Raw genomic sequence first — 144,179 nt, 5'->3', positions numbered from 1 at the left:
GGAAAGTGGTGCTGAAAGGACATGGCAGAGTGTGAGTTTATCTTCTCAGTTTTACTGTGGGCTCAAAGAGCCTGACCTTGCTTAAATCATTCAATTTAGGGTTGCTCTCACTAATTCAAATGTGTTATTTTATTGGACACCACATTAATCCTGATGTAAATATTTGAATTTCCAAAAACACTTACAAGGCTTTATATGTGGAAGGTACTTTACTGAATATTTGGGGTAAGAAAAGAAGATTTTAAAAATCAAGTTTATAGAGATATTATTTAAACATAGTAAAATGCATCCCTTCTGAGAGTACAGTTCGCTGAGGTTTTACTCAGGTAGTTATTTTGTAGCCACCACCATAATTAAGATATAGAACACTTCCATCATACTACAAAGTTCTCTTGGCCCCTTGGTCTATCTCTTCCCCACCCCACCCCTAGTCCCAGACAGCCAGTGATCCGCTTTCTGTCTTTATAGATTAGTTTTGTCTGTCTTAGAATTTTATATAAATCAAATCATACCATATGTATTTTTTTGTGTCTGGCTTATTTTGCTCTACACAATGTTTTTGAGATTCATCTATGTTGTTGTTAAGTATCAGTACTTAAGTATTTTTCCCCTCTGAGTAGTATCCTATTGTATGACTATACTGCAAAATGTTTATCCACTCACCTGTTGGTGGACATCTGGTGTTACTGAGTTCTCTGTCTAGTATGGCTAAATCTGCTATGTACATTTATTTAAAAGTCTGTGTGGATGCATGTGTTGTTTTCTTTGGAAAAAATACCCCGGATTGGGAATCGTTGGGCTGTGTGTTAGGTATGATTAATTTCATAAAACTGCCATACTACTTTTCAAAATCATTGTACCATTTTAGAATCCCACCAGCACAACATGAGAATGTTACTTCCTCTACATCCACACAAACACTTAGAATTAGCAGTCTTTTTAGTGCTAGATGTTCTAGCAGACGCATAATGGTATCTCATTGTGGTTTTAATTTGCCCTTCCCCTATGATTTCATGTTGAAAATCATTTCATGTACTTATTTGCCATTCATATATCTTATTTTGGTGAAGTGTTTGTTAAGTCTCTTGCCTGGTTTACTGAGTTGTCTTCTTACTAAGGAATTATGAGAGCTCTTTATACATTCTGGAAAAAAGCCCTCTCTCAGGTATATATTCTGCCAACATTTTCTCCTGCTCTGTGGCTTGTCTATTCATCTCATTAATGCTGTTGTTTGATGAGCAAAGGTTTTTAACTTTGATGAGGTCAAATTTATTGAATTTTTTCTTTTATGGTTTATATATTCTAAGTCCTGTCTTAAGAAATTTTTTGTCTATTCCAAAGAGGAGATATTTTAAACATAATATTTCAAGCAATTTTAAGTTGAACATTACACATCCTTGCTGGCCTCTCATCCACCAAGATTTTACACTCACCATGCTGTGCAGAGATGCTTCAGAGCGGCCCCACCCCTGGGCTCATCACTCCCTCATACTCCAGATAATCCACATGCCAAACCCAGCACTGCCTTTAATATGCAGCCACTCAAATTTCTGAAGCTCCAGGAATACCTTTGCATGATTAAAACCTACAAGATGTCCAGTAAATCAAAAGGGTTTTCCAGAACACAGTTCAGATTAGAAGAGCAATTTTTCTCATTATGTTATTGAATCAACTCTAACTTCTAGCTCAAGTTTCCCATCAATATTTTGGGATTTTAGTTAAACTACGTCTTTTACTGAAATAATAGTCAAAGCCCTGGAGACCTTAGAAACTTGATTTCTTTTTAACTGTGGTATCCATACTTCTGATTCTGATGTGATATGGCTGAATAACAAATGAATAAGCTACTTCTCTCCATGGTAGAGAATGTTATCCTGTGACTGTCCTCTTATTCCGAACTCCTGAGACCATTTCACGCAGGTCTACCTATGGAAAATCTCAGACATTGAAGGGCTACTTTATAATATAGAAACTCAGTCTTAAATTGCTCTTCTCAAGAGTTCAACTCCAACTTTATAATTAATAGATACTTTTCTTTAAAAATTTATCTTTTGTTGGATTTCAAACTGCTCCGTTGCTTCAAGTGTAACATGTCCCAAAGATAATTGGTTCTTCCTTCCAAAATGGCTCCTGTTTTCTACAGTCCCATTTATATCCTGCACAATTTAGGCTCTTACATCCTCATTATCCTCTGTCTGTTACTGTGGCCTATTATCCTGAAATGCCTCAGATTTGTCCTTTCTTTTCTATTCCCACCCTAGATTGGGCCTTTCTTGCTTGAGTTACTGCGGTAACTTCCAACCTACTGTCCCCAAGATTTTTCTCTCCTGTCATTCTCTTGGCCCTGTCCTCAGCCCACAGAATTTCTATACTAGGAGATCTTTCTGTCCTTGCTTAATAACCTCCTTTGCCTCACCTGCCTAACTTTGGATACCCCTGGAGACAGGCCTCACTCCACTTATCTGAACCTGGACCAGCATAAGTTCTGTCCCAGCAGGGCTGTCTGTGCACTCTCTCCCTATGTGTACCAAGCTCATTCTGTCTTTGAATTATTTGCTTGGGCTATTAACCCTCCCTAAACACTCTGAACTTAAAATGTCACTTTTCACAGTTACTTTCTAAATCTTTCTCTTTTAAAATGCGGCTCATTTTACCTTCTCTGCCTAATTTCTCTCTTCTGTAAATGACCATTTCACTTATAATTCACTGAGTCCCAACTGGAATATCTAGATACTATCCAGCTCACAGAGTTCATGTTAGAATCAAATGGAAACCAAAGGGAAACAAGGGGTAACCTGCTGACAACAGAGTCTCCATGAGGCACTAAGCAGCCCTTGAAGCTTCTGGTAAGTAGGACTAGACTCTGCTCCTCCCCTTGACATTTGCTCTCCCTTCCACTAATTTACAAGGGGACTGAAGCTTCCTGGGGAAAACAAAGGACTTGATCCTGTCCACTGTTGGGAATTGCAGCCATGTCTGATGGGCTGGCTTGATCTCAATAGGAGCCAGAAGGACATTCAAGTCTTCAGAGAAAAGTTATCACAGGGAACAAGGAGCCTGGCCCAGGAAACCAGAATGGAAAGGGATTTCAGAAATGGTCCAACAGGTGATACCAGAGTCATCCCGACCTAGTGCAGGTGACAGCATGTGTTGTTGTAGAAACAAAGCTTAGCTTTGTGAAATTGAATGGCTGTATATTAAGCACTGCAGCACTTTGGGGCTTGATAACCCTTCCTGACAACTCTTCCTTCTCTTTCCCTGCCTCCGTGTTTGGGCAAAATACAGAAGAGCATTCTTCTCTTTTTGCCAGAGTGGTGACAAGATCTCTGGCCTCAAGGTACAGTGGCATCATTCCAGTTTCCCCAACAATGACTGCAATGGATTCCCACTTTCACAGGTGCCTAGAGGGACAAGAGCCAAGTTCCATTTCTAGAGGGGCACCTCTGTGAACCTGCCAGGGCCCAGACTGCAGATTCTGGGCTTGACACTGACTGCAGAGGCTGGATGAGTAAGTGGAAGGCTGGATCATAAGCCGAGGCTCCCTCATCACAGCTGAGGGGAGCCCTGCACCCAACTAAGTCTCCCAGTGTGGTTAAGATCCATTCTCTAATTCTGGAAGTGAAGTGTGACCTTTTTCTTCTACACAAAAGCACAGACTCAGAGTAGATATCAAAAACAACCACACTTTAATGGCACTCACTGTCCTCCCATTACTGAGTTGGGGGAAGAGGGAGGATTCATATAAAATTAAAGGGCTAAAGTTTCTCACCAATTCAGGTGGGACTCAATGCAATCTGGCTGTGAGGAAGGAGTTGTTCTGATGGCCTATGTGTTCCTGGGAAGTTGGGTCCTTCTCTATCCATTTGAGGGAAGAAATAACCTGAATTTAAAAGGTCTCAGGAGCTGCAACTATAGTAATACAAACTAGATGACTATCCTCTTTCCTTAAACTGCTCTGGAGCTCTTGCTTTCAGGAGGCCAGCTAATGTTGACCTGTCTCTGAAAGAGAGCAGCCAGGCATGAAGGCTGCACTGTCTTGTCAAATCATATGTGACCAGGCTAAACTATCCCACCCTTTAAAATTATATGGCTACAGCTATTCCCACACTTGCATTTCAAGCATAGCATTGCCACCTACATGCAAAATATCATATTATAATCAAATTGCATCAGTCATATACATGTATAGTCCATAAATTTCAACTACACTAGAGCACAAGCTGATGACTAAAGAAAGAAAATATCATTGCAAAGTGGCATTCGCTTAGGGAGCCTGAGGCCACAAAAATGAGAGTGTGCTAGGGTCTCTACCAAGACATTATCCGATGCTACCTTGTATTTTGTGAGGCTTTGGTGAGGCTATCCGTCTTCAAGGCCCAGTAGCAACATACCACCTTTGCACTGGGTGTGGAGGTTTCTGGCACTATTAGTATTATAGAAGGTGAACTGTGTAATAGGCTGGATTTGTAATAGGTTGTGATAGAAGTTGAACTGTGTAATAGGTTGGATCTGGCACTATTAGTATTATAGAAGTTGTAATGTGTAATAGGTTGGAAAGGGAAATGAATTTCCTTTTGCATTTGTTTTATAAGTTTAAAATATGTCAAAGTTCACCTTATGCTATAAAATTCTGTATACACATCCAACAGAAGGAAAAAAATGTTATTCTTCTAGATTTTACCTTCAGGGTTTTTTAATATAAATAAAACATATAATTATGGTTAAAGTGCAAATTCTTGTTTCCCACTTCAGCACTATTTATTCCCTTTTCTTTCCTCCTACAATCAACCTTTCCTGTTTTTTGAGCTCCACGTATATGTTTTTAATCTTTTTTCCTCTTAAATTTGTATCCGTGAACAATGTATAGTACTACTCTGTGTTTTTTACATTTTGACATCAAAGCTATCATACTGTACAAATCTTTCTGAAACTGTTTTTTTCCTTCTACTATTTTAAGATATATCTATGTTGATACATATAAATCTAGTTACATTCATACAGTATTGTCTTGCTACACAAAATGTGGTCTATGGCTTAGCAACAGCATCGTGTCTAGGAACCTTCTTAAAAAGGTAGAATCTTCTTCAAAGTTTCTTTGGTCATTCAAGATCTTCTAGAATTCTAGGATCAGCTTGTCAGTTTCTTCAAAAACCAGCTGGAATTTTGATTGGGACTGCATTAAATCTATAGATCAACTTGATAGATGAACAACATTGAGTGTTTTGATCCATGAACACAGTATCTCTCCATTTATTTAGGGCTTCTTTAATTTATCTTGACAATCCTTTTTAGTTTTAGTGTAAAAGTCCTGCATATATTTTGTCAAATGTATCCCCATATATTTTATATCTTTGATGCTATTGTAAATAGTACTGTCTTTAAATTTATGTCTACTGCTAGTATAAAGAAATACAACTGATTTTTAAATTATCTACCTCATATCATGCCGCTTTAGTTTTTGTTTTTGTTGTTGTTGTTGTTGTTTTTGGAGATTTGGTAGAATTTTCTCCATACACAATCATGTTGTCTACAAGTAAAGACAAGTTTTACCTCTTCCTTTCCAGGCTTTATGCTCACTTTCTTCTTCCTCCTCCACTTTCTTCTTCCTCTTCCTCCACATCCTCCTTCTTCTCCTTCTTCTTCTTTGTTGGCTTAGCAGTTACAACCTTTTCTGTTTTATATTAGTGGTTGCTTTAAGGGTTATAGAATATATCTTTCATTAATCACAGTCTACCTTCAAGTGATATTACTCTACTTCACATGTAGTACAAGAACCTTATACCAGTATACTTTCATTTCTCTCCTCTGGGTCTTTGTCTATTGTTCTCATACATTTTGCTTCTACATATGTTATAAACCTCACAACACATTGTTACTATTTTGATTTTAGATGGTCACTTATTTTGAAATGACTAAAAATAAGAAAAATATTTGCTATATTTACAGGTGTGCCTCATACTTTTATATGTAGATTCTGATTTCCATCTGATACTTGGTGGACTAATTTCCTCCTCCTGAAGACTTTCTTTAATGTCATAGAAATGCAGGTTTGCTGGTGATGGATTCTTTTAGCTTTCATATGTTCAAAAGTCTTTGTTTTTGGTAAGTATTTCTGAACTACCCCTAGTTTAGAATTCCAGAATTTTTTGTTAACTTTTAATACTCCAAAGATGTTGTTCCACTGTTTCCTGGCTTGCACTGTTTCTAGTGACTACATGCAAATTTTAACCTGCGTTTTCCTAAAAATAATGTATCTTTTTTCCCTGGCCACTTTTAAGATTTTCTCCTCATCACCAGTTTTAAGCAATTTGATTATGTCCTCAGTGTCGTTTTCCTCATTTGTGTGTGTGTGTGTGTGTGTGTGTGTGTGTGTGTGTGGTTTATTGAGCTTCTTGAAATTATAGGATTATAATTTGCAAGAAATGGAAAACATTTTGGTCATTAAGTTTCATATATATATCATATATATTATATATGATATATATATTATATATCATATATATTATATATATCATATATATTATATATATATGATATATATATATATTACTCACTTCTCCTTTTCTCACCTTCTTGGACTCTAAAACGTATATATTAGGCCACCTGAAATTATCCCACAGCTCACTGATGCTCTGTTTTTCTTTTCTTTTTTTAGTCTTTTCTCTCTCTGTTTAATTTTGGTTTTAATTGCTGTGTCTTTAAGTTTACTACATTTTCTTTGTTGGTGTCTAACAACAAAGAACAGAGAGACCAAGGAACGAAAGCATGGAGAATAAAGTGCAGAAAACTAAGTTAGTGTTCCTGAATCTTAAAGTTCAGGGGGAAAAATGAAGAGTGTTAAAGCTGACAAGGTGTGACCAGTGCCAGATAAAATAAGACCTCAAATAACTTAAGCATGTTAGACTTTGACCTATAGGTCACTGATTCTCAAACTTCAGTGTAGATAGGAATTACTTGAGGAGCTTGTTAAAATGTTGACTTGTTGACTTGTTAAAATGCTTGCTCAGACAAGCCCTGTTTGAATTTGCAATCCACAAAACTGTGAGATATAATAAAATGATGATTTTTTTTAAGCCACTGAGTTGTTGCACAAAGTTTTGTTGGGTAGCAACAGACAACCAACACAGAATCGGGCCTCATATGCACTAGCTACATATTAAAATCACTTAGGGAGCTTTTTAAAAATATTGATTCCCAAATTCTAACCTTAGAGACTCTGATTCAATTGGTCTGAAGTGCGGCTTAGGCACTGATAGTTTTAAGCTCCCAAGATAATGCCTTATAATAGACTCTATATAGATTTTGATGTGCAGCAGAGTTTAAGGCCATTGCAACAGGTGTTGAAGAACCACGGAACAGGTTTGAGCAGGTAGCTGATGTAATCAAGCTTGTGTATAATACCATCATTGTCAGCTACACAGAAGACAGAGCTGAGTAGAAGACTGGATCTAGGAAAATCAACTAGGAAGCTGCTGCAGAAATCTAGGTGAGAAACGACAGGGGCTTGAACTAGGACAGTGGTAGCAGGGCTGGAGAGGACAAGATGAATGAGAAAGATTTAGATGACAAAACAGGTAGTTCTTGGATAGCGAATATGAGAGATGAGGCAAAGGAAGGAGCTCAATATATAGTTGAGGAATGCAGCCTGGGTGCCTGGGTCGATGATGGTGACATTCATAGTAACTGGAATCGCAATAAGAAGAGAAACAAGTACAGCCTTAGTGATAGGTTGACTTCACATTACCTGGAATATCTAACTGGAGCTGTCTGGCAGAGAGTTGGATATATTAATTTGAAGTTCAGGGGAGAGGTGTTAGCTACAGATATTGAGTTAGATACTGGCTGAGGGCAAGAGAATGGAGGTGATCTCCCAAGTATGAATCTCCAAGTATGAATCATCCATTAGCCTGCTGGGCAAGAAAAGCCATGGCTGAGGATAGAACCTCGGGGACACCAAGGTTTGTGTGGGTCAGGTGAAAACCTTGAAGGAGGCCAAGAATAAATAACCAGTCAAATCACCTGGCTATATTGGGAGTCAGTGAGGGATACTTAGGCTGTAGATCTCAACCCCATTTCCACCCCTCTTTTATGGTGTCTTACTATTCTGCAGAGGTGAAAAGTCATCAAATGATACTTGCTTGGTTGGAAGGCAGATGGGAGGCAGAGACTATCCTCTGTCAGCTGTTTCTGCTGGCAAGTAAAGTCATGTGTTCATGAGTAAAGAGACAATTGCAGGGCCAGATTCAGATGGCCAGATGATGGCTTTTTGGTTTCCATGTCCCTTTATACCCATGCCTATATTTCTTATGGCCTTATGGACTGCAGCTCTGGATTCATACCTTTAAAGTTAAATAAAATTGTATTTGCTTATTGTCAGCATTTCTTAACATGTTAAAATCTCTAAGCTGCTTCAAAAATCTCGATGCAAAGTTCCCATGCTCAGATATCCTGATTTAACACAGCGAAGGAGTGGTCCAGGCATTATTATGTTTTTTTTTTTTTTTTTTTTTTTGAGACGGAGTCTTGCTTTGTCGCCCAGGCTGGAGTGCAGTGGCGCGATCTCGGCTCACTGCAAGCTCCACCTCCCGGGTTCACGCCATTCTCCTGCCTCAGCCTCCCGAGTAGCTGGGACTACAGGCGCCCACTACCATGCCCGGCTAATTTTTTGTATTTTTAGTAGAGACGGGGTTTCACCGTGTTAGCCAGGATGGTCTCGATCTCCTGACCTCGTGATCCGCCCGCCTCGGCCTCCCAAAGTGCTGGGATTACAGGCGTGAGCCACCGCGCCCGGCCCATTATTATGCTTTTAAAAACATTCCAGGTAACTCTAATACATGCCTAGACTCAACTATTGACTTTTCAGTGGGCTGGGAAAGGCAGACCCACCCTTAATCTGGGTGGCCACAATCTAATCAACTGCCAGCATGGCTAGAATATAAGCAGGCAGAAAAATGTGAAAAGAGAGACTGGCCTAGCCTCGCAGACTACATCGTTTTCACATGCTGGCTGCTTCCTGCCCTTGAACGTCATACTCCAAGGTCTTCAGTTTTAGGACTTGGACTGGCTCTCCTTGCTCCTCAGTTTGCAGATTGCCTATTGCGGGACCTTGAGATCATGTAAGTTAATACTTAATAAACTCCCCTTTATATATACCTAGTAGCTCTGACCCTCTAAAGAACCCTAATACAGGTGTAGTCTTGATTATTTTGGTACAAACCTTGCATGCCCATTGTGTCTTCATGGTATGGATCAAGAAGTTGGGTGGTTGTCTGGTTTTCAGAGAAGAAACTGAGGGTGTTATTTACCTTGATTTATACTCTAAGAAAAACTTAGGTTGACTTAGGCTTCTTGAATTCAAAAGCTACATTATTAATGTTTACATACCTATAAGCACCTTCCTTGCCCTAAGTAGGTGAGCTGTAAGTAATTGTAGAATAAATATTAGTGACTCAAGTAGTCTGTAGAAGATTGGCTTCTAAATCTATTAAGTTTCCAGAAAGCATTTTTGTAAGTATTCATTTATTTTTTAGATATTCATTAACAAGCTGGATTTGGGTTTGATCTGGAGTTAGGGTGTTAATATGGCATGTGAATGTAGATGAACTAGGAGTAGAACCTGTTTTTCATGCCAACCGCATCTAATCAGGCTAACGTCCCTCAAGTCAGTTTTCCGATTAAACATCCCAATTATCAGTTAATTGCTAGAGAATAGATGGAACTGACTCATTTATCTTCAAATTCCAAGCTGGAAGCCTCAAATGAACAAGAATAATTCTAGCTCCACAGTTAGCTAAAAGCCAGGCTAAACCTGGCCAGTGTCACTGTAAAATATGTCCTCAGGCTTCACAACCCTAGCATATAGTACCAAAGAGATTTAACCTCAATAGGGTGTTTTGAAGAGCACTATCACAGCAGAGAGCTAAAATCCAATAGCACAAACCACATGGATCCACATTTTTCAAGATAAATACTTCACATGACTCCTTAATTAGTCATTAACGATAATTAACCTTGTGGGAAAAATGACTCATCTGATTGGTAAAAATACACTTGGTTTCACTTGGGTCTACTGTCTTCTTTCTAAGGTTACAGAGGAATTGTCTTTCCTTCTACTCAGGTTTACTCACCTGGAAAGCAGGAAGACAGCTTTGGATGACCCTTCTGTCAAGTTTTGAAAGACTTGGAGTACAAATCTGATACTGTATAAAAAAATCTGATCTCTCTTAAATAAGCCTGCTCTTCTCCCTGGGGAGACAGAATGGACACCGGTTCAGCTGCCTTAAACATTACATTGGTTGATCAGTGATAAATAATGCAAGATTTCTCACTTTACTGGCTTCCCCAGAAAAATCAATCTAGGGATTCAATTTATTATTCACCTAAATGCATGGATCAATTAATACACATTTTTTACTCCTGGATTTTAATCAGATTTGAAACAAATGTGCTATATTATGATACCATGAAGAAGCAAGATATGTACAAGTTCAATACTGAGGCAAAATCCTTCTAATTTCTCATTTTCAGTACAGATATGATATAATCCTTCTAATTTCTCATTTTCAGTACATAGGAAGAAAATCCTATGAGTTTCATTGTCCACATAATTGCCAGATTGATTCCCCTTTCTTGCCCAGAGAGAATCAATATAAATGCAATAGGCAAGAGGTGAATGAGCTATTCTTTTGACCCTAGGGGAGGAAGTCACAGGGGTTGGGAACTTATTTTATTAAAGTGGTATAAGCCTTGTTAAGAGGTTGTTCATGGATATTCAATTTAAAACAGATCTAGGTGACTCTTTTCTCCCATTATGGCTACTTCTCATATAGTAGTTCCAATTTCCACAGAAGAACCCTAGGCAATTAGTCCACAGGTAACTTGTTCAGCCCTGAAATTAGGATCCACTACAGATGGTGATGGCCCCTGTCTTACAATAGTTCAACTTAAAATTTTTTGATTTTACCATTGTGCAAAAAAGATACGTCTTCAGTAGAAACCATACTTCAAGTACCCATACAACCTTTCTGTTTTTCACTTTCAGTACAGTATTCAATGAGTTACACGAGATATTCAACACTTTATTATAACATAGGCTTTGTGTGAGAGGATTTGCCCAACCATAGACTAATGTAAGTGTCCTGAGAATGTTTACGGTAGGCTAGGCTGAGCTATGGTGTTCAGTAGGTTAGGTGTATTAAATGCATTTTCAACTTACAATATTTTCAACTTATGGGTTTATGGGGATGTAACCCCATTGTTAAGTCAAGGAGCATCTGCAATAGAACCTATAGCACTTGCTTGAGATATAGCAAACCAAAAGGTTAAAGTCAAGTTGTATGAATTGTTCCTCCTTCATGTGGTGTAGTGGATGCTGTGGTACAGCACCCAAATCCTGCTTTTAGAATCTAGACCCTCATTCCCTCAGCTTCCTGCGGTGTTGGCTGCTGAAGGGTCACAGCAAAGTTACCCTTTAAAAATTGCCAAGAGCTGAAGGGAGTTACCTCACCCGATGTTATGCCCTCTCCCTCCCAGGCTGGTCAGTGTATAGGGTGGAGAGGGAACATGAGTGTGGGTGTGGATGTGGGTAGTGGTAGTTATACAAAGGCTCAGACCCTTTCCTCGATTTGCATAATTCTGAAGGGCCACTCAAGCTCCAGAGGTTCCTACAGGATCAAAAGAGGACTCTGTTGCAACTGCATCACCGTTCGTCTCCCTCTGCCCAGTCCTGCTTCCTTCATTTCCTGAAGGGTATTGTTTCTCAGCGTACTCCCAATAAACCGCCTGCAAATAGATCTGCATCTCAAGGTAAGCCACATCTCTACCACCCTTTGCAAAGCAAAATATGGGCACAACTCAGTTCCTAGAAGTATCCTAGGTCATTTGCATTTGATATATTCAGATAAATAATTACAATGTTGAAAAACTTCATTGATTTGGGCCAAGTTAGCGTTTGTCACCCTTTAGACATCATGTAACTGGGTACTTTTAGAATAATATAGTGACTTTTCTTCCTAAATGGACAACTGCACCTGTATTTATTTGGTTTGTAAAACATTGTGCATATATCTAGTATGCAATGTTTAAAGTAGATTAAGTCTCTAACATGCTGGAGTGTTTTCAACACTCAGGTACTTTAGAAGCACTCTAAAAATTGATATGCTAACTACAGATTATTTTCTTCTGTTTAAAGCCGATCATCAAAGGGCCTTGTTTTGGAAACATGTCATTATTTTAGTTCTGTCAGTGATTTATTCTAAAAATTCTTCCATTTACTCCAAGTTATTGTCATTTTTTTACTATTATGATTAGGGATGTCTAAATTAACAATAAAGTGCCGTTAGTCAAATCAGCATATGTTAATAGTTCAGGTATATTAAATATCTACTTTGCCTCAAGTACTTTCTATGTATAAATTCATATAATTCTTACATGAGATAAGTGCTATTGTAATCACTTTTTTCCAAATGAGGAAACCTGCACAAAGTTGCAAACCTAGGAAGGAGCATAGCCAGATTTTTGATTCAAGCAATTTGGCTCCAGAATCTGTGCTCTCAGCCACTTCACTGTCACCTCTTCAGTATCTAGGGCTGAGAAAAAAAGAAAAGGGGCTAAAATATTTTATGGAGGTGGGGGGTTGTAGAAAAGAAATATTACTCATATTCAGAGAAATCAGGGAAAGTTTCAGAGAAGTAATAATGTTTGAACCAAGTTCTATAAAACAAATATTACTTAGAAGTTATAGTGAAAAAAGGCTCTATAAGAAAACCTCCCTTTCTGGAAGTTTCAGCAAAGAGAAAGGGGGCACAATGGGCTGAAATAATAAAAGGAAAAACCTAGCTAACTGATTTTCTCTGTCAATAAAAATAAATCATTGTCTGCCTGGCACTGTAGGGAATTTCAAGACTTTTGATGTACGGTCAACGTCTGCAGAAACTTGGAACTAGTGGGGCAGAAGAGACACTGAAGTTGAAAAGGTACCAAGCCATCAAGTTCTAGATGGTGAATACCAAATGAGAGTATAGTTGGGTAAGTGGTAAAAGAAAGCTGGCCAGTGTCAGCAGTCCTGTCCCCAGCCCCATCCTCAGGGTGTATTTCCAAAGACTGGTTGAAAGACAGTCACTAAGGATTCATCAGAAGAGGATGTTTTACCAGGAAGTATTTGCAGTATTAGAAGTGGAAATGATATGAGACCCACGGTGCAGAAGAAGAGTCTTTGAGACTAGATTAGAGTTGAGCTTTGCACATTCCAAGGTTTTCAAGACTTAACCCTTATAGCACTTTATGGAGCTTGCCAACCCAAGAGGAAAATGGCAGAGTGGTATTCTTAGGGAAGTCTGTGTCCTTGGTGCTAGAGTCCCCAGGCTTTTGAGATTGCTGACTGCTATCAAAGGACCACATGGGCCCAAGCACTTCAGCGGTACCCAGTGAAGACAAAAGGCCAGACTGTGTTGAATTGACCCCCAGAGCCTTTATGTAATGAGTGGGGTGGAGAGCCCCAAGAAGAGCTGAGATTAGCGTTTCCAATCCTGTCCAGTAGAGCTTCTGAGTCTTCAAATTTGATAGAGAAAAATAAAGTGGCCCGGGCGTAGTGGCTCATGCCTGTAATCCCAGCACTTTGGGAGGCTGAGGTGGGCAGATCATGAGGTCAGCAGTTTGAGACCAGCCTGGCCAACATGGTGAAACCTCATCTCTACTAAAAATACAAAAATTAGCCAGGCGTGGTGGTGGACGCCTGTAATCCCAGCTACTCGGGAGGCTGAGGCAGGAGAATTGCTTGAACCTGGGAGAGGGAGGTTGCAGTGAGCTGAGATCACGCCACTGCATTCTAGCCTGGGTGACAGAGTGAAACTCCATCTCAAAAAAAAAAAAAAAAAAGAAGAAAAAGAAAAAGGAAAAAAAAGGAATTGGTGACTATTCAGAAAAGCCGTGGTATTTGATTTTATCTATGTATGTTTAACCGGAAGAAAATATATGAAGACACAAAATTTCCTCCTTTTTCTCTGTGTTTCAAAACTTTACTAGCATTCCCTTATTATCTCCTTCTTCCTCTCTCTCACTCCTCCCTCCCTCTTTCTGACAGCATGGCTGGGCTCTGGTCCATAGTTTCAGGAGAACATGAAAAGCCAGCTCTCTAACTTCCTAGAGCAGATACTTTGAACACTTTAATAACAATGAATTTGTTTCTTTGCCTTTCATTTTTCTCCCATTTCTTCCTCTTTTTCTTTGTATGTCATGACAATTGGCTTTACTTTTGGCACAGTTCACTTTTTATATCAAAGAGCTACCAGTTTCTGACTTTGCTGAGGAGAAAAACTCTTTTACCTTGATAAATTACACATAGCAAATCTTTAGGAAGATGTAGTTAAGATGAATAAATGATTTCTAACAATGAGCAGGTAAGATATAAAATGACTGTGATATTGTGAAGTACATATTTGGTCTTAGACCTCTGTTTCCTGACATACAACTCCTAGAGTCCTTAGAATCTCCAAAGTGATGTGTTTTGTATGCTAATGAGTTGAATCATGATTGGCAACCCCTAGGCAGCTTCAGGATGGGGACTGGTAACCAGAAAGACCACGGCAGGATTAGAGGGTTGGGACCTTCAGCTCTACCTCCCAACCTCTAGGGAGAGGAGAGGGACTGAAGATTCAGGGCAGGGTTAGAAGAGTTTCCAGACAGCTGAACACATGGAGGCTTACAGGCAGGTGAAAGGGTGGTGCACTGCAACTCCACAGGGATAGAAGCTCCTATGCTCAAGACCCTTCCAGACTTCAGCCAATATATCTCTTGACCTGACTATTTGTGTCTTTTAAAGTATCTTTTGCAAAAACACTGATAATACGTGAATGTTTGCCTGAGTTTTACGAGCCACTCTAGCAAATTATTCAAACCTGAGGAGGGGGTTGTGGGAACTCTGATATATAGCTTGTTGGTCAGAAACACAGGCAACATTGCCTGGGGCTTGTGACAGGCATCAGAGGTGGGAAGGACAGTCTTGGGGACTGAGCCCTCAACCTGTGGGAATCTAACACTATCTCCAGGAGGATAGTGTTGGAATTGAATTAGAGGACTCCCAGCTGGTGTCCACTGCAGAATTGAGTGCTTGAGTGTTGGTGGGGGAAACCCCACACACACATTTGGTCACAGAAGTGTTCTGTGTTGATTGTTGTTGTGGTTGGAAAGCAGAGAAAAAACCGTTTGATTTGTGTTTCCAGGTACAATGTCCTAAGATGTCCAGCCTTGCTCCTGACAGCTGCTAAGTTTAAAATTGCATTCTTCAGAACAGGAGTAGAATCTCCTTGGGAAAGATGGGGTGTTGCTTTTAAAAAAAAAAAAAGTTCCTTGGAAATCATCTGGAAGTTTCAGAGAATGATTTTCTATAGGCTTCTTGAAACATCATCAAGTATCACAGAAGAAATGTCAATTTGACAAGTTTCCTCATTTGGGGGGAGATGTCAGATATCCATAAATGACAAGAGCAGAAAGTTCCAACTTGAATCCAATGATAACCGAATGTTGCAATTACGTTTTTAAAATGTTCCTGTAAAAATTCTAATTGGGGGGATAGTACTCCCACACATAAACAAGAAGGATGAGCACCATAGCCCAATTCAAGTCCCCAGAAGAGTCAGGGACCCACACAATCTAGTATTTAAGTCAAATAAACCCGAAGAGGTTTATTCAGGGTACCAGAGTCCCAGCTAACAGATTATTCTCACAAGGGATTGAGACAACAGATATCAAACTACAAACTTTATCACTGTAGATGCTAGCTAGAAAGCCAGCTAAGCATGAGCCTGCCCTGGGACTTCTTACCACTCTCCCTGAATGGAGCCCAAGTCAAGCACTAGAGGAAAGATGGTTGCCCCTGTGCAGGCAGTGAGCAGCCTGGTGTGGACAGTTTGCCACATGGAAGCAGGAGTGGTGAAGAGGAAGCAGAGTCTGAGGGCTGACAGTCTCAAAGAGAGAAACACCGGGCCACACACAGTCAGTTACCCATGATGCACCAGTGTGTCCCACGATTCACTCCTCTTCACATGAAGGTAAAGAAGGACAAGGATTCATCTAGGCAGCAGCCTCCTGAAGAGTGAAGTAAAAGTTCTCTCTCTTCGGAGACTCAAATTCTCCAAATAGAAGTCTACAAAGAGTGTTACGTATGGAGTCTTTCTATATCAATTTGCTAAGGCTTTTGTAACAGTATATCACAAACTGAGTGGCTTAAACAACAGGAACGTATTGTCTCACAGCGCTGGAGGCTGAATGTCTGAAATGAAGGTCTTGGCAGGGTTGGGTTCTTCTAAGGGCCATAAGGAAGGATCTGTCCAGACCTCTCTCCTTGGCTTGAAGATAGCCGTCTTCTCTCTCGTCGACGGTCATCTTCATCTTTTCACATTGTCCTTCCTCTTTGTGTCCAAATTTCTTTCTTTTTTTTTTGTAAGGACACCACTCATATTGGATTAGGATCTGTCCTAAGGACCTCATTTTAACTTGATCACCTCTGTAAAGACCCTGTCTCCAAATAAGGTCATGTTAGGTATGGTTTCTTGAATCAAATGTTCCAGGAAAAGCCAGTTGAATAAATGTAGCAGTTTATCAACTTATCCAGCACATGCCAGACAGCAAAATGTCTCACTGATGTATGTGCGCCCTTGGGGCAGCATGGCTCATGTAGAGTGCCCAACCATGCTCCTCCAATTGCTGCTAATTCTGAACAAGAGTGTTGGGAAAGGAATTCTCAGTTTCACGAATGCTTTTGGGTCCCACATCTCAAAGAGAGTCTCTGTCAGGAACATGAATAACGGGCTCGTTTGCACATGTTCCCTGTCAGAATTGTTCAGCGATCCAGAGCTCCCGTCCCTAAATATTTACAAAGTACTACTTATCAGAATGAAAGAGAATGTTTCTGTACCACAATGTCAGGCATATGGTAGCAGCATGAAATAGAAGATAAATCGTATGGGGTGATTCCAACTGGATTTAATGCCAGCAATCATTATTTTTAATCAGATGCAAGGTTCCCTTGATGATACCAGACCATGTAACATCGGGAAATAATTTTGTCAGTTTTCATTGTCTGATGCTGTTTCTATAAATAATCTTGTAGGACCTTTTGAAGTACAGCTTTTTATCTCTTCTTTAACCCTTTTCATTCTCTCTTTCTATGGGAATGGCCTACTCTCTAAATCCTGGCTTTTGATTACAAGATGCCTTTATAAAATTACATAAAGCATTTGAGGCATGGCAAATGCTCTCACAAATACACATAATTTCAACAAATTAAATGATTCCCTGTGCACATCTTACCGCTCCCAGTCCCCCCAAAATAACTGATAACCTGAAAGCAGTCCCAATCAGGTGATATTTCATTGGTATTTGAAATGTGTTAGTGCCTAAGTCCAGAAGCAGGTTAGATGTGCCTCTGGGGTGATAAGAGCCCCAGTGGGCACCTCTTGGCAAAGGCTGTGTGTGTGTATGTGTGTGTGTGTGTGTCTGTGTGTGTGTGCCACCACACCCACATGCATCTCATGAAAACCAAAAAAGCATTTCCTAGCCAGCTGTGATCTGGAATTTTAAAAAATAGCTGGTAATTTTTAAAATAACTGGCTATTTGAATTCACTTGTAGGTTTAAAGTGTGTGTGTAGGGATACAGCTAAAAATCCCATTTTCAACCAATACAAAGAGGACGCTCTTGTACAGGAGAATTTGATACCAATATGTGATTAAAGCAAAGCCACATGTGTGGTTCAAACCCAGCATTTGGGTCAGGCTGATGAGTCCTTGGCTGTAGAGAGAATTTTGCCCTCTGGGCTTTATGCAATGCTGGAAGGTGACGCCTGAAACAGAAATCAGTTCACAAGCTCAGCTGCTCTCCAGCTCCCAGTTTGCTGACTGCCAGAGATGCTCTGTCCTGTGAGCTAAGGAATGGCTATTCGTCCCTCCTGGAACTAAGTTATTCCAGCTGCTTCCTTTGGTGCAGACTAAAGTGGATCCCACATAGCTGCTGCCACCCCCAGAGCCAGAATCTCATCGGTAGACCTCCAACAGGGAAGCGCTAGGTGCTGGGGAGTCACAAAAACGTCCAAGATTCACCATCAACCGTAGTTCTATTGGGGTCAATGTGAAGATTTCAGACTTCCAGATGCACCCTTACCTATAACCGATCTTGTTACCTTGCCTTCAGACAAATAATCCATTTTACAATCTGCCTTTGCCGCTTGATCAAAAAAGGCAAGAAAAGCCTTCTTGCTTTCTCATTTATAACTTTACTGATGATCCAGGGGTGTAAAAACCTCTGAGTCACCAAGCAAAGTTAGGGACATTAGTGTAGGCACTGAGAAAGGAAATGATCCTGATGACTGGGTAGCAATTTCTTTCTCATGTCAGGTGGTTTTCAATTCTTAGCTTTTAAAGGAAGACCGAATCTAGTTGTCACCTCATATATTGTTAAAAATAATTTTGGATAATAGATCATCATGTGATTTTTTGTTTTACAAATAACTCAGACGGATGAACACAATTGGGAACTCTATTATAGCAAACCTCTTTCTATTCCATCTACTTATTCAGCACTTTGCTTAAATACTTGGAGAAAGTTATTATGTGCCAGGGACAGGTTTAAGCCCTTTACAAGCATTAACCCATTTAATACTCACAAGAACCCCATAAGGTAAGTTTTATTATCATCCCTGTTTTACAGATGAAAAAGAAAGCTCAGAAAGGTTAACTGTTTGTCCAAGGTCAGAGAGGTAGGAAATGACAAGAGCTGGGATTTGAACTCAGGCAGACTGACCCCAAAGTTTTTGCGGACACAGGCTGCACTTGGCTAAATATGGTTTCTCAGTTTATATCAATCAAAACAAAATGGGAATAAAATTGTTGTTGCACTCTACCTTATTTTAGCAGTAACTCCATCTACTAACAAATGATTAAGGTGAAAATTTTACATGCCCTATTCATATTAAGAAATAAATTTTCAATAAAATCTTACTTTTGTGTTTAATCATTATCAAACTTTCTAACATATTTTTGCTATTTTTCATTAATATTTCTAAAACTTATATTGATGACCAATCCAGAAGAAATTTTATCATTTAAAGACTTAGTCACAAGCAATTGAAACATTAAATTCCATATACACACACACACACATACACACAATTTTTTGTTGCAAAGTATAATGGAGTAAAAAAAGTAAGATTTGTAAGTAAAATTACTACATTAAGATAAATTTCTTTGGGGAAAACTTGAAGAACAAAAAGGAATAATGTAAAATTTCCCATTTTAAAAGCTGAGCTTATATATTTCCCTCATTTTTGGCATTGATCTTTATATATCTTTTGAGATAATAGAATTCTTTTCTTAGATATAACACATTCATTTTTTAAGTGGATAATGTGTATGAAATTACTACAGTAGTTAGATTCCTTTGGATATGTTTTAAAGGGCAATGTAAAGTTTTATTTTTAAATGTCAATAGTTACACTATGCTGGAAATTACACCCTTCATAACTATTCAGCTAATGATGATTTTTTGGGGGGTGTCAATCTAAAATGTGCAAGGGCTACATCATTTTTCAAAATTATTTTGGAAAATCAGTGTTATGTGAACAAAAATATTCAAAGGCCACTGCTCTCATTATGGGCATCCTTCATCCACTCCTTGTGTATTTTATTTCTCTTACTCCTAACACATCCTAATTTATTCATTCAATTAATATTTGTTAAGCATGAACTACATGTTAGACATGGTATCAACATGACAATGAATAAGACAGCTGCATTCCTGATTTTATGAAATAGTGCAATGCTAAGTCCTGTGAAGTTTTTTCTTATTATTCCTTCTCTTGGGCTTCTGGATCACTTTCTTTTTTAAGTATTATTTTTAGCTGAGGCCTGGTGCCCCTGAGCAAAAAAAAAAAAAAAAAAAAAAATTATTAAAACTGTGGAATATTTCAAACATACAGAGAAGCATAAGGAACAGGAAAATGAACACTTGTGTTCTCAGCACCCAATTTGGACAAATCTTAATATTTTGCTCAACTGCTTCATATTCAACAAAATAAAACAAGAAAATGTTACGTACACAGTTGAAGTCACCTAACTACCTCTCCCTAATTCCATGTGCTCTCCTTTCTTCTCAGAGGTAAACTCTATCCTGTATTGTGTTTCCAATTCCCAAGCAATTTGTATACTTTTACTGCAGATAAACAACATAGAGTTGTATTGTTTTGTGTGTTTTCAAACTATGCAATTATATTATTTTGCACACATCCTGTAACTTGTTTTTTGTCCTCGATGTTTTTAGATTGATGTAGTTTATAGATGTTACTCTAGTTAACTCCATTAATTTTTTTGCTATATAACATTTCATTGTATGAATACATTTGTTTAACCATTAACAATTTTTTTAACCATTCTTCTTTTATTGGCATTTGGGTTGCATCTAACGTTTTGCATCACAAACAATGTGGCAATGAACATTCTCATGCACATCTCTTGTGCAAGTTTTGAGAGTTTCTCTGGCATCTACATCTAGAAATGGAATTCCTAGGTTTTAGAGTTTGTACAGTTTTAACTTTATTAGGTATTGCCAACTTGCTTTTTAAAGTTATACAAGCTTACACTCCAACTGGATAAGAGCATTACTACTTTTATTCTGTTGGTGAATACCCTTGAATTTTCAAAATGTATACCTGGGTTCTCTTTTTTCCCTGCCATAAGGACCTGAACAGGTTTTAGCTACCCGTTAACACTTCCTTCCTCATGTTATTGTTCCCTAGAGTTTTAGTTCTACCTTATTTTAAAAGCACAAAAATTTAATAATTTTGTAAATAAACATATAATTGTTGATGAAATTTGCCATTATCAATTTTTCTATTCTGTTCCCCTGAATTCACTTTGATTTGTATTGAAGTACATTCTCTAATCGTTCTTTTAGAGGATGTACATCCTCTTATTGTTCTATGAGTGATATTGTGTTAGTCCATTTTCACATTACTATAAAGAAACTTTATAAAGGAAAGAGGTTTAATTGACTCACAGTTCTACATGGTTGGGGAGGCCTCTGGAAATTTATAATCATTGCAGAAAACGAAGCGGAGCAAAGACTCTCTCTACCTGGCGGCAGGAGAGAAAAGAGTGAGGAGCCAAGCGGAAAGAGCCCCTTATAAAACCATCAGATCTTGTGAGAACTCACTCACTACCACGAGAACAGCATGGAGGAACCACCCCCGTGATCCAGTATCCTCCCACCAGGTCTCTCCCTAGACGCGTGGGGATTATGAGGATTACAAAAATTTGGGTGGGGAGACGGCCAAACCATATCAGATATGTTAGTCTTTCTTTAAAAATGTCTTAGTTTTATTCCTGAATGACAGTTTATATCGGTATAAATGTGTATGTTGACAGCGCTTTTCTACCCTCAACACTTTGAAATTATGTCTCCATAGTGCCTATTGTTTCTGAAGAGTCTAAAAGTTCCTTCTAAAAAGAAGCCTCTGCCAATCTAACCTTTATTCCTTTGTTTGGTAGCTTTCTCTTTGTCCTTTATATTCTTCTATTTTACTCTAACATGTCTAGGAATAGATTTATTTTTATTTATTCTGTTGGGTACTTGGAGTGTGTGTCATCTGAGGAGTCATAAAATATTCTTAGCTATTGTCTTTGGCTTTTTAATTCAATTTTTATCTAAATAAAAATACATGCACAAAATTTTAATAGTAAAATATTTCTGTAAGACAGAATGAAAAACAGCAAATTCCTGCCTCACCTTTCTCCAGTCCTGATTTTTTTTTTTTGCTCCTTTGAAGCAGCCACTTTCTACTTTTAAATATTTTAGCTGTTTCTTTTAGAGTTTACTTCTATTATTAAAAATAACATTTGTATACTATTATTTTTTTTTAGTTTTAGATTTATCTATTGACTTTCTAACGTGAAGGATAACAATTTATCCCTTTTAATCCTCACCCTCCTCAAACACACATTTTGCAATCTCCATCCTTCCAATATAGTTATGTTATAATTTTAGTTAAACTGAGGGAACATTTGCACTATTATAACTATTATTATTCATAACTGAGCCATGCTGTGATCACATTTTTCTATTGAAAAATTTTATTTCTCCTATACAAATAATTGCCTTGTTCTTTTATTCAGTTAAATTTTTATATACCTGGCATTAATCCAGCTTTAAAACATATTTTTATATGATCAGACACATCAGATAATCTGCCAGTTTTATTTATGTCTTATAGATATCTCTCCTGGAGTCCTTCAACCTCGTCTTACAATCTGAAGGGGTTGCTTCCTAGGTTGGTTGCACAGTTGTAATCCAGGAATCTCCCTTAATCATCTCGATTCCTTTTTCTTCTTTTCTAATTGAATTTACTGTTCCCTAGATCTTATGCTTTTGTCCTTTTTCGGATTATGTTTTGATGTTGATGGAGTATATTCTCAAACAGCTTTCTGAGGACGGGTGCACAGAAAGTAAATTTTTTGACACCTTGCATGACTGAAAAACAAGATCTTTATTTCATTCTCTAGAATGAATAGACTACAGTAGCCTAGTATAAAATTCTAGACTACTAGCACTTTGGGAGGCTGAGGCAGGTGGATCACTTAAGCCCAGGAGTTTGAGACCAGTCTGGCAATACAGCAAAATCCCATCTCTACATAAAAGAAAAAATTAGTTGGGCATGGTGGTGCTCATGTCCCAGCTACTCAGGAGGCTGAGGTGGGAGGATCACTTGAGCCCAGGAGGTAGAGGCTGTAGTGAGCTGAGATCACACCACTGCACTCCATTATGGGTGACAGAGTGAGACCTATCTCAAAAACAAAAAGAAAAAAAAAAAGAGAGAGAGAGAGAGAAAGAGAATTCTAGACTAAAAAATTTTCTCAGAATTTGCTGTTGGGCAGCTTACATTTCTTATTCTTGATATTTTGTGTTTGAACTTTTATAAATAATATTTAAAATATACTAGATTCTTTTTTTTTTTTTTTTGAGATGGAGTTTTGCTCTTGTCACCCAGGCTGGAGTGCAGTGGCACGATTTCAGCTCACTGCAACCTCTGCCTCCTGGGTTCAAGAGATTCTCCTGCCTCAGCCTCCCAATTAGCTGGAATTACAGGCACTCACCACCATGCATGGCTAATTTTTGTATTTTTCATAGAGATGGGGTTTCATTATGTTGGTCAGGCTGGTTTTGAGCTCCTGACCTCAGGATACTCTTCTTAATCTCCAGGGACTTGGAATTTCAAAATAACATAAATTGGTGTGGGTTTTTTATTTTGCGGGAGAATTTGGTGGGCCCTGGTAACCTAGAAACACGTTTTCTTCAATACTTGTAATTGTACTGAATGGAATTAAGTCATTTCATCTGTTCCTGTTTTCCCTGATTCCAGAGTCCCTCACTATAACTTCTTCAACAAACGAAACTCCAGTCTTTTCCCAGAGAGTGAGGAGGGGTGGTGACTTGACTTGGCTGGACCTGGTGAAAAAGGAGATCTGGGTAGTTCACTGCTTCTTCAATAAAGACTTTCAACCAATTTTCCTGTTAGATATATCCAAGTCTCCAATTTCTGAACCATTCTTGTTTTTTGAAGTATAAATCATGTTGGTTACTGTTGACTTCTCCCTTTGTGGATTTGGCTTAAGCTCTCATTCACCAAGTCTGCTATAATTTATTCATTTATTTTCAAGCTTAAGTTTTGGATCTGTTTTCATTTCTCCTAGCTATAAGTTAATCGATTTATTTGTGATATTTTTACTGTCATGTTAGTAAAATCTTGGTAGGAAGCAGTAATAAATGCTTTCTTAACTAGAAGTTAAAGTTATTGTCTCTTCACATAATTACTCTTTATTATTCTTTCACATCTCTTTTTCTAGCATTTATATTAGATATATGTTGGAGATTTTTCATTTATCCTGTATCTTTTAACAGTTCAGCCATAATTTTAAACTCTTTGTCTCTCTGTGTTATGTCCTGTACAAATTACCTATTCATTTATTGTCTCTTCATTCATTCCAATCTAAAGTAAACGGCATCTATTAAATTTTTATTTCAATGACTATTTTTCTAATTTTGAAAATTTCTAATTATTTATTTTCTCATTCTTAGTTTATCTTTAGTTTTGTTTTATGGCTTAATATAAAACTTTTATTAAAAGATTCATTTCCTCTAAAATAAATTCATGTTAAAGATTCAAAGTTGTCATCTTTGTTAGCATTAAATTTCTTTGCATGTTTTGCATTTTGAGTTTGCAGGTCAATTTTCAGTGTTTTTCATTCTCTTTCTCCCCCTATGCACAATTATCCTTGTGCAGTGGTTTTATGGATGTCATTAGTTAGCTTCCAGATCTGGCAACATAACAGAAGTTCAGTTTTCCTGCCTTGATGTGATATTGGTGACATGCAGATTCATCTAGCCAGCCAGTGGCTTAGTTTGGCTCCAGGTTGCAAGATTATATCTGGTTCTTCCTATTTTCCTAGACCTGTATCATGTGAAGAGCCTTGCCCCAGACAACAGTTTGAAGTAGCTTTTTTCAGACTCCTCTTAGGATCAGGGTGGCTCCACTAATTCAAGCAGTGAGCTTCAGAAATCTCACACACAGCATGTTGAGTCCTCATTACCCTACAAGAGCCAAACTCCTATATACCACTGTCTGAGTTCAAGATCCCATATACACCAGTGGTTTCAGCCCCTTTCATCACTTAGTGATTCTTTCCCAAATCTTAAGTTATCTTTGTCTTATTTTTGATCCTATGTCATTTTGCTTTTCTCTCTCTCTTTACATTACTAGACTGGACCATATGAAATTGCTAGTTTCTTGGTAAAATGATCAAATATCAGCAGTCTTATACAGTTCACATTAATAAACCCATTTTTGCCATGTGTTTTGCATGAGTACATCAAAGTATAAACATATGTGACATTATGACTGGAGGTCTCTATACACTCTTTAATCCTTCTTTATTTCACCAATCAACTCACCTACTCACCAATCAATCAACCAAACAGACACAGACTAGAATCCATACACAGTTCCATGCAGAGACTCCCCAACCTGCCCCATAAAGGGCCTTTTAAATTTTGGAAGGCTGCAGAGAGGTAGGGAGGAGGCAGTGGGAGTTGATAAACAATGAACGTTCGAGAAAGAACGTTCAGTCTACCTCTTCCAAACTGCAGTATTCTTCTTTCTGTCGTCATCTAAAGGTTTAAACCAAATGAATTTGTATTGAATCTAAGAGCTATGATTGTTTTGCTTTCATTTTTCAGAGGGAAGAACTAGAAAACATGCATAGTAAGAGAGAAAATAACATATTCATATTTCATTTTTATTATTAAAATCTTGACTTATAGCCATTATCAGCAAACATATGAATAGCCTAGCTGATACAATGAATAAAAAGCCGTGGGTAATGGAAATGTCTACTGTGTGCATTTTTGGAACTTGATTTTTATGAGAGACAAAGCAGAGAAAGCTGGAACACAAAGTTTTTCAAAGAAGTAAGAGACCAAGTATTCACCATGATGAACAATTCGATAGCTTCCTCTCAAACATACGAAGTTTAGGAAGCACTGATATCTGTTAGCCTCAAAAGATTCAGGATCCCTGAATTCTTGCTTCCACCCTGTTACATACCCCTCCCAACACACACAGACTACTAGTTACCCCTAAACATCCATTCTGTCCTTTTTCTACGTAATATGATCCCTGCTCTTTACCTGGGCACATTGCCACCCAGTTGAAAGACTACCTTCACCAAGCCATAAAGTAGTTGGCAGTGACCATGTAACTAAGTTTGGCCATAGAGTTCCATGTGACTTCTGGGAAGTTTCCAAAAAGGGAGGGTCATGCTCTTGGTCCCTACATCTGTCTAGCTGCCTAGAGCAAAAATATGAGGCTGGAGTTCAAGAAGACATCTCAGAGCCCCAGGGAGGGCAGAGGGGAGAGCTGGGAGGGACCTGGGTCTCTGATGACTTAGTAGGGCTGCCAGAGCAGCTCTTCTCTGGCTGCTTCCACACTTCTTTCATTTGAGATAGACACAATCTCCTGTCCTGTTCAAGCCACTATTACTTTCATTTTTTTCTGTTCTATGCTGCCAATTGATAGTGCCTGCAAATTACCCTGGTCCTAAAATAAATTATGTATCATGATGCGTTCATGTGATAAGTCTCAGCACTTAGCATTTTCATGACAAAGTGGAAGGGTAGAGAGGTTTGTCATGTGATTCATTGTACTTTAGTTCTAAATGCTTGAAAAACAGTTGGATTTCCCTCAAGTTTGTTTGATCATGCAGCAATTTCCAATGACTTCAGCCAGCAATATTTGAAAACTGTGGTTTCATGTCATAACTATCTGGGCCTCTAGAGTAAAATACATCCTTTGTTTTCAAATGTCAATCTCCCTCTGAAAGAGAAGAAATACTTTTAAAAGCTAAACCTGTTAATTGCTGTGAGCTTGGCTTGTATATTACTTGCCTTGTATGTACAGGAACACCCACTACTTTCTACCCCCATAATTTCATTGTGTCCCTGACTAAATCCTCATTATTCCTAAAGAGAAGACCCATAGTTGTCAGGAATGTTTTGATTTAAAATGAGAGACATTTAACTCATGCTAATGTAAGGAAAGCACAAAGTGTTCATGCCACTGAATAGTTCATGAGACGGAACTTCAAGCTTGGCTAGGTCAGGTGGCATCATCAGAAATATGTTTTGTTGCATCTTATGACCTTGCTTTCCTCCATGATAGCAGGGTTTCTATGTATGGTGAACAAAATAGCTCCTAACAAACAAAAGTTCCCATAGTCCTTAATGTCAACATTAATACCCCAAAAATAGGCTGCCCCTGATTTGTCTGGCTTAAGTCACATGTTCATCCTTGAACTAATCCTGTGGCTGGGGGAATGGAGTGTTCTGATTAGCAAGGCCTGGTCCACATGTCACCCTTGTAGCCAGGGGTACTACATTAGCAGAGCATGAGAAAAAAAGAAGAGTGATTTCATCATTACCAGAAGAGAGCATACTTAGAAAGAAAAGACAACAAGCATCTTCCATGGGCAATTCAAGAACTTTAAAAAACAGAAGGACAAATAATGTGTTACTGTCACATTATTTGTTGTTGCATGTGACAAATGTTGCATGTGACAAGATGTTGCATGTGACAAATGCAACATCTTTGGATGCTTTCTCGGTCGCACCCTTTTCATCTTACTGTATTTTACAGCTAATTACATTTTACTGCTAATTAATTTGTAGTACAGCTAGTACTTATTATTAAGTATCTGTTATTTATATAAGTTTCTCATTCTTCTAACTTCTAAAGTTCTGGCTTTTCAAACCTAGAGGTGCACGTTTGGTAAGACCAAAGCGATGTAGAAATGGAGGGATTTAAAATTCTTTGTTTTAAACAGATGAGATGGTTGGGTTTGGAAGCTTTGAGGAATACTGACACAGAGAGTGAAATAGCTCTGATTTAGGAAATGCTTTGAGAGATTACAATACTGGGTTCTATCTATATGGGAAAGGAATAATACCGACAACTAGCATAAAATGGATGGTAGAATTCACTTAGCATAAGTTTTTATGTCCGAAGAGTTTCAGCTCCAATTTATGCAGAAACCTCAGTGTGAGTCAGTTAGAGACAGGAAGCCAGGACATGGTAAGACCAAAGGTGGATCATGAGGGACTGTTCACCAGTCATCCAAATGGCAAATGTTATGCTCAGCCCTGACCAAATGGCATCAATAGCCAAGTGTTCCTGATGTGGAAGTGGCATAGGCAGAAGACAGCATGTAAGTCAAGGGGTGGCCCAAGTGTAGTCTAGGACTCCACCCAGTAGTGCTGGTTACAGAGAGATCAGTGTTCATTCCTCAAGAATAGGTACTGGCAAAAGCTAGGCAAACTCTCCAAACCTCATAAAAGTAGTTTAGTATTTAAAGAAAAACTTCATGTCCAGGAGGCACCTTTAGGTACAAATCAAGAAACAAAGGCAATAATAGCACAATGATGACTGGGCAGTTGGTCATGGCTTTGATCAAGGGCATGCAGTTGCCAGACAAATCCCAGATTCCAACAATCGGAGAGTGTATAACTGCTAATACCTTGCTAACTTGGCGCACAATGGCTGGAAAACTTAGGGCTGAGATTTCCAGTTTAAGATTTCAGCTTCAAGAGCCTTAGAATGAAAAGGAAAAACAAAATGATGAATTTGAAGCAATCTTCAACTACTTTAAAAACTTACACTTATTTTTATATTTTGAAGCACCTACTCCAGTGCTGGCGATTGTACTCAGTACAGATGTACTGGATTAAAGGAAGAATGACATAAACACTCATTCATCTGTCCCAATGTGACCATACAGAAAATGGGAGGTAATGAATGTATCCACAAATGGGAAGAATGCTGGCTGGGCCATCTGCTGATGCAAACTTAATCCACTTGCTGCAGGGTTCTAATCAACTGAGCCAACCAGCTTCCAGGCCACACTTCCAGGATCCACCAAAACTCTTGTTAATATCAATCTGTTTTCTAGCTCCTAGGAAACAATGTGAGCTCTTGGTCTATGCTTTCCTGAACTTTGAGAAGACAGCTATTGGAAGTAGAAACATGGGGTTTTTCACACCTAGAATGATGACATCTCCAGGCCCAGTGACTATCCATGAAGGGAAATTTGTGCTTTTATAGTTTTTATACTGGGGAAGTCTGGCACAATACTTCTGGACATGCTCACCCATCGTATCTTTCTGGCTCCAATGTTAAAAAAAGCCCTCTTGCCCCTTGCTTATTTCCTTCTTAAAGAGCATGTAAACCCTGGTTAGAGAGGAAATCACTCATTGCTTCCATGGGATTGCTAAATAGTTTTTGGAACCTCTTGGAAATCAAACAAAGTAGGTTTCACCAGACTATCTTGGCCATCACTGGGCTGACAGATGTCATATCCAGGTTGTCCTCATGCCCAAGTAGTTAGTGGGAGCCAGGCCAGAACTCCAAGCTGGCAGTCCAAGGGCATACACCGTTGGAGTGGACAGTGGGCATGAGGCATAGTTGAATCGGAGATACGCCTGGGTCAGGGAAGGCAGGTAGGCTGATAGGTAATCAAAGTTAAACAAGGCAAGAAATAGACTTTTTATCTCTTATCAGGGAAAATGTAGGCAGGGAGAAAATGTCAATGCATTGAACAGCTCTGTGTGACTGTGAGTGCCCTTGTTTTTAGGGAAAGCTTGGTTAAAGGACATCACGAAATCCCATTGCAGTCTGATACCTTCTTGGTCGGTCACTACATCCTTCATTCTTAGAGCTCTATTCCTGAAAGGAATTCTGTTCCTAGTGTGTGGGACTTCATTTACATGGAATCATGTTTTTTTGTTTTTTTTGTTTTTGTTTTTTTTTGAGACAGAGTCTCGCTCTGTCACCCAGGCTGGAGTGCAGTGGTGCGATCTTGGCTTACTGCAACCTCCGACTCCCAGGTTCAAGAGATTCTCCCGCCTCAGCTTCCCAAGTAGCTGGGACTATAGGCGTGCGCCACCACGGCCAGCTAATTTTTGTATTTTTAGTAGAGACAGGGTTTCACCATGTTGGCCAGGCTAGTCTCGATCTCCTGACCTTATGATCTGCCCGCCTTGGCCTCCCAAAGTGCTGGGATTGCAGGCATGAGCCACTACACCTGGCCTGGAATCATCTTTAAACACTCTTTCATATACACTCAGGAGCTAAAAGCCTCAGTGTCATGACAAGTTCAGATCTTCAGATCTTATCTGAATTAGTGTTGAGGATGGAGACAGGAACGTCTTTTTTTTTTTTTTCTTTTGGTTACAGGGTCTTCCTCTGTCACCTAGGCTGGATTGCAGTGGTGAGATCTTGGCTGACTGCAACCTCTGTCTCCTGGCTTCAAGTGATCCTCCCACCTCAGCCTCCTGAGTAGCTGGGATTACAGGCATGTGCCACCACACCTGGCTTTTTTGTTTATATATATATATTTTTAGTAGAGACTGGGTTTCACCATGTTGACCAGGCTGGTCTCGAACTCCTGGGCTCAAGCAATCCTCCCGCCTTGGCCTCCCAGAGTGCTGCGATTGCAGGTGTGAGCTACCATGCCTGGCCAGGACAACATCTTTAGGAAAGTATTTAGGAAGAGTTTTTTTAAGGAAGATGTTGTCCTTTAGGAAGGACAATGTCTTTAGGGACTGGGGAGGAGGCCTTCCCTGTCCTCTTGACCATTCTTTCCCCTGCGGCCTCTGACTCCGGGGCAGGGGAGAGGCAGTACTCTGCTACACTTCAGTGGAAGCTGCAGCTGGGAGTCTGGGGCCAGGGTGCAGCATGAACATTGCTGAGCCCACCCTTGCAATGGCTCCAGTCAGCCTTGGCGTTTGTATGCAAGGTCCCTGAGCCTCTGCATCATGCACAAGCACTTGGGAGGAGATGGTGGCATTGAACAGACATTCTCTCCTCACCCACATAAATCCTCAGAGGGTTTCCCTCTGTGGGTTTATAAAAGCCCCTTATCTAATTCATGGCTCAGAGAATTGAGCTCACTGGCAAGAGGCTTTTTAAGTCAAATTTTGAATAATTTCTCAGCAATTCATTACGTAGGAAAACAGGTCCTTTTTATTCTAATACTTAGCCTGGGAATGCAACTACTCTCTGCCAAATTCATTAACAAAACCTGTGTATAAGGCCTAGAAAGCTCAGGCCAATTTCTTAAATGTGCTAAAACTTGCTGGTCATTGAAATGTAAATTTTTACCTTCGGCTAGAAATTATTCACAAGTGTTAGATTGTAGGAAATAGCAATGTCACTTTCAAATGCCCAGGATAGTTCCACACCAAGTACCCATTGTGAGCTGAGGCTTAACGTGTGGCAACCAAGAGAGACAGCCACATGTCATCTTTCTGATTGGCACAGAAGGGAGGCCCGTGAATGAACATGAGCACAGCTTGAAGGTGAAAGAGTCCCCTCATTGGCAACACAAAGTGACCAGAGCTCAGCGGACCCCACAAGCAGGACCAGGCTGTTCAGGCCTCCTGCTCACACACCCATTATTGTCACTATTAGAACAGTCCAGCCTTGCCACCCCAGCCTGGCCTATGTGGAGCAAGGGCAGGGTTCTCTAGACAGTGGAAGAGAGGGTAGTGGCTAAAGGACCCCAGAATGATGAAGCTAGTGAAACAGGGAAAGGCATAAAGAGTCATCTCCAGGGATGCGGCTGCTTGATACAAAATTGGGTATACTTATTCCTAGTTATATACATTATTTATATTATGTCGTAGTAAAAGATACCATATTGTTTATATTTAAAATATTTAATATATAACTTATATGTAATATAAATAATACATTTAAAGTAAAATATTAAAATATTTAGAAATCATATGAACTTTTAATATATCCTATATATATTTTTAAAATATGTGTTAGTATAGATGCTTGGAAAAAAACTGGAAAAAATTATACTAATACAAGGCTATTGATTTGCCTGGCACAATTAAAGGTAAATTTTTGGTTTCTTCATTATGCTTTTCTATATGTCCTAAGTTTCTTTTAGTAAGCAAAGTTTTCTCTTGTAATTATAGTTGTAATTATCACCATTATCAACCAACATTTATTGAGTAATCGTTTTGCTCCTGGTACCATGCTAAGCACTTTACATGTATTATTTCATAAACCTAATAACCACCACAGGTAACCAGCATCACAACCATTTGTAGAAGTGTTATTTGGTGACAATTAAGTACTGTTGAAGATGCTCAGGCTTCGCAAGGTAACTCACCACCCAGTGTGTTAGAAACTCCTTTTTGGTCACATCCATAGAATATTCTGTCCCAGAGGTCAAAGTTAAGACAAGTTGCTTGGTAAGTAAGACAAGCTTCTTTGTGCTAGTGTTCTCAGCATCACCTGGGAGTCTGTAGAGGTGGATAATTGTACTTTCAATTTGCTTAAATACCAGAATTATCTTAAATAATTACAGAGAATCTACTATGCATCAGGCCTTCAGACACTGGGCTGTGGATGAGAATGCTAAGACAGAAGATGGCCCCACCTTCAGGGTCTGGTGGAGTTGCAGACAGGAGAGCAAGCTAACCTAGCATGTGATCAATGCTACAAAGGGAAGCCATGGCCGTGGTACAAAGAAGGGAGGACTCTGCCCCAGAGATGTCTACGTGTGGCTGAACAGCCTAATTATCTGGAGTGCTTTATGAAATTACAGACTCTGGATCTGAATCGCTGGGGCAGAGCCCTGGGAATCTGTATTTCACAACAATTCTTCCGGTGATTCTGATTTGCAGTCAGGATCAGAAATCACCAATAGATTCTTCTCTTTGACTTGCATGGTGCATGGTAGGTACCATGTTTGGCTGGCAGAGTAATCTTCTCTTTTTACATAAAAAAGAAAGTTTTAAGAATGCATGACACTTAAGATGGGTGTGGAAGGATAAGCAGGAAACTTCCGTTTTATTCCCTCATTCAAGCAGTGTCTCACAGAATAATACATCTTGAAGAAGTGTTAAGACGACACATCTCCCTGGTAACTTTTCTCTCAGTCTAAAACAGTTGAGAATATCAGTAATTGTTTCATATAGTAAGTATTTGTATAAACATTTCTATCGCCAAGCATCCAATTCAGTTCCCGTGCATCAAACAATTCAATGCGTCTTTTTTAGGACCTACTATGGGCAAAGTACATTGCTAATCAGTGAGCAAATAAGGCCCCTGACCTTGAGGAGAGCAAAAGGGCTTTTTAGATAAGTAATCTAAGGAGAGAGAAGAGGAGTAAGTCATGAGTGCATATAGACATAGAAAAGTTTGATCAAATTGCACACAAGTTCAGTTTACATGTCCCTCACAGCTGTATTCATATTTTCCCAAACTACTAAATCGTTGGTTGTATATTGAGAAAGAAACTGCTAGTTTCCAACCCAATATCCACCTTCCCCTTTTCTCTACACTATTGGAGTCAAAAATATGCCTTGCAGGGAAAAACCTTAAATTTTCTGACCTCCTTTACATTTAAGGGTGGCAGATGTGATGGAAGCAAAAGTCATTGATTGAAGCTTCCAATAAGGCCCTTTTTATCCCTGCTGCCCTTTCTGTTGCCTGAAGTTCAGATTGCAATTGTTGGAGCTCCAGCAGCCATCTTGAAACAATGAGGGAATGTCCAAATAAATCACAGACACCTCAGTTGTGATATCTTTGTGCTGCTGAGCCATGGCCAGTCTCTATTTACCTCCAGACTTCACAATATGTGAAAGAAATAAATCCTGTGTGTTTAAGCCACTTTGGTCAGGTCTCTGTTCCTAGCAGCTATAAACACTGCTTAATTGCACCCATTCTGGTCAGGTACATCTATCTCCCAGAGCCTAGGTCATACATACAGAAATCTACCAGTGTGCTTCAATGTACTTGTTCATATGGCTTGCAAACTGGACTCCTGTACACCATCAAATAACTAATGAACATTTGATGAGGAATCTTCTATTTCATTCCCCTCAATCTGTTACATAAAGAATAGTTAGTTGCTTGGCAAAGGTTATATAGGTAAATGGTCAAGTTTGAGACCAAACCCAAAGCTTTAGGTACCCCTGTGCTGTGTATTTCTACTGTTCTGTTGTCATTGAGCCACCCCAGGAGGCTCCTGGACCCTCCAATTCGTCAAGGATAAAAAAGGCAGTCTTGACATTTATAAATTTTACTTAATCATTGCTTTGTTGCCAAATCTGTAAGATTTGGGGAAAGGTTCTGTTGTCACGAAAGACTAGATAAAAGGACAGGCTCCTCTTTCACTATTAAAGAAAATCTGCTCCTGCCCTGAAGCTCGCGATTCCAATTCCTTTGCTTCGATAAACTACAAGTGGTTTTAAATTGAGTCATAAATTTCTCCAGGCCTTTTAAAGACCCACCCCTGCCTTTGATTCCCTCACCTCCTGTGGCAGTGAAATCTGGCTGGAGACATACAGATACCACTTTGTGCACATTTAGACTCGGAGTTGGAAATTTACAGTCCACGCCTTGCAGAATGACCTTGATTTTCCAATAGCCTGAGATGGAACCAAAGAGATTGCCAGTGTAGATGTGCCCAGGTTGGCAGGTCTCTGGGACTTACCCAAACCACATCTAGAGAAGACCCTAACACCATACATCAAGAAGTGAACAATTTATTGGTGGCTCCAATGAACTCCTTGAGTTAACGATATCGACTCCTTGCTTTGGAGTCATGGACAAAGATATATTTTTCTTTGTTAAATCATTTTTAAGTTACGTACTTTGGCCTGATTACCTATGTGTGAGCTACAGGGACTCAATAATTTTGAAGTGTAAAACCACTATGTTTAGTAAGACATGATTAGTAAAATCCATCTCGGGAGTAGCCAAGATGGCTGAATAGGAACAGCTCTGGTCTACAGCTCCCAGCGTGAGCGACACAGAAGACGGGTGATTTCTGCATTTCCATCTGAGGTACTGGGTTCATCTCACTAGGGAGTGCCAGACAGTGGGCGCAGGTCAGTGGGTGCACACACCATGCACGAGCCAAAGCAGGGCGAGGCATTGCCTCACTCGGGAAGCGCAAGGGGTCGGGGAGTTCCCTTTCCTAGTCAAAGAAAGGGGTGACAGACGGCACCTGGAAAATCGGGTCACTCCCAACCAAATACTGCGCTTTTCCGACGGGCTTAAAAAATGGCGCACCAGGAGATTATATCCTGCACATGGCTCGGAGGGTCCTATGCCCACGGAGTCTCGCTGATTGCTAGCACAGCAGTCTGAGATCAAACTGCAAGGTGGCAGCGAGGCTGGGGGAGGGGCACCCACCATTGCCCAGGCTTGCTTAGGTAAACAAAGCAGCAGGGAAGCTCAAACTGGGTGGAGCCCACCACAGCTCAAGGAGGCCTGCCTGCCTCTGCAGGCTCCACCTCTGGGGGCAGGGCACAGACAAACAAAGACAGCAGTAACCACTGCAGACTTAAATGTCCCTGTCTGACAGCTTTGAAGAGAGCAGTGGTTCTCCCAGCATGCAGCTGGAGATCTGAGAACGGGCAGACTGCCTCCTCAAGTGGGTCCCTGAGCCCTCACCCCCGAGCAGCCTAACTGGGAGGCACCTCCCAGCAGGGGCAGACTGACACTTCACACGGCCGGGTACTCCAACAGACCTGCAGCTGAGGGTCCTGTCTGTTAGAAGGAAAACTAACAAACAGAAAGGACATCCACACCAAAAACCCATCTGTACATCACCATCATCAGAGACCAAAAGTAGATAAAACCACAAAGATGGGGAAAAAACAGAGCAGAAAAACTGGAAACTCTAAAAAGCAGAGCGCCTCTCCTCCTCCAAAGGAACGCAGTTCCTCACCAGCAACGGAACAAAGCTGGATGGAGAATGACTTTGACAAGTTGAGAGAAGAAGGCTTCAGATGATCAAATTACTCTGAGCTACTGGAGGACATTCAAACCAAAGGCAAAGAAGTTGAAAACTTTGAAAAAAATTTAGACGAATGTATAACTAGAATAACCAATACAGAGAAGTGCTTAAAGGAGCTGGTGGAGCTGAAAACCAAGGCTCGAGAACTACATGAAGAATGCAGAAGCCTCAGGAGCTGATGCGATCAACTGGAAGGAAGGGTATCAGCGATGGAAGATGAAATGAATGAAATGAAGCGAGAAGGGAAGTTTAGAGAAAAAACAATAAAGAGAAATGAGCAAAGCCTCCAAGAAATATGGGACTATGTGAAAAGACCAAATCTACGTCTGATTGGTGTACCTGAAAGTGATGGGGAGAATGGAACCAAGTTGGAAAACACTCTGCAGGATATTATCCAGGAGAACTTCCCCAATCTAGCAAGGCAGGCCAACATTCAGATTCAGGAAATACAGAGAACGCCACAAAGATACTCCTCGAGAAGAGCAACCCCAAGACACATAATTGTCAGATTCACCAAAGTTGAAATGAAGGAAAAAATGTTAAGGGCAGCCAGAGAGAAAGGTCGGGTTACCCTCAAAGGGAAGCCCATCAGACTAACAGCGGATCTCTTGGCAGAAACTCTACAAGCCAGAAGAGAGTGGGGGCCAATATTCAACATTCTTAAAGAAAAGAATTTTCAACCCAGAATTTCATATCCAGCCAAACTAAGCTTCATAAGTGAAGGAGAAATAAAATCCTTTACACACAAGCAAATGCTGAGAGATTTTGTCACCACCAGGCCTGCCCTAAAAGAGCTCCTGAAGGAAGCACTAAACGTGGAAAGGAACAACCGGTACCAGCCACTGCAAAATCATGCCAAAATGTAAAGACCATCCAGACGAGGAAGAAACTGCATCAACTAATGAGCAAAATCACCAGCTAACATCATAATGACAGGATCAAATTCACACACAACAATATTAACTTTAAATGTAAATGGACTAAATGCTCCAATTAAAAGACACAGACTGGCAAATTGGATAAAGAGTCAAGACCCATCAGTGTGCTGTACTCAGGAAACCCATCTCACGTGCAGAGACACACATAGGCTCAAAATAAAGGGATGGAGGAAGATCTATCAAGCAAATGGAAAACAAAAAAAGGCAGGGGTTGCAATCCTAGTCTCTGATAAAACAGACTTTAAACCAACAAAGAGCAAAAGAGACAAAGAAGGCCATTACATAATGGTAAAGGGATCAATTCAACAAGAAGAGCTAACTATCCTAAATATATATGCACCCAATACAGGAGCATCCAGATTCATAAAGCAAGTCCTGAGTGACCTACAAAGAGACTTAGACTCCCACACATTAATAATGGGAGACTTTAACACCTCACTGTCAACATTAGACAGATCAACAAGACAGAAAGTCAACAAGGATACCCAGGAATTGAACTCAGCTCGGCAACAAGCAGACCTAATAGACATCTACAGAACTCTCCAACCCCAATCAACAGAATATACATTTTTTTCAGCACCACACCACACCTATTCCAAAATTGACCACATACTTGGAAGTAAAGCTCTCCTCAGCAAATGTAAAAGAACAGAAATTATAACAAACTATTTCTCAGACCACAGTGCAATCAAACTAGAACTCAGGATTAAGAATCTCACTCAAAACCGCTCAACTACATGGAAACTGAACAACCTGCTCCTGAATGACTACTGGGTACATAATGAAATGAAGAAATGAAATGAAATTAAATGAAGAAATAAAGATGTTCTTTGAAACCAACGAGAACAAAGACACAACGTACCAGAATCTCTGGGATGCATTCAAAGCAGTGTGTAGAGGGAAATTTATAGCACTAAATGCCCACAAGAGAAAGCAGGAAAGATCCAAAATTGACACCCTAACATCACAATTAAAAGAACTAGAAAAGCAAGAGCAAACACATTCAAAAGCTAGCAGAAGGCAAGAAATAACTAAAATCAGAGCAGAACTGAAGGAAATAGAGACACAAAAAACCCTTCAAAAAATTAATGAATCCAGGAGCTGGTTTTTTGAAAGGATCAACAAAATTGATAAACCGCTAGCAAGACTAATAAAGAAAAAAAGAGAGAAGAATCAAATAGACTCAATAAAAAATGATAAAGGGGATATCACCACTGATCCCACAGAAATACAAACTAACATTAGAGAATACTACAAACACCTCTATGCAAATAAACTAGAAAATCTAGAAGAAATGGATAAATTCCTCGACACATACACTCTCCCAAGACTAAACCAGGAAGAAGTTGAATCTCTGAATAGACCAATAACAGGATCTGAAATTGTGACAATAATCAATAGCTTACCAACCAAAAAGAGTCCAGGACCAGATGGATTCACAACCGAATTCTACCAGAGGTACAAGGAGGAACTGGTACCCTTCTGAAACTATTCCAATCAATAGAAAAAGAGGGAATCCTCCCTAACTCATTTTATGAGGCCACCATCATCCTGATACCAAAGCCGGGCAGAGACACAACCAAAAAAGAGAATTTTAGACCAATATCCTTGATGAACATTGATGCAAAAATCCTCAATAAAATACTGGCAAACCGAATCCAGCAGCACATCAAAAAGCTTATCCACCATGATCAAGTGGGCTTCATCCCTGGGATGCAAGGCTGGTTCAATATACACAAATCAATAAATGTAATCCAGCATATAAACAGAACCAAAGACAAAAACCACATGATTATCTCAATAGATGCAGAAAAGACCTTTGACAAAATTCAACAACCCTTCATGCTAAAAACTCTCAATAAATTAGGTACTGATGGGACGTATTTCAAAATAATAAGAGCTATCTATGACAAACCCACAGCCAATATCATACTGAATGGGCAAAAACTGGAAGCATTCCCTTTGAAAACTGGCACAAGACAGGGATGCCCTCTCTCACCACTCCTATTCAACATTGTGTTGGAAGTTCTGGCCAGGCCAATTAGGCAGGAGAAAGAAATAAAGGGTATTAGATTAGGAAAAGAGGAAGTCAAATTGTCCCTGTTTGCAGATGACATGATTGTATATCTAGAAAACCCCATTGTCTCAACCCAAAATCTCCTTAAGCTGATAAGCAACTTCAGCAAACTCTCAGGATACAAAATCAATGTACAAAAATCACAAGCATTCTTATACACCAACAACAGACAAACAGAGAGCCAAATCATGAGTGAACTCCCATTCACAATTGCTTCAAAGAGAATAAAATACCTAGGAGTCCAACTTACAAGGGATGTGAAGGACCTCTTCAAGGAGAACTACAAACCACTGCTCAAGGAAATAAAAGAGGATACAAACAAATGGAAGAACATTCCATGCTCATGGGTAGGAAGAATCAATATTGTGAAAATGGCTATACTGCCCACGGTAATTTACAGATTCAATGCCATCCCCATCAAGCTACCAATGACTTTCTTCACAGAATTGGAAAAAACTACTTTAAAGTTCGTATGGAACCAAAAAAGAGCCAACATCGCCAAGTCAATCCTAAGCCAAAAGAACAAAGCTGGAGGCATCACACTACCTGACTTCAAACTTTACTACAAGGCTACAGTAACCAAAACAGCATGGTACTGGTACCAAAACAGAGATATAGATCAATGGAACCGAACAGAGCCCTCAGAAATAACGCCGCATATCTACAACTATCTGATCTTTGACAAACCTGAGAAAAACAACCAATGGGGAAAGGATTCCCTATTTAATAAATGGTGCTGGGAAAACTGGCTAGCCATATGTAGAAAGCTGAAACTGGATCCCTTCCTTACACCTTATACAAAAATCAATTCAAGATGGATTAAAGACTTAAACGTTAGACCTAAAACCATAAAAACCCTAGAGGAAAACCTAGGCTTTACCATTCAGGACATAGGCATGGGCAAGGACTTCATGTCTAAAACACCAAAAGCAATGGCAACAAAAGCCAAAATTGACAAATGGGATCTCATTAAACTAAAGAGCTTCTGCACAGCAAAAGAAACTACTATCAGAGTGAACAGGCAACCTACAAAATAGGAGAAAATTTTTGCAACCTACTCATCTGACAAAGGGCTAATATCCAGAATCTACAATGAACTCAAACAAATTTACAAGAAAAAAACAAACAACCCCATCAAAAAGTGGGTGAAGGACATGAACAGACACTTCTCAAAAGAAGACATTTATGCAGCCAAAAAACACATGAAAAAATGCTCACCATCACTGGCCATCAGAGAAATGCAAATCAAAACCACAATGAGATACCATCTCACACCAGTTAGAATGGCCATTATTAAAAAGTCAGGAAACAACAGGTGCTGGAGAGGATGTGGAGAAATAGGAACACTTTTACACTGTTGGTGGGACTGTAAACTAGTTCAACCATTGTGGAAGTCAGTGTGGCGATTCCTCAGGGATCTAGAACTAGAAATACCATTTGACCCAGCCATACCATTACTGGGTATATACCCAAAGGACTATAAATCATGCTGCTATAAAGACACATGCACACGTATGTTTATTGCGGCATTATTCACAATAGCAAAGACTAGGAACCAACCCAAATGTCCAACAATAATAGACTGGATTAAGAAAATGTGGCATATATACACCATGGAATACTATGCAGCCATAAAAAATGATGAGTTCATGTCCTTTGTAGGGACATGGATGAAATTGGAAATCATCATTCTCAGTAAACTATCGCCAAGAACAAAAAACCAAACACCGCATATTCTCACTCATAGGTGGGAATTGAACAATGAGGACACATGGACACAGGACGGGGAACATCACACTCTGGGGACTGTTGTGGGGTGTGGGGAGGGGGGAGGGATAGCATTGGGAGATACACCTAATGCTAGATGACGAGTTAGTGGGTGCAGCGCACCAGCATGGCACATGTATACATATGTAACTAACCTGCACATTGTGCACATGTACCCTAAAACTTAAAGTATAATAAAAAAAAAAAAAGCAAGCAAATGAAAAAAAAAATCCATCTCACTGGTAAGTTCCTATACTTGGTGGGTGTCTTAGTTGGTTTTGTGTTGCTATAACAGAATACTTGAGACTGGGTAATTTATAAAGAATAGAGATTTATTTCTTACAGTTATGGAGGCTGGGAAGTCCAAGGTCAAGAGTCTGTATCTGATGAGAACCTTCTTGCTGTGTCATCTCATGGTAGAAGGCAGAAGGGCAGGAGATCATATGTGCCTGAGAGAGCAAGAGATCAAACTCACAGGAACAAGCACTTTTATAATTGGCATCAATCCATTCTTGAGAGTGGAGCCCTCATAACCTAAACCCCTCCCATTAGGTTCCATCTTCCAACACTGTTGCATTGAAGATTAAGTTTTTATCATATGAACTTTGGGGGCCACATTCAAACCACACAACAGTGGGTCACAGCAGAAGACTCTAGACAAGTATGTGAGTCTCCCATCTATCCCTGCTTCTTCTCTAGAGTCAGTTCGTCAGATGAGAGAGACAAAGTCAGGGTAGAATGCTTCTACCTAAGCAAATGGAATGTGTGTGGCCTGGAAATAGGAGCAGCAATCCCTTCTTCTGCACCCTGTACTCTTTACGGGCAAGGCTTGTAATCTCCAAGTCATGGCCAGTTCTAGTCTACTCTTTGAGCAGGCCTGACTATAGCGAAAGAAAACTTCTACAACTTTGAAGTTTTTTCTAAAGTCAAACCTGTCCCCAGGTCTCCCTGCTGGCAAAACATTCACTGTCTATGTTACCCAGTCTTGGTCTTTCTTAACGTCACACTCACAACCCCAGATTCTTCTCTGCTCTTCTCCATTGCTATTCCCATTCTCTCCCTCAGTACAACTAACCTCAGGAAATGGTAGAGAGATAACAGTCTTATTAAATTGATTCTCATTAAGGTGTGAATAATGTATAGGCTCCTCACCACCCACTGTCATCCTCTTAAATCATCTTCAATTTTACGAATTTGACTTTTAGCCCCAACTTTTCTTCCAAAAAGCAGTGCAATGTTGAGTAAATCCCTTTATTGTAGAGCTTTCTTTAATTCACTTATATTTTCATTCATGCATTCAAATATTAAGCAGCAGTACAACATAGTATTTAAAAGGTGTAGACAGCCTGGGTTACAATCCTGTCTCTAAAACTAACAAGCTTTGCAAACTTGGGCAAGTTGCTTAACCTCTCTGTGCCAGTTTTGGCACCTTTAAAATGGAGATAAGAGTAACGCCTTTCTCAAAGAGCTGCTTATTTAAAAAACATTTTCATCACATTGAGGACGTGCAGGACCTCTTCTAAACTTTTTATAAATATTATATACATTCATACATACTTGCATATTATATGTATAGACTATGTATATAATGTTATGTATACAAAGGTATGTACCGTAGTCTCCCCTTATCTGTGGAGATACTTTCCAAGACCCCCAGGGGATGCCTGAAACCACAGACAGTGCAGGATCCTGTATATACATTATATTTTTCCCATATTATACATATAGGCAAAATGTATACCTTGAAATACCCATGATACCTGTTATATGATCTATGAAAAAGTTTAATTTATAAATTAGACACACTAAGAGGTTAACAACAATAACTAATAAAAGAGAACAATTATAACAATATACTGTAATAAAAGTTATATGAATGGGGTCTCTCTCTCTCTCTCTGTCTCTCTCTGTCTCCATATCTATTGTACTGCAGGTCACTGAAATCATGGAAAGTGAAGCTGCAGACCAGAGTACTACTGTATGTATATGGATGTATGTGTATCTGTACATGTGTATGTGAATATGTATGTATATATAAAATAACTAGTTAACCCACCCTCATATTATGAGTAGTTACGAGGTAGGTACTACTATCTTCATATTATGGTTAAGGAAACTGAGACACAAAATGTTAAAATAACTTCCTAAACTCGCATAGCTAGAGAGTGTTGTAAGGATTAAATGAGTTATTAGGGAAAGTGCTTGGAACAGAGCCTGGCACATAGTAAGCACTATATAAATGTTAATTATGATTATGACAACGATTAGTATTATAACATTCTGGGCATTATACTAGAACAAGGGATACAATGATTAACAAGACATAGCCCCTGCCCTTTAAGAACTCACCATGTGGTGGGGAAAGTAGACATGCAAGTTGGTAATTATGCTGGAAGGTAAGTGTTAGAGTAGAAAAAAAGGACAGCAGGAGCACATGGAAGAAGCACTCGGCTCAGCCCAGAGCAGACCTGGCTGATAAAAATACAAAGGAACTTCAAAAGGTTTGTAGAAAGTGGAATGAAAAGATAAAAATAAAAAATATAAACTTTGTTTCTCAATGTAAACTCCATCAAGTTCAAGACAATTTTGTAAGTGGTCATACCAGCCATTTAGTCCATCCCTAAAGACCTGAGGCTCCTGGGCATTTAACCATGTCAATGCAGTTTTTATACATTATACAGAATGGGTGCCCTTTGCAGATATTTTAAGATTAGTAAACAACAAAGAAGTCACAAGGAGACAAATCAGGACTATAAGGTGGATGGCCAATGATTTCCCATGGAAACTCTCACAAAATTGTCCTTCTGCAAGTGAGGAATGAGCAGGAGTATCGTTGTAGTGAAGGACTCTCCAGTCCTTCACTCAGGGACTTTCCTGAGCGTTTCTCTGCTAAAGCTTTGCTAACTTTCTCAAAACACTCTCATAATGAACAGGTGTTATCATTCTTTGGCACTCCAGAAGGTCAGCAAGCAAAATGCTTTGTTCATCCTAAAAAACTTTTGCCCTGAGCTTTGCTCTTGACTGGTCCTCTTTTGCTTTGACTGGACCACTTCCACCTCTTGGTAGCCATTGCTTTGGTTGTGCTTTGTCTTCAGGATCACACTGGTGAAGCCACGTTTCATCTCCTATTACAATTCTTTGAAAAAACGCTTTAGAATTTTGATGACACTTGTTTGAAATTTCCATTGAAAGTTCTGCTTTTGTCTGCAACTGATATGGGTGCAAAGGCTTTGGCATCCATCAAGTGGAAAATCTGCTCAACTTTTAATATTTTAGTCAGCATTGCATAAGCTGAACCAATTGAGATGTCTATGGTGTCAGCTATTTTTTCTGTTAATTGTCCTCTTCAAAAACAAGATGACTTTTTCCTCAAAAATTAATGTGAATGGTCTGCTGTTGCAGGCTTCATCTTCAACATTGTCTAGCCCCCTCTTAAAATGAGTTCTACATTTGTAAACTGCTTACTTATTTGGGGCATTGTCTTCATAAGCTTTTCATAAAGCATCAATGATCTCATCATTCTTCCACCCAAGCTTTATCATAAATTTGATGTTGGTTTTTGCTTCAGTTTTAGCAGAATTCATGTTGCTTTGATGGAAGCTCTTTTCAAACTGATGGCTTAACCTTCTTAGCTCCTCAAACTAGATCCTATTCAGACATGTTGTAACAAGTTATTAAAAGTTTATTTTGGTGCAAAACAAATTGAAATCCATGCATAGTTTCATAATATGCATTTTCCATGAAATTTTGAAGACCCCTTATGTAGAACAAGCCAAATATGCAACTTGAAAGTTTCTAGTAGCCACATTAAAAAAGCAAAAAACAAAACAAAGTAAGGGAAATTAAGTTGGTAATTTCACAATTTTATTTAACCCAATATATCAAAATGTTAAAATTTCAGCATATATTCAATATTTTAAAAATCGTTAGTAAGTCTGGGCATGGTGGCTTATATCTGTAATCCCAACACATTGCGGGGCTGAGGTGGGTGGATTACTTGAGCCCAGGAGTTCAAGACCAGCCTGAGCAACAGGGTGAGACCTCACCTCTACAAAAAAATATAAAAATTAGCCAGGTGTGGTGGCATGTGCCTATAGTCCCAGCATCTCAGGAGGCTGAGGTGGGAGGATTGCCTGAGCCTGAGAGGTCAAGGCTGCAATGAGCCATGATCACACCATTGCACTCCAGCCTAGCGACAGGATGAGACCCTGTCTTTGAAAAAACAAAACAAACAAAACTATTAGTAAGGTATTTTATTCTTTTTTGTGCTAAGTATTTGAAATCTAACGTGTATTTTACACTTAGACTAGTTACATTTCAAGTACTCAATAGCCACATATGTCTATTGTCTTCCGTATTGGCCAGGCCAGACAATACAGAAGGCCAGACAATACAGACAATACAGAAGACACATGAACTGAATGAAGAAGTCATTCAGTTTTCATTTACCCCTGAGGAGGATGAGATTGCAATTCACTGGTGACTTTGACTCCAGGCTCCACTTCTCCAGGACAATGCTTCATATGGTTGGGAGAAAAATGGTCCTCAAAGATGTCTATGTCCTATTTCCCAGAACCTGTGAATATGTTACCTCACCTGGCAAGGAGGAGTTAAGATTATAGATGGAATGAAGCTCTAATCAGCTGACCTCGAGATAGGGAGATTCTCCTGTTTTACGCACATGCGTATAACTTAATTACTTAATTACAAAAGTCCTTACATGTGGTAGCGGGAGGCAGAAGAATGGTCAATGTCAGAGAGATGTGATATGAGAAAGACTCAACTTGCCATTGCTGGCTTTGAAGGTGGAGGAAAGGGCTATTAGCCAAGGAATGAAAGCAGACTCTAGAAGTTGGAAAAGGCAAGAAAACAGATTCCTCAAAAAGCAATCCCAATAAAAAGTGGACAAAGGAAGTGAACAGACACTTCTCAAAAGAAGACAGTCATGTGGCCAATAAACATATGAAAAAAGCTCAACATCACTGATCATTAGAGAAATGCAAATCAAAACCACAATGAGATACCATCTCACTCCAACCAGAATGGCAATTATTAAAAAGTCAAGAAACAACAGTTGCTGGCAAGGCTGTGGCAAAATAGGAACACTTTTACATTGTTGGTGGGAATGTAAATTCGTTCAACCATTGTGGAATATAGTGTAGCAATTCCTCAAAGACCTAGAACCAGAAATACCATTTGACCCAGCAACCCATTACTGGGTATATATCCAAAGGAATATAAATCATTCTATTATAAAGATACATGCATGCATATGTTCATTGCAGCACTATTCACAATAGCAAAGACATAGAATCAAGCTAAATGCCCATCAGTGGTAGACTGGATAAAGAAAATGTGGTACATATATGCCATGGAATACTATGCAGCCATGAAAAGGAATGAGATCATGTCCTTTGAAGGGACATGGATGGAGCTGGAAGCCATTCTCCTCAGCAAACTAATGCAGTAACGGAAAACCAGACACTGCCTATTCTCACTTATAAGTGGGAGCGGAACAATGAGAACACATGGACACAGGGAGGGAAACATCACACACTGGGGCCCGTTGGAAGGGCGGGAGAAGAGAGAGCATTAGGATAAATAGCTAAATGCATTTAGCTATTTAGCTAAATGCATTTAGCTATTTATTTATTTAGCATCAGGATAAATAGCTAATGCATTAATGTAATTTGTTATAGCAACAATAGGAAATAGACCCATTTTTCCCTTCTGGGCACTGGGGAACCCACCTGAAGCCCTACTTCTTTTATGAATCCATCTTCACCATGGTTAGGTCCTTGAGAACTGGAGTGGGATGAGACTCTGTGGGCTTCCTAGCTGTCCCCAACCCATCAGTAACTATGATGATGTTTACCATCATGTAACACTCTTGTTTCCTGTGCAGTCTGCTATTAAATGAAATAATGGAAGTGAAAGTCCTTTTTCATCACAAAAGTTCTCACCTGGCACTGCTGTTCATAATGTTAATAAAAAGCAAAAGGTGTTAATAATAAGGGAAACTGAGGGCAGTAAGGAGCCATATGGGAGCGCTGCAGTTTCTGCTCACTTTTCTGTCAACCTAAGACTGCTCCAAAAAATATAATCTATTAATTTTTAAAAAGTAATGCAAACACAAAGAAAAGTAAAGAAAAAAAGACTCACAATTCAACACCTGCAAATATACAGAAGGCCTTGTTAGCAAGATGTAAAAAAGAGATCAGATGAGAATGGTAATGAAGATACTTTTCAAAGCACAAAAGGAAGCCCACACTATGTAATGAAATGAAGAATCAGGGAACTATGGCTCAATTCCATGCTTCCACAGAAAAGAAGGCATGGCCACACTTGATCATCAGGAATGAGGGACCTCTGGTGTCCCAGACCCCTTCCCTTGGCATATCACAAAAGGAAAATGGACCAGTGTTCCTGCCAAGCGATTTAAATAGTGATCCCAAGCCCTCTCCGCCACACCCAGCCTCATCCCCCTGGAAACCACTTGAATGCGTTCTTAACCATTGTTCACAGGAGAACAGGCAGATCGTCTTACAGGTCCCTTTGATGACTGAATGACTTCAATGCTGAAGGGGGGGCCTGTGAAAGGAGAGGGAAGGCATTTTTTCATGTGTTTTTTGGCTGCATAAATGTCTTCTTTTGAGAAGTGTCTGTTCATGTCCTTTGCCCACTTTTTGATGGGGTTGTTTGTTTTTTTCTTGTAAATTTGTTTGAGTTCATTGTAGATTCTGGATATTAGCCCTTTGTCAGATGAGTAGGTTGTGAAAATTTTCTCCCATTTTGTAGGTTGCCTGTTCACTCTGATGGTAGTTTTTTTGCTGTGCAGAAGCTCTTTAGTTTAATTAGATCCCATTTGTCAACTTTGGCTTTTGTTGCCATTGCTTTTGGTGTTTTAGACATGAAGTCCTTGCCCATGCCTATGTCCTGAATGGTAATGCCTAGGTTTTCTTCTAGGGTTTTTAATAGGAACACTTTTACACTGTTGGTGGGACTGTAAACTAGTTCAACCATTGTGGAAGTCAGTGTGGCGATTCCTCAGGGATCTAGAACTAGAAATACCATTTGACCCAGCCATACCATTACAGGGTATATACCCAAAGGACTATAAATCATGCTGCTATAAAGACACATGCACATGTATGTTTATTGCGGCATTATTCACAATAGTAAAGACTTGGAACCAACCCAAATGTCCAACAATGATAGACTGGATTAAGAAAATGTGGCACATATACACCATGGAATACCATGCAGCCATAAAAAATGATGAGTTCATGTCCTTTGTAGGGACATGGATGAAATTGGAAATCATCATTCTCAGTAAACTATCGCAAGAACAAAAAACCAAACACCGCATATTCTCACTCATAGGTGGGAATTGAACAATGAGAACACATGGACACAGGACGGGGAACATCACACTCTGGGGACTGTTGTGGGGTGGGGGGAGGGGGGAGGGATAGCACTGGGAGATATACCTAATGCTAGATGACGAGTTAGTGGGTGCAGCGCACCAGCATGGCACATGTATACATATGTAACTGACCTGCACATTGTGCACATGTACCCTAAAACTTAAAGTAAATAATAATAAAAAAATAAAGATAGTAGAGGAAAAATCACACCCGTGATCACAAAAAAAAAGAAAGGAGAGGGAAGGCTCTCTCCACCCTCAGGCCTTCTTTCTCACCATGACTCTTTGGGAAGTAAGAGAGGGAATGGCCTCTCTTTTCCTGTGAATCCTCTTCTTTCTGGCTCCTGTGGAAGAGGCTTGAAGGAGACACTGAGGAGTGAGGAGAGGAACACATGCCTTGGTTAATATTCCTAAAGTGTATCCAAGAGCTTGGGAGGAAAGACAAGAATCCTATCAGCAGGCTTCACCTTCTGTTCCCAGTCAGCTAGGCAAAAACAACTTTGTTCGTTTCCTGTTTTCAAAAACAGTGCATTATCAGAGGGTTTTTGTTGCTGTTGTTGTTGTTATTGTTTGGTTTTTCTTTTTAGGGATAGGGTCTGACTCTGTCACCCAGGCTGGAGTGCAGTGGTACAATCACAGCTCATGGCAGCCTCTAACTCCTAGCCTCAAGCGATCCTCTCACTGTGGCCTCGCAAGGTGCTGGGATTACAGGCCTGAACTGCGATGCTGGCCTACAAGAGGGTTTAAGATGCATGAGAGCAGTGGTTACAGGACCCTGTAGGGAAGAGAGCAGAGAGAAAAGAGTGCCCTGAGAATAGCAGTGCTCTCTCCACCCTGAGGCCCGTGATGCAAATGAAGAGGGAAACTTATTACTCACCTCAGGTTAGAAAGCAGACAGTTTCATCAATTGATATTCCAGGGACTTGGCAGTCTGAGATTTATGGACTTAATATAGTTTATTCTTTTGTGGCGTCATTGGTTGGGAAAGTGCAAGATTCCATGTTAATGAAACTCAAAGCAGTAATAATAAACCACATCCCACGAGGAACGGGGGATTGCCCGTTGAGACTCCCCCTGCATGGGCCCCAACAAACCCCCTGCTTGGGGCAGAACAACAGTCCTTGGGGTGTTATAAACAGCTCCACAGCTCCAGCTGGCTTTCTACCCCTAGACCCCTCCACAGTGAAGCAGCAAGTGTCTCCCAGAAGGAAAACTCAGAGGCCAAAATTAGGTAAAGATACGTGACTTTATGTCGGACCAGATGGGACTCCTGGGGTTCCTTGGAAATGCAAAAGGGGAAAATGGAGCTCCCTCGTGGATGTCTACGCTGATGTGTCATCTTGCTGCCCATGGAAACAGCAGTAAAGAGAAACAAACATTTGTTTTATCTTACGACCTTGCCTCACACAGATATGGGAAAGAATTTTGTAAATAATTGGTTGTTTGAAATCAGTGTTTTCCTTTTCTTGATGACATCCTGAAGTACTTGTTACCTGGCAAGCAAATGACGCAGCTCAGCTGGAAGTTTCAGGTACCCAGAAATTGATTTACTTGAATATTATCATCGAAGCACTACCTTTAAGCACCTAGTTATTAGAGAAGGAAGAGGAATATGTCTGTGAGCCGGCGGCTAGGAGGAATCCTAAGAAAACACAAGTTTTTATGACGCTGTGGTGTGTCAGGACAGAGTCCAGCAGACCTGGGAGATGGGAGATAAGAGTCCTGGTTCCCAGCCCGTCACCAGCAGCCTTAAGACTCCTTAAGTACAGTGCATACTCATGGGCGAAACAAAGCGAGGAGCAGCACAGAGGAGCAGTCTGCGACTCTGCTATTTTTAAACTGCCAATTAGAACGCCTAAAATTACGTGGCTAGAACCACCACATCCGCTCAGAGTTAATCATACACTTCTGAGCTGAAGTTTTAAATTTTCTGTTTTCCAAGTCCCTGATTAGAATATTTAAAAAGATTATTTCTTGGCTGCCTCAGGCCCACAGTCGAGTTGTGGTTCAGGATGATTTCTACTGGGAATGGCTTTTCTTGGCCAGAGTTGTTAAAATCTGTCATATATATATATACACACACACACATACATACACATAGACACACACACACACACGTATATATATATATATATTTGGGTTTCTTTTGGGGGGGGGATGAATTTTAAAACATAGAGATTTTAAAACAAAAGAGACAGGCAGAAATGCAAAACAATCCACAGAGTGACCTAATGATTCCAAGATTCTTTTTGACCAATCAAATTGCAATAGTTAACGTGGGCCTGCCCACCACTTACCCTGTTTCTCCTGCTAGTCCTCTTTTCCTCCAGGTCTTGCTCTCTGTGCAGTGAAAGAATATGACATTTTGCTAGGGGCACATGTCTCCAGTTTCCTCCACTGACATTGGACCCCAGAGCTCAATTCAAATGAAATGGGAGAGACAGGACATAATTAAAATCCTCGTCAGGCCCACTTAGAAGACCTATTACAGGGTCCAGACTTCACGAAGGCTGCATGAACCTTATACCTGGGTTGAATCCCCAGTAATTCCTGCACTGCCCACACTGCACACTACCGACTTTGACTATCTGTGCAGCATTTGGCTAGCAGTAGCCTCCCAAAGCCATATGAGAGAGAACTGCTCTGAGGGACAATGAGAACTGAAAGAGAAAAATTCCAAAACAGAAAACACACACACACACACACACACACACACCCCTCAAAACAAAAGGGGCTTTCTGGGTAGCATTTAAGCAAAATTAATTTTACTGAATGGAGGTATTAGAGTTTAGCCCATGCCGTTGTGTGTTTTGAGAAAAGCATATTTCTATGTAGTTATTTAGAAGTTGCATCCTAGGCCAGGTGTTGTTGATCATGCCTGGAATCCCAGTGCTTTGGGAGGCAAAGGATGCAGGAAAATCACTTGAAGCCAGGATTTTAAGACTAGCCTGAGAAACACAGTGAAACCCCCATCTCCACAAAAAGTGTTTTAAAAATTAACCAGGTGTGAGGATGCATGACTGTAGTCAGCTACTTAGGAGGCTGAGCCCAGGAGTTGGAGGCTGCAGAGAGCTATGATCCTGCCACTGCACTCCAGCCTGGGCAACAGAGTGAGACCCCCAACTCTAAAAAAAGAAAATAAAAAAGAAGTTGCATCCTATCATATTTCTCATGACTGTACATTTATTTATTTAAACTTCATCAAGAGGAGAGCATTAATTTGTTTTTCTGAGAAAAGATGCATGATATCCTTGAGGACAAACAGAGCAAGTATTTTTCAAATAATATTCTACAAATTAACAACACCTCAGGAGAGACAGAAAGGGGGCGTGCAGAGCCCTGTGTGCTGCTCTGAGTGATGGCTGGTTGGTGAGGAAGTCTCCTGTCCCTCAGAGCCTCCTGCTCCCCTGCACGCTTAGCCCTGCGAGGCTCTTTTCTGAAACCAGACGTGATACAGAGGAAGGACTCTTGCCATCTGCGGCATCTCCGTCTGAATCAGTCTTCAATGTGCTTTTCAATTATTACATTTCCCAGACAATGCCCCATCCCCTACAATCTTATATTTAACAAAAGGCTGCCTATACTATTTTTTTTTAAAAAAAGGCAAAAGATGGTGAACACAAAATTAAATGAAAAATTAAATGTGTGCTTATGATTTCTAAACATTTAAAAATGTGTCTGTGTGCATGGCGGAACTGCCACCAAATTATACCTCTTGCGGCTGAAACCACTGTTTAATGTGGTCTTTTTGGTACTTCAGTAACTATAACCACTTGAATGAGTGCAAGATGATGAAGGCAGCAGCATGGCAGGTTTCATAGCAGTATCATAAGACAGCTTCCAAGATACAAAATAACAGTGATTCTATTTTATGGTGAGGAAATGAAGTTACACCATAATTAAATAATTTTCCCAAAATTTTAACTAAAAACAAGGAAGAAGAAAGAACTAGAACTCAGCAAGGGAGTTCAGATGGAACCCTCGTTTCCACACTCTTATCATCTAGTCCTTTTCTCATTTACATACTACAGTATATCTTAGTCCTGCCACAATAAATAATATAAGCTCTCTTCTCTCCTGAAAAGAGTTCATTCTGGGGGCCACACAGGGTGCCTATTTCTTTTTAATACTGCCCCTCAGTCCTGTGAGCTCTGATTAAATGGTTTCACATGCTGAGTTAAATAATTGGAGTTGCCTAGTTCCCGACCGTTTGTTTGCCAGCTGTAATGAGTGTGGCTGTTTTAAGGGAATGACTGATACACGAAAGCAGCAAGAAAAGCAAACAAGGCATCCTATTCAAAGAATGTGAAGAACGAAAGGTTACCACGGCCCAGCCTCCTGGGCACACCCCCACGCCCCCCGCCCACCCCACACCTCCACGCTCATAAATTGCAAATCTACATTCAGAGCACAATGCTTTCACTGGAAAGATGCCTCAAAAATTAGAATGCTAGTAATGCCAAGGCCTAGCTCCCAGCCCCTGTTTTGTTTTTATCATTTACCAGCTGAGTATCCTTGAGAAAGCTGCTTCATTGTTCTGGGGCTGCAGTTTCCTCATCTGTCAAAGGAAAAGACCAACAGGACCTCAGTGACATTCTGTGCTTCCTCGTAGGGAAGGTGGTTAAAGTTATTTTAATGAAGGCCACCGTGATCACCCAGAGGCCCCACTGGTGAGCCCATGAGCTGTAGAGTGTTATTTTATGTATTCCAAAGGAAGGGGAAGGTCTATACTGAAAAATGGACTCTATGTCTACACTTAAAAGCTTAAATTTTAATAGTGGCAGTAACATATCAAACTAGGAAGAGAAAAATAATAAAGGAGTGTATGTACAATACTTGTTTTTTATATATTATATCAAAATAGGTCTTGATGTTTGAGAATTCATGAAAATATCTAAAGAGCATCTTCTATATGGTCCACACTGAACTGGGGACTCAGGAAAGGACAAGACACAACCTTCAAGGTGCTACAAGTTTAGTAGGCGTCATGGAGTACTGGCAACCCAGAGGAGGCATGTCTAATTCTGCCTGGGGTGAGAGGTCAAGGAATACTACCTAAAGGTGAAAAGTGAGCTGAGCCTTCAAAGCAAGTAGGAGTTCACCACATAGAAGGTTAAGGATCCAAGGCAGAGAAAACACAATGGGCCCAGGAACACAGGCTGGAGAGAGCTGCTGCAAAAGGCTTAGAACAGCTGGGGTAACGGGGTGTTGGGATGGGAAGGGGCAAGAAAGAAGCTGGAGAGGAGAACAGAGAGGAGCCATGAGGAGCAGACACAGAAGGGCCTGGGGGGCTGGGATTCACCCACAGCACAGCTCTGGGGGCATCTGGAGGGTGGGTGTTGAATAATGGATCATGTTTATGTTGAAGGAAGATTATTCTGATAGCACAGATTTTGGATTCGAGTGGGAGGGATGGGGGGTGGGAGGGTGAAACAAAGAGGCAAGCATGAGAGAGTTTCCTGGTAGTGGTGACCATATTGAGGTTAAAATAAAGAGATTTCTGTCCATACATTATGAGAAGAGCACCTAAGGCAGGGGGTAAGCACACTGAGGCCCATGGGCCAAATTCTGCCCTGCCCTTACCTGGTTTTGAACAACCCCTGATCATTTCTAAATGGTTTAAAAAAAACCCCAAAAGAAGACTAAGATTCATGGTACATGAGAATAACATGAAATTCAAATTTCTGTGCCCATAAAGTTTAACTGAAGCCCAGCCAGGCCTCTGAGTTTATGATTGTCTGTGGCTGCCTTAGCACTACCAAGGCCAAGTTAGTTGCAATGGATCACGTGACCTGCAAAGCCAAAAATACTACCTGGCCCTTGATAGAAAAAGTTTGCAGGCCCTGGCTTAAGACTTACAGATGAGAGGAAAGAATACAAATTTCTTGAGAGCAGAGATAATGTTTTCTCATCTCCATATGCCCAGCTTACGCCTGGCTTCTAATAAATATTCAAAGACTGCTGAATGAAGCAATGAGTGAGGACCAGGTGGGAAAGGTCCCAAAACTACGACGATGACAAGGCAGCCCCAGAGACCGGCAAGGTACTTTACCTTGGCGGGATGATCTTTAGACCTGAGAAGGGCCCAGTGCCTCCCGCTGTGCACCCAATATGTTCTACTACCTTTTGTGGGGTGGAGAGTGGGGGTAGACACAGAAAACCCAAATGAGTAACACAAAAAGACTCATTCACCTTTTTTCACTCTTTAATTTAAAAATAATTACGAGGTACCTACAAGAAGTCAGAACTGGGCTAAGTCCTGGGGATACATCTGGAATACAACAAGACACTTCTAATTTTCTATTCCCTTGTTCCTCCCCTCCAATTAATTTTCCTCCCAGATACTGGAGTAATTTTTCAGAAACACAGAAGAGTTTCTGAAACACACATTGCAGCCTTCCCAAGGAGAAAGTTCAAACCCTGGACCATGGCAGACAGGCCCTCTGTAGGCTCGTTCTCCTTTCTGACCCATGCTCCAAGGACATTTAGTTACTTTTGGTTTCCCAAAGGGGTCAGGCTATTTTGTGACTATGAGCCTTTGTTCTTGCTTGTCCCTCTGTCAGGAAGGTGACCTCCTACACTTCCAACACCTACTCATCCAATATAATTCAGCTCCAAGAGACTAGTAATGGAGTTGGCAGGTGTGAGGACAGCACATGGAGATGGTCTTTACAGAGTTAGTGGGCAAGAGTGGCAGAGAGAAGGCAAGCCTGGATGCTCAAAAAGATTGAGTCCCCAAGGCCCTGTTTATTAGGGGTGAGCCTGGGGGTAAAATAGCAGGGGCAGCCTCAGAGCTGAGGTTGGGACTTGGGGATGGGGTTGCTTTCAGACTATCAGAAGCTATTTATTATTATTATTATTATTATTATTATTATTATTATTTTGAGACAGAGTCTTGCTCTGTCACCCAGGCTGGAGTGCAGTGGCACGATCTCAGCTCACTGCAAGCTCCGCCTCCCGGGTTCACACCATTCTCCTGCCTCAGCCTCCTGAGTAGCTGGGATTACACCACAGCTCGGCAAAGCTGCTGTAGCCAGACTGCCTCTCTAGATTCATCCTCTCTAGGCAGGGCATCTCTGAAAGAAAGGCAGCAGCCCCACTCAGGGGCCTATAGATAAAACTCCCATCTCCCTGGGACAGAGCACCTAAGGAAAAAGGAGGCTGTGGGTGCAGCTTCAGCAGACTTAAACGTTCTGCCTGCTGGCTCTGAAGAGAGCAGCGGATCTCCCAGCACAGCACTCAAGCTCTGCTAAGGGACAGACTGCCTCCTCAAGTGGGTCCCTGACCCCCATGCCTCCTGACTGGGAGACACCTCCCAGGAGGGGTCGACAGACACCTCATACAGGAGAGCTCCGGCTGGCATCTGGCAGGTGTCCCTTTGGGATGAAGCTTCCAGAGGAATGAAAAGGCAGCAATCTTTGCTGTTCTGCAGCCTCCACTGGTGATACCCAGGCAAAAAGGGCCTGGAGTGGACCTCCAGCAAACTCCAGCAGACCTGCAGCAGAGGGGCCTGTTAGAAGGAAAACTAACAAACAGAAAGGAATAGCATCAACATCAGCAAAAAGGATGTCCACACAGAAACCCCATCCAAAGGTCACCAACATCAAAGACCAAAGGTAGATAAATCCACGAAGATGAGGAAAAACCAGCACAAAAAGGTTGGAAATTCCAAAAACCAGAACATCTCTTCCCCTCCAAAGGATCACAACTCCTCACCAGCAAGAGAACAAAACTGGATGGAGAATGAGTTTGACGAATTGACAGAAGTAGGCTTCAGAAGGTGGGTAATAACAAACTCCTCAGAGCTAAAGGAGTATGTTCTAATGCAATGCAAGGAAGCTAAGAACCTTGAAAAAAGGTTAGAGGAATTGCTAACTAGAATAACCAGTTTAGAGTAAAACACAAAGACGTGATGGAGCTGAAAAACAGCACGAGAGCTTCGTGAAGCATACACAAGTATTAATAGCCAAATCAATCAAGCAGAAGAAAAGATATCAGAGATTGAAGAGGAACTTAATGAAATAAGGCATGAAGACAAGATTAGAGAAAAAAGAATGAAAAGGAATGAACAAAGCCTCCAAGAAATATGGGACTATGTGAAAAGACCAAACCTACATTTGATTGGTGTACCTGAAAGTGATGGGGAGAATGGAACCAAGTTGGAAAACACTCTTCAGGATATTATCCAGGAGAACTTCCCCAACCTAGCAAGAAGGCCAACATTCAAATTCAGGAAATACAAAGAACACCACAAAGATACTCCTCGAGAAGAGCAACCCCAAGACACATAATCATCAGATTCACCAAGGTTGAAATGGAAAAAATGTTAAGGGCAGCTAGAGAGAAAGGTCGGATTACCCACAAAGGGAAGCCCGTCAGACTAACAGCAGGTCTCTCTGCAGAAACCCCACAAGCCAGAAGAGAGTGGGGGCCAATATTCAACATTCTTAAAGAAAAGAATTTTCAACCCAAAATTTCATATCCAGCCAAACTAAGCTTCATAAGCAAAGGAGAAATAAAATCCTTTACAGACAAGCAAATGCTGAGACATTTTGTCACCACCAGGACTGCCTTACAAGAGTTCCTGAAGGAAGCACTAAATATGGAAAGGAAAAACCAGTACAAGCCACTGCAAAAACATACCAAATTGTAAAGACCATTGACACTACGAAGAAACTACATCAACTAACGGGCAAAATAATCAGCTAGCATCATAGTGACAGGATCAAATTCATACATAACAATATTAACCTTAAATGTAAATGGACTAAATGCCCCATTTAAAAGACACACACTGGCAAATTGGATAAAGAGTCAAGACCCATTGTTGTGCTATATTCGGGAGACCCATCTCACATGCAAAGACACATGATAGGCTCAAAATAAAGGGATGGAGGAATATTTACCAAGCAAATGGAAAGCAAAAAAAAATAATAATAATAATAAGCAGGGGTTGCAATCCTAGTCTTCGATAAAACAGACTTTAAACCAACAAAGATCAAAAGAGACAAAGAAGGCCATTACATAATGGTAAAGGGATCGATGCAACAAGAAGAGCTAACTACCCTAACTATCCTAAAGTACCCAGATTCATAAAGCAAGTTCTTAGAGACCTACTTAGAGACCTACAAAGAGACTTAGACTTCCACACAATAATAGTGGGAGACATTAACACCTGACTGTCAATATTAGACGGATCAACGAGACAGAAAATTAACAAGGATATTCAAGATTTGAACTCAGCTCTGGACCAAGCGGACCTAATAGACATCTAAAGAACTCTCAACCCCAAATCATCAGAATATACATTCTTCTCAGCACCACATCACACTTATTCTAAAATTGACCACATAATTGGAAGTAAAACACTCCTCAGCAAATACAAAAGAATGAAGTAATAACAGTCCCTCAGACCACAGTGCAATCATATTAGAACTCACGACTAAGAAATTCACTCAAAACCACACAAATATATGGAAATTGAGCAACCTGCTCCGGAATGGCCAGTGGGTAAATAACAAAATTAAGGCAGAAAGAAATAAGTTCTTTGAAACCAATAAGAACAAAGACACAATGTACCAGAATCTCTGGGACACAGCTAAAGCAGTGTTTAGAAGGAAATTTATAGCACTAAATGCCCACAGGAGAAAGTGGGAAAGATCTAAAATCGACACCCTAACATCACAATTAAAAAAACTAGAGAAACAAGAGCAAATAAATTCAAAAGGTAGCAGAAGACAAGAAATAACTAAGATCACAGCAGAAATGAACGAGATAGAGACATGAAAAGCCCTTCAAAAAAATCAATAAATCCAGGACCCGGTTTTTTGAAAAGATTAACAAAACAGATAGACCACCGGCCAGATTAATAAAGAAGAAAAGAGAGAAGAATCAAATGGACACAATAAAAAATGATAAAGGGGATATCACCACTGATCCCACAGAAATATAAACTACCATCAGAGAATACTGTAAACACCTCTATGCAAATAAACTAGAAAATCTAGAAGAAATTGATAAATTCCTGGACACAGACACCCTCGCAAGACTAAACCAGGAAGAAGTTGAATCCCTGAATAGACTAATAACAAGTTCTGAAATTGAGGCGGTAATTAATAGCCTACCTGCCAAAAAAAGCCCAGGACCAGATGGATTCACAGCCAAATTCTACCAGAGGTATGAAGAGGAGCTGGTACCATTCCTTCTGAAAATGTTCTAAACAATAGAAAAAGAGGGACTCCTCCCTAACTCATTTTATAAGACCAGCATCATTCTGATACCAAAACCTGGCAGACACACAACAAAAAAAGAAAATTTCAGGCAAATATCCCTGACGAACATCGATGTGAAAATCCTCAATAAAATACTGGCAAAAAGACTCCAGCAGCACATCAAAAAGCTTATCCACCACGATCAAGTTGGCTTCATCCCTGGGATACAAGGCTGGTTCAACATACACAAATCAATAAACGTAATCCATCACATAAACAGAAGAAATGTCAAAAACCACATGATTATCTCAATAGATGCAGGAAAGGCCTTTGATAAAATTCAACACCACTTCATGCTAAAAACTCTCAATAAACTAGATATTGATGGACTGTATCTCAAAATAATAAGAGCTACTTATGACAAACCCACAGCCAATATCATACTAAATGGGCAAAAGCTGGAAGCATTCCGTTTGAAAACTGGCACAAGACAAGGATGCCCTCTCTCACCACTCCTATTCAATATAGTATTGGAAGTTCTGGCCAGGGAAATCAGGCAAGAGAAAGAACTAAAGGGTATTTAAATAGGAAGACAGGAAGTCAAATTGTCTCTGTTGGCAGATGACATGATTGTATATTTAGAAAACCCCATTGTCTCTGCCCAAAATCTCCTTAAGCTGATAAGCAACTTCAGCAAAGTCTCAGGATACAAAATCAATGTGCAAAAATCACAAGCATTCTTATACACCAATAATAGACAAACAGAGAGCCAAATCATGAGTGAACTCCCATTCACAATTGCTACTAAGAGAATAAAATACCTAGAAATCCAACTTACAAGGGATGTGAAGGACCTCTTCAAGGAGAACTACAAACCACTGCTCAAGGAAATAAGAGAGGACACAAATAAATGGAAGAACATTCCATGCTCATGGATAGGAAGAATCAATATTGTGAAAATGGCTACACTGCCCAAAGTAATTTATAGATTCAATGCTAGCCCCATCAAGCTACCATTGACTTTCTCCACAGAATTAGAAAAAACTACTTTAAATTTCATATGGAATCAAAAAAGAGCCCGTATAGCCAAGACAATCCTAAGCAAAAGGAACAAAACTGGAGGCATCACGCTACCTGACTTCAAACTATACTACAAGGCTACAGTGACCAAAACAGCATGGTACTAGTACCAAAACAGAGATATAGACCAATGGAACAGAACAGAGGCCTCAGAAATAACACCACACATCTACAACCATCTGATCTTTGACAAATCTGACAAAAAAAAAAAGCAATGGGGAAAGGATTCCCTTTTTAAAAAATGGTGTTGGGAAAACTAGCTAGCCATATGCAGAAAATTGAAACTGGACCCCTTCTTTACACCTTATACAAAAATTAACTCAAGATGGATTAAAGACTTAACTGTAAGACCTAAAACCATAAAAAACCTAGAAGATAAACCTAGGCAATACCATTCAGGACATAGGCATGGGCAAAAACTTCATGACTAAAACACCAAAAGCAATGGCAACAAAAGCCAAAATTGACAAATAGGATCTAATTAAACTAAAGAGCTTCTGCATAGCAAAATAAACTATCATTAGAGAGAACAGGCAACCTACAGAATGGGAGAAAATTTTTGCAATCTATCCATATGACAAAGAGCTAATATCCAGAATCTACAAGGAACTTAAACAAATTTACAAGAAAAAAAAAAAAAAAACAACCCCATCAAAAAGTGGGTGAAGGAGATAAACAGACACTTCTCAAAAGAAGACATTTATGTGGCTAACAAACATGAAAAAAAAGCTCATCATCACTGGTCATTAGAGAAATGCAAATCAAAACCACAATGAGATACCATCTCAAGCCAGTTAGAATGGCCATCATTAAAAAGTTAGGAAACAACAGATGCTGGAGAGGATGTGGAGAAACAGAACGCTTTTACACTGTTGGTGGGAGTGTAAATTAGTTAAACCATTGTGGAAGGCAGTGTGGTGATTCCTCAAGGATCTAGAACTTGAAATACCATTTGACCCAGCAATCCCATTACCAGGTATATACCCAAAGGATTATAAATCATTCTACTATAAAGACACATGGACCTGTATGTTTATTGCAGCACTATTCACAATAGGGAAGACTTGGAACCAACCCAAATGCCCATCAATAATAGACTGGATAAATAAAATGTGGCACATATACACCATGGAATACCATGCAGCCTTAAAAAAGGATGAGTTCATGTCCTTTGGAGGGACATGAATGAAGCTGGAAACCATCATTTTCAGCAAACTAACACAGGAACAGAAAACCAAACACCACATGTTCTCACTCATATGTGGGAGTTGAACAGTGAGAACACATGGACACAGGGAGGGGAACATCACACACTGAGGCCAGTCAGGGGCTGGTGGGCTAGGGAAGGGATAGCATTAGGAGAAATACCTAATGTAGATGATGGGTTGATGGGTGCAGCAAACCACCATGGCACATGTATACCTATGTAACAAACCTGCACGTTCTGCACATGTTTCCCAGAACTTGAAGTATAGTAATAATATATATGTATCCAACTAGAATGACTAAAATTAAAAAGATTGATGATACCAAGTGTTGGTGAGGATATGGAGTAACAAACTTTCGAACAATGCTGATTAGAATCCAAAATTAATTCAATCATTTTGGAAAACAATCTGGCAGTTTCTCATAATGTAAAACATACACTTATGACCCAGCAATTCCACAGAGACCTTTTACATGGTTGCTCATAGCAAAAATCTGGAACAACCCAAATGTCCATCAAAAAGTGAACAGGTAAACGAACTGCAATATAGCCCAACAATGGACTACTACTTACCAATTAAAAGGAATGAATCAATCAGAAATGTAAAAAAAAAGAATGAATCTCAAAACATCATGCTGAGAGAAATAAGCTACACATACAAAAAATATGCTATATAACACCATATTTATAAAATTCTAGAAAAGGTACCAATTATAGGGACAGATAGCAGATCATTGGATGGCTGGATCCAGGGGTATTCAGGGATTGAGTGCAAAAAACAGGAAACTTTCTTGGGTGATGGAAATGTTCTGTATCTTGATTGTGGTGATGGTTACAGGGGCATATACTACCATCGAAACTGATCAAACTTTGTACTTAAAATGAGTCCATATGGATATGGCCCTAACAAAAGGTTATGCAAATTATATCTCAATAAAGTTGACAAAAAATGAATGATCCAGGCCCCACAAAAAAGTTGAATCAAAAGCTCTGTAGACTAGTCCCTGACCTGCGTGTTCAACAGGCCCTACAGGTCATTCAGTTGGTCCTGTTCACGAATCACCTCATTACCATTTTGCTGAGCTGCTTAAAATACCATAGCCATGCTTCTTCCTTCAGATCTGTCTTCATCAACCCTGGCTTTTAAAGAGGAGTGGCAGCATCACAGTCTCTCAGAAGAGACTTCATTAAACTGGAAGAAACCTTGTAAAGTCACACCAGCCAATCCTCTGCCTCTGGGCAACCCCGGACATAAACCTGCTCCTTGGGTTCTGCTTAGTCTCACTGCACACAGAAGAGGACTCCAGGGTGTCCTTGAAATGAGCTCCAAGTGGGCTTTATGCTCAGAGTCCTGAGTGGGGGACACCTTCCAAGGGAAGCCCAAACCCAGACCTCCTGGAAGTGAGCGTAGGAGCCCCTGCCCTTCCCAACGCTCTCAAGTGAGCCAATGGATACTGCAGTCTAGTGTGTATTCCACAAGCAGTGCAGAGCTTCTGCAGTTAGATTACTTATAGTTCTGCACATTCTTACAGGCAACTGTGCTTGATTTTTTAAAAAATGTGTCAACTAATAGGTTGCAGGAAGTTACAATTTTTAACTAAAATAAATATGCCATTTTGGAAAAGCACAAGTAATTCTGTGTCTGTGATGGTTCTCAGGATGGGTTCAGGAGTTTAGAGTGCATGGCACTGCCTATGATAAACTGCTGATAACCCATAAGCAATGCATTATGGGTTAAGTTAAATTACCGTCCAAACGCTACTAATAAATCACAGCCAAAGGTAGAAATGAGTATTTATATTCTCTCTGGCAGTAGAGATTTCACCTTCCTGGAGGCTGACTACCTGTCTTGATCAGGGCTGCTGCTCTGTAGGCACTGGCATCAATAGAACAGATCTATAAAATGGAGCTAATGTGACAAAGTAACTGCCGCATAAAGAACAGTTTGAATTACAAAATCTCCCAACAATGCCAAAGAAAATTCAATACCTAAATCCAAAAGATATTTTACAGGATTATTGGGAAGATTATTTTTATTATTGCTTTTACTTTTATCTTTTAAAATTTTGTTCAGTTATAAGGAAGCCTGATTGTGTAGAACAATTCCCTTCATTAAGTAAACGTGGAGTAGAACAGATCAATATCCTTAAATAATATAAGACAAAACTACTTGTGCTACACAGCTCTTGGAGGAAAGATGGAACAAAATATCCTTTTCATCAGTACATCTTGGATATATCTAGCACTGGGACAAAAAGGGAAAGGCTTTGATGCCTCAAGAAAACAGATGAGAACATTTGTCATACCCTAGCAGCAGTATCTGGAGTTAGGAATGAAAGAGTTTTTCTGGAGTAACAGGGGTGGACATTTGTAGTGAGCATGATAGTAACTACTCCTTAAAGAGTGCTGTCTTTTGTGACGGTACAAGCATCAAAGAGTTATTGTGAAGAAGAGTGAAAAGAATGTACATGAAGCACATAGTATAGTTTAGGGGGCATTTAGGGGGTTTCTTAAAGAGTAATTACCATTATCATCTTTTTTTTCATCATCAACCCTATTTTAGAAATAGGAAAACTGAGGAGCAGAGACTCAGTAGCCTGCCTAGAGTCATAAATGGTAAATGACAGAACAGGATTCAAACTAATATCTGAGTGAGTCTAAATCCATGGTTGTAACCAATCTCTAGTACCTGTGTAAACCTGCTGAGAAAATGTAGCTGAGTAAGCCTGCTGAGAAAATGATTCCCTTCAATACAGAACTACTGCCCTTGGTCCAGGTCAGTAACTGAGGTTTTTTTTTTTTTTTTTTTTTTTTTCTTATTGAGGCAACTCTCGGAGGTTTATATTTATCAGGGCACATGAGCTAGATGAGATGGGCTCACAGGCTGAAGTGTATGTGGAGGAGGGGAGAGACAGTGACAGGCTAAGGAAATTGCATTGTGTAAATCCTCCTTGGAAGTACCCTGGCTCCTGCACCTTCTCCACACACCCTGTTCCAAATTGACTTAGCTTTCAAAGGTATACAGACCACACGGACATCTGATCTGCATTGCTGAGATTTGTCCTACATCTATGGTGAATTTAGGCAACATATTCCATTTTTTTAAACTACTTGTTTCCTGGCTTCTTTCAAGAAAGCACAAAAGTGTCTAAAGTTAAGTATATATAATGAGTTCTTTTTTTCATGAGGAACATTTCAGCCCTGAATGATGAAAATCATTAGTTTGCCTCTAGTTAAGGACACAGATCAATCCATACTCAGAAAGTATTGCAGAAACCAGAAACCAAAAATGTCTGTAGACAGCACTGAGATGGGTTCTGTTGCTAGGGTGCCCACTGATGCATACATTGATAAGGACTCCATAACATCATATTAATAAAGTTGGTGTGTCTTTGGTTGACTGGCCAACCATGGTTGCCTTCAAAGTTATTAAACTTCAGACCAGGCTCAAGATTTATTAAGAGATCTTGCTGCCCGATAGTCTGCATAGTGATTTTCTTACAGCAGTTGCTGCTATCATGTTCAGCCACTGGGTAAATTTCCAGCAACCAAGGTTTTGAGAGAAACTGAAATCAAATTTAATATAATTCAACTACAAAAAGAATGCAACCAAAAAATAGAAAATGCCAGATACAAATGATTTCCTCAGACAATTATACGTAATTGACATTAAAGAAGAATTGCTTCAGGAACCCAGGAATCTAGGGAACAGAATTTTTGCTTTACATAAAAACACTGTTGGTTCATTATCATCATCTTTGTCATCATCATCACCATCAAGGCTAACATTTACTGACCACTTATCCACATGAGACATTGTGCTAGGCACTTTATTATCTCATTTATTCCTGCCCCAAACTCTATGAAATCGATACAATTATTATCTTTCCTTTTACAGTGAGATTCCCAAGGTTTAAAGCAAGTGACTTACCTGCATTTACATGGTTTCAAGTGGCAAAGCTAAAGTCAACTCAAGTCATCTGGTTCAGAGTCCACATGGTCACTCTGACACCAGGTATAGCGCTCTATACCTTTCATGGATTCAATTTTGACTAGAGTTCTATGTGGTAGGTACCAGCATGTATTGGGCATAAACTTTGTGTGGTTTCTCAATTCTCTTGGTCACCTGCTTCATTCCAAAGGCGTCTCTCAGGCTGCACCACTGTGAGCACCTTTATTGTGCCCCTGCCCAGCACCCCTGGCTGATCAGCATCCACGTGAACCCCTGAGTCTGCCCAGCTTTCACACCACACCAGCTGAGCCTCATCATCTCTGAATCCCCTTCTGCTTCCACACTGGGATCAAATGCCACACTGCAGACCGTTGGGGTGGGATTCCTGAGCAGTCACCAAAGGGCTAGAAGATGCAACCTTGAAGCTGGGGAGAAGGTAGTTGCCAATGAGGTCAATCTCTACCAACGGGAGACAAGAGATAGTAAGGGATTGAACCAGTAAGTCCCTCTCCTTTCTCCCCTGCATGAATAGCTCTAAGATATGGTTTCCATAAGCTTTCTAATGAATACCCCACTGAACAACTTCCTGTAAAGTGGTGGCCAGCCCAGCAGCACATGGCATCACATTTTTCCTCATCTTTCCTTGCCTTGCTTCCCTACTTCCCTTTCCATGCATGGCTCTGGGTTTACACTTGTCAAAAGAAAGCTTCAGTGCTTTAATCCTTGCCTTGGCTCTTCTTCCTAGAGGTCTAGGCTGAGTATCATCTCAACCTCACATCTTAAAAAACTGGGTTTCTGGGAAATAAAGAGACTTGCCATAGGTAACATATCCATCAAGGCAGAACAAGTATTCAAACTGAATACTAGCAAACTCAAAAGCCTAGTGTTGACCAAATTTCAGATTTCTAATTTCAGAAACTTGGTAATTGCATTGTTTTAAGCCTGTAGGAGTCTAGTAAGTTGACATGAAATTCACATATTCGCTCAGTCCTGAATCATGAACATGCATGTAGACTACCACACACTCATGCACATGACCTAAGGAAGCAAACTCAAGTTGGAGGTACAGTGCTGTCTGTGCTACTTTACTCATAATATTTGAATTGATCTTAATATTAATTACAAACTTTTTTCTGATATAGTATGTCTTTCTTTTCTGGTTTAAGTAAAATTAACTAAATATCTGTTGGAAATCATCTACATGCAATGTACTGGGCAAACCACTTGAATGTTTCTGAATCTGATGCTGCTTATATATAACCTGGCTGGGAGATCATCCACAGTTTGATTAGCCTTGAGCATACCGCTGCCCTGGAATTCCAAATGAGCTAGATAGGGGTCTTTCTCTGAATTCTGGAGCATCCATCCTCAATCCTAATTGAAACACACAGAGAGATGTATAAAATTATCTCAAGAGACATAGAACATTTTCTTCGAAAATGTCTGAGCAAATTAACCTCATGCTTTTATTTATTTATTGTTTTTGAGAAACAAATGTATGCTATCCTTCACTTTCAGTTAGAAAAGGCATTAGATAAAATCAAGCTAAATAAGATGGCATGTGGATGTTCCAAAAATGGTGGGGATTATGCTTTTAAAGCATGTAGGAAATCACCAAAATCTTGTGTCTGACCTGTGAGGATAAAAATAGATTAAACCAGTTCCTTGGAGAAAAGTATTAGAACCAATGCCTAGCAATTAGACTTCAAAAAAGTCAGCTTCTTCAGAATACAAAGAGGTGCTTATGTTACTTTCCATTGTCAAAGCTTTCTGAAGTATTGTGAAACAAGAAACATCAGCTTATCTCTGTCTGAGGTGAATGCACAGAATGAGGGAAGGATGGACTCACAGCCCAGGACAAAGACAGAATTCTCCTGCATTTTCCCAGGCTGTCTCTCCATCACCCAGAGGCTTGGGGGATGCCATCTATCACCAACCCTGTGGAAACAGACCTAGTTTCTGCAAGGTGCTGCTCTCAAGATACTGCAAGTGGCATTTTAAAGACTCCTTTTATAACTTCATTTGCAGCCCTTACCATTGGTAAAACAATTCATCTTCCTCGACATCCTTTTTCAAATTTTTGTCCTCTCCCTTCTGGTAAAAGTCAAGATAGAATCCTCATAGGGCTCTCTTCTAAATGGAATGCTCATGAGCGTAGATGATTTAAATACATCCCCTCTAAACTGTCTTAGTTTTGGAACCTCCCAAAAGAGGTCCCCAGATGAAGACTTGAGTGACAGTAGTTTATTTGAGTGGTGATTCCTGGACATAGAATTGAGGGAATGGGAACATGAGATAGGCAAGGGAGAAAGCCAACAATGAGTGTGTTAATGGGAGGGTTACTACTATGGGTAGCTGAGGCTCAAGTCCCCTGGAGAGCACACCTCAGAATCACCACACTGGAGGACACAGAGTTGGGTCTTATCCACCTTTGCCATCTCCCATTGGTGGAGGGTTGCCTCAGGGGCATGAGCTCCCCTGCACTTCCAACTTATCCCCAAGAATTCATGGAGGCATGGGGAGAGTGCAGGAGGAACCACTCAGGCAGAGAAGTGAGTGGCAGGTGCTTGAGGAGGGAAGCTGTTGGTGTGTTGAAAACTGTTTTCCCCTGCAGCTGCAGGTGGTCTCAGGTGGGCCAGGGAATATGAGGCAGGCAACTACCTTCCTCTTACTCCCACCTCTCTCCTCTTACTCCCACCTCTCTCCTCTCAAATATGCTTTGAAAGTCCTTGACAAAGTTGCCTTACAAAAGAATTATACCTCTGGCCCTTACTAGATATGTTATCATATGCTGACTTTAACCTCTCTGGATCTCAAATCCTTCAAGATGAAGGTGGTAACAGTATCCACTTTATATGGTTTTTGAGGAGACTAAACTATGGCAATCCCTGTAAAGCCCTTAGCACAGCATCAGCACAGCACTGAATAAAATACTGGCAATTGTTATGAGCTTTGTTTTGTATTTATAAGAAGTTTTTGGTTTCCTAATGCACATAAAAGTGATGTTTATACTATATTGTAGTCTATTAAGTGAGCAAAAACATATGTCTAAAAAGCAACATATACAGCTTAATTTTAAATTACTTTGTTGCTAAAAGATGCTAACAGTTATCTGAGCCTTCAGTGAATCATAATCTTTTTACTGGGAGAGGGTTTTGCTTCAGTGTTGATAGCTGCTGACTGATCAGGGTAATGGTTGCTGAAGCCTGGGATAGCTGTGGAAATTTCTTAAAATAAAGACAGAAATGAACTTTGCCATATTGATAGACTCTTCCTTTCATGAAAGTTTTCTCTGTAGCATGAAATACTTTTTGAGAGCATTTAACCCACAGTAGAATTTTTTTCGAAATGGAGGTCAGTCCTCTCAAACCCTGCCACTGCTTTATCAACTAAGTTTATGGAACTTTCTAAGTCCTTTGTTGTCATTTCAACAATGTTCACAGCATCTTCACCAGACGTAGACTCCATCTTAAGAAACCACTGTCTGCTCATCCATAATAAGCAACTCTTCATTCTTTAAAGTTTTATCAGAGATTGTAGCAGTTCAGTTACATCTCCAGGCTCTACTTTTAACTCTAGTTTTCTTGCTATTTCTACCACATCTGCAGTTAATTTCTCCATATGAAGCCCCCAAAGATATCCATTGATTTTTTTTATCTCCTCCCATTAATTATGAATGTACTTCATGGCATCTAGAATGGTGAATCCTTTCCAGAAGGCTCTCAGTTGACTTTGCCCAGATCCATCAGAAGAATCACTATCTATGGCAGCTAAAGACTTAAAAAATATATTTCTTAAATAGTAAGACTTGAAAGTTGAAATTACTTCTTGATGCATAGGCTGCAGGATGGATGTTATATAAGTAGGCATGAAAATGATACTAATTACCTTGTACCTCTCCACCAGTGCTCTTGAGTGACTAAATGTATTGTCAATGATCAGTAATATTTTGAAATGAATATTAAATGAGCAGTAGGTCTCAACACTAGGATTAAAGTATTCAGTAAGCTGTGCTATAAATAGATATGCTGTCATCAGACTTGGTTCTATTTATAGAGTATAGGTAAAGTAGCTTGAGCAAAATCCTTAAGGGCCCTAGGAGTTTCAGAATGGAAGATGAGCATTGGCTACAACATACAGTCACCAGCTCCACTAGCTTCTAACCAGAGAGTCAGCCTGTCCTTTGAAGCTTTGAAGTCAGGCATTGACTTCTCCTCTCTAGCTAGGAAGGTCCCAGATGGCATCTTCTTTCAATGGAAGGCTGTTTCCTCTACATCGAGAACCTATTGTTCAGTGTAGCCACCTTTATCAATTACCTTAGCTGGAGCTGGATAACTTGCTGCAGCTTCTAAATTAGCACTTGTTACTTTACCTTGAACTTTTATGTTATGGAGACAGCTTATTTCCTTAAACCTCATGAACCAACCTCTGCTAGCTTCCAACTTTTCTTCTGCAGCTTCCTCACCTCTCTCAGCCTTTATCAACAATGAAGCTGTTTCATTTTCTTATTATTCATGTGTTCACTGGAGTAGCACTTTACATTTCCTTCAAGAACTTTTCCTTTGTTTTCACAACTTGGCTGATTGATGCAAGAGGCCTAGCTTTTGGCCTGTCTTGGGTTTTGACATGTCTTCCTCACTAAGCTTAATCTTTTCTAGCTTTTGATTTAAAGTGACAGACAGGGACTCTTCCTTTCATTTGAACACTTAGAGGCCATTGCAGGCTTCTTAATTGGCCTTATTTAATATTGTTGTGTCTCAGGGAATGGGGAGGCCCAAGGAGAGAGGCAGAGAGACAGACGACTGTTGGAGCAGTCAGAACACACACCACATTGATCAATTAAGTTCACCGTCTTATATGGCACGGTTTGTGGTGCCCCAAAACAACTGCAGTAGTAACATTGAAAATCACACTGATCATAGATCACCATAACAGATAAAATAATAATTTTAAAAAGTTTGAAATATTCCAAGAATTACCAAAATGTGATACAAAGACACAAAGTGGGCACCTGATGTTTGGAAAACTGATGCTGATAGACTTACTTGACACAGGGTTGCCACAAATGTAAAAAAACACACAATATCTGCAAAGCACAATAAAGCAAACTGCAATAAAATGAGGTATGCCTATACTTTGGTTCAGTGCACTGAGGAGCCATTGAAGGCTTTTAACCAGGGAAGTGATTAGTCAAAGCAGTACTTTAGGAAGAATTATTCAGCAATATGTATGGGTGAGTCATGACAGGGAAAGAAGAGAAGGTGGAGGTCAGTTTAGTAAGCTTTGTCTCCTCATCGCTTTTTTGGCATTAAAAACCATAAAAGCCACATTGATTGTAAGTATAGAGTTTGCACAGTGGGCTCTCTTACACATCCAATAACAAGATTCAGTTCTCTCATCAATCATCTGGGTTCCATCACTACTTGGAAACGATTTTGTGTCATTAACTACCTGGCCCCACATGTTTCTCAGACTCTCCATAGGGTAGGGCCAAGCCTCTCCTATTGATGCCTATTTTTATTTCAGCCAGACCACAGTAAATATGACTTGCGCCTAACGTGCTTCACACATCATCTTAACATTGCTTTATAATTTTTAACCCTCACATATTCCGCATTGCCTTAACCCCTGCCTCAGGGTAGACACACAGGACTTTCTCCTCCTACCTAGCCAAATTTCTACAGAATTTATCTTTTGAAACAAGTTTGAGTTCTCTAGATATTTTATTCTTCAGTTCTATCTCAGAATCCTCCAAATGCATGTCCTATCCATTGTTTCTGCCCATGAGCAGCACAATGAATGCCCATTGTTCACTTTATCATTAAGACAGAGCATCTATTTGCAGTCCTTTCTGTCATTAGAATTCGAAACTGAGAGATAAGTTATTTGGACAGAAACATTTCCCCCTGCTGCATAGCAATGGGCTGGTATCCAAGCAGGGCCCAAGGGCACATCTCCAAATGGCAGATGGCGAATAACTGGCTTTGTATAAGTAACTCAACCTGATGATTACATCTAATAATTTCAGGCCCGATCCTGGGGACTCTGCCAGTACAGAGAGCAGTCCTACCACCATTTCCAGTGTGAAGAATTCTTGACAGCAAGCATAATTTCATTTTAAAAACTCTCTCTGTATGTATATGCATATATATAGATGTTAAGAGGTACAGTCCCACACAAGCTGGCAGTCACTTTTGCTGGTTCTTTACCTATTGCTTTTAATAAATCATTATTACTTTCTGTGTACAGCCTCTCAGCCAAACTATAAATCTTTGGAAGATAATTGGCATCTACTTATGTAAAGCAATAATCATAGTGTATTTACTACTTGCTGAGTATTTGTTACATGGGAGACACTGAAATGGCTCTCTTAATTTTCACAGTAAGCCCAGGAAATATGTATTATTAACCTCACACTATAGATGAGGAAAGTTAAGTAATATGTTCAACACTATTTTGTTAGCAAGGGTGGGCTGGGAATTTGAATTTGAGTTTTTTTTCTGGGTAGGGTCTCTTTAGGAATCTGTAAACATTTGCTAAATGAGTGAATGAGTAAGGGACTCTAAAACCTATATTTTTAATCTCTATGTTATAAAGGACTAATTTATAGCCATGATAATAAGCCTTGGACATTGCATATGTTCCCTAACTGTAGGTGATTAAAATTACATAAAATTAACAGTTGTCTTCAAAATGTAACACTAAGGGAAAAAAATCCAGGAAGCTGCACAAGTAAGGGGACCTATGGGTGGAGGTTCCCTACCCTATACACTGGTCATCTTTATAGCCATCACTGACCACCACCGTTCCCTAGGTCTGAACGTGGACTCCAACAGGCCACACCTATCAAGGACTGGCCAAAAGAAATAGATCGGTTTCGCCTTGGGCCATTAAATTCACACATCAAGATTATGTCTTCAGGGAACCGGAAGACATTGGCAGAGGACTTCCTGTGAGCAAGTCATGGTGCTAGAGCCGAGGGTTGAGTTCCAACCTTCTCACCCACAGTCTGGGTTCTAGAGTCCATTTCCACTATGTGGGATGCATCATTGCTATTAATATTTATCTTTCTTGGGATCTTATTAATGAGCCAATAGACTGATAAACACACTCAATCCATGCACCATATTCTTTGATATTATAAAGCTAAAGAAGCAACATATTGTTACTTGGCTAGAGGCTGCTGTGCTCTGCCACCTAAATGTGCGCCAACATTTCTCCATGGCTAAATTAAATGACTAGCGGGAATGAGAGTCCATTCACGTTTGGCTCCCCCCATCTCTTTTTCTTAGTAGTTACATTTTTAACTCATTTCTCCCTCAAACAAGTGAATTTTCCTTTCTATTGCAGGTTATCTCTTGAGTTCACTGTTATGTCCATTTTAATTCTTGCATTCCCTTATGAGATATTCATTCTAAATGAATTGCTATCCTGTCAGTTACATAGCTTGGCTCCTGGCATGGGAATTGTATTTCTTTAATGGCTTTATTCATCTAAACATATTCTTTTTAGAGATCTCCATTATACCCCAGTCCTTGGAGGGAGCCCTGGCAATTGTAGAATAGGGCCTTTGGCTGCCAAGAGGCCTGAGAAACAAATCTGAAATATTTTAAAACTAAAAGAGCTCATGAACTGATGCGTGTCCTGGATTGACTGTTACTGGGCTCTCAGCACCAAACACAACACAAAACGGCAATTCTTCTTCTTGGCTGTCAGGGTGCCAAATAAGTTTTTTCTGTGCTTAAAAATGGACAGAGGTTTGCAGTAATTGAATGAAATAATGTACAATAATTTTAAATATTGTTCATTCGGAGAGAGATTAGGCTTTAATTAAATGGTGTCATTTAATATACCGTCCAGCAGATACTGTAATTGGTTTCTTTAGCAGAGAACACAGTAATATCTGAGCTTTACTGAAGTGATAACGATACTAATTTAGCTCAGTGGATACATAAACAGCATGGCTGCCTCTGACATCCCCAGTGAACAAGAAGTAAGCTATGATCATGACACCTGCACAACTCTTAATCAGTCATTTCTTTCTGAAATAAAATTAACAATCACTCAGACTAAACAAAATCTGTTTACATTAAACAGGTTTGATATCTGGGATTTTTAGGGCATTAAGCTGTTCATTTCTTTGAATACAAAAAGGTAGGGCTGTCTTCAAAGTAGTTATGAAATTACATGTCATTTTAGCAGGAAGAATTGCATTTATTATTTTTAAAACCTGATATAAATGCAAAATAGCACTCACCGGTCTGTTCAAAGAGGGCAGGCAATTTTCTGGCACCATAACAGTTGCATATTTTAACTCCTATCTTCTCTTGGTCATTTACAAGGACATGTTCATTTCCAGGCTTGGCTCCTGTTTCCTCATTGCTCATTCCTGAAATGTGATACAATAAGGTCCTATTGTCTTTAAGCCATTCTGCTTGATAATTCTGTACAAAGCCAGAAAGGAGGTTGGGGGTTGGGGTGGGGTGGGGTGGGGTGGGGTGGGGTGGGGGAATTTACCTGAATCTAAATGAAAGAAACAAATTACCTTCCAAGATCTAATGCCCCAGACATATTTCAAAGTCACCAGAGATTAGATTACATTCCTTTTCTAAATTCTTTGTTTGCAAAAATATATGCACTGCACCTAGGGATGGAAAACTTTCATTTCCCTGTTTGCAAATGACCGTCCACATGTTTATTTTGGAAAAGAATGGAAACATTGATTATAGCAAAGAGTTGGCTGGATCGCAGTGTCATAAAAACAGTCTGGCTCTATCACTGGGTGGAGAAACAGAACTGGCAACCACTGGATAGGGTCCCTGGGGTGTGACTCCACCTTTATAGACTTTCCAATGGGTTATCAGCGATTTGTCACAGCGCTCAGAGCTCCTCCCTGCCGCATCCAAACTCAAGGAGGAGGCCGGGTGTGGTGGCTCACACCTGTAATCCCAGAACTTCGGGAGGCCAAGGGGGAATGAATCACCTGAGGTCAGGAGTTCAAGACCAGCCTGGCTAACATGGTGAAACCCCATCTCTACTAAAAACACAAAAATTAATGGGCCTGGTGGTGGGCCCAGCTGCTTGTGGGGCTGAGGCAGGAGAATCGCTTGAACCTGGGAGGTGGATGTTGCAGTGAGCTGAGATCACACCACTGCACTCCAGCCTGGGCAGCAAGAGCAAAACTCTGTCTCAAAAAATTAATAAATAAATAAACAAATATTTATATATAAATAAACACATTAATAAATAGATAAACAAATAATTAAAAAAAAAACTCAGGGTGTTCCCAGGCTCATCTTCAGAAGATGACAAATGTAACTGGGGACATAGGAATGACGATAACGCTTCCTATTTTTAAATTGCATCCTGAAAACTCAAAAATCAGGATAATATCAACAAACTCAGGAAAGCTGGCAGCCCAAGTTGGAGAAAAAGACCCTGAGCTAAATAAAGGCTGCCCAGAGGCCGCTTGTGTCCTCATGGTTAAAGGACAAACCATGCGGCAACACAACCCACATCACAGTCCAGCTGTCATGGGCCATTATATTAACTGATGGTATGAGTGAGCCACCAGGACTCCTGCACTCCTTGGGTTTTCTTCCTTACAAAGCAAACCACATTCACTGGACTGGAGAAAAACCACAAGAAAGCTACTATATTCTGAACAATTAGGGCCTCTGCTTTGCTTCCCTGAAAATGACTCTTTAAGCCAGGGTCATCCGGTTGCCACCAGAGCACCATTCTGGACAAGGCCCCATTGACCTCTTTGCCAAATCCAGTGGCCTATTTTCAGTCATTGCCCTTCTTGACCTTTCTGGGACAATTCCAATGGTTAACTGCTGCCTTTCTGAATGCTCCCCTCCACTGGCTCCAGCAACCTGTGATACACTCTTTCTCCTTTTTGAGTGCCAGAGTAATTGTTTTAGAATGTGGATGTGCTCAAGTTATCCCCCTGTTTGAACCTTACATTGGCTTCCAGCTCCTACAAGATAAAAACCAAAACTCAGTGGCATAGCACTACAAAGAAAGCTACAAAGATGGCCTCAAACATCCTTCTATTCCTGCCTTGTTGCCTGAAACTTCCTTACTGCCATCTGTCTACCTAATCTCTCTCTACTTATCTCTTTCTCCCTCTCTCTCTCAGAATTTCCTGTGATTATCTCAGCATTCTACATTTTCCCAAGTCTCTGGGTCTTCCTCCATAATGGGACTCAAGTTATGTCTCTAATCTAAACATGTAAACTTCCTCCAAGCCCTTTCTGGCCCATGCAGGTAAGGTCTGCTTTTGCTTTGCCTGTCATTGGCACCTTGCACAGAGCTTAACATGTTACAGGTATGTGACATATGTTTGCTGCAATGAGTTAAGTTGATGTCCCCAATATTTGGTCACACTGTTCCTCATGTCTCCACTGAATGTTCTGTGTATCTTAAGTCTTACAGATTTTAACGTGGCCTTAATTAACTGGATAGGAATTATATCTACCAAAACCAAGATTTTGCAGGCCAAGGACCTTAGCCTGGTGCTTGGCACATAGTAGGCACCCAGGAAATATGTGCTGGGTGAGGGCAGAGACTCTGGAAAGTGGTCCTGTGAGCATCCAGAGTGGATTTCCTTCTGAACTCCTGTTTTCTCCCTTTCTCAGGGTGGCATTTCTATAACTTTATCTGTGTCTCACAGCAGTCTGTTGAATTCTGTTTCCTGGATTCCTGCAATGACCCAGCAGTCTCAAAGCCAGCAAGGACCGGTGTGGCATTTCACCCACAGCCTCACTCACAGTCTCCTTCAGGGCACAGCAGAGCCTAACACACACAGGATAAAGAAGCCTGTTCGAATCTAATCAAAGGACTGCTTCATAAGTCTTCATTTCCCCACATTCTCTGCATTCTCCTGCCTCCTCCCTTAGACACCCACCAGGAAATAACAGCAGCCCCACAAGCCTGCAAGATAAACCCACTGGGATGACAGCCATTCCCCACAATTGAGCACGCTGCCTCGCAAGATGCCCATACATTTTGCATTAAACACAGTGCATTAAATTAAAAATGAAACTTAAGTTGTTTGGTTAATGGCTTTCCCAGGCCTGAGGTTGAGACCAGACCACTGATCCGTCTCTTCAAGAATGTCAGCTGGTTTTGCTGCTTGCCACAGACAGTGTTTAGCTATTATGTGGCACATGAAGCACTTTTATTCATTCCTAAACCAATGTCCAATTAAGTGAGAAAGGGGATTCATTAAATAATTTAAACTAGATCCAAATTAAAGGGCAGTTCTCTCAGCTGTACTTGCAAAAGAGTCCAATTCAACTGAAATAATCATTTTAAACCAACGTTTGTTTGGGATGTTCTCAGATATAGGTAATTTTAAATCAGCTCCATTTATATCATCTTTTCATACGTAACTTAAGAAAATCTAGCCTGTGGCACCCACATACAACATTTTCTCCCTGCTAATGAATTAAACTTAATTCTTTGAAAAATTACATGAGTTTTGGTCAAAATTATATGTTCAGCTTTTACTTATGAGGACCTGTTACACTGGATGAGTCATATTCATCGCCAAGATGTGAGAAAAAAAAAAACCATTGAGTGCCATCGGGAAAACTGGTCAGTTGTAGACATCATTTATATCAGTTTATTCTTAGAAGAGCTGAGAAAAGAACTCAGAACGTTTGACCTCTACTTTCGTACATTTCTACCTCACCTGCTTAATGATTTCCCAGGAAGACCTGTAGCCCAGAGCTGAGCCATAGGAAATGCAGTTTAGAGGGTTCCAGTCAATTAACCCACCAGGTATTTGCAGAATGCATTATTGTGCTAGGGAAGGCAAGAAGAGAAAATTAATCTCCTGTTCCTGAAAGTTGGTTTCTCTAAGTTTGTATGCAGTTCTTAATGCCAATTGGAAATGTAACCTGTTAAAGGTGGCAGAAAACCTGCAAGCATTCCTCTCAAGTCCAGGCCTGGACACAGGCCACTGGGGCTTCTACAATAACTCCTATCCTGCACATTCCACTAAGGGAGGAGACCACCCCTCCTATTGTCTTATGCCCAATTTCTGCCTCCAAAGAAAGAAGAAGTAAAATCTAAAAGGCAGAAATGAAATCCACAGGCAGACAGCCCGGCACCGCACCCTGGGCCTGGTAGTTAAAGAACGACCCCTGACCTAATTGGTTATGTTATCTATAGATTACAGACATTGCATGGAAAAGCACTGTGAAAATCCCTGTCCTGTTCTGTTCCGTTCTGATTACCGGTGCATGCAGCCCCCAGTCACATACCCGCTGCTTGCTCAATCGATCACAACCCTCTCATGCGGACCCCCTTAGAGTTGTAAGCCCTTAAGAGGGACAGGAATTGCTCACTCGGGGAGCTCGGTTGTTGGAGACGTGAGTCTTGCCGAAGCTCCCGGCTGAATAAAGCCCTTCCTTCAACTCAGTGTCTGAGGGGTTTTGTCTGCAGCTTGTCCTGCTACACCACTATGCCCTTTTCCAAACAGTGAGTCCAAAGAAAAGTACATAAAAATCATCCTTTCAGCAGGCCTTCCTTGGATAACCTAAGTCCCAAGTTCACTTTCATGGCCACCTGCAAAACTCTCTGGGCTGAGGGAGCTGTTCTTACAGGCTAATTTGTGCCTTAACTGGATGGGAATTATATCTACCACCTTTTTCAGGTGCAATTTCACAGACAGACTTTGTGGGCTTTGGATTTGTCTTTTCCTCTCTTCATTCAATGGAATAATAATGAAAATAGTTATCATTATTATTTACAACAAAATACTTATTTCCAGGTGCCCTCTTGATATTGAGCAGATAATTAGCACAGCCCTCCTCTCCCCTCAGGGAAAATCAGGCTGGGGCCAGCCCAAGCCAGAGCCCCCTCTTCATGCTGTTCCATGCTGCTCCCAATGCTGGTTTCCAGCTGCTCCCCTTCACAGGGGTTGCCAGCAGTGTCTTCTGGCAACTGTTCCTCCTGGGGCATCTCTCATTACAGCTGCACCTTCCACCTTGCCTGTCTCTTGCCCCAGTCTATCACTTCGGAAATTTTCAGCTGCTCCAGTCTGTGGCTTCTCTTGCCTCCAAGAACAAGTCTATAACTTCCCAGGAGCCAGAAAGCTTCATTTACATTCTCAGCACCACCTCCAGAGAGTGACTTCCCAAAGGGTCCACTCAGTGTCTTCTAGAAGCAGCTACAAAGGTCTGCGTCCCCTTTAACAAACATTAAGAGAAAGAAAACCACAGTGACATGTATTAAGAGGGAGATGGCTACACAGCATTTTTACCTGCATATTTATTTTCATTTTCACAAAAGTCACACAAGGTAAGTGGTGTTATTTTATAAGTGAAGGTCATGGCAAAAAGCCCCAAATTCTTCTTCTGTTCCTCTGCCCTCTCTTTCACTTTTGGAAGGCATAAGGAAACCTAATTACTCTGCTCTTGTCACTTCTTGCCCCAAATCATCCATGATTCCCCAGAGTCTGTGGAATAAAGTCCTAATTCCTTACCCTAGGGCACAAGGCCATATACAATATGATTAGGCCTGCAATATGATTTCCCATTTTGTTTCCTAGTCCTCTCTTATATGCATGCTGTGATCTAGGCAAAGTGAATTCCTGAGTGCCTCCCACTTACCCATGTATGACAGACACCATGATGCTATGAGAAAAACATTAGATTTGGATACAGACAGATTTGTTCAGATCCCCAACTCTGCCCTTAACTAACTGTTTTACCTCAGAAAAGTAACTAAAGCCCTCTGAGCCCCAGTTTTTAAAATCAATGCATTCATTTAAAAAATACTTATTGGTGAACAAAGAGACTTAGTTCTTGTAGCTCTGCAGCTCACCCTCTGGGTTGGAGTGGAGGGATGGGGGAGTTGCTTAACCTGGGTGCTGGTCCAGTGAGTGGTGGGCAGTCAGAGAGAGGTACAGAGGAGAGAACTGAAAGACTTTGAGTAACTGGAGGCTGGAGGTGCAATGGAGAATGGTCCCAAATGAGGCTGGAGAAGGAAGCAGAGGTTGGATTATGAAGGCTTTTTAAGCTTTGCTCAAGAATTTGGACTTTATTTGAAGGGAAATGAAGAGCAGTCACAGGGTCTTCACAATCAGAAGAATGTGACCCAGTTTGCATCCTACAAGGATCTCTCTGGCTGCTGTGTGGGGAATGGATTGGATGAGAATGGGTGGGAGGGTAAGACCAGGAGCAGCAAGGCCAGCTAGCAGAAGGTGGTTGCAATAGTGCATGAAAGATCATGTGTCCTGGACCAGGGCCAAGGCAGCCAGGCACCAGGAAAGTGGGTGGACTCCAGGGATGTTTAGAGGTTGGGATCAACAGGGCTGGATGATGCTGATGGGTGGAGTGGGGAGAGGCAAGAATCATGAGCAGGACTCAAGTTTGGGCAACAGAATGGACAGTGATGCTATTAACTGAGACAGACACACAGGACACAAGGGAGCTAGAGCCAGAGGAGGCAGAAAGAAGTGATGAGTTCAGCTTGGACATTTTGAGTTCGAGGTGGTTATGGGACAAACAACAATACCACTCCATGGGGTTCTTATAAGAATTAAGTGACATAACATATGCAAAATTCTGGCACCCGGTGGATATCCACCAAAGTGTAGTTTTCTTTTCTGTTTCTCAAACCATTTCCCTTGCCTGGAATGCCCTCTTTCTCATTTCCATAAGTGTGAATATAACACATATTGCAGAGCCCATCTCAAAAATCACCTTCTAGCACTTCCCCAACCTTCCTAGTCAGAAGCTTTCCATACTCTGACCTCCCAGAGCATATGCTTGACCTTGCATTGTAGTTATTTGTAGCTCTGTCATGTTGCTCCTATAGCTACGGACATTTCATTAATGATAGAACCCATGCCTGATTGACCTCTGACCCTCACATTGGCATTTGGTAATAAACAATAATATTTATATAATAATAAAAGAATTGTTATGTATGTAATAATATATATTGCAATATACCATTTACAATGTATAGTATATTATAATAAAATATAATCATATTAGTGTAATAATTCAGGGAGCCAATACAGTTATTACTGAATGAATCTGTATATTTTGCCAGACCATTTTTCTCCTGAAAGTAGTAAAGAGTGGTGGGAAAAGAGCGTCGGTTTCTGAATAAAACTGACTTCAGTAAATAGTTCTTTCATTTCCTAATAGTGTGACTTCAAATAAGTTAACCTAATATCTCTGACCCTCAATTTCTTTATCTGGAAAATGGTAATAGAATTACCTGACTCTGGAGGTAACCATGGAAATAGATGAACTACAGTAAGTAAAGTGTCCAGGACAGTATCTGGCCCTTCAACACTAAATTCTGGCTTCTTCACACTCCCACTGTTAGCATTCACTGAAGATCAAGGAGGAATGGAGAACCAAACACTGGCAATAAGAAGACAATATTTATATATTTCAAATGTCTTCAGATATATTTATTTAGTATGCTCACTTATAGTACAAATTTCCGGTATGTCTGCTGCTGTTATTAACGCCGCAATACTTCATTCCATGGTCTGTTTTCATTTCCCATTATGTTATATGCCTTGCTTCCTCTTACTTTGTCATTTCTGCAAATTTGTATAATATTCAGAAATGATAAACAAGGGTCATTGCTTTGATCAGAGTCTAACAGAAATCACTGATAGAAAGCCGGCCTGCCTATTGTTTAAAGAATCTTCCGAGGATGGGAGACGATGAAGTAGAAGACAGAACCAAATATTGACCGAAGGCAGCCACAGAAGTCAGAATGCCACCCTATCTAATCAGGACTTAAAAGAAACAGCAAAATGGGTAAAATTGAACTTGAGAGATGCAAAGGCTCAGAGATAAGGAGTAATTTGAAAATGTGTGCATTGAGGGATAAAAGGGATCAGTGTCTTCTCATTAATATCCAAATTGGCTTTATATTTTTCAGGATCAATCACATAATTAAATATATATCTGGCAAACGATAGCATAAAATCATTTGTTTATAGTACACCATATTAAGAAGTGTTTTTTAAAAGTTCAAAATAAAAACAGGAATTATGGCCATGAAAGAAGAGCAGACACATCATTTATGAGTTTTCCCTGTGTTTGCACTAAAAAGGCAAGATGATTCATTTTCCATGCAAAACATGCTTGAGATTGAGAAGAAAGTTACTGCCAGCAATTTCTGAATCTTCTCTGGGTAATCAATCAGGCGGCTCCCTCCCCAGTGGACCAACCTTCATCTGTATCTGCCCTTGTCAAAACAGATGCGATACCAAACCGGAAGGCAAGATCCTGGCACCATTCCAGGTGAGTGGAGTGGAATTCTATGCACTGAGCTTTGACCCTCAGCTTCACCCTCATGTGTAAAACGGAGATAATATAGTCTCTTGTCTATGTATGCATGTTACCCAAGTGAAGGTATGGCTCAGGGTTTCTCTCACACTAATCATAGCTTTCAGAGATGGAGAAAGTATAATTCTAATTCTGCTGAAACAACCAGACAATCCTGTCTGAGAAGAAAAGCCGTAAAATCTGTCCTTAGCCCAAGGTCACCCCAATTTTGGGCTCTCTCCTTGCCCTATCAGCTCCCCTTTGAGATCCCAACATGCCTTACAGTTGAGGCCATATGGATCATGTCTTTTTGCAGCATTTTTCCTGAAGAAGGTCCAGAGTTTCAATGCTGTTACTTTCTTCTAAGGCAACATTACAATCATATTTTAATGAACTCATTCTCATCAGCTTTCTTTCTTAGTTGATGTTTTCCTTTGGGATTTGTATGGTCTTAGAGAACAAGACCTATGTCCATTTTACCTACTGTGCAATTATCAATGGCATTTTAATAAAGATAATTTAAAATCTCACATCTGCTTCTAGAGTTCTTGGAGATCAGTTTTCAGGAATCTGGAAGGGAGGGCTTCTGAGCTTCCACTGGCAACCACTCAACTTTTATGACCTCGGTGGGTGGCAAAGGGGGTGTAGGGGGCTGTTGCGGTCAGAGACAACCCTTCTTGTCACTATATCTGTCTTTCTTTTAGGGTTCTGGGAAAAAAAAAAAAGCCAGGGATCAGCTAACCTTCAGCCCTACCCAGGCCACAACTCCCAGTAGCAGAAGACTGCCAGAGCTCAGACATACAAGCACTCGGTGGACAGAAGATGCCTGAGCTGAGTAGTGGGGCAACCCCGCCATGGATATTGTCATTTGGGGAGGGCAAGCTGGACTCATATAGCTTGGGGATAGCCAATCCTATGGCCAACTTAGTTTAAAATCCAACAACAGACTGTCAGCTTACAAATGTCTTTAAACCTGGCTGGGAAATAAGAGCTCAAGTTTTCTCAACAAGAAGGAATCACGGGTTTAGAAAGGGCTATGGGAATACACAGCCAGTTGTCTGCCTTCTGCATCTCCTAGAGAGTTACACTTCTACCCTGTGTTTAGAGATTCAGAGAGCAGAATATTTTGCAGGCACCCAGCACCATCCAAGTTCTTTATTCAAGAATGGTTTATTGAGCACCTACTATGAGCTCAGGAAGTAATAAATAAATGTTACTTTTACCATCTGGCTAAATTTTTTTACAAGACACTTCAGCCCCTTGCTCCCTGTTCTGGATTAGAATACAAGAATTTCTGAACTAGAAATATCCTGGAAATTGAATTCAAACCCTTCTTTTTAGGGGTGAGGAAATAAAGCCCAGGAGGCCAGGTGAATTTTTCAGTGTTCCAAAAGCAGATATGACAGAGGTAAGATGTGAGCGCAGGCCTCCTAGCTCTCTGTGCAGTGTCATTTGCCTGCTGCTTGACATTTCTTGCAGTGTACCCTGGCATGAGCTTCACCGAGTCCCCACAGAAATACACTGAAGCACCCAAACATTATTTTCCCAGCAATCCATAAGCCTTTAGGTCTGCATTGTGTTATTTGTGGGGCCCCTAGGCACTTCTGTCTTTGTGGGCCTCTTCCTCCTTTAAAAAAAAATTTTTTTAAATTCCATTTAACAACTGAGCTGGGATGAAGCTGGATATACTCATATTATATATAAAAACATTTTCTTTAACCTAAAAGTTAATTTTTTTCTTCTGATTTTAAAAGAAATTAAAACATCTTCGTGGACCCCTAAAAGTCTTGTGGGCCCTGGGCAGTATGCCTCCTACGTTAATGGATAAGTCAGTCCTGCACTCACTAAATGCAAGTCACAGAATCCCTTCCTGGAAAGGAGACTGAGAAATGTAAAGATCTTTCCCATCAGCCAGCACATAAGAACGCTGGAGAGAAAGGATGCACTTTTTTTCAGGAGTAGTGGATCTGCTTCCTTCAGAAATGGTAAAGACTGGCATTTACTAAAATAAAAACTGTGCTAGTCACAGATCATTTCTTCCATCAGTGTCTCCCCACTAAGGAAACCCAGATGCAAACATTTTGGTTGAGTCACGCCTGTAAATTCTCCTGCCCTCTTTTGCCCAATCATTTCTAACAACAGCCAACCATTCCAGGGGCTGAGATAATAAGCCCATCTTCAGCAAGGTAATATCTTATTTCACTCCATCATCAGTTATATGATTGGTGTCATCTTTCTTAATAAAAAGCCATTGCTAGAAGCTATCTCCACTAAATACTCTTGACATCACTTCCTTTAATAGAGCTTAAAAGTTATAAAATATTTAAGCAGCAAAGCGTGACAGCACATTTATTACTCTGGGCCATTCATTCAGCTCTCACTCCTGGTGTGAGACAAGATGCTGAAGGCCAGTCTGTTGCCTGCCTCCCCTGGAGCTTGAGGGCAGATGCTGAAGGCTACCTCATCGGGAAAACTAATTTACTACCAACATTGGTCTTAAAAATAATTACTAGATGGAAAAGCATCAACACAGATGATTACCATAAAAATAAACTGACCCCCTGACAGTGCCACGTGTCTCGCTCTCTGTCCTCTGATTATTCTATAATATTGTAGTCTCTCTATGCCAGTGAATGCTAACTTATTTGAGTGAGGCCCCCTTAAGCAAGGCAAAAGACTGTGTGAGCCACTAACATCACCTATTCCCAATTTTCAGTGGAGAAGGAACTCGATGATCACAAGAACTGAAGAGAAACTAAATAGAAACCCAGAAACTACCGTGCTGCATTGCACACACACAAAACAAGCTTTGAACAGAAGTAAGAGCTACAAATAGAAGTTGATTAATGGTAGAACAGCAATGAAAAGCCACAATCATCCAAAGCAAAACTCATATTCTGTGCTGATAAGGATGCATTCTTTCTCACAAGTTTCAAGAATTCCAGTAATCTATAAAAGAGTTCTATGCCCAATAGGAACTTTTCCAAATAAGTAAGTCATTTTAATAGCATAGCTATTATGCCTTAGTTGGCTCTCCTAATGTGTTAATTTATGAATATCAAATTTCAGTAAGCTTTAATACTTCAGTTTTTTAAGTTACTAGACATTAGTTGTAAGTAAAAACAAAAATCTGTAAAATTATGCAATCATTTGCATATATGATCCAAAGAAAAGACTTGGACTTTTGAACTGGTTTTGAACTCTTTTGAACTGGTTTTCACCTCACCCTTGAAAGCTATCAGCGGGCTACACTTAGAGAAACATTGTTCTGTTGAGACGTGCCTCACACATAGTAGGTGCTCAACAAAGCAAAAAAGTTGGATCCTCCATCCTGGCTAACACGGTGAAACCCCATCTTTACTAAAAATACAAAAAATTAGCTGGGCGTGGCAGCATGTGCCTGTGGTCCCAGCTATTCGGGAGGCTGAGACAGGAGAATGGCGTGAATCCGGGAGGCAGAGCTTGCAGTGAGCCGAGATCGTGCCACTGCACTCCAGCCTGGGTGACACAGTGAGACTCCGTCTCAAAAACAACAACAACAACAAAAATTTGATCCTAATAGTTCCCACCATTCTCTCCTAGCCTCTCTCTCTTTAGTAGGATGATAAATCATCACCTTTCTAAGAAAACACATTTGTTTGGTATAATGCAGAGTCTGAGAGCCAAGATATGAAGTCCATATTCCTTGCTCTTTAAAAGCATCTCCCAAAAACATCCACAACTCTTTTGCAGGTGAGATAAAATTAATCTTTTTAATGTCTTTAAAGTGAGTGGTTGAAGGCTTTGAGAAATCAGATCAAAAATGGAAAATGTGGAGTGGAATGTGAGTATATAATTAGGCGGTAGCTCATGTCCTGACAGACGATTCCAGAGGAAAAAAAAACAAACAAAGCCTGCCATATGTTCAGCTTTCTGTTAAACCACTGTAGACAGAGATCTTTACAGAATATTCTATAGCATATGTCTAGTCAGTATGTTTGTTCCACCCTACTTGTTGCCAAATTCTAAATGCTTAAAATAATTAACCTTTGCCTCCTCTTTGGAAAGCTTTGCAATACATTCCCAAAAAAAAGGCTTTATTCTGTCAACCTTAGATGTCGTATCCCACCAAAATTCACCAATGAAATAGATTTATTCTCCTCTGAAATTCAGTCCCAGCATTTACGGTAGGAAATCTGTTTTCCAGAATGCAGTTCAGCTGGTTGTACAAACATGTGCCAAACACTAGCTTTTCAACCATTACAAAGTGTATATAAGAAATGATATTAATGAAACATGCACGATACTCAGTGTTAAGTTGCTATTTGTATGAACATGGGTTTTTAAAATCCGTTGTTTTACTGAATATTGAGTAAAAACCTACTACACGGTAAGTGCTTCAGATGCAAATATAAGTGAGACCAGTTCTCTGATCAAAAGAACTTACACCCAAATAGTGGAAACATGCCTGCAAAGAACTATTTCTCTTACAAAAGGAAGATATGCGGGACCGTACTGGGTCGATCAGCTAAGCTGGATCTGTGTTTCTCAGAATCCCCTTCCCTGCACAGTTCTAGGTTGCCACAGGTCACAAGAGCTGTTTTACAGGCAACTTGAAAGCAGAAGTGAAATCGCCACATTTCTTTTACACTGGAGGGTTGGGGTAGGGCAGGGGTGCTCTGGGAATTCCACATACGCAGCTGCTTACCAGTCGTCTTGCCTGGAGGCGGACGGTGGTGCAACAACAAGGCCCACACAGACTCCAGCTCCTGCTGGATCGTCTTTCAGCTTGAAAGACGTGAAAAAGTGCACCAGCTTCAAGCATGAAAAAGTGCACCAGCTTCTCTTGCAGAACATCCGCATCATTAAAGTTGAAAGCTTGGATTTCCAACCAAGGTTCCAGACCAACACGGGTTCCAGTTCATCCTCATAGGCACCATTCAGGTCCCAATTTGTTCTTCTTTTCCATCTTCCCTTTTCAACTTCCTGCCTTCAAGATAAACATAACAACCTCCCAAAGGCTGTTTACCAACTAACTAGCGCCCACAGTTGTGAAATGTCAAATTCCTATAATAAGTCATACATATCCTAGTGGTTCTGTCAGGGGACATCAAGAAATATTTCTTAACCAATTGGTATTTGAGTTGAGGGTTTTGAAAGATGAAGAGGAGTTCTCCTGTACAGAAAGTAAGAGCAAGACCTTGCATGCATGGGGAATAGCAGATGCAAAGGCTTGGAGACACGCAAGACTGTCACATGTTCAGGGCACAGTGAACCCCAATGTTTGTAGGAGAGGGTCCTAAGAGTTGAAACTGAAAAGATGGGGCAGAGGTAGCTCTAAGGAGGCTGAGGTAGCTCCATGTGGGCCATGCTAAAAAGTTGAATGAAATCCAGTCAGCAATCAGGAACCACAGAAACACTTTAAGCAGATGCTGCATGGAGATGTGTGTCTGTTTTGTGTGTAAAATAATAAGATCTGTCTTTTAAAGATAATGCTGGCAGCTGTGTGAAGATTAGAAGACACAGGACAGGCCCAGAGCCAGAGAGTTTGGTTAGGTGCCTGTTGCAATACTAATTAGCAAAAGATAAAGGAGGATAGAAGTTGGGGAAAGTCTCCTGTCCTGTAGAGTCCAAAATTTCATTTTGTATATACAATTATAGGAGACATAAATTCAATCACCATGCAGATGTGCAGGATCATCCCTCTAAACTGTTCTTCTTCACTTAGAGTTAAATCACACTGACTCCCCGTAGCAGTTAGGAACCCTCAAGGTGAAAACAAACATCAAGAGACCTAATCCTAACCAATCTAAACTATAAAGGACTTTAATGCAAGGTTCAGAGGCTGGACTTCAAGATTGGTTTGACCCAGAGCTTCAACCATGCCACCAAAATTTGGTGATTTTTGTCTCTCTGCTCTACCTTCCAAGAAAATTAAAACACAAACACATACCAAAAGCAATAAACAGATATCTTAATTTGTTTGAGCTGCTATAACAAAACACCTTAGACTGGGTAATTTGTAAATAATAGAAATTTATTTCTCAGAGTTCTGGAGGTTGAGAAGTTCAAGATCAAGATGCCGGCAGATTTAATGCCCAGTGAGAGCTTGTTCTCTGCTTCTTGCTTCCAAAATGGCACCTGGTACTGCTGTGTTTTCATCTGGTAGAAAGAGAGGAAGGGCAAAAGGACAAAAAGGGAGAACTAGCTCCTCAAGCTCTTTTATGAGGGCACTAATCCCATCAATGAGGGCAGAGTGCTTATGGCTCAGTCACCTTCCAAAGGCTCCATCTGTTAATACCATCACCTTGGGGTTTGAGTTCCAACAAATGAATTTTGGAGGGGCACATACATTCAAACCATAGCAATAAAGAACACGTGTTAAGCATTTACTTTGCACCAGGAACTGTTTAAAGTGCTTTACATGTATGTACCAGGTTTCATCCTAAAGTAAAGTGCTACTAGCAGCAATTAAAACACCATAATTCCTTGAACACAGATCACAGGAAATGAAATAATCTCCCTCTGCTATCACCCAACAGTATTCACCCCAAACCAATTGCTATGGAAGTAGCAATGAGATTGTACTCACACTACTCTAATCAAATCTCCTTCTGAATCTGGGGTTAGTGTCAATGACCAACAAAATAATTTGTAATTCCATTACAAGTGAGAAGAGGAGCCTGGAAAATCAACTAACAGTACTCACTATTTGTATTATTATTGGTTAAGTGTCCCAGTCCTGGATCTGCACTCTTCCTTCTTGTGCTCTGCTTGTTCTAGCTCTGCTTGTTCTTGTGCTCTGCCTGTTATAGCTGTTACTGTCATGAAAAGTGGCTATTTAGTCCCACCTATCAATACTAAGGGAATAAAAGGAAGACAAAGTCTTCTTTTCTCACCTTTAAAATTTTCTTATTCTTTCATCATATTATAAGCACAGTCTCATGTCCCAGTAGGATTGTAGCTCATTGAAGACATGGATCTTGTCATATTATTTTTGCATCACCTAAAGCCAACATATAGAAAGCATTAAGAAATGCCTTCTAACCTAAATTGGAATCATGGGGCCTAAACCCATAATTACATGGTGCCATAATAGTGACATGTATCCAGTTGATTCTGTCCATTTTTACTTCATGTTTCTGGAAGCTTTCTTATTCAGCATGTACACAACATTTATGTTTATTAGGTATTCCTGATGAACAAACTTTTATCATTTAGAAATGTTCCTTTATATCTATTTTTTCTGATATTAATATAGCTACTCCAGTCTCTTATATTTTCAATTTGTGTGGTATATCCATTTTCTAGCCATTTACCATCAACCTACATTGTTTTTATTTTTAAAGTGCAACTCTTATAGACAGCATATAGTTGGGTAGTGCTTTGTAAAATCCATGTTGACAACCTCTGCCTCTGAACTGAAGTGTTTAACTCACTAATATTGAACACATTTATTCATATGTTTAGATTTAGATTTACCATTTTATTATCTATTTCCTGTTTGCCTGATTGTTTCTTGTTCTTCTGTTCTCTCTTTCCTGACTTCTTTGGATTTTAACATGTTTTAGATTTTTTCTTTTAATTACTTTATTGGCACTTTAGCTATACCTCCTTGCATTACTTTTATACTCTTTGCATTACAGTATTAAGTACTGTTAATATTTGCTGCAGTGATTACAAGATATATCCTTAACTTTGTGGACTACTTAAAGTTATTATTGTACCATTTTACATAAAATAGGCTTCAATCCCTTTTCTTTTATTCTAGATTTTATTTCTTTATTGTCTTGTTATCATATGAATTTCTTCCTCATATATTATAGCCCTACATGAAACATTATTTTTTCTTAAATAATTCTCTTTATTTTAAAGAAACAAAGAGGGAAAAATCATCTTTTATATTTACCTATTGTTCCATTATCTTAAGTAATCTTTATTCCTTCCTTAAGATTCAAGTTTCTCTCCAGTATCATTTTCATTTATCTTGGAGAGATTTATTTAACATTTTTTGTAGTGCAGAACTCCTGATAAGTTCTCTTACTTTTCCTTATCCAAAAATATATTTAGTTTATATTCATTTTGAATATTTTTGCTGAATGTAAACTTCAGAATTTATAGGTTTTATTTTTCTAAGTATGCAAAACACGTTGTTTTGCTGTCTTTTGACCTCTGGACTTTCTAAGGAGACACCTTCCTGTCATTTAAATCATTCTTCCCCTTTAGGTAATGTATCAGTTTTCCCTGGCTGCTTTCAATATTTTCTGTTTATATTTGTATTTATTTCAACTGTTTGACTAAGAGGTGTTTAAGCATGATTTTCGTCATCTACGTCCTGTTTGGGGATCATTGAGTTTCTTGAATTTGTAAATTTACATCTTTCACCAATTTTGAGAAATTTTTGGCAATTGAAGAAATGTTTGAATTTCTTCAAACATTCCTACTGTCCCATTTTTCTCTCTCTTTTTCTCCTGGAACTCCAATTACATATCTGTTGGATTTTTTTGCCATTATCCCCACATCCTTGAAGCTCTGTTTATGTTTTCAATCTTTTCTCTCTCTTTTTCTATCATCAAGTTTATTGACACGTTTCTATCATCTCTATTCTGCTATCCAGGCTATCTAGTAATTTTTGCTTGTTTTAGATATTGTAATCTTCCATTCTAGAATTTTCATTTGATTTTTTAAAAATATTTTCTATTTCTTTGCTATGATTTTTAAATCCCATTTATTACAAGTACGTATTCCATTATCTCATTGGGCATAACTATGATATTTCCTTGTTTGAGAATTCCAATCAAGGTTATCTTGGGATAGGTTTCCATTGATTGTCTTTTTTGGGGGGCTGGGTCACACTTTGTATGTCAAATGATTTTAGCTTGGATTCTGCACATTGTAAATGTTATGTTGTGGAGGCTTTGGATTCTTTTGTTAAATTTATTGTTACTATTTTTATGCTATTTTGAATGGAATTTTTTCCTTTAATTTTATAACCTTTTCCAGAAAAAAAAAAAAACACAGTTCAGGCATCAGGAAGGGACCAGAATAAAACATAAATCAAAGTAGGGTCTATAAGGAATCTACAGCATCATCTCTGATAGGAGTTGGCAGAGATACTGGCCAATGACTCTGCTTGGTAAAATGAGGTGGTTTAAGTTATTGCTTCCTTCTCTCCTTCTATACCTGAGTAGGAGAGAGCCACCACAAAGCTCTTACCCTGCGATCCCCTTTCTGGGCCAGTCTCTAGTGCTGCTAGTGCTGGTGGGATTTCCTGATGACTCCGTGAAGTGGATGAATGGGACATACAGAGGGGGCAGTCAGCAGAGAAGAGGACTGGCTTATCGAGGGAGTAAGTCTTCAGTACTAGAAATAGCTTTTGGAAATAGTGGCTCACATCTGTAATCCCAGTGCTTTGGGAGGCTGAGGTTGGTGATTACTTGAGCCCAGGAGTTCAAGACCAGCCTGAGCAACATGGCAAAACCTGTCTCTATAAAAAAAATTTTTAAATTAGCCAGATGTCGTGGTACACACCTGTAGTCCCAGCTACTCAAGAGGCTGAGATGGAAGAATTACCTGGGCCTAGGGAGGTCAAGGCTGCAGTGAGCTGTGATAGTGCCATTGCACTCCAACCTGGGTGACAGGAGTGAGATCTTGTCAAAAAAAAAAAAAAAAAGAAAGAAGGAAAGAAAGGAAGGGAAAGAAAGAAAGAGGAATAGTGGCTTTAGTCACCACAGTCTACCAATATAGTTAGTGATGGCTTTAAATCCTTTTTTTAAATCTATGCTTCAACAAGAGGCAAGACTATAGAGTTTAATTCAGTACATGTTCCAAAGTGTATTCAAAGTTACTTTAAATGTGTTGCCTAAAATATTTTAGGAACAAAGCAGGGTATAAATAAATAATAAATAAATACCTATTTCTGTAAGTGGGTCAAGAAAAGTAGAGACGTAACCACTATTCCACAGATATCTGTTGGGACTCAAAAAAATAGGTGCGCCTTAAATAAAAACTCTCCCAAGGGATCTGTGGCACAAAATACTTCTACCACTAATCTACTGGGTCATAGGACCCAAGAGCTAAGGGGGGTCTTGAGGTCATTTAGTTCAATCTCCTACCCAAACTCAATGTACTAGACCCCATAGTCTAGTACATAGTCTAGTACATTGCTTAGGGATAAGTAACAATGATGATAATAATACAAAACACTTATGTGTATTTTACTATGTACTTTTTAACATTAATTTCTTTAAACCTCAGAATAACCTTGGAAGGTAGGTAGTAGAATATGCCCATTTTACAGAAGAGTACAGCTGAAGACACAGGCTTAAATGTCTATCCAACTTTTGTTTAAATGTTACTGCCTTGTAGTTTCATTATGAAAAGGATATGCCTGATATAAAGCTGCCCTTATAAAAATTAGTCCCAAAAGTTTTTCCTCCCTAACAACTCTAACTCATTTTAATTCAATCTGAGCTGTTTCTTCTTCCTCCCAGATAATAGGAATTCCCAACCCAAACTCAGCATGCACTTCGGTCTATTGCCCTCCCTGCATGAAGGCAATGTTTTCTGGACAGCATCCCTTGGCATCACTCTAAAGGTTATTGCCTGAATTACAAATTTACCTTTGCCCTTTGCTTCAAGGAAGGCCCCAATTACCACATTGCTTCTTCCAAGGGTCTGGGAGCTCTGGGCAGGCAATAATTCAGGTCTCTTTAACAAGCAGGCAGTGGCTCTGTTGTCCAGGGGACAGCATTCGATAAACATGCTGTGCTTCGAACTTCCCCCCATCTCCACTTACCTCTAAAACTAATTACCTTGCTAACTACGGAGGCTGTACAGTCATGCTAATGAGCTGCTGGACAATGGCAGTTTTTGTTCTCCAGAGAAAAGCCACAATGCAGTGGGAGCCTCGGCAAGTTCAGGTCAGCTCTTCTCTGAGACTAAGCTTCGGAATTCTCAAAATACCACTTAGCAGGGAGACGGACTTGGATGCAAATTCCTCCTGGTGCTGAACATGTCCTTTAATTAGCATTCAGGGAAATAAAGAAATATGAAGATTTAAAGGTTACCGCATTAACATTTTACCCCCATTTCTGAATAGCCTTGTGCGTATACTAATCTTCCACCCATTCCTTCTATTAATCACTGTCTCTAAGGAGAATTTGGCCAAAGCAGATTAGCCAACATGTTTCCTGATGGCAAAATTCTCCTCCATAAATAATAATAAAAGAAATCCCTGCCTATTTGTTTAACATTAACGTTTTCATATAAGTGAGTGCAATCGGGGTGGTTAAAATTTTAGCTCCCACTGAAAAGAAGTCAGACAGAATTTCTTGTTTCTCTGCAAACCGAGATCAGTGTCAAGACCTTTTTTTTTAACCTTCAAATCTGACCAGTTATCCTTCTCCCCAGAAGGATTTCGTTTTACAAAATGCCCATTAGTGACAGACTCTTTTCCTGGATGAACTAAGAGGTCATTACAATATTTCCTTTGCAAACAACGCAGTATGTTCTTTAGATTTGAGGACTGTCGAGTCCAGAAGAAAGGCTTTAGGAAACAGTTTGGAATTCAGCATCTTCTGGTCACTGTACCTGTAGCCCACTCCACCCCAGTCCCCCACCATTTGCAATAACCTCAAAGCCTTTCCCTTGAAGTAGCACCTTTCCATACAGCCCTGCTCTCCTAGTCCCTGAATGAGAAGAGGACAAATTACACAGCCGAGCCCCAAATTCCCACAATGCTTGTTCAGTGAAAAAAGAGCCTCTGGGGGTTTCCTTCCAGAGGTCTTCAAATGGACTTGCACTGCTTCTTCAGCTCTGCCCTTTCATGGGAAACATTTTACACTGTATCATGAAAAGACAGTCTCAGAGAAAACCCATCCCTGGTGCTACCCTCGTACAGAGACATCTCAGAATCTGAGGGGCTGGGGGTCTGGACACCAACCATTCTGATCAGTGAGCATAGCCTTGAGATTTGGTAGCCAACAAACCACACTTGTTTCTATAGCACTTTCCATAGCATTTCTTCTGCACACACACACTACCTCCAGTACAAAATGTTTCTAAAGCTGATGGGAAGGGGAGCGGATGTCCTGACAATTCATCTCTGCAATAATTTTTTTTTCCAGCAAGCAGCCAAAAATCATTCCAAACTAGCAGCTATAAAGGTCAGGAGGGAAATCTGTTGCTGTCTCTGAATAATTTCTTATACACATTAGGAGAATATGGTAGAACAGGGAAAGGAATGGATGCCTCTTTCTTAGTGTCAACCTGAAAGGCATGAGACCCTTCCTTCCCTGCCTCCCCGCCCACCTGTTGGCATCACTCACACCATGCCAAGGTATATTATTATCCAGACCATAAGAGCATTATTGATTCACCGACTTTCACAGACCGGAGTGCTACCCAATGGACTCTGTTATTACAAATATAATAAGCAAGAAACTGGCCCTTTCTTGTTAGACAATTCCAAGTTTTATTGATCCCATCACTTCTGTCTAATGGTACACAACCAGGAACAATAAATCTCAAAAAATGATTGAAAGCAGAAATCAAATGCATGTTTTCTAGTATTCATAGTCTGGTCCAGTCCTCTCCTCAGGGGAAGGAGTGAACAAAACATTACATTTTGGCTGTGCATCAGGAGAAGTCCCCCAAGAGGCACACAGTCGCATTCACTGTTAAAAATAAAGAAGTTTAGGGTCCACCAGAGAGAGGGAAAAGCTTGCTGTGCACATAGGGTTTCAAGAACTTCTAATAAAGGGGCTGTACAATTTGGTCAATGGCTGTTAAGAGCAGACAGAGCCATACACCATCCTTAACTGTAACTCAGCCAGGTTCCCTGATGCCCATAGGTCAGTAGGCAATGAGACCTTCATTAAATGTCCCTTGGAGGGACATTTCAGGTCTCCAGAATATAGTCAGCCCAGCAACAGAAGAAAGTGAAAGTGACTATAGCTCAATTTTCTTGATCAAAAACACAAGCGTACACCAAGAATTATATACAGGGCAGGCTGGCACTTAATTGAACTACACCTACAAACAAATAGGATAACAGAATTAACGAACTGTTTGAGCGAAATAATTGTAATGAACAATGTAATAACTTCTGACCCTTCATGGTACTCTAGGCTTTATTTGGCAGAAGAATTCATCACCAGATGGAAGCAGCAAGTCCTCTGAGTCCTCCTGTGACCCTACCTTCTTTAGATCCACCTATGGGTAGACCTGGGGTCACAGTAACAGCAATGTCTCATGTGTGAGGTCCTCAGCACTTCTTGGAGTCCCAGGGCATGTCTACTGTATGCTGATGAACAAGCTCCCTCCTGCGGGGCACAGTACATGCTTCGCCCAGAGCTGGGACCCCGCCGTATCACCACCAGCACCCTGGCTTTCCACGATGCTATAGCTGCTTGGTTTATGGCAAATGGAAGCTGAATTCTCCCCTCCCATTTCAGTAATTCTTGCTAAAGCCATGCTTTCTGATATTTATAGTTCTCAGCAGGACAGCTCTTGCAGTTCCTGCCACTAATTCTCTCTCTGCTTAGGTTCCACAGAGTATCCACATCCAGCAATGGACCATACACTGTCCTTAGTGTCACTGCACTCCTCTGATGATTAAGGCTGTGACTCAGCCAATTCAACATATCCAGCTCCTTCTCTGTTTGTTTGTTTTTGTTTTTTTGAGACAGAGTCTCACTCTGTCGTCCAGACTGGAGTGTAATGGCATGATCTCAGCTCGCTGCAACCTCCGCCTCCCAAGGCTCAAGCGATCCTCCTGCTTCAGCCTCCCAAGTAGCTGGGATTACAGGCACGCACCATCACACTCAGCTGATTTTCTTATTTTTTGTAGAGACAAGGTTTCACCAGGTTGCCCAGGCTGGTCTCAAACTACTGGGCTCAAGCAATCTGCCCACCTTGCCGTCCCAAAGTGCTGAGATTACAGGCATGAGCCACTGGGCCCAGCCTCCTTCTTCCTTTAGGATACTTTCTCTCCAACGGGTTTCCTTAGCTTGTTCACAGAAACTTGTGCCATGTCATCCTGTGGTCCAGACAAATCATAGCACCAGCAGTGGGCAGGTATCAGACAGAAGCAGGGCTTCTGCTTATCTTTGTATAGGAAAATTCTCCCACATCCTCACAGAGAGGGCCCCATGGTGGTATGACACTCTGGGGCAGGGAGTCAACACACAATGTGGGATCTCCTCTCATATGTATTTGCTTCATCTGATCTGACACACCTATAAACTATCAGAGGGGCTCTCTGATGGAGGCAATACTTCACTGTTTCTAGAGAGATGGTGCAGACTTTTGAGTCTGAAATTTAAAACCTTCTTCAACTTTCCTAATGAAATGAATTAAGTCAAGGTTTGGTTGATGGAATAGCAAGGAACAATTTCCACTTTTTCTGTGTGGTATTTGAAGTCCTTCTATTGCCTATCAGGCTCACCTGCTCACAAGAGCCACTCTGGAAACATTTGCTAAGCAAAACTGAGTTCTACTCCACTGCTCTCCTCCACCTCCAGGGAAGAGCAAAAGGCATGAGAGAGAAAAGTGGAAAGGATTCCTGTTCAACTCAAGTCCTGAACCAAGTCCACCATTCTTATATCTACTAAACAAGAGGCCAACGTTTCCACCAGAGCATGTCCTCACATCTTGCTTAATGTTGGAAAGCTGAGTGCACAGAACAGCTCTAGGCAACACCAACTGAAAATGTTTCTCATAGTTTCATATTTTAAGTTGATGCTTAAAATAGTAAACACATATTTTATATTTACCAATAACTTTAGGTTTCAGAAGCACTCTTTAGCATTTATCTCACCCACAAAAGACTTGTAGATAACAGTTTTTTCTTCCTATTTTAGAGAGAATTTATTCCTATTTAGTGTATGGAACCATCTACTCACACACTTACTCACTCTTTCACTTCCCCATCCATCCATTCATCTATCTTCTATTCTTTCTATCTCAAACCTGAATTACATCCATCTTTTCACCGTTTTTTTTTTAAGTGCCACAATTATGATATGAGCAGGAGAGGGTAGAAGCTTACAGACTTTCTCCCTATCCCGTCCCTTCTCCATCAGTCAGGATTCAATCAGAGAAACAGAAACACTAGGAGATAAAATTGGAAAGGACTAGGAGATTTATTGGAAAGCACTGCTTATGTGACAGTGGGGCTGGCTAGGTAGGTCCAAAATCTATACAGCAGGCCATCAGGAAGGGCAGGATGGAATTCTCAGGCACTGACTGAAGCTTCAGTCCACAGGTAGAAATATCTTCCTCTTCCAGGAAACCTCAGCTCTGCTTCCCAGGCCTTTCAACTGATTGAACCAGGCCCATTAGATTATCGAGGACACTCTCCCTTACTTCAAGTCAACTGATTGAACCAGGCCCATTAGATTATCGAGGACACTCTCCCTTACTTCATGTCAACTGATTATGGACTTTAATCACAGCTACAAAATACCTTCATGACAACACCTATATTAGTGGTTAACTGGGGCTATAGCCAAGCGAAGCTGACATGTAAAACTGACCTTCATACCATCCACAAGACAACACTTCAAGATCACTTTCTTTCTTTCTTTCCTCAAGCTACCGTACTCTTCAGACATTCAGAATTATAATTGCACTTTGAAACACAGCATTATGGGCAACGTCCAAATTTTAAGAGCTGTTAATGTGAAGTGTCTCTGACTGTTTTTAACATATTTTAACTCCCTCATTCCTACTGAGAGTATTCTCAACATCCATCATGTCCCAACCCTGGACCATATCACATGCACCTAGTCCACCGGCACACTTTCAGCCCAAGTCACACTCCACCTGGTTTGGTCAATGATGCTCTAGTAACATGAGTGTCCCCTCTGTGACACTCTGACATTTCTCCGGACTTAACCTGTCTTTTCAATCCCTACTGCTGGGAAACACCAATTCACCCATTTCCACCATTGTTTCTGTCTGTCTGTCTCTCTGCCTGCCTATTGTAATATCCTAGGAATTCAAGAACTGATGCCATAATAAATGTACATTCTCCACCCTAAATGAGCCTCTCACTGCTACTTGGATTTTTACCCACCTCCATCTGATTCCCCTATCGCTCCTCCAGTATAGGAAATCTTCCCACTCTCTTCAAGCCTCCAGCTGCCCCTTCTCTGCAGGTGACCTAGATCCCTAATCAACTGATGCTGCAGAACATGAATTTTCCCTCCTCTTCCCTCCATTTCTAAATGTCTCTGTATCTTCCCTCACCCTTTCCTCCCTCCTTCCAATTACAGAGATGGTTCTTTCATTTCCCTCTCTGGTCCTAACTCCTTTACTTACATTAACCATCCTAAGCTTCTCAATTCTTCTTGGATTTTGTTTCTTATCAGCCCCTCTCTTGTATCCAAGTTCTCTGCTCTTTATTGCTTTTCTCTCCATTATTAAAAACACGTGCAGCATTATTCTCTTATGAAACAAAACAGAACAAAATCCTTCTCTATGTCCCCGCTTCTTCCTGAAGTTATTTCCTCTTATCAGTTGCTCTCCTTACATCCTCAAAAAGCCTTCTCTGTCCACATTTATTCTACCCATGGCTCTTGCCTCCTCACCAAAGAAATCATTCCTTTGAACATTAAGTGGCTTACCAGGCACCCAACCCAATGGTCTTTTTGCAACACTTGACTGTTAAATCTCCCTCAGTTTCCAAGACCTGGTAATTTCTTGGACTCCTCTTTCTTTCTTGACTATTCCTTGTTTGTCTCCTCTTACCAGTGATTATCCTTATCTATAAAAGTGTTCCACATTTATAGATTACAGGTACTTACATCTTTCAAATGGAGTATTAATATCCATGAGGCTTCCCTATGATGCTGCAGGAGGATGTGAAGACACAAGATAACCAGAATATGTATAAAGTGGAGAAGATGCGTTTAAAAATAATGACAGGGACCCTTTACAGAGAATTCAAAACTAGCTACGACGTTTAACACAAGCCTTGTAAGAAATAGCATATGTTTAGCAGGACACTTTAAGCCACACCCTCCAGACTACCCACGAATGCTATTCACCATCTTCTGACACCAGACTTTGGCGGAAAAGGCTCCGAAACTTTGACCACATTATCTTATTTGACCATCATGACAAATCTATTTTCAGGACACTATAATTATTACTCAGTTTTGCAGGTGAGGAATATGAGGGTAGAGTAGTTTCCTTAATTAATCTGGGGCTTCAGTTATCAAGTGCTACATTTAAAAACATACCAAAGTTAGTGGTTTGCAACAACAACCAATTTATTATTTCAAATGATTGTGTGGGTGGACTGGGGATCAGCTGGACAGTTCTTTTGCTGACCTCACTTGGGATTTCTCATGATGTTGCATCAGATGGTGGCTGGGGCTGGAATGTCTTAGATGGCTCACTCCCATGTCTGGCACCTGGCTGGGGACAGCTAAAAGGCCGGGCTCAGCTGGGATGGCTGGGTCTCTCTCTCCATGGGGTCTCAGGGCCTCTCCCTTTCTATGGGCTCTCTGGCAGGGTAATTGGATTTCTCGCATGGTGGCTCAGAGTTACTCAAAGAGCAAAAGCCTTCTTAGAACTTAAGTCCAGAATGAACACAATGTCACTCCCACTGCATTCTTTTGCTTAAAGCCAACCACTGGCCTATGCCAGATGCAAGCAGAGGGGAAGCAAGGTCCATTAGAAACTGCCAATATGACCCACTACTGGACTTGTCTGAGTGATGAAGCTGGGGCTTGGGCCCAGTTTTTCTTTAATTTTGCCTTTTTAAAATTATTTCTTGCTGTTAAGTTACTTGGTGATGACCAACCTCATTTATGTAGCTTTTTAATGTTTGAGGTTACTTCCTACATGTCCAAAATTGGTGTTACTAGATTTAATAATATGAATGCTTTTGTAGCTCTTGATGCATACTGCCAACTATTGTCCAAGACATTTAAACTGTTTTATAAAGAGATTTGTATATATCATATGAATACACAATTTTCCTATCCCTTCAATTAGAACTGAATATTATCATCAAAGTTTTTCCAATTTAATTAGCAAGAAGTGATATTAACACTTCAGTTTGTATTTCTTTGAGTAGTGAGGCTGGCCATTTGCATACATTTATTTACCTATTATAATTCTTCTTTTAGGAACTGTGTGTCCATGTCTTTTACCCATTTGCCCTTTGATATTTTGCCTTATTTCTTGCCAATTTTATGGTGCTTTATGTAATAATACAATTTTCAATTGCCTATACATCTTTTAATAGTTTTTTTTTTTTGACGGAGTCTCACTGTCACCTGGCTGCAGTGCAGTGGCGCGATCTCGGCTCACTGCAACCTCCACCTCCTGGGTTCAAGCGATTCTCCTGCCTCAGTCTCCCGCGTAGCTGGGATTACAGGCACACACCACCACGCCCAGCTAATTTGTGTATTTTTAGTAGAGACAGTGTTTCACCATGTTGGCCAGAATGGTCTTGATCTCCTGACCTTGTGATCTGCCCACCCTGGCCTCCCAAAGTGCTGGGATTACAAGCGTGAGCCACCTCGCCGAGCCTTAATAGTTATTTTTAAGTCACAGCCCTGAGTGTAACAATCTTCTCCTAAAAATGAAACAGAACAGCCAATCAATGAAACGAAGGGTCAGCAGTTCCCTACTGTGTAACATAGCCGTTCCCACCACCTTCTCACTCAGGCATCTGTGACAGATGGCAGTCACGTGCCTGACACACCACCATGACACATCCCGGGTTATGCACATTTTGCACATTTGTTGTAACTTTACCCATTTCTTTCGCTTTTAAGAAAGTATATCAAAATTTTCTATTTCTCTGTTGTGACTGCGTATTTTTTCATCCATTAAAAGTATATCTTAGTTTGATATACTCCCACTTGTTTATTTTTGCTTTTGCTGCCGGTACTTTTGGTGTAATATCCAAAAGAATTCTTGCCAACATCAATAAAGGAGATTTTCCCTGTGTTTTGTTTTAGGAGTTTCACGGTTTCAGATCTTATGTTTAAGTCTTTAACTCATTTTGAGTTGATTTTTGTATGTGGCGTAAGATAAGGATTCAATTTCATTCTTTATCATATGAAACTTCATACCCTCTGACCTTTGTACCCTTTGACCCTTTATCATGTGAATATCCAATTTTTCCAGGATGTTTTGTAGAAAAAAATATTCTTTTCCCATTGTATCTTTTTGGTGACCTTATTGAAGATCTGTTGGCCATATATGAGTGGCTTTGTTTCTGGGCTCTCTACTCTGTTTCATTGGTCTATACATTTTTTTTTATGCCAATAGCATACTGTTTTGATTACTATTGTTTGTAATATAATTTGAAATTAGGAAGTGTGATACTTCCAACTTTGTTTTTCTTTCTCAGGATTGTTTCAGCTACTTGGAGTTTTTTGTAATTCTATATGAATTTTAGGATTTTTTTCCATTTCTGCTAAGTGAACTAAACCAGAACAGAAGGAAAAATGCTGGATAATCTCACTTATGTGTGGAATCTAAACTAAACAACAACAACAACAACAACAAAAATCCCTTGAATTCATAGAAACAGAGAATAGAAGGGTGGTTACCAGGGGCAGGGTGGTGGGGAAGGTTGTAAGAGAGGGAATGGGAAGACAGAGGTCAAAGGGTACAAAGTTTCAGTTATGTGGGATAAATAAGTCCAGAAATCTAATGTACAGCATGAGAACTATGGCTAATAATATTGTACTATTTAGTGAAAAATTACTAAGAGAATAGATTTTAGGCACTTTTACCAAAAAAACAAAATTGTGAGATAAAGCATATTTTCTTTTACCTGATTGAGCATGGTTATATCAGCTGCTTTTCTAACAATCCCAATGTCTACATTGCTCTTTTCTAACAATTCTAATGTCTACATTGTTTTGAAGTTAACGTTTGTTGATTGTCCTATCCCTTAGGAATGGGTCACATCTTCCTGGTTCTTAAGTACTTTTGGACTATGTCTTTAACATATCAATACTATGTTGTGGGACTCAATTCTTTTATACTTTTTCAAAGGGTGTTTTTTTTTTCTTTAGAAAGCAATTAACTTGGTTAGACTCAAAATGCACACTTTGCCTGGCCAGGGTGTGAGAAGATTTAGGGGAAACAATCTAGGGCAACTGGAATCACTGGAGAATAATGGGAAACCCCAGTGTACTAGTCCCTTTTCATACTGCTATAAAAAACTGCCCAAGACTGGGTAATTTATAAAGGCTTGGTTGACTCACAGTTCAGCATGGTTGGGGAGGCCTGAGGAAACTTACAATCATGGTGGAAGGTGAAGGGGAAGTAACGCACTTTCTTCACAAGGTAGCAGGAAGGAAAAGTGCCAAGTGAAGGGGAAAGAGTCCCTTATAAAACCATCAGATCTCATGAGAACTCACTCACTATCATGAGAACAGCATGGAGGAAACTTCCCCCATGATCCAATTAACTCCACCTGATCTCTTCCCTGACACGTGGGGATTATGGAGATTACAATTCAAGACGAGATTTAGGTGGGGACACAAAGCCTAACCATATCACCCAGAAAGGAGAAAACCAGAGAAGGGAATGCCAGATTCTGAGTATAAACTATGCCCAAGACTTTAGCTGACTGCTGAGCCACACAGGCTTACCTTCCCTTAAATCCTCTCACCAGAGAGGCACAGACTTTCTATTGAAGTTTTAACTTCATGCCAACATTATGATTGCCCGGAGTGTAAAACTCAGCAGTCTGAATTTGACTCCCTTTCTTTTCTGCTCTTCTACACTATCCAGAGCCCTCAAAGAATAGTTGTTTTTTGAGGGGGATTTTTGGTCTGGACTTTATAGTTGTTACCTGTCAGAGAGTCAGGCTATTAGATAAAAAACTTACTTCACTATACTGGAAACAGAACTCTTTCAAAATATGTGCTTGTTACATGCAATAGAAAGTTCATAAAAATACACATGGTATTTGTCCAAAGTGAGGAAAGGAATATTTTAGTTTAGGGAATCACTACTTACTAACAACTTTTTGTTAATGATGGCTGTGGAAGTATAAAACATTGCAAGTATAATAGCATTTTTTTCTATATTAATGGCTTACACACACTTCTAACAACATACACAGTTTTTGTAACTCTTTTTTTTCTGTTTGTTCTGGTTTAACCCACTGAAATTCTATGTCTATCTGTTAAATATGTATAACATATTAATATTTAAATACATATATGTGTATATTTTAAATATATTTTTGCTATGAAAATATTGACATATAACCAGCCTCTTGTAGTTCATCATCATCAGGTTTATTTGATAAGTATTCTCATGTGGATTTCCAGTAATATTTTTTTTTTCTCCACACAAGCAGACTCTGATTAAATTGGTTTATGTTGACTCCCATAAATATTTGCACCTACATTATAACTACCATGTAACATTGTTGGTATAGTACCTAGATTTTGTTGTAATTGCTCTTTGTTGTTTGTTTTGTTTTGTTTAGAATTCCTGTACTGGGCTGGTCATGGTGGCTCGAGTGCAGTGGCACAATCTCAGCTCACTGCAACCTCTGCCTCCCAGGTTCAAGCTCACACCTGTGATCCCAGCACTTTGGGAGGCCGAGCTGGGCGGATCACCTGAGGTCAGGAGTTCGAGACCAGCCTGGCCAACATGGTAAAACTCCATCTCTACTAAAAATACAAAAATTAGCCAGGTGTGGTGGTACACACCTGTAATCCCAGCTACTTCTGGGGGCTGAGGCAGGAGAATCACTTGAACCTGGGAGGTGGAGGTTGCAGTGAGCCAAGATCGCACCACTGCACTCCAGCCTGGGCAACAGAGCAAGACTCTGTCTCAAAAAAAAAAAAAAAGTATTCCTATAGGAAGTGGTGTTAGTAAGTTCCATGAGAATCTGTAGATTCCAGTGGGAAGTCTGGAACCAGTGCTCACTAATAGACTTCTCCATACATTCCCAAAAGAAGGAGGAACTTTGTCGTATGGGGAAGATCAGTAGAATTTTGGTGCCTGGTAAAGGTGGAAGATTCCAGTTTCTTCTTGATCAAACCCCATAAGAACATTGGTTATATCAGTGGTATCCTATGTTGTGATATGAACATGAGAACTTTGGCCATATCCCTAGTTTCCTCACTCTCACATATTGGCCACCACTTGGTGCACCTGATACAAATGAGTCTTGCAGCACCTCCCAGGGGGGCAGTGATGCCTAACTTCAGACCTAAAGTCCATTTTTGCCAGTGAGTTTTTCATAAAGAGAAAAAAGAGTAAATATACCTTTTTCAGGCAAGCAATACCTACCCCATTAGGACTCCAAAGTAATGACTGCTTTAGTCAACCATCTGCAACTAAAGGAATCATAGATACTAATATGTAATTCTTGTATTTATGACCAAATATTTACTTGGATGCCCCTCCAAGGAGTAAATGTATATACATATGTTCAGTGCCATAGTTTCAACTCAGCTGCTATGCTACAAATCCAATCAGCTTGCTGTGCTGTGTCCACACTGTGGTTGCTCTCACAGCTGACCCTGAACTTGGTCATCCTCACAGCCTCTTTCTTCTTCTTTTACCATGATGTCAAGCATACATGTCAACTCACAGCTGAAAATTGCTCCCCTTCCAGAAGCCTCCCCAGCAACTTCCTCTTATTGCTACAGAACATAGATCAGCAGGTCAGTGCTGCATTATTCTGCACTTGTTTTTATATCACTTCTCGGTTAAACAAGATTACTGAGCACGTGACTGCCTTCACTCCCACAATCACTTAGGTGGACCTGAAATTTATGTGATATCCCAGACAGGTAGCCAGAAAAAAAAAAAAGATTTTGAAAAATCTTTTTTATTATATAGCTAATTCGACTGTGTTGCGGAAAATTTATAAAATATATAAAACAATAAAAATTACCCATAATTCTACCTGCAAGCAACAGTAGCTGTTAGCACGTTGGTATATTCCCTTCTAGAGAACATTGCATATAACTGTAGACAGATGTAGAGATAAATATGGATACAGACCCAGATGTCGATGTAGATATAGATGTATTGGAAAAATGTTCAGCTTGTTTTCTAGTCAACTTTGAAAAAACTGACTAGATTATGAATGGTTATGAAGATAACAATTCCATGGGGAAATACAACTTAGATATTGTGATGGTTAATTTTAGGTATAATTTCACCAGATTAAAGGATATCCAGACAGCTGGTAAAGCACTATTTCTAGATGTGTTTGTGAGGGCATTTCTGAAGGAGATTGGCATTAGAATTGATGGACTAAGCAAGAAAGAGCCATCCACAATGTGGATGGGCTCAACCCAATCAGCTGGGGGCCTGGATAGAACAAAAAGGCAGAGAGAATAATTCTCTCCTCTCTTGGAGCTGAGACATCTTTCTTCTCCTGCTCTTGGATGTTAGAATCCCAGGTTATCTGGCCTCTGGACTCTGGGACTTACACCAGCACCCACCCCCCGCCAGGTTCTCAGGCCCCCAGCCTTGGACTGAGAGTAACACCATTGACTTCCCTGGTTCTAAGGCCTTCAGACTTGGACTGAGCCACACTCCTGACTTTTCCTCCTTTCCTTACAGCTTATAGATGGTCTACTGTGGGACTTTTTAGCCTCTATAATCACAAGAACCAATTCCCCTAATAAACCCCCTCTATGTATGTATGTATGTATGTATGCATCTATCTATCTATCTATCTTTCAGTTCTGCTTCCCTAGAGAACCCTAATAAATGCAGGTATTTTACATTAACAGATACTCTACCAGTTCTTAGGTTAAATTCCAAAAGACTGCTTTTCTTACCTGGAAAAGAGGAAAGGAATTTTGCCAATCCACTGGCTCTAAGGCCTTTCCTGGATACAAGGAAAGTTAAATGTAAACACAAGTTGCTGGGGGAATGTCATGTAATCTCCTCTAGCTGTCTTAATAGAAACAGTAACAAAACCATATAAATTCTAGTACATAAGGACAATGTAAATGTGGCCTTCTGAAGGCAAGGGTACAATGGCAAAACAATCCTCTAGGTTGCCACATGAAATTCTGCTTCCCTCTAGGGCGTCTTGTGGCAAGGTGGGCCAAGTCATGAGCCACGAAACCCTGTTCTAATTAACTACTTCTGTGGCCACAGGAAAGTCAGTCTATCCCTCTGAGCAGCAACATCCTGAGTTTTAAAATAAGGACGTTATAGGGGAAATCATCCATGAGAGGATGTGGCACATCAGCTATGGTCATGATTCCTTACTTCCAGACAAGAAGAGGCTTGCTTCCTATTGGTTTCTAAATCTTTTTTTTCTTCTTCATGAGACATTATAAATAGAAACTTCTCTTAAAAAAAAAAAAAAACCTTTTTGGAGTCTGTATCACTTGAGACTTACCAGTTTCTTAAGGATTGGCAAAGACTTTCTGACAAAATAAAGACACACACCCCCATTCCACATCTTTATACTCATGAAAAGATTTTATATGATCATATGACATTTCCTGGATTTGGTTTGGACTAGAAAATACAACACAGGATGAGACCAAAAATTTCAGAGGTTTTAAAACTCAGACAGTAGAAAAATCAATGCAAATTATTGGAAAAACTGGGGAGAAATGAACCTGAGCAGTGCCTGCCCTGCACTGTCTCTATGTGGTATAATGCTATCCCTGGGGGGAAGGTCTTCATAGAACAGAGTAGCCATCCCAATATTCAGAGAACTTATCACTCCCACACATAAAGGCAAACACACTCTTTTGTAACCCTGGTATTCTTTGGATAGGATTTTGTTAAACAGTATTGTAACATATTTATTAATATAGGGTTTCTATTTTTATACCCATTTGGGTATGGCAGAGAAACTAGAGGAAAGAATGAGTTGGTGAGGTGGAGAGTCAAGTGTACTCCACCAAGTTCTCTAAAACTTGAGGGCCTGAGCCTCAGTTTCTCCACTGTAAAATGTAAATAGTAATTCTCAGTGAGGTGTCATGGTGCTCAAATTACATAATAGATCTGAAAGGGCTAGACAAACTGGAAAGCACTATATCATTATAGTGTAATGTTACTACAAAAGATGAAAATCTCATTTTTGTACACTGAGCATGTGTGACATCTAAGATTTCTTTCCATAGCACCTAAATGTACCTATTTCATTATACTTACTATACCACCAATCCAGATCCCTTCTCTGAGCTCCAGAGTGTGAATCCAATTGCTTACCTGACATGCCCACTGGGATATCTTACAATTACCTCAAACTCTACAGGTCCAAAAGCAAATGCATGATCCTTCCTCCTCAAGCCTGGTCTTCTTTCAGCATTCTTTAACTCAGGGAATGGGGTCACCTTTCATCAAACAATGCAAGCCAGAAAATGTGGAATTATTGGCATCTCTCTTTCCATCACCATAAGCTGAACTCAACGGCCTAAGGGAAAAAAATAATAGTTTTTGGCTTTGCACATTTAACAAATTAAATAGTCTTTTCCACAAAGCAGTCTCCAATGTTAAAAGCAAACAAACAAAAACCACTTCATATTGAATTTAAGGACTCGGGATTCCTAATGCAACTAATGGTGACACACCATAGCACCCCAGATTTCTTGACATGTGTATACTATTAGACTCTCCCTGAATCTGTGCTTCTTATATTCAAGTCAAGATTTAGGTGGGGAAAAGAATCTAGAGACTGGCTATAAATATAATTTAATCAATGCCAGCCAAATCTTTGGCTGGATTAAAGTCAGGATCTGAAATGTGTACTTTGGAAATTCATTCATTTCTCTATGTCTGTGGTTCCCTCCCTCTCTTAGTAAAAATGACAACCTTGTCGTATATGAACAAAGTGGGATGGAAGTCTTCAACCATCAGTCAGGTTAGAGGGGTGAGGTAGGGGTAGAGGCAGCCGACCCACAAAACTGAGGGAGGCAAACATTAGGACCAGAAAGCGGAAGAATTAGTGCTACCATCGACTGCCAAGAGGGGATTTAACTATGCCATCCAATGACATGCTGGGAGCAAAGGGCAAGACTGGACAAAGGAGTGGAGTGCTGAGCAGGGAAGGAGGGACCCCTAGACACGCCAAACCAGGCCAACTGGGCCCCCTAGGAGAGTATCTGAGAGCAGGGCTGGAAGGCTGGAGGGCAGGTTGATGGCTATTACTATGGTAATAGCCCTAGAGCTGAATCAATCAGGGAGCAAAGCCGGAGACAGGCTTCTTTTCTGTTTTCCACCAATCATTTGCAAAAAAAAAAAAGTGTAAAGCATTGGAACATCTGCAGACAAATTAAATCTTAAATATAAACGCAATACATAACAGATCAAGGCAAGAAATGCTCTAGTTACAAAGATGTGGGGAGATTGGGCTCCACTTTGTCTACTGGAGGTGGGAGGGGTCCCTTTCCACTCCTCTTAATCACTGTGGATGGAGTTGGGGGGTGCAGAGGTGGGGGAGTGGAGACATTGAGCCTTTTCTTCAATCCTTACCCCATCCCTGACTGATGAGAGAAAGATCTGTTAGAAACTCTTGCCTCTGGTTATTTGCCTTCAATCCTGGCCAAGAAAAAAAGCAAACAGGAATGCTAAATCTTATAGAAGATCCTGGCAATGTTGGCCACACCTGGAGCCAAACCAAAAAAAAAAAAAAAATCCCTGATAGCTAGCAGGCTTTAAAGTAGATAAGGAGGAAAAATATATTGCCCACAATTTCCCTAGCATAAATTTATGGTGTAGAATTGTGTGATGACAGCTGTCATGTGAACAAGGGTGGCCTTGCGCTTTGACTGCACATAATGGTTACCACTGAGGCAGAAAGTTCTGGGCTGTGGATCCGAAGCTGTGCTACAGTGAGCTGGTGTTACAGGAAGTTTCTGTAACAACAGTAAAGAGAACACACTCAGTGCTCATGTCCAACAAGCACACTAAGTGCGGGGCTGAGTATCCGCCACATACTGTAAATAATGGCAATAAAAACACAGAGGAAGGTGCAGGGGAAAGCCACTCATTCTTTATTGGTGGGAATACAAATTGGCCCAACTTTCCTTGAGAAATCTGGCAATATAGTCATCATTTTAAGCGTGCATACTCATCAGCACTGCAATTCCATTTCTCGGAACATATCTTGTAGAAATACTCAACAAGTATACACATATATAGATACATGAGATTTTTTGCAGCATGGTTTTTAATAGCAAAAAGAAAAAGTGGAAGTATTAAAATGACCATTAGTAGAGAGCTTGTCAAATACATTATGAGCAATACTCAGGATGGAATCCAACACAGCTTTTAAAATGGGATATATCCATATATATGAATGTGGAATTAATTATCACTGTAGTAAGCAAAAGAGAGTTTCAGGCAGTATGTATTGTATAATTCCACTTGTGTATAAAAAGCTCAAGACTATATGCATTTATATAATCTATATTGACGGCTGGAGTCATGGTTAGGCAATGCCACAGAAAAAGATAGATAAACACCCAATAATTTTAACACTGTTTTCCCCCTTGGGAACAAGAGTGCAGGAATAACTCAAGGAATCTTCATTTTAACTTCATACTGTTCAGTGTTATTTGAAGTTTTTCAACAAGAAAACAATAAGACAGGTATGGAAAACACAAGGAAATGACAGTGTTTAAGATTTGCGGCCAGGTTGGACTGACTCCACCATCCATATTCTCTGCTCTGTGCCACAAGCAAAAACATACCACCATCTATAATATGAATTGCCTACCACTCTATCTAGGGTTCTTTTCAGCAGGTTCCACTCCTGCTGCCACAGTCTGTGGCCAAAACTTTGTTCATTGCTTTATCCCCCTCAGAACGGTGACTTGCCATTTAAGAGTCCCTGAGATAGAGAACGGGAAAAGCTATTTGAGGCCCTGGCCACTCATGACCAGGAATTCGTCTTCGTTTTATTAATCAAAAACAAAGTCCCCTATTAGCAAGCTCAGCATAAGCACATGTGAAGCAAACAACAGAGCAGAGTAGGTGTTCAGAAGAAACTTCTTGATCAGACAAGCTCCAAGGCCTGGTTGACTATGCTACCCTTCCTAGCATTTAAATCCCTTGTCTCATGGCTGTAGTTAGGTTAAGGAGGGGGTCTGGCTTCTTTTCAGGAGGATGTGGACACCCTCCAAGGGTGACACTGGGTCTGGTTCAGGTTAGAAGCCTAGAAACCATCTCAGCTTCTCCTGAGCACCTGGGGCATGGATTTCTGAGACTCTTGCCCTCCAGCTGTTTCCTGCCAAACTTCCCTTTCAAAGGGAGCACAGCCATGGCAGAAAAGGCCCCTGGGTTTCCTGATCTGCTTTTTCACCCTCTCAAAGCAGACTCTTTTACTAGTGCTGGTCAGGTGTCCAAACACGAGCCCCACTGCTCCAGGCCAGAACATCCTCTTGCGCCTGTCGCTGGTCAATACAAGGAGACTTTCCTACCTTACAGTGCTGCTTTACTCTTTCTGTTTGAAAAATATCTGTTCTTGACCTCCCTGTTTTCACACTTCACACTTCTGATCACCAATGTTTTCCTCAGATATCATCAGTGACAACTTTTATTTATCTGATTCTTAACTGTACCCGCTATTGTGGGACTTGTACCCTCCTATTTCTCCATCCCTAATTATCTCCATCACTTTTCTTCCAGGAGAGCCTGATCTTGCTCACAATCCACAAGGCAGTGGTAGCATGCCACCTGCATCCACCTGCATTCAGCGATGCAGGAGGCAGAATCACCTCAGGGCACTCAGCATGTGGGGACAGGCTGGGCTGGGGCCTTCAGAACACTGGCCTCCTGTTCAGTAAAAACCTGCCCAACGCCTCCCCTCACCATCCTACTCTCATAAAACCCACAACCATTTACTTAAAATCTTTGTCTTCTAACCTTCAGTAAGATTCTGTGGGAAGTCCCGAGAGAACACGTCTAAAATTTGGAGTGTATATTTTCTCTTAGAATTTAGGGCCCCTTTTGGAATTTGGAGTTTATGTCTACCTCTTCAAACAAATGTTTGCAGTACTAGCTGTTGTAGTCAGCTCAGGCTACTATAACAAAATACCACAGACTGAGTGGCTTAAACAACAGACATTTGTTTCTTGTGATTCTGGAGGCTGGGAAGTTCAAGATCAAGACCAACAGTTTTGGCTTCTGGTGAAGGCCTTCTTCTGGCTTGCAGGGACCACCTTCTTGCTGTGTCCTCACATGGAGGAGAGAGTGAGCTCCAGTCTCTTCCTCTTCTTATAAGAACACCAATCCCATCATGGGGCCTCACCATCACAACCTCATCTAAACCTAATCACCTCTCAAAGGCCTCACCTCCAAACACTATCACACTGGGGGTTAAGACTTCAATGTAAGAATGTTGGTGGCAAACAAACATTCAGTACTTAATTCCAGCCTCAGCAACTGTCCATTGAAAAACCTTCATCTCTCTTATGTGAAGAAAATCAAATAGATGGCCCCACGTTTGGGTCCTTGCAGTCCACAAGATAGACAACTCTTTGCAGATGGTTACTCTAACTCAGAAAATCTAGGAAAGTGAAATTTGAAAGTATGTCTCCAAAACAGCCCTGATTGACATGGTAATTGTGCTTACCCGCCCTCCTCCCCCGACACAGACAGACAGACACACTTAATCTGTCCCAGGTTCTGGGACGTGAGTATGGTACAGTGGATAAGGGCCACACTTTGGAGGCAGTGGTGGACCAAGCCTGAGAAAAGGGTTTTTGCAATATTTATGGAGATAACCCTCTTCTGTGGTCTGGTCCATTGATATTTCTCATTTCCCTGCATAACTGTCCATTACACCCAATCCCATCCCAAATTCCTTCTCTTACCTAAATGCTCAAACTTCTAAAATGGTTCTATTTGAGGGTATCCACTGGTTGCAGAAGAAAATTAAATAAAGTAAATAAAAGAAATTAAAGGATAGTACTGCAACCTACTGCCTTCTCCCCACACTGGTGCCCTCTTACCTAGTTCTTTCTTGGTTTCCAAAGCACTTGTCTTCTGATATACGGTAAAATGCCTTGATTCATTATGTTTATTTCTTATCATTTATCCTTCCTATAGAATGTAAACTTCAAAAGGGCAAGAATCTTGGTCTGTTTTCTTTACTGATGTACTCCATGCGCCTGTAAGAGGTCTGACATGTAGCAGGGGCTCAAAAATTATTTGTCAAATGAATGGAAGTTGCAACTGGGACAGAATTCAAGGTTCTCTTCCCTAATCCCTGAATCCTCAGATTTTCAAAGCTTTTCTTGCTGATGGGTCAGGCCCACTTGTGCCAGCTTGTTGGCACTCGTCTTGGACACTGGCCACGTTTTCTCCAGCCAACCGTCGTGACACTGATTCATTGTTTGTATACAGCTCCTCTTAGGCACGAAGACAGTCTTCTGCCCACGGGCTTACGGCCGAGCTTAGGAAACCCAGCTCAGATGTGAAACCCTAGGCTTGGCAGCTCGCAGCTGGCAGCTGGCAGCCAGACATGGTAAGCAGTCCATAGCTCTTTCAGCCATTCCCAAGCACTCCTGGGTATGCCATGAAACTACTCTGAACTTTTCTGCACACATGCTTTTTCACTGAACATGACTTGGAAGGGAATGAGCGAGCCGTGGTATATTGCTCACCATCAGCTGCTTTGCATAACAGTAAACATTCAGCCATGCCCATGTGTTCAGCACAGGCCTGCCTGGGGAAGTAGGCACAAAGGCTGGGCCAGTCGCCAGCAGGTCTAGAAGTGGGCCCCAGATATGTGCTCTCTGCCAGACAGAAGGGAAGAGGGCTGCAGATTATCACTGGGAATGAAAAACTGAAAATCAGATGGGTGAGGGGACGTATCCAATGTTGCATGTCAAGATGGTGGCAAACCAGGATACAGCTCCTTTCCCTTCACTGCCTTGTCTCTTGGCTGTTCAGCGTCTTCTCTTACCCTTTTCCCGAGTGGCAGGGCCTGCCTGCATAAGTACGGCTCAGTCACAGAAGGCCTCTGAGAGCTTTCTTGCCTAATCTTCACACAGCTCCACTGGTTCTTCACTTAAGACAATTGACTTCCATAACAGTTTCTCCTCTCCCCCAGGCCACCATTCTCACTCACTCAGCTTTTGCACATCTCTATGCTCCTGAGCATCTAACAAAGTTCTTTGCATTAAGTACTCAATAGGCAGTCATTAAATAATAAAAACCAATCAATAAGCAAGTGAATATGCTTCATCCTCTAGTGCTATAGACTTGGGACAAAGCATCTTTCCATGATTATCACAGTTTAAACACCAACCTAGCCAGAGAGTCATACAGCTGACCAGTCCTCACTTCTTAGGACAAATCTCCACTGTGGATATTTTAGGCAATTTGGTGCTATTATGCAAAAGTAGGGAGCAGAGAGCACAGAGCAGGCCTGCTGTTGAGCACTGGGCTCCCTGAAATTGACATTCCAAATCAGACCTCCCAGGTCAGCCAAGGTGGGAACATTACTAAAGGAGCAGGTGCAAGATGGAAGAGAGGATATGTTTCCGTCCTGATGTGATTCAACATCAAAGCTGGCCAGTGCTAGGAGATTGCCCACTAGCTGTGCTAATGGGTCAGCAAGCACACAGATAAGTGAAAGCATTTGACTTATGACAGTAGGTTTTTGGGTTAATTTCTGGAGACAATGTGACAGAATGGAAATATCTCAGGCTTTGCAGTCAAATCAACAAGTATTCCTATCTCTGCTCCACCATGTTCTAGCTGTGCGACTTACAACAAGTTACTTGACCTTGTTTACTCATTTGTAAAAAGAAGGAACGTAAATCACTTGCAGGAATAATGTGGACAGGAAAGGAAAAAAAATGTGTGTGTGTGTGTACGTGTGTTTTTATCTTCTCACAGTACGCAAAACACTGCAAGTACTACATTGCTAGTATAAAACTAAGTTCTTTTATGTATTCACTCGATAATAGTGTTTAGACAGTTGTTATATGGTAAGCAGAGGAAATTCTGTTTAAGTATTATCTTAAAATGTTCTAAAATGAGAAACATTCACTTTGAAAAAGTTTCTGGAAGTAGCAGAGGTGTTTTATACAAGTTGCAGGTAAGGTATTATGATATTGTGAAATACACATTTAGTGTTCCTCCGGTTTCCTGGCACACGGTTCCTAAAACCCTTGGAATCTCTGGAGTGATAAGAATGTATTTTGCATGATAATGAAATCACTGCTGGCTGGGGGCCCCTAGATAACTGAGGACTGGTCACTGGAAAGACCAAGGCAGGATTAGAAGGCTGGAATTTTTGGCCCCACCCTCCAACCTCTGGGGAGGGAAGAAGGGTTGATGGTTGAGTTGATTATCAATGGCCAATGATGTAATCAGTCATACCTACATAAAAAAGTTCCATAAGAAAATTAAAGAACTTGGTTGGGTGCAGTAGCTCACGCCTGTAATCCCAGCACTTTGGGAGGCCAAGGCGGGCAGATCACGAGGTCAAGAGATCGAGACCATCCTGGCTAACACGGTGAAACCCTATCTCTATTAAAAATACAAAAAAAAATTTAGCCAGGCATGGTGGCACGTGCCTGTAATCCCAGCTACTCAGGAGGCTGAGGCAGGAGAATGGCATGAACCTGAGAGGCAGAGCTTGCAATGAGCTGAGATCACACCACTGCACTCCAGGCTGGGTGACAGAGTGAGACTCCATCCCAAAAAAAAAGAAAAAAAGAAAGAAAATTAAAGAACTGGGTCCAGAAAGCCTCCAGATAGCAGAACGAAGGGAGACGGCTAGAGGATGGCTCATCTTGAGAGCACAGAAGTGCCATGCCCCTTCCCACATGCCTCACCTAGGCGTCTCTTCCATCTGGCTGTTCATCTGTCTCCTTTGTAATATCCTTTACAATAAATGGGTAAATGTAAGTAAAGTGTTTCCCTGAGTTCTGTGAGCCACTCTAGCAAGTTAATCCAACCCGAGAAAGGGATGAAGGGAACCCTGGGTAGTCTGTCAGAAGGATAAATCACAACCTGAGACTTTATATTGGCATCTGAAATGGGAGCAGTCATGTGGGATTGAGCCCTTAACCTGTGGGATCTGACTTGATCTCCAGGTAGATAGTTTCAAAATTGAATTGATTTATAAGATAGCCAGCTGGTATCTGGTGGCAGAGGTGTTGTGTCAGGTGAGTAATGTGTGCGAATAGGAAAAACACTTTTTTCCCCCATCTTTATTAGCTATAATCATTGATAAGAAGTCACCAAAAGAAGTCAGCATGCAAAAATCTCTCAGCTTGATCACTATTAATGAGCAAGAGTTCACTCTAACTGACTAAAGTAACTGGGGAACCACTGCCTTCTGAGTCAAGAGGACATGATCTTGAAAAATTTATCTTCTTAACAAAGGGATACTTGTATAATTTCTCTTTCATTTTGCACATGTTGCAAGAAAGGAAAGTTGTAAAAATGTTAGAGATAGTGCCCATATCTTTAGGTCAGGTGCACCAACCTTTTTAAAATTAATGTGCATCATGCTTAGAAATCCATTTTTATGACTTTTTTTTTACTGATAATGGTGAGTCAAGAGATTCTTCACTTGGTGTGAGTATTGAATGTAGTTCAAATATTAATTAAGCCCATGGTGAGTCTTTATTTCAAATTACCTTATTTTTTGTCTATCATTCTTTATGATGCCCCAATATAGCTGAATTAAAATCAAATGGTTCAGAAATACATAATTAATTACATTCTTCTTAAATTACCGTTCCTAATTAATCCAAATCTGTTAACATGATATCTGGTGGTAATCAGTTACAAATGGTGGCAGTCAAGTGAGGTCCCCACTGGTTCTTTTGTATTAGCTAAAGAAGTTTAAGAAAATTCTGGCTAATGAATCATGGCCTGTGAGCCACATATTGGACTCCCAGATTACTGAGGATCTGGACAGCTCAAAGGGAAACTAAGACCATCCTGTAAACACCTCTGATAGATTAGGCCTGGGTTGACAAGTAATGGGCACTGGTGTCACCTGCTTGATTCTCTACCCCAGCATGCATGACCAGTTGATCATCAACTCTTTACTGCTGAGCCTAAACTCAACTTCATAACATTTTTTTTTTTTGAGACAGAGTCTCGTTCTGTCACCCACTGCACCCCAGAGTGCAGTGGCATGATTTTGGCTTACTGCAATCTCTGCCTCCTGGGTTCACGCGATTCTCCTGCCTCAGCCTACAGGTGAACACCACCATGCCTGCCTAATTTTTTGTGTATTTTTAGTAGAGATGGGGTTTCACTATGTTGGCCAGACTGGTCTCGAACTCCTGACCTAGTGATCCGCCCACCTTAGCCTCCCAAAGTGCTGGGATTACGGGCATGAGCCACCTCGCCTGGCCCATAACATTTTTCAAAATGGCCATCACCAATTGTATCAACTAATTAATATCCAATTAGTTATCTATTGACACCATAGACTTGGTGGCTTAAAACAACACACATGTACTGTCTCACAGTGTGTTAGTCCCTTTATATACTGCTATAAAGAACTGCCTGAGACTGGATAATTTATAAAGGTTTAATTGACACAGTTCCACATGGCTTGGGAGGCCTCAGGAAGCTTACAATCATGGCGGAAGGCAAAGGCGAAGCAAGGTACCTTCTTCACAGAGTGGCAGGAAGGAGAATGAATGCAGGAGGAACTACCAGACACCTGTAAAACCATCAGATCTCATGAGAACTCACTCACTATCATGAGAACAGCATGGGGAAACCACCCTCATAATTCAATTACCTCCACCTGGTCTCATCCTTGATGTGTGGGGATTATGGGGATTACAAGTAGAGATTTTGGGTGGGGACACAGCAAAACCATATCACACAGTTTCTGTGGGTCAGCAGTCTGTGCTCTAAGATCTCTTACAAAGCTGCAATCCAGACATCTTATTGGGCTGAGGTCTCATTTGAGGCCCAACTGGGGAAGGACTCACTTCCCAGCTGAGGTGGTTGTTGGCAGAATACATTTCCTCACAGGCTGCCACACTGAGGGTCTCGGTTTCTAGCTGGTTGTGGGCTGGAAGCTCCCTTCAGCTCCTCAAGTGGCTCTCCCCATACGTAGCTTACAAAAGGCAGCTTATTTTTTCAAAGCCAGCAAGGAAAACAGTATTCTAGCAAGACAGACATTACAATGTTGTGTAATCAGGGGCATCCCATTACCTTTGTTGTACTCTGTTGGTTAGAAGCAAGTCACATATCCTGCCCACACTCAAAGGAAGGAGATTACACAAGGGTGTGAATCCCAGGAAGTGGGGATGACGAACGTTACCTTAGACTCGGTTAGCCACACCAGTATTTCAGAGTTACCAGGGAAAATGACACATTTTTGCCTTTCTTGGCTTAGATAGGCAGAGTGCCTGTGATAGAAAGCTTTCAACAGCTGAATGAGACAGCTTAAAAGCATTTGAAGGCCATGTTAAGTCAGTCATGGAAGAATATGATGCTAAGGATTTTTGTTTTGTTACAAAGAATCATTCTAATCAAATTCTAAGGATGTACACTAAAAAATATTAGGAAAGACTCCCATATTCAGAAATATGGCCGACAAGTTGTCTAGTATGGAACATCTAAAAGTATAGGATGAAAATACAAGAAAACACCTTGTAAGGGCATGGTTAAGTCTGTTAAAAAAAAAAAAGTAAGAGAAATCCTCAGAAATCTAAATCAATGAGAATACACAAATCTAAGAGGCAAGAGAGCACTGAAGCACTTGTCTGGGGCAACTGTTAATCTCCAATGTCCTGAAACTTAGGTTTAAAGGACTGAAGATGTGGTGGGGTGGGGCATGGTAGGAGAAAAGCCTGGGTCTTCAGCATTATGTGAGGTTGGAATGAAGCCCACTGCCCTCCACCCAAAAAAAAAGCCAGAACATCCAAAAGGACAGACCCTCAGAGGTAAACTAGAGGAAAAACTTCATCTTTCATTGGAAAATGATATAAATTGTTTTTGCCTTGACTATTAGTAGAGAAGAAAATAAAGACAAAAAAAATCTCCTCTAAGAATCCCTAACAACCGTAAGTATCTGTCATGAAGATTTTGGGATAAGGATTTGCACTAGCACTTCCAAAAAAACCTCACATTGAAAATTTAGATTAAAATTTTCTTGGAGTATAGCTTCCTAAGGCCTTTGGTAGAAACAGATCAAATCCTCTTAGAAGAGATGCATTTTAAATCCAGGCTTCAATTAATTCCCACAGAATTAATGAACTTACACAACCACAATCACAGCAACAAAATCACAAAACACATAAGGAAACGAGCCATTGTGAGCTATCATCTGAAGAAACAAACTGAAAAACAAATCTAATCACTAAAAAAGTAGACATGCAAAGGCAAAAGATACAGAAATTATAAGATACGAAATATGAAACAAATATATTTAAAATGTTTAACAATGAAAAAGAAGAATTAAAGATACTAACGAACAAAAGATTATTATATTTGAATGGGCAAAATTTTTGAAAATACAACTGCTAGAAACACAAAGACCATAACTGATATTAGAAATTTGGTGAGTAATTTAAATAGTAGATTGGACATAGCTAAAGTGAGAATTCAGGAATTGAAAAATAGATCTGAAAAAAATTACACAGAAATTAGCCCAGTGAAACAAAAAAATGAAAAACCTGGAAGAGAGATTAAGAGAAATGAAGGACACAGAAGGTTTAACCAGAGTTCCAGGAGATAACAGAGAGAATGGGGAAGAGGCGATATTCAAAGAGATTAAAGGGGTATTGTGTCTGGGGTTCGTCGTCTTGCACCAAGAAGATTAAGGACACTGACACACTCGAGGAGTGAGTTTAGGAGCAAAGGTGTAATAGGCAAAAGGAAGAGAAAGGAGAGCAGCTCTCTCCCTCTCGCGAGAGACGGGCATCCAAAAGGGAAAAGGCAGCCTGCTGCAGACCACAGCAGATTTTACAGGCAGGCTCGAGGAGGCAGTGTCTGATTTATTTACGGCCCACAGATTGGTTTTGACCAGGTCTGATGTTTACATAGTGCGGGGAAGGCTGGTTGACCCATCTTAATCTTATTATGCAAATGGGCTTTCCACTTGGCCAATGCCATCTTGTCTGCACCTTACTGTACACACGGCTGGCAAAGAGAAGGGAAGATGGAGCTGCCCTTTTGATCATGCCTAGTCCCAGGTAGCCTATTCCTATTGGCACAGCTGCCGTCATTCACCCGTGCAAGCTTCCAGCTTGCTTGTCTATGTCTGCAGCTTGATTTTACAGGTTGCTCTTTGTAAGAAAAGAAAATGATCTGGGGGCTTCTTTTCATTAAAAGGAGAACTTTTTTTACTTTCTTATAATAATTTTTTTCTTCATTTCTTCTTTTAAAAAAAGGGGGATACATATGCAGAATGTGCAGGTTTGTTACATAGGTATACGTGTGCCATGGTGGTTTGCCGCACCTATTGACCTGTCCTCTAAATTCCCTCCCCTCACTCCCCACCCCCAACAGGCCCTGGTGTGTGTTTTTCCCCTCTCTATGTCCATGTGTTCTCAATGTTCAACTCCCACTCATGAGTGAGGACATGCAGTGTTTGGTTTTCTGTTCCTGTGTTAGTTTGCGAAGGATAATTAATGGCTTCCAGTTTCATTAAAAGGAAAACTCTATCGAGGACTTCTTTACCCTCACTATCTGCCTAAATACTTTCTTTTTAACTCCTATGTCAAGATGACAGATGAGAATTTTCCAGAACTGATAAAAGATACAAATCTTCATATTCAAGAAGCCCAAGAAGTGAATCCCAAGCAGGGTAAATTAAAAGAGGACAAACAAAAAAAAACCTAGAATTATTGTTAAATTTTAGAACACCAAAGTCAAACAGAAGATCTTATACTGTGAAATATTTTAATCTGCTAAAGAGAAAAGGAAAATTACTTATAAAAGAACATTAGACTGACTTAACACCTGACTTCTCGGCAGAACAAATAATAACAGAAGAGGATAGAATAACATATTGAAAGGGTTGAGAACAAATAACTGTCAGATTTCTATTATTTAAAACAATAATAATGTCTAACTTTGGGAACTTACGGAAAAGAACAAACATACTGGGAAATAGTACATGTCTCAGAGTGTGATAGGAGTTAAATTTCCCACATTTTTCTGGGGGAAGAGAAAAATATTGATTAACTTTAGATTTCACTGAATTAATATGAATATTAAAATTTGTGACTGGATGCGGTAGCTCACAACTGTAATCCCAGCACTTTGGGAGGCTGAGGCAGGTGGATTGCTTGAGCCCAGGAGTTGAAGACCAGCCTAGGCAACATGGCGAGAACCCATCTCTACAAAAAATACGAGAGTTAGCCAGGCATGGTGGTGCGTGCCTGTAGTCCCAGCTACTGGGAGGCTGAGGTGGGAGGATGGCTTGAGCCTGGGAGGCAGAGAGTGCAGTGAGCTGAGATTGCATCATTGCATTCCAGCCTGGGCAACAGAGCGAGACTCTGTTTCAAATAATAATAATAAGTCTAGGGTGAACATTGAAAAACATAGAAATAGAGACTATAACTAAGATGAAAAAGTTTTAATATGGATCATAGCCTTAAATAATCTAAAATACAGTAGTCCCCCCCCTTATTCATGATTTCTCTTTCCATAGTTTCAGTTGTCCATGGTCAACCATGGTTCACCATTGTTCATAGATATTAAATAAAAAATTCCAGAAATAAACAACTCATAAGTTTTAAATTGTGTACTCTTCTGAGTAGCATGATGAAATCTTGAGCTGTCCTGCTCCATCTCACCAAGGATGTGAATCATCCCTTGGTCCAGTGTATCCATGCTGTATACACTACCTGTCCCTTATTGACTTAGTAGCCATCTTGGTTATCAAATCAAAAAAACATAGTATATGTGGGGTTTGGTACTATCCGTGGTTTCAGGCATCCACTGGAGATGTTGGAACATATTCCCCATGGATAAGGGGGGACTCCTGTAAGGCAATAAGGGGAGAAAAGAAAAAAATGCATAAAATAAGATGGTAGAAATGAATTCAAATACATCAGTAAATCAATCAACCTAAATGGACCAACTTCCCTAAGTTTAAATTAAAAAGATGGTCAGACGGCGGGGCGGGGGGGGAGGGGGGGCGGATAAAATTGAGCTACGTAAAAACACACAAAATTAAAACACAATAAAGTTTAAAACTTAAAAATTATATACTTAAGAAAGTAGTAACAAAATGTAGTATAGCTATTTTATAGCAGGCAATAATAGACTTTAAGGCAAAAATCATTATTAAAGACAGAGAGTCAATATATAAATAAATGTTTAATTTATCAGGAAAAGATAACAGTTCTAAACTTGTGTATTCCTAATCAGATAACCTCAAAATATGTAAATCGAAAATTCATAGAACTATAAAGAGAAATATGCAATTTACTATCATAGTGAAAAATGTTATCAGCTCTTTCTCAATGATGTATAGACCAAAACCTTGAAGATTTAAACTAAATCATTAAAACCTTGATCTAATGGACAAAACAGAACATGGTAAGCAATAATTACATTTTGTCCACACATTTTTTTTTCTAGCAGGTATGAAACCCTGTGGTAGAAACAGGCAGTTGACTCTCAATCCCTCTTCTGAGTTTTCACCTGGGTACGAACTACATTTCCCAGCCTCCTTTAAAGCTAAGCGTGGCCACCCAACTACATTTTCGCCAATTGGATACATGTGAAGTGATCTCTGCATGGAAGGGAAGGGGCACGCTCTTCCCCTTCCCTTTTCTCCTTCCTCCTGGCTGGAATACAGTCGGGATGATACATGTGTGCAAAGAGATAAAAACAAGAATGTTCATAGCAGGACAATTTGTGATACACCAAAACTGGTAACACCCCAAATGTCCATCAACAGGGGAAGGAATAAATAGATTTGGAAAATCTATACAATGGAAAATTATTCCATTGTAAAAATGAATGAACAACAGCTATACTTGTCAACATAGTGTAGAATAAAGCAAACAGGACACAAAGGAATAGATAAATATGATTCTAGCTATATAAAAGAAAACCTAAATACTATATTTTAAAGGATGCATACAAGTGTGATAAGAAAAAACTATAAAGAAAAGCAAGGAATGATAAATTCAACATTCGACAGAGTGGATACATCTTCACGGGAGACAGGAGAGATTCAATTGGGGAGGGATGCATAGAAGGCTTCAGATGCACTGGCAATGTTGTATTCTCAGTGATTACACTGGTTGTCAGTCTTTATTATCGGCTCTTAAATTGCATATATATTATATATTCTCTATTGTATATATAACATATTTCATAATAAAAAGGGTACTTCAAAAAATGGTTAGAAAGAAAACTACCAGATTTTTCGTAGACATTTATATTTTTAAAAGCCTATAACCATTATGGCTTATCTATTGTTTAATGTTTAACAGATTGAGTAAGTGCTTGTTACATAAAATTAAACTGGAAAACATATTGTTAGGAAGTGGTTCTTTGATAAGCCTTGTCGTTTGGAGCAGGCAAAGGAGAGCAGGGGAGAATTAGTGGCAGCATACTCTGATTGCAGGATAAATACCATGAGTAATTAATTGCTTGAGTGCAACTTTTGCAACCAGTTGTTCTATAGTTATAACAAAGATCACCTTCTTCCATTAATCTTTACCTAGAAAGAGTAAAAAGTCACAAAAGCTAATGATTTATGCTCAACCTTGTCTCTGCCCATCCTCACCTGGTCAGGAGATGTTAATTAAACTGCCTATATTAGCTCCCCTGAGCTGCTTCCATGTTACACTTTTTTATCCCCTTCCTGAATCTGGTTCCTTTAAAAGGCTTTAAGTTTTTTCACGTAGTGCATCACCCCTCACAAGGCATTCTGAGGCATAGCCTTTATTTTAAAGGTCAAATTTCATTTCTTTAAAAGCTCTACACTTTTATTTTTCTATTCCCAACAATACAGTATTACCATAAGGAACCAGAGGTTTCTTCATCTAAGGATCCAGAAGTAATGATCTACAAAACTTCATGTGTAAATCACCAATTCCTAGCATAGCAAAACCTGTGCTCAAAATCATTTCTGCTGGCCTTGCTCCGTGTTCCATCTTCTGAGACACTGGCATACTCTGGGTGGCAATGCAAACCTCTCCAGGTAGCCAAGCTGGGGCTTCACTGCCACCTGCTCCCCTCTCCCTCCCATCTGAGCCCCTCCTTTCCTCTCAAAGGTGACCCATATTCCAGGGGCAGCGGGCTAGCAGCCCCTCTTGATGAGCTTCGATGACTTCCACACAGGACTCTTCACTCCAATGCTGTCACTGAGAATAAGTCTGTGACTCATGTCAGGGAGCACTTATACCTAGAGGACCAATTATTACAGCTGTGCATGGACTCCTATTATTAAGGTAAGACATCTTGGACTTTGCAGATTCCTTGAAATACCAAAAATTTTAAGATTTTGCCAAAAAAAAAAAAAAAGGTGGAGAGTATCGGGGGAATTCACCACAAAGGTTGAAAAAACCACAGTATGTTTATAAAATACGTAAATTAGTATTAAATAAATGGTAGGGGCAATGAAGAGGGATACATACTCCCAAAGGGCCCTATTTACTCACAAAAGGCACCACTGGGCCTCTTGAAATGGCCCCTGGTTAGCCCAAGCAGGGTTAATTGGGACCCATGGTAGGAGATTTTCAGTCTTTCCAGGAAAGCAGCTGCTGGCTCCAGAGTGTCCTTTGCCCTCTGGTCTGTTTTGCATTTCCAGGTCAGAGGCCAGACTTCCCAAAGAAAGGCTGCCTTTGGTCCAGGGGACATGCCCAGTCCCTTCACGCCCCAGGCTGTGAACTGATCTTATTCTCATTTGCATCCTCTTGGGGCAGAATTCAGACAAGCTGTGAATGATCTGAGTAACGGACAGCCTTTCTCTCCCACCTTGGGCTTTTTCTTCAAATAGACAAGTACTTTGGAATCAGGGCTTTTCTCATTTCTTATGAAGAAGGGCACAGGAAAATTGGGCCTCCCTGTCCAGAAAGGTAGGGAGCAGTAGCCCTACAGTGTGGAATGCTCCTAGAACAAAGCAGGCGCTCTTTAACCTTGTGGGGATGGTGGGAGGTAGAGTGACAAGATGATCCCACTGTCTGTGCATACACATTTTAAACTCCCTAAAGCTGGAATGCTGCCAGAGACGATCTATAGCTTCCATCGCATGCTCAAAGAGTTCATCACCTAGAGTTTACAACCCCTTCTGCTAAGCATATGGGCTTCAGAGTCAGACAGGTATGACTCTGAATTCCTGCTGTTAGTCAGTAGCTTTCTGACCTTGGAAACATTAACTTCACCTTGAAGGGCCTCAGCTTTCCCATCTGTAACACAGAATTAATAATATATGCGTCGAAGATTTGCTGTGAGGATTAATCCAGACGGGGTATATAGAAGCACAGCACCTGGCATGAAGGAAGCGCTCAGAATAGGTTGGATATTATTACTATTATTATTACTATCCTGACTCAGACAGTACATTTCTGCCATCAGAAAAGAGTACTTGTAAACCACAGAAGCACCACGTTCTTTGCTTCATAGTTTATATACCATCAGAGCCTGTGGTAGGTAGATCATGCAGGGAGACAAATTTACCCACAGGCGCTCTGGCTTTCTGTTTACTCTTCCTTTTCATACCCACCTTTCACCGGTGGGTGCTGCTGACCAGTGCCAGCTCCTGAATTTCCATATAGGAGGGGCTTACACGCTCCAGGAAACGGGCTCAGGTTTGAAGCCGTATTTACACAGTGCTCTCGGAAAAATGACAGTTGACCATATTGAAGAACGGGGCGCTGTGGGCAGGAGCAGAGACAGAGGTCATGTGGTGTATGCTCAAGGTCACCTCTGCGCCAGGGACTCACTCCCTGCTCACAGCCTTTGTTTTCTAGGAACTGCAACTCCCAGTCCCTCATGGAAATATGCCTCTGCCCTCTGCTTTAATTCTGCTCTGTGTGGCTAATCTGAAATGCAGTCCACCCTGGGGCATTAATGGCTGCTCAGATGTTATTCTCCTTAGGGGGAAACAGCGGAAAAAATGATTCTATCCAAAGGAGCCCCTCCAGGGGTGGAAATAACAGGCACCGTTGTGAGCAGTGAGGGAGAGTTTACAGACAGGCAGAGTGGAGCCAGCCTGGTACTTTGTTGTTCATTGGACAGTATATTTTTTCCAAGAAAGAGTCAAAGAAAGCTTGAGCCCACAACCAGAAAGAATAAAGGAGTGGAGGTGGGGAAATAAACATGAAATGATACGAAGGAACTTCTAAAAGTGTAAAGAAATTTTAAAATGTAAGGAAAGGGTAAGGGAGGGAGTTGTGGTGAGCCTGCTGTGAGAATTGCAGCTTGCAACCCCATTTAAAAATGAAAACAATACAGTGGTCCATGATCAGTGAACATTCTTCCAGGGACCCTTAGCATCTGAGGGGAAAATTTCCCCACCCTGCTTTCAAAGTAAAATTTTGTATGTGATGGCAATGTTGCTTAGGGTCTTTTGCTCTTTTTAGGTTTGTTCATAAAATTCCAGTGGACTGTTAGGCTCTTGGATTTGAATGTTCTAATGATTTTGTTTTTGAGATACTCAGGATGAAAATCAATCAAGGCAACTTTCAGCAACTGAGGAGTCCATATATGTCCACAGAGGCCAACATACAAGCTTCCCCTTAATCAAAAAACAACAACAACAACAGAGGTTTGTATAAAACAGATGTAACTGTCATTACCACCAAAAATGAGGAAACTTCGTGAATTGACAACATGGCAGAAACTGGCAATTGTCTCCTAAGACCCATGCTCCCTTCTTCTGTAGGAATAAAACACCTGGTTGTTAACCAGCACAAAGCCACGTGGTTAAGTTCTAGCCAACATGAAATGATCAGGAGTGATGTGTGCAACAGCCAGGCATTGCCGATAGAGGGAAGGGACAGGCACTCTATTTGCCCTTTCTGGTTTCCATGGGCTGAAATGCAAACATGGGTGTGAGACAGATTGGATGATGTGGAAGCAGGATGCCCTAGGAACGACAGAGCAGCAAGATTGAAGAAACCTGGGTCCCTGATACAGAGGAACTACCAAGCTTAGCCCCAGACTGCTTACACCTGAACTGTCAGATGAGAGACAAGTTCCTGTCTCCTCTAAGCCACCATAGTTTTGGGTCTGTGTTATAGCTGCTATAACCCACTAGAAGGCTACCGAGATAATTAGAACCTGCAGAACCTTCATTATCAGTTTTTCTGCTTTGAAAAAACACACTTATAAGAATGAAACCCTGGCAGTTTGTATTCCTAAAGGATTTGCTAGAATCTAACATCTTGGGAACTGAATGTAAATGTCTGCTGTTCTCCGTTACAATAGCACCTCCAATTAGCTTCTATAATCCAGAAGAACTCTTAGCACAACCAACTGTTGTTTTCCCATTCATAAAAATATTTATGAATAAACACATTATTTTAAAGTCCAAATATAAAAGCACCAAGAAAAGAAAGGTTGAGGAAAGAAAGGAGAAAAGGAGAAGAAAATGAAAATAGCTGGATTGCATGGTAACAATAGCACAAAAATATCCATTTACTCCCTTTCCTTTTTAACCAATTTGTTGCAAGCTGAAATCACTACATTGGGATTTATTTGCTGAATGCCAGTAAACCTCAATGTGCTTCCAAAAATTAAAGGTAGCTGATGATCACAGACTGTTTTTTCCCATTCTATGTTCAATGGGGACAGGTCTGAAAGTTTCTGATCTCACAGGATGTAGATAGATTCTAAAAAGGGAAATTGATGAGAGTTGCTTGGGCCAATGTTAAATGCCAATAAACTAGCTCCAGGCAACTAGTGACCAATCATGATACTTTTATTTTGGTTCCCAAATAATAGTCTTCAGAATAGGCTGTTGGATGGTCTTTTGGAACTCTGAAATTTTTGACTCCATTGCTAAGTCATAGAAAACAGAACTTTAGAGCTTTTGGAGGCCTTAAATGTCATCAAAAAATGTTTATTAAGCACCTTCTCTATGTTTAGCCAGGTGATGCACACTGAAGAAATAAGAATAAATAAAACACAACCTCTGACCTAAAGGAGTTCGTGGTTTAGAAAACAAAAAAATCACTTAGATTCACGTTGCAGTTCGATGAAGACTTAAGAAATGGTGAATGACAGAGTGCTATGGAAGGCTTCATGGGAGGGGTGATAGTTGAGCTGGGTTTTGAAGAGTGATTTGGAGTTTTCCAGATAGATAAGAAGGAAAAAAGTGTATTCCTGGTAAAGTGAATGGAATATGGGAAGGGTAGGGTCAAGTGAATATAACGGGTCTAGGGAACAGGTTGTAATCCATAGCTATTCATGGGAGAAATAATGGTGGAAATTGCCTAAAGTGGGATTTGAAGCCCAATTGTTAAAGACCTGATAAAGGAGACTAATGATTATTAAGTCCTTATTTCCTAGGCAGACCCAGGCCTAGACATATGGGCTCCTTGGACAGATTAAAATGTTCCCTTTAAACCAGCAGTCTTTGAACATTTTTCCAGCATGCCAGTTATTTAGTGAGACTGGGGTGGAACTGAAAATCTACTAATAAAAACTGTATAAAACAAGCAAACTAGCCAACAAGCAAAATAGCTACTTATACTAATCCATTTCTACCAGCCGAAGCAGAGTTTACACTCTGGAAAGAGCTCAGTTACATGGTTCTCACTTTTCTATAGTTCTTTTTCTCTTCAGTTTTCTTCTGGCCTTCTCTAAATCAGACATCTTGGGAATCACATTAAGGTTTTAAATTTTTAATGATAAAATAAATCACTCTTACCTGGTAAACAGTACCTTGACATGCATATTTGCTTTCCAAATTTCAGCTGACTGCCAACTTTCCACTGATTGAAACCTCACATGCACAGAGCAACAATACTTATCAGAGAAATGCAGCCAGGGAGAATTGTTTTTGAGTTTTCCAACGTGAGCTACCACCCATTGCGATGGGAATTGAATCAGCTTTCTATTTTCCAGCCATGTGAGGACTTGAGTACGGAAACCTGAGTTTTCTGGCACCATTTTAGTAAATCAAAAATGGACTTCCCAGTTAGCTGTTGGATTAACCCACTCTTTATTATATTTTGTTTCTTGACCGAAGATTTTATACTTTACTTTTTGGAATCTTTAATGTTTTTAGTGGGTTCTTCTACTTAATGAAATCTTGTAGAAAACAGATAAAGGCTGAGCTTCCTGACTGGAAGTATGATCGTTAATTTTATGTGTCAATTTGATCAGGCTAAGGGATGCCCAGATAGCTGGTGAAACATTATTTCTGGATGTGTTTGTGCAGGTGTTTCCGGAAGAGATGAATATTTGAATTAGTAGACTGAGGACAGAAGATTTTGTCCTCATGCATGCAGGTGGGCATTATCTAATCTGTTGAGGATGTGATTAGAAAAAAACAAAGGTGGAGGAAGAGCAAATTTCCTCTTTGCTTGAGCTGGGACATTCATTTACTCCTGCCCGCAGACGTCAGCACTCCTGGTTCTTAAGCCTTCAGACTCCAACCAGGACTTGGATAATTGGTCCCTCAATTCTCAGGCCTTCACATACTAACTGGGACTGACACCATTGGCATTCCTGATTCTCAGGCTTTGGGGTTTAGACTGGAACTATACCTATCTTTCCTGGGCCTCCAGCTTGCAGATGGTAGACCATGGGACTTCTCAGACTCCATAATCAACCTCACAATAAATCTCTTTCTTATCTCTACATATATCTTCTTGGTTCTGTTTCTCTGGAGAACCCTGACTAATACAGAAGGAAAGGAGTACCTAAAACCTTTCTTGTAAACCCCAGGATTCTGTGGCTCTAAGGAATGGGGGCAGTGGGTGTTTAATGAAGGTATTAAGCAGGAGTGACATTATCATGTTAGTGCAATATCTTTCTTTTGCAAATGAAGAAACTGGAGCCCAGATGAATTCCAAACCACTGGCAAAAAATGTGTGAGCATTGGAGAGGCCAATATTAATTAGATTAATGAGTAGGTACCATCACCTTTTCATGGTTATCTGCCAGACTCTGAATGTAAACACACACACACAAACACATATACATATTTGGGACACTACTCCTTGCCCCTTCTAAGCTCACTATGAATGCATTAACCTTTCTAATGTGGCTACTCTGAAGAGGACAGCTGCCTTAGCAATGGTACCGGGTGAAGCTCATTATTACAGAATAGCAGGTCATGAAGCAGCAGAGGCAGACTTTCTCCTGCTGAGAGAACCATTCCTACCCACCTGCTGTACCAAGTAACTGTCACCATAAATCAAGGCCAGGGAGGAAGCACATGTTTGCTGGTATGTAGATGCAGTCACAACAACAAAAGCCTAGAGGAGGTGGGTACCTTGGCCTCTTCTCAACAGACCACCTGGGCCTCAGAGATCCCAGCCCTCGGTCCCTACATATACAAAACCAGTCTGCTGTTCCAACTGCAGCAATTCCCTCTGAGCAGTGTTCATCTCTTTGTTCAGGTCACCTTGTCTTTTCCATTTCTAAAGCTGTAGGGTTGAGGGTCAGGCTTATGCACCTGACCTAGAAAAATGTCCCATAAACGCATTTACACTAGAGATGAGGATGGCAAATTTCTGTGTGTACTTCACTGTGAGGAGTCTAGTACCTAAAATTTCTCCATTAAAATACATATGAACATTCATTCGGGTCTTTCTCCTATTTAGGATCAGGTCAGCCCAAAGAATAGGCCATCTTTAGAATATTTGAATTTTAATCTTCAGCTGCCCACTTTGTGTGTCCTGATTGCCTTTGAAAATATGATGAAAGCTATAGACCCTCTCCCAGAAAAATGTGCAGAATTTTACACACAATTTCAGAGGGTTCACGGATCCCTGGAGCCATGTATGAAAACCTTTTGCTAGGCTGACAAGCATTTCTTTCTCCAATTATAAGAAGATTGCTTGGCCAAGAAGGAATAGTGCTTGTCATTACCAGCTACTAACAAGTCAATCTTTATTTGTCTCTTCAATAAGCTGGTCAGGCTAAGAGCCCTGTTCAATCTGCCACACTCATTGGGATATTTAGATTCCAACAGAATACAGAACAGAAAGTTGTAAAGCATATTTTTTGCCTTATCTGTCTTCCATTTTCTCCTTGGATTTCTCCTCCTCCATCACCACCTTAAATCTTGGTTCTTGATCACATCTCTCTCCTGTTTAAGACATTTAAGTGATGATTTAGTGTCTCCTACAGGGCAAAGTCCAATTGCCTTGACTTGCTTTCAAGGTCTTCCATCTTCTTCCTCTGGCCTCAGCTTCCATTCTTTGCATCATGTGTTGTTTCTGCCACCCAGAAGTACCAATAGCCCACTCTCCATGCTTCTGCTGGTTTTGCTCATGTGGGCCTCTGGCCTGGAACGCTGCTCTGGTCACCTTGCTATCCCTACTCATCAATTCACTCATTTGCTCCAGGGAGCCTTTGCTGACTCCTCCCTGTGTTCTTTGTCACCTCCAGACTCCTTTTTCCTATAGGCACGTATCAGTTAATTGTTCACTCCTGGGTCTGTCTGTCCCACAAGACAGTGAACTTTCTGGGAGCATAGCCGAGTGTGTTCACCTTTGTATCACCAGGATCTTATGCATAGTAGGTACTTGGTAAACATTCATGGAAGGAGTGAAGGAAAGATCCCGTGAATACCCCCATTCCACTCAGAGACACTATATTCTCTAACAGGACAAAGTCTCCCTGAAAGTCTATACGCAGAAAACAATGTTAAATCAGAGAATGGGCCAGGCACAGTTTCTCAAGCCTGTAATCCCAACACTTTGAGAAGCTGAGGCAGGTGGATTGCTTGAGCCCAGGAGTTTAAGACCAGCCTGAGAAATAATGGCAAAACCACATCTCAACAAAAAATACAAAAATTAGTCCGCCCGGCGGCCGCCTGGTCTGGGAGGTGGGGGGCGCCTCCGCCTGGCGGCCGCCATGTCTAAGGGGTGGGTGGGGGCCCCTCTGCCCGGCCGCCACGTCTGGGAAGTGAGGAGCTCCTCTGCCCGGCCACCACCCCGTCTGGGAGGTGTACCCAACAGCTCATTGAGAACGGGCCATGATGACGATGGCGGTTTTGTCGAATAGAAAAGGGGGAAATGTGGGGATAAGAAAGAGAGATCAGATTGTTACTGTGTCTGTGTAGAAAGAAGTAGACATAGGAGACTCCATTTTGTTCTGTACTAAGAAAAATTCTTCTGCCTTGGGATCCTGTTGATCTATAACCTTACCCCCAACCCTGTGCTCTCTGAAACATGTGCTGTGTCAACTCAGGGTTAAATGGATTAAGGGCGGTGCAAGATGTGCTTTGTTAAACAGATGCTTGAAGGCAGCGTGCTCCTTAAGAGTCATCACCACTCCCTAATCTCAAGTACCCAGGGACACAAACACTGCGGAAGGCCACAGGGTCCTCTGCCTAGGAAAACCAGAGACCTTTGTTCACTTGTTTATCTGCTGACCTTCCCTCCACTACTGTCCTATGACCCTGCCAAATCCCCCTCTCCAAGAAACACCCAAGAATGATCAATAAATACTAAAATAATTTAAAAAAATAAAAAACAAAAAAAAAATTAAAAAAAAGAGTAATTACAGCTAAAAAAAAAAAAAAAAGAAAAAGAAATTCCATTTTCTTTATCCAGTCTGTCATTGATGGGCATTTGGGTTGTTTCTGAGTCTTTGCTATTGTGAACAGTGCTGCAATAAACATATGTGTGTATGTGTCTTTATAGTAGAATGATTTATAATCCTTTGGGTATATACCCAGTGATGGGATTGCTGGGTCAAATGGTATTTCTGGTTCTAGATCCTTGAGGAATCGCCACATTGCCTTCCACAATGGTTGAACTAATCTACACTCCCACCAACAGTGTAAAAGCATTCCTATTTCTCCACATCCTCTCCAGCATCTGTTGTTTCCTGACTTTTTAATGATCGCCAGTCTAACTGGCATGAGCTAGTATCTCATTGTGGTTTTGATTTGCATTTCTCTAATGACCAGTGATGATGAGCTTTTTTTCATGTTTGTTAGCCACATAAATGTCTTCTTTTGAGAAGTGTCTGTTCATGTCCTTCACCCACTTTTTGATGGGGTTGTTTTTTTCTTGTAAATTTGTTTAAGTTCCTTGTAGATTCTGGATGTTAGCCCTTTGTCAGATGGATAGATTGCGAAGTTTTTTCCCATTCTGTAGGTTGCCTGTTCACTCTGATGATACTTTTGCTGTGCAGAAGCTCTTTAGTTTACTTAGATCCTACTTGTCAATTTTGGCTTTTGTTGCCATTGCTTTTGGTGTTTTAGTCATAAAGTCTTTGCCCATGCCTATGTCCTGAATGGTATTGCCTAAGTTTTCTTCTAGGGTTTTTATGGTTTTAGGTTTTATGTTTAAGTCTTTAATCCATCTTGAGTTAATTTTTGTATAAGGTGTAAGGAAGGGGTCCAGTTTCAGTTTTTTGCATATGACTAGCCAGTTTTCCCAATATCATTTATTAAATGGGACTGCATCTTTAATAATTATGCCTGGTTAAGCTGATGCCGGTGTTCTTCAAACTACACCTTGAGAAATATTATCCTAGGGTTTAGGGCAGTGGTCCCCAACCTTTTGGGCACCGGGGACTGGTTTTGTGGGAGACAATTTTTCCATGGACCAGGGTTGAGGAGTGGGGATGATTTCAGGATTAAACTTGGATAATCAGGCATTAGATTCTCATAAGAACATGCAACCTAGATTCCTCGCATGCACAGTTCACAATAGCATTCACGTTCCTGTGAGAATCTAATGCCACCACCGATCTGAGAGGAGGTGGAGCTCAGGCGGTAATGAGCTCGCTTACCTGCCACTCACCTCCTGCTGTACAGCTTGCTTTCTAACAGGCTACAGACCAGTACTGTTCCACAGCCCCCAGTGGTTGCGGACCCCTGGTTTAGGACACTGGCTAACCCAGGTATACCCCTTTTCTGATCACAAGGATCTGCATCTTTCTTTTGAAACAGGGCTAAGGGCTCACCAGTCTCCTGCAATCAAATGGTCAAATCAAAAATGGAGAGAAGGCTAAGGTACTGCTTTCCAAGTTGTGTATTCTCTCAGGCCAGCGAGCTCACTGGTGTGGGAAGATCAGGGAGTCAGAGGCTAATGGTGAAGACCTTTCTCACATTCTCCATCCTCAGTCTTTTAAAGACACAGTTTTTAATCATATTAAGGAGGAAGACATAAGATGAGGTAAAGCAAATGCCACTGATGTCTGAAGCAGGGACCTGTATTAATGACCTGAAGAAAGATACCTCTGAAGGGAAAGTTATGGAAGAATTCCAGAGAGATGGCCTGAGTATCACTTCAGAGAGAGCCCAGATGGCCTAGATGATATCTGAAGACAATGAAGTATGGTGTTGACAAGGCCGGTCAGCTTGGCAAGGATCCTTTCACAAAGATCTGAAAAGGAGAGCTTCACAAGAGATGAACCCATGAGAAGGGGATGAAGCTTTGCCAGGAGCTGGAGCTGGGGTCAGGTTCAGCAACTCACTGCCTCTTCTTACCACCTTAAAGATCACACTGGTGAACCACTGACACATGGATTCTCATTTTTCCTCCAAGAAATTATTTTATATAGCCTTTCCTCCCCAAACCACTTTATTGTTCATTTCATTCCTTTCAGTTTTTCCTTTTTGGTAACACTATGCCCCTGTAAGATACAACAACAGATGAGTGCATCACTATGTTTGCACACACACAGAATTTCAGAAGCTCTATGCTTTTCCTTCTCCTCCTCTTCCCTCAGCCTCCTTCTCCCCTTCCTTTCTCCCCCACCTCCTTCTCTGATGTGTGTGTGTCCATGTTTCATGACCCATACCTGGCATTTGACACAATACCAGTGTCAGAAGTCAAAGCAATAAAATACTATGCCATGTCAACTCAGTCTATTTATGAAAATGGACTTGCCAGCCGGTCCCAGCCTGATGATAGAAGTGCGTTCAGTTTCTAGTGGCTAATATTAAAAAGCCAAAAAATAACAGATGCTGGCGAGGTTGTGGAGGAAAGAGAAATCTTATACATTGTTGGTGGGAGTGTAAATTAGTTCAACCATTGTGGAAAGCAGTGTGGCAATTCCTCAAAGAGCTAAAAACGGAACTACCATTCGACCCAGCAATCCCATTACTGGGTATATACCCAGAGGAGTATAAAGCATTCTACCATAAAGACACACATGCGAATGTGCATTGCAGCACTATTCACAACAGCAAAGACATGGAATCAACCTAAATGCCCATCAATGACAGATCGACAAAGAAAATGTGATACATATACATCATGGAGTACTATACAGCCATAAAAAAGAAAAAGATCATGTCTTTTACAGGAACATGAATGGAGCTAGAGGCCATTATCTTTAGCAGACTAACACAGGAACAGAAAACCAAATACCGTATGTTCTCACTTATAAAGTGGGAGCTAAATGATGAGAACTCACAGATGCAAAGAAGGGAACAACAAACACTGTGGCTTACTTGAGGGAGAAGGGTGGGAGGAGGGAGGGGAACAGAAAAAATAATGAATGGTTACTAGGCTTAATACCTGAGTGATGAAATAATCTGTACAACAAACTCTGTGACACAAGTTTACCTAAATAGCAAACTTGCACATGTACTCCTGAACCTAAAGTAAAAGTTAAAAAAAAGAAAGAAGTCTGTTTAGTTTCCACAACTGTTTCATTTGGAGTTTTTCTTCTACTGATTCATGCATCCATCCAACAAACATTTAATGAGGACCTGGAAAGTACCAGGCACTGTCCTGGTTGCTGAGGATACCAAATTTAAATAAGATTGGTTCTTCTTTTCCAAGGGTTTACTGTCCAGTTGGAGAAACAGACATTGAAACAGACAAATGACAAGATGGCACTGTAGTTCAGGAGTAGAGATGAGCACAGAAGTGAGAGCACAGAGGATGCTGCTTGAAGAGTTGGGAGACCCTGCAATTCATCCAAGAAGCTGCTCTGCCATCGGTGACCTCCATCCATGCAAGATGCAGCAGGCTTAATGAAGTGAGGGAAGGATCATAGGGCAGGAGTACTGAGAAAAGCTTTCATAATTTATCACTAGATGCATGCTGGAAACTTGGTTTCTCCCAAAGTAAAATCAGTTGTTCTAATTAGCTCTTCTCATGCGAAAGCCAAGACTGTCCCCATCCTTCAGGACATTGTCAAGCAAATCTGTTATGTGTGAAGCTGGGAGATTAGATATGAAATTACAGAAGAAACAAGTACTTCAAGGAAAACAACGTGTTCTCTCTGAGAACCTCTTGAAGTTTGGCCACAAGTTCATACCAACCCTTTGTGCTGGCTAAGTGCCTGATTTCTGAGGAGTTCAAAGCACATTGTAGACAGTTCCTCCATGGTTGTCATAGAAACTCTCCAATGGGGATGCATAGCCAGAGACATTGTCCAAGTGGGAGGTAAACAATAGAGAAGAACATAAGCTAGGTTCCCCCTGAGTTCTTCTGGGGGCCCCTTCCCCTTGTTTTTCACATTTGCTCATTACCTCCTAAGGCTTCCACCCCCATTGACCCTGCGGACCCCTAGGTCTGTGGGTTCAGCCCTTGCTTCTTCGATAGATATAGAGCTCTCTGTCTACCTGGACATCCTCTGGATGTCCACAGCCACACTTGGCATCTAGCTTCTCCAGACCTGTGGGTGGGAAAGAAAGTACATATCAGGAAGGTATTTTTAAAAGCTGACACTCTAATGAAGATAGAGATGGAGATTCTAATCTCTTTTCTAGAATTTTTTTTAAAATCAGATCTGATAGTAACAAAATAGATTAGTTTGGATTAGTTTGACTTTCATTTTTTTTTTCTACTTGCTTTTCTTTTTGAAGAATCCCAATATCAGGAAGACAGAAAAAAAGCCCCAAGATATTTAAATGGAATGTGGCAGAAACTCTGAGCAGCCTCCTACTCCTCTCTCTTTTTTCTTAACAACAGGACCTTGATTTTATTTGGTCCAGCAGTGCACACAGCTGAAAGGTGTTTGTCAGCCTGCTTTGTGGTTAGCAGTAGCCATGTGACTGAGCTCTGGTCAGTGAGATGTATCATATGGGACTTCCAAGAAGACTGTTTGAAGAGATTTAAGGATGCCTGACATGCTGGGAAAAGAGGCTGTTGTCCTCCTTCCTCCTTCCTGCTGCCTGGGATACAGACATGATTGCTAGAGCTTCAGCAGCCTTCTTCTTCTTCTAAGAAGACTTGGGGGATTGAGAACTAGGCTGAAGATAGAGGAGCCTGGGTCTCTAATGACTTCACAGAGCTGCCATACAAGCTCTGGGCTGCTTTCTTCCGGATTTCCTTAAGTGAAAGGATTTAAGCCACTGTGTATTTGAGTTACTATATTCAGATCTCTGTTACAACAAAACCCAATCCTTACTGACAAATAATGAGGAATTAATTGTAATATCAAAAGCTTAAGCTTGAGAGAGACTAACAGCCACTTTGTGAGGGTGACAAATCAGTCCTTTCCGTATTCAAGGTCATCGTGACCCTATTGGATGTGAGGCAGTGGCATCAGTGGGACAAGGAATGAATATTGGGTTGAGGGGCACTGCATGGCCTGATCAAGTTCGAAGGCCCTGGTAGCTAATGCTCTTCTTGGTTTTGTTGTTGAATGACTTCTCTTTTAGCCAGTTTCAGCACTAGGACACTGACTCCTCAGCCTGCATTGGACAGGGTCAGACTGTGAGCTACATGACCCAAGTTAGCATGGAGCAAACCATCCTCACCATAACTAATCTTACTTGGAAGCTGGTGACAAATCCATTCACAGCTGAGATCAACTGTGAAAGAGGGAAGAAGTCTCATTTAGTGAGAAAAACAAGTTACTTTCTGCCCTTCCCAACCCATCTAGATGGCCATGCCCATCTCCACAAAACCCCAGCACAAGAACTATCCGTATCACCAGGAGGACAGACTGACAGGAGGCCAGAGATCAAATTTTGCCAGTGGTACTTCCTCCCCCTTCACCACTGCCTCTTAATATCCCATAGGGTCAAGCAGGGATCCGGACAGCAACTTCCACAATCAGAGACTCAGGAGACTCCTGGAGTCAGCCCTGCCCACTTGCCTCTGAGAGCCATTGTCTAGGAATGCAGACAGGACACGGTTTCCCCACAAGGTCAGTGGAAAGAGGCTTTGCCTTTCCCTTGTGTTTCTTTTGGCTCCCTGACATGAGCACAGCCTGTCCCACATCAAGGAATTCTTCAGGATTTCTTGGGAGTGCTGTGACGGCAGGAGCATAATTCCCAGTAGTCCAGGATAAAGCCACTTTTGATTGGGTGCCTCCTTTTTCACATTACAAACTAACACTCTTGGCATTTCTTAATGAAAAACAGGTCTTTAGAATCTGAGAATTAGTAGTCAGATTTTTAACACCTTGTCAAAGACAACCTCACTCAGCACAGTGTTTTGGAAACAGCCCTGTTATTGGCCACCCGAGGGTCAGGTTAGAGTGCTGCTGTTCTGTTGATTGGCCATGAGATCTTGGGCAAGTCACTTGGACTTATGGAGCCTCGAGTTGTATCCAGTCATCTTTATTTTTGTGACTTCTATGTACTAAGCATTTTCCAAGGTGCTGAGAATTCAAGAGTAAACAGATCAAAAATCCTTGCCATTACAGGGTTTATGATGGAGGGGTGTGGGGATGTGGGAAGAGACCTTAAATACAGATGTCACATATTCATAGATGTTTACAAACTTTGATAAATACTATGAAAGGAAAGTACCTAGCTCTCAGATAGGTAGTCATTTAATTTAGATTGAGGGGTAGAAGACAAGGAATGTATGGGACATAGCCAGGCAAAAATGGGGAAAGACAGTTCCAACAGCAGGGAGTAGACAGGGAATGGATGTGCGAATTTCTCTTGCATAGCTCCAACATCATAATAATTATAATAGTCAAGTGGTCTGGGAGAACCTGCTGACTAAGACCAAAGGAGAGCTGTGAGCATCTCTGGAAATGCTGATAGGATATAAGCCAGTCACCAATGACCAGACAAGAGGATTTGCACTCAGGTAGATGCCAGCCAAGAACCAAACCATCTACCTTCCACCTCCACTATACCCCTAATGCCCAGATAGCATGTGACGCCAGGGAGCTTAGGTCCCCCTGAAGGTAAAAAAGGGGTGGGGGCAGTTATCCTGAATTGACTGAGATTAAACCTGAAAATATTGAAAAACACTGCAGCGATCAAGCCTAAAGTTATAGCTAGGTGCAGTTTCTGTCACAGGCTTCAGATGGGAGTTGTTTTTGCCACAGGAGATCAAGGGTTTTGTTTTGTCTGCTCTACACACCTGTATTGTAACCTGTGAAGCATTTCTGTGTAGGTATGTGATGTGTGCCCTGTGCAAAAAGAGCACAGTGGAATGAGTCACTTGTTTGTTGTTATGGGGCACAGGTAGGGAGGCAGGCACAGCTGCATCATTATCTTGGCAGACTGGTGGTGACACTCCCCGTGCCCATGTCCGGGCTCCTACTCCCACCCCACTTGGTCCTCACTCTGGCCTGGACTGAGATTTTCCCCTGCCCTCCAGGACTGTGCACACTCACAAGAGGGGCTTCACCTGCTCTCGGGTACATTTCCCAGCCTGCTGCCAACTTTTCTTCTTCCTCTCCAGGATGCGGCTCTGAGAACCAGGCTCCTGGAGTATTGCCTCCCGGCAGCCCCCTCCCCACCATGCCCTCTGAGATACCCCCTGGGTGAGCCTACAACCCTGACTGCTGTCTACCCAGCAGGGATGGCTTCTGCTTGCCCTGCCATCCAAGGGAAGGGGCTGCAGGCACCAACGTCAGACAGAGGCCTGAGCAGAAAAGTGAGTAACCATAAACATGTAAGAGGCAGGCCTAGCAGAGGGAGGGATGGGCTGCATTGAAGCCTACAGGGCACATGCCGTGGTCCAGAAGAACAGCATCCCCCAGAGCAGAGGGACCATCTCCTGCCAAAATGTACCTCCACGTAGAACTCACCCATGCGAAACCAAGACCCAGCCTTGTGTAACTAACAAATAGTATGAGGCCTTTCCTAGGGAGCACATTATACCAAGTCCATCATTGATTTATTGTGAAAACTGATATTTCTTTTTTCTTCTGGCAGACAGAGAGCTTGCAGACAGGATGGGGGAACTACACCACACTGAGGCCTGACCACAGCCTGGAAATTCAACCACACTCTCCAATTACATCGGGGGGGTCTCCATGTGCCTTAGAACACAGCAGAAAGAGCACCAGCCTTGGAGTCAGACAGACCCAGTCTTGCACCCGGCTCTCTGTCACCTGGAACAAGCTACTGAATGTCTCTAAGTTCAGGGCGAGTATCTACTTCATGAGTGTTTTGGCAGATTCGTGATATTGCATGTGACACGTGATATTGCATAAAACCCGACTATTTTTCTCTATCTCGGAAACCTACTGTTGACACTGAACCTATTGCAATTGTAATTTTATTAGTTTGCATTTTACTTGCATTTACTGTTATTGTTGTTGCTGTTTATATCCCTCACCAGACTATAAAATCCGTGAGAGCACAGACCATAGCTGCCTTGCTCACATGCATTCCAGAACCTAGCACATAATAGGTACTCAAGAACAATATTTTCTGTAAAATGTATATCCACCCAATAAAAATTAGTTTCTCTTCCTCTCTTGGCTCTGCAGAGAAGTCAAATATTTCTGACCTAGCCATCAAAGCTGGGTGGTTGGATATTCATTGCAGCATTAATACCCCAAACTCCTGAGAAAGGAGACTGAGGAAACCAGGAGGCACTGCTGATCACTAGAAACAGTTCCAGTGTTTATCTAATGGGATACTACTAAGTCACACCCCCAGGAGCCACTTTAGAAAGAGACAATAAACCGCCTCACTCTGCCAGGACCAAGCAGAGAGATGCTGCCTCTGCCCCATCTCCCAGGAGCCTCAGCAAAGGCCCTCCGGCCCAGGGCTGGGCTGCTGGGGTGAGCAAAGCTTCCAGTAATTGCAACACAGTTTCTTCAAGAGATGGAAGGAAAAGCATTTCAATAATAAGCAAAGGAGAGGGAAAATCAATAAGGATGTGTGTAATGAATTTTTGTTTCCTGAAATAGCCTGGCAGGAGCCTTGCCAGGAAGAGTTAGGACTAATAGTGACAAGATGAGAGACACAAATCCAAGAATATTATTCAGCTCTGCAGCCTCCCTGAGTGAAAGAATGTCAGGGTAAGGAATTGCAAAGAGCTTAGCCTATTGTCCAGAAACATAGGAGAATCTGGACAAAGGTAACAATAGCACTTCTACTTGTTTGGGAAGAAACCTGCACTTCTCTGGAATTTGAGGGGGGTTCTGAGCAGGTTGGACAAATGGTAACATTTTCTTTAACCCTCAAGTCAACCACCCCATCATCAATACTACATAAAAGACTAAATACGGGGCTATTGCGGGCTGCGTGATGGTGATGAGCAAACTGCAACTCTGCCATTCTCTAATCATTCACTGTGTAGTCTTGGGTAGGTTACTTAAAACCTCTGAGCCTCAGTTTCCTTCTATAAAATAGGGATCTAAGAATTCCCAGGTTGTAAAGCTGTTGTGAAGATTAAATGAGGTAGAATGTCAATCACAGCTCAGTGCCTGACACAGGGTAAGCTCCCAATAAATGGTTGCTGTTATTGTCACCATTACGGTTAAATAATCCCATGTTGCTGTGAGTCCTTGTTAAGATCACTGAAGCTTCTGCTAGACTGCATGCCCTTGACAGGAGAGGACCACATTTTCATCCTAGAATACCCTGTACCTGGAAGAGCCAATAGATGTAGAAACAAGGACAAAGTGATTCTCACTTTCATAATCTCCTCTGAACATCTGAGATTGTGTGCGTGTTTGTGTGTGTGTGTGTGTGTCCCCTGACAAATGGAGAGAATTCCCTTACAGGGATTTAAGTGTCTAACAACTCACTCACCTATGACAGAGCAATTAGCCTTGTATTAGCACTTCTTAAAACCACTCTGAAGTATTTTCACTTTTTGCCATAATTATGTACAACGTAGTAAAGTGGCTCTGAAGCATACTATCATCTTTTCTGTAACTACATTTTTACATCAACTTTATTGAGGCACAATTTACATATAATAAAATAGACGCACTCTGGTGTACGGTTTGGTGAGTTTTGATAAATGTCTACACTCAGGTAACTACTACCTAAATCACGATGTAAAAACTTTCCACCATGCAAATGGGCTCCTTTGTGCCCTTTCCTAGTCAATCCCCACCTCCACCTCCAGCCCCAGATAACCACTAGCACATCTGTTGTAGATGGGATGAGTCTTTTCTAGAGTTTTATTTCAATGGAAACATGCCATATTTAGTCTTTTATGTCTGGACTCTTTTGCTCAACAGAACTTGTTTGAGATTCATTCATTTAGCTGCGTGTATTATCAATAGTATATTTCCTTCTTATCGCTAAGCAGTATTCCATTGTATGAATATACTACATTTTAAAAAAATCTGTTCACCTATTGATGAACTCTTTGGGTTGTTTCCAATTTTTAACTATTATGAATAAAGCCACTATGAATATGCATGTACAAGTCTTTTGACACATTTTCATTTTTCTTGGGTAAATACCCAAAAGTGGTATCGCTGGGTCATATAAGTGTACGTTCAACTTTATAAGATGCTGCCAGGCTATTTTCCGAAGTGGCTGTGCCATTTTACATTCTCACTCACAATTAGAGTTCTTGTAGCTCCATCTATTCTCTAGCACTTGGCATAGTTGTGACTGCTTTTTAATGAGTCGTCATTGCTCTGTTTTACTTGGACCTTTCTAGAATTTCTTCTTCTCTCCCTCTGCTTCTGTTTTCCAGAACTTCTGTCTTCCATTTAGTGTCTCCAAAGGGCAGAAGTAAGGTGACGGTGTTTATTATTACATTGCAGAACTTGTTTTAAATACATTTTGAAAGTGCTGAAAGGACTGTCAGGGCTCATCTGTCAGAGAGAGTTCTTCCACCCAGATTTTCTCGTTTACTTCACCACAACCCACACATGCAAAGATACACATGTATGATCTCTTTCTCTTTGGGCAAACTGGGCCCTGGAATAGTTTATTTGTAGCAAACAAAGGGGAAAAAAGGCTCGATTTCCTTTAGATACTAAACAGTCCATTTCTAGGCCATTCTCTTCAACATCTGCTCAGAGAGTGAAATCTTCTCTGGTGCCTGTCGCTCTGGACTTGCCTCCAGTCTCTCGTTAGCCCACTTTGGCCTCTATAGCTTATGCCAGTCACTAATTTCACAGTAGCTGGCTACTGATTGCACCTGTAAACAGATTCATTGTTTCATAAAAAGTAAAATGTCTCAGCTATGTTTCCTTTCATGATATCAATTACTATCTTAGAAACTAAAATCTCAATCTGCAGCAGAACGAAGAAAGCACACAAGGTATTTCATTATAAAATTATAAAGATTTTGACTTAAAAAAAATCACGTACTTTAATTTTCCAAGATTCTAACATAACCAGCTTTTTTCTGGGACTAAAAAAAATAAAACCAAACAAATCTTCATGATGGAAATGATGGAAATGCCAAGATCTTTCTTAAAGTTATGTAAATGATTTCTTAAGAAAGGCGATTAAGAGAGTCTGGCAGACTTTGAGGTTCCCGAACATGTTTGGATGGTTAGATGATATTCTTTGAATAGCTTACCATTCTTTTCCAAACCCCAGCTATAAGAAAATGCAAACTTTTTTGCCAAATGCTTTTTCAATTTTAAAACTGAGTAATTGAAGGAAGATGTTTGTGCCACTATTCCTTTCTACTTAAGTCATTCAATGTTGTGCACCATAAAGCCTTGGATATGTTTGGAAGCCATTTGTAAGGCTTTTCTAAGCCCGTTTCTCAGGCACAGAATATTTTTATTTTAAGAGTAAATTAAACATTGAAAGTTTCCTGTTCAGGTGGAAATGCTGAACCCAGGGGTTTTGGGTGAGTTACGAACTTGGCAAAATGCATCCTCTGCCATCCCCAGTGATCAGTCTAGCTTCCAGCAATAGAAATACAATGGTCAAACATGCTGCTGGAAAGGAACATGGCCAGTCCCTGCAACAGGCAGATGATCAGTAATGCTGTCAGCCTCTTCTTAAGGGTTAAGGGATAGAGGCCCCGAGCTCCTCAACATTCCAGTAAATGAACAAAAACAAAAACAAAACACTAAACACCAAAGCATAGAATTGCTCATAAATGTGCAAGGTTTTTGCACTAAAAGGACAATATGGTAAGGAGATAGTCACAGATGGTACAAATATAGAATTAGCAAGAAAATTATGAAAGACTTATAAAAGACAAATATAGTATGCACACTATGCATTGATTAAAACGCACATTCTAGGACAGTGGATGTCATAACCAATCTTTCTTAAGTGTGATTCATGGAGCACCTGCCCCAGGATCACAGGAGGAGCTTGCTGAAATAAAGATTCCTGGGCCCTACCCCAAATCTACAGTTCCTCAGACAAATCTTATACACACTGAAGTTTGAGAACCACTTCCATAGATGGATGCTCACAAGGTTATTTTTGGTAGCTAGAATAATGCCCCCCCTCACCCCCCAACTAACACCCATGTCCTTATTCTGGAACCTGTAACTATGTTTTCTTGCATGACAAAATGGACTTTGCAGATGTGATTAAGATTATCGTTAAATGGGGAGCATAGCCTGGATTATCCAGATGGGCCCGACCTAATTCGATTTAATTTAAATCCTTAAAATTGAGAAACGTTCTTAGCTGCAGTGAGAGAGATACAACATGAGAGGGACGATATCCACTGTTGCCGGCTTTGAAAGACAGGAAAAGTGGCCATGAGCCAAAGGATGTGGGCAGCCCTAGAAGCTGGGGATGGACCTCCGTGTTCTTCTAGCAGGAAATGAGATCCTTAGTTCTACAACTGCTGGGAAAACTAGATTCTGCTGACAACCCAAGTGAGCAAGAAAATGAATTCTCCCCTGGAGCTTCCAAAATGCAATGCCTTGCGAACACCTTGATTTTAGCCCTTCAAGACTTATACCTCTTAACTTATAGGGATTTTTTAAAATGTGTGTGGTTGTACACCACTAAGTTTGTGGTAATTTATTATGGCAGCAGCAATAAGAAAGTAATAGAGTTATGAAACAGCATACAAGTTATGTACCCGTTATACTATTTTAAAAATAGATACATGTTAGTTCATATCAGTACGTATTTCTAGTATACACATATATATGTACTAGAAAATGCACCAAAATGTTAATAGCAGTCATCTTTAAGTGTTGGCTTTCTAAGCATCTTTATTTTTCTTCTTTGTGCTTTTATTTTTCAAAAGTTTGAATAACAAATATGTATTACTTTTGTAATCAGAAAAAGTTACTTGAAAAAATTAAGTAAAAAAGCAAAGGTAAGAAACAAAACCTAACATGACTCAGTCAGCACACTGTGCTGGAATGGACCCAGGTAAAGGCCTTGAACTTGGAGCTGTGGACCCTGAGTTCAGTCTTGGGGCATCCAGCATCCCACAAGGAGCTCTTTGCATACGTGTATGGGGCCCAAGCTCACTTGCATCTCTTTTATTCCAGGGAGAAAGATAGGGACTGAATTACTTTAAAACACCTGTTCTTCATGGGAAAGCAGCCCAGACAATTGATTAGATTATTTTTAATCTCTCATTTTAAAAAACCCAAGTTGCTATTAATACAACTGGTGCTCTGTCCAACTGAGGGAACGATTCAAAGTGGGTAGCAAAAAGATTCCGTAATTGCTGTTGCTAGAATATATTAATAACTCAGGCAGAGGTACAACATTTTAAGTGCATGAAATTCATTGCTGACTATGCTGAGCAGTAGAGAAAAAATATCCAGTAGATTGAAACCTAATTTGAAAAATGGAGAATATTACAATATAAAAGTGTAATGTCTAATAGATAAAGTTTGCATATTTGTCCCCACCCAAATCTCAGGCTGAATTGTAATCCTCAATGCTGGAGGAGGGGCCTTGGAGGAGGGGCCTTGGGGGAGGTGTTTGGATCATGCGGGCAGATCTCTCATGGCTTGGTGTTATCTTTGTGATAGTGAGTTCTCAGGAGATCTGCTCTTTTATTTTATTTTTATTTTTATGTATTTATTTATTTTTTGAGATGGAGTCTCCCTCTGTTGCCCAGGCTGGAGTGCAGTGGCATGATCTCAGCTCACTGCAACCTCCACCTCCTGGGTTCAAGCGATTCTCCTCCTTCAGCCTCCACAGTAGCTGGGATTACAGGCAGGCACCACCATGCCTGGCTAATAGATCTAGTCTTTTAAAAGTGTGTGGCACTTCCCCCACCAACTCTTTCTCTTTCTCTTTCTCTGTCTCTGTCTGTCTGTCTCTCTCTTGCTTGCTCCTGCTTTTGCCATGTGACGTGCCTACTCACCCTTTGCCTTCTGCCATGACTGTCAGCTTCCTGAGGCCTCCCTGCAAGCTGATCAGATGCCAGCACCATGCTTCCTGTACAGCCTGAAGAACCAGGAGCCAATTAAACCTCTTTCCTTTATAAGTCACCCCTTCTCAGGTATTTCTTTATAGAAATTCAAGAATGGCCTAATATACTAAAGTAAAATTTCTATTAGAATTATTTAATTCTGTGGAGTGTTAAGTCAAAGGCAGTACTAGGAGGAGGTGTTGCTACCTGTTCACTGAATCAGACCCCTCAAGGCACATCTGAGCATCAACATGACTACTTTAAAACAATGATAAACTAGAAAAACAATTTGTTAATTTAGATGAGATATCAATTTTGTATGGGGACTATAATACAT

Source organism: Gorilla gorilla, chromosome 15, assembly GCF_029281585.2.
Source record: "Gorilla gorilla gorilla isolate KB3781 chromosome 15, NHGRI_mGorGor1-v2.1_pri, whole genome shotgun sequence".
Lineage (NCBI taxonomy): Eukaryota > Metazoa > Chordata > Mammalia > Primates > Hominidae > Gorilla > Gorilla gorilla.
Note: the sequence above shows the minus strand (reverse complement) of the source record.